This window comes from Microtus oregoni, unplaced genomic scaffold (assembly GCF_018167655.1).
Source record: "Microtus oregoni isolate MIOR12 unplaced genomic scaffold, Mior012 000015F_ref0000493, whole genome shotgun sequence".
NCBI classification, from domain to species: Eukaryota; Metazoa; Chordata; class Mammalia; order Rodentia; family Cricetidae; genus Microtus; species Microtus oregoni.
Window position 1 is genome coordinate 12237488 of NW_024543074.1, and position 121896 is coordinate 12359383.

Consider the following 121896-nt stretch of genomic DNA (forward strand, 5'->3'; position numbering starts at 1 on the left):
GATGTCATCTGCCAGTTGTTACAGAGGCTCTAGGACAGATGTATCAATTCTATTGCTACAAGCTAAGACACTTGAGCACACGGAACCTTAGCAGGCATGTGGATGTGATGCTCACAAAAGGCCACTCTATCGCCTGCCTCCCCAGCTCTGGCCATGGTCATTCCCTACGTCAGATCCTAAGTCCTGTTCCTGCTTCACCGATTCTCGAGCTAGACAAGATTAGTTGTTGTCTCAGGGCCTTGGTATTTACACTAGTGTTAGAAGGAAGCTGGGTCAGATGGCCTCTAAGGGTACAAAGCAGAGGTGGAGCAAGCTAGTGGGGGTGTGTGGTGTGTGTGGTGTGTGGTGTGTGTGTGTGTGTGTGTGTGTGTGTGTGAGAGAGAGAGAGAGAGAGAGAGAGAGAGAGAGAGAGAGAGATCTTTAAGAATGCCACCTACCTCCTTGGTGACAGGTCTTTCCCACTATTAGCACAGGCTAGCTGACCAGTGTGCTCAGGCATCCCCCTGTCTCCACCCAGCACTGGAATCATAAACACGCTACCACACTGACATTTTGACATGGGTTGTGGAGTTTGTTCGTGGTTCTGCCTGCCTGCCAGGCAATCACGTCATTGGTCGAGCCATCTCCACAGCCCTGGAGGCCGGTTGTTTCTAGAGGTCCCCCAATCCTGGAAGACTTTATATCTCTCCAACCCCAGGGCTTCCACCATGAGCATCGCTATACCCAACTTGTTGCCGGGAGTTCTCCTGTTGTGGCGGATGTAGAGCTCCTGAATTCCTACACTCCAGCACGCTGACTAGGGGCTGTGTAAGCTTCCATAACCTCAAGTAACCCTGGACCAACACAGAATACTCCTTTCCAAGTCACACGACCAGATGGTCCCAGGGGAAATTCAGTTCTCTGTGTGTTTTTATCTCCAAATGAAGCCCGTCTTCAGACAACAGAACAAATGTGCCAACATCCTGTTCCAAAAACCAGAAAACACAAACTCCCAAGAACCACCAGCCCTTTAGTCAGTCTGGCTCAAACAGAACGCTATTACTAATTCAGGATGCCATGGCCTTACCTCCTCTCCTGCTGCACTAGTAACACAGCACAGAACGTGGAAGCAACTGAGTCATGGCGTTGGCTGGTCGCTTACAGGTTACAAGTGTGAGGGGCTGCCCTTCCGTCTGACCTTCTCTATGTAGTAAACTATATCTTTGGCTTCTAGCGGGGGATGGGGGTAGGGATGCGGGGGAGTGGCTCAAGATCCTAGACCGGGGCTGTGCCATGACTGCTTTGTATGGCTTCTCTAAAATCTTTCACTGAGTACTGCCTAAATAAACATGATGACCCAAAGTCTGGCATGAAGAGCCTGGGCTGTGTTGAAATCTATGCACTTGGCCCCAGACCAAGGACTATCCTGTAGACTCCCGAAGAAGCAAACCTCTTGGAAGGCATCATCATTTACCCCATCCAGGGCTAGGATACTTTTGTACGAGGGACTTGGCACAGTTCCCGAGTCCCTACTCTGCCCGTCATTTGAGTGATCCACAAGGCCCTGTGATCTGCTCAAAGCCAGGTCTGTTTACTCCCTGCCCTGCACCCTGCTCTGAGTTCCTGAATCAGACAAGCGGTCTCTAGCTTTCTCTTCCATAGTGGATGGAAGGCGTCTTCTCTGAGGCATAAGGTTTATTCCCACCATGGTAAATGTGTCAATTTTATATAATATATGCCATGCACTCTAATCTCCTCCTTGTAAGGGAAGTTTATTAGGACTTAAACTGCTGGTTGCTGGCCAGCCAATGTATCAATTGTGCTTGGGCAAACGCCAACTCTTAGTTTAATCAGCTGTCTTGACTCCAGGAGATGGGGTGGGTCATGCAGTGTTAAAAGGGACAACCTGTTTCTGCTGTTCCTGAAGGCAGATAGTGCACGGAGCACTGAGCAGTTTAGCCTGGAACCCCATTTGAACAAATACCCTGAGCAAATCAGAACGTGCCTAAGGGACTTTTGCAATTCTTTGGTTGATGTCTTTCTCCCTCTGACTGGAGAAGACAACGCACGGGTGCACACAGTAGGTGCTCAGCAGTTACTTTTCAATGAAAGAATCCATTCCTGAATAAAGCTGGCGAGCTATGGGGGAGACAGAAGATGGAAATAGCACGAGAGGAGTGGAATGAATCAAAAGTTTGACTGAGTCAGGGTATGAGTAAGCCAAGTTATGAATAAGCAGGACCTACGGTGCATAAAATACCCACAGAGCAGACACACGAAAGCCAGGCGGTAGTGAGCAGAAAGCAGGGCAGGCACGAAGGAAGTGCCTGACTCACATTCCTTGAGTCCCTGGCATCCCTCCCACTCAACCCTCCCTGACTACTGGCTTGTCTTTCCCCCCCGGGGGGGGGGGGGGGCTGTGAATATGCATTCCTACAATAAAGCTTACTAAGGTTAACTGGAGTGAATTGACACTTCTTAGTAATCTCAGCTTTGGGGGATCAATTATTGCTCAGTCCATGAAATCATCTGCCCTTCCTCTGAGTAGTTGGGCAGTCAACCTGTGTGGAAACTGAGCCATGTTTAGTGCAAAGTGGAGACACCACTTAGAACCCCTATATAAATAAACTGTATTTTAAAATTTGGTCTTTTAGCTGGGTGTAGTGGTGCACACCTTAAATCCCAGCACTTGGAAGGCAGAGACAGGAAGTTCTTTGTGAGTTTGAAGCCAGCCTGGTCTACAAAGTGAGTTCCAGGACAGTCAGAGTCACATATTGAGATCGCGTTTTTAAAAAAAAAAGAAAAACCAGAAAAAAAAATGTTTTTGTTTTGCTTTTTGAGCCAGTATCTTACTATGTACCCTGGCTAGCCTGGAACTTGCTATGTAGACCAGGCTGGCCTCGAACTCACAGAGATACTCACATTTCTCCCTACTAAGTGCTGGCATTAAAGGTACGCTCCACCACTTCTGACCCTGACATACTATATTTTTTATTATCTCTTGTTTCAATAAAATTCTCATCTTGTTGGAGCAAGGGCAAGCAAATTTTCTTGACTATACCCTAATCTTTAAATTGAACATTAGAAAGAAAAATTAAATATTACTTTGAATAATTTGGAGGAATATTATGAAGATAGATCACTTTCGTTATTACCAATATTTATTACTAGATTTTTATGCATTATTAATTATTTAACTGACCACCAAAACTGTCAATTACCCCCACAGTCTTGGGTCCTTTTTGGCATCTAAACCTTTTAATTTACTGTTGCTGCTGTAACAAGTTAATACACATCGAATCACGCACGGGGTACAAAGGTATTATCTTCTAGCTAGTGGGGGAGGGGTTGGCTACAGAACTGGAGGGGTTCAAATCAAGGTATCAGTGGAGCCGCTTGCTTTTCTGGAAGTCCTAGGGAAGATTCCACACCTTTTCAGCTTCTCCAGGCGTCTACTCCCCTGCTTCATTGCCAAAGCCAGGAGCGCTGAACCTTGCTTACATTACATCTCTGTCGCTTTTTCCTCCAACTGATGTCAGATGGAAAAGGTTCTCTGTGGGGATTCTAAAATAATCTTGCAATGTCCAGTCCCTTAACCTTAATTACATCTGTAAAATCCTCTTTGTAACATAATATATTCACAGATTACCTTGGATTAGGGCACACATCTTTGAGGGAAGCAATTATTCTGCTTGCCACACTGTAATTGCCAATCCTTCTGTGGTCTGATAAGAACATCTAGGATCATGGCAGCATTCGAGATGTGTCTCAAAAGCACAAATTGCTAGAAAGAAGAAACCTCACAATAAGACATAAAATATAGTCCTTTCCATTAAAGACCAGCAGAACTGGTTAGTGTTGGCTCAGGCAGGTATTCTAACTCTTGTTTGGCAGAGGGAGGAGGATTCGGAATTTGAAGGTAGACTAGCCTGTGATACATAATAAGACTGTCTTAAAGAGAAGAAAGAAAGGAAGAAAAAAAGAAGGAAAGAAAGAAAGAAAGGAAAAAAGACAAAGGGAAGAGAATTGCTATTAGCTTCAGTGTACCAGTGCCATGAGATTTATCTGAACTTTTACACGGATTCTTTCTAATAGATATTGTCTCCATTTTATAGCCAAGGAAAGTGAAATTATGAGCAGCTAAATAATGTGTTCGAAGTTACATAGCTGATCATTTGGAGTCCCAACTAGATCTGTAAGTTACTCAACCCCTCACACTTTGCACATGACTGCGTAATTTTCTGTGAAAATTGAGCTCCCATATATGAAACTGGCAATGCCACTGGACAGAGGGTTCCCTCGGGGACTTGAGGTTTTCTTTGACTTTTTAAAAATTTACGTATTTTTTCTTAGGATCTTGCTGTTTATCAAGGTGGCCTTGAAACCCGGGGGTCCATCCATCCTGCTGCCTCAGCCTCCCAAGTAACAGGGACTACAATGTAAGTGACCACACGCAGTTGGACTTTTTAACATATGCTTGTTATTAATCCTCCAAAGAAATACGGTCCCAGGACAGAGTGCTCTGATGGAGGAAGGTCATTGGCTAATAAAGGAACTGCCTTGGCCCATTTTATTGGTTAGAAGATAGGTGGGAGGAGTAAACAGAACAGAACGCTGGGAGGAAGAGGAAGTGAGCTCAGACTCCACAGCTCTCCTCTCGGGAGCAGACGCCTCAGAGAGAGGCCATGCCCCGCTCCCAGGCAGACGCATGCTATGAAGCTCCGACCCAGGATGGACATAGGCTAGAATCTTCCCGGTAAGACCGGTGCTACAGTTTATTAGAAATGGGTTGATCGGGATATCAGAATTAGCCAGTAAGGGCTAGATAGAAATGGGCCAAGCAGTGATTAAATGAATACAGTTTGTGTGTTGTTATTTCGGGCATAAGCTAGCCAGGCAGCCGGGGTGCTGGGGACGCAGCCCCACCACCCCTATTTACTACAAATGTTGGGCGCCATTTGTAGTAATAGGGGTGGCGGGGCTGCGTCCCTGGCACCCCAGCCGCCTGGCTAGCTCAGTTGGTAGAGCATGAGACTCTTAATCTCAGGGTCGTGGGTTCGAGCCCCACGTTGGGCTCCATTTGTAGTAATAAGAGGCGGCGGGGCTGCGTTCCCAGCACCCTGGCCGCCTGCTCGGCTAGCTTATGCCCCGAAATAACAACACACAAACTGTATTCATTTAATCACTGCTTGGCCCATTTCTATCTAGCCTCCTCTAGGCTAATTCTCACATATTAATTTATCCCATTTCTAATATTCTATGTAGCACAGCTAGGTGCGCTTACCAGGAAGATTCTAGCCTAAGTCCATCCTGGGTCGGAGCTTCATCACGTGCATCTTCCCTGGAACGGGGAGCATGGCGTCCCTCTCAGGCGTCTGCTCCCGAGAGGAGAGCTGTCGAGTCTGAGCTCACTTCCTCTTCCTCCCAGCATTCTGTTCTGTTTACTCTTCCCACCTATCTTCTAACCAATAAAATGGGCCAAGGCACTTCCTTTATTAGCCAATGACCTTTCTCCATCAGTGCTCCCTCCCTTTTCCTGCTTGTTATAGAGCCAGGAACACTGTTATTCCCCCCCCCCCCCCACTTCTGTTGCTTTGTTTTTTGAGGCAGGGTTTCTCTTTGTAGCCCTGGCTGTCTTGGAACACACAGAGATCCACCTGCCTCTCCTTCTTGAGTGCTGGCATCCCCCCTCCCACTTTTATTTTCCCCAGAAAAAGACCATTTATCGTTCTACCTATCATTTTCTTCACTAAGAAGGCTGGGGTCTGAAGGCTGCCTGGGAGGATTTGCTTATCTAATTCATGACCTTCTCTTCTCTTCTCTTCTCTTCTCTAGAATCATGGCAGCATTCGAGATGTGTCTCAAAAGCACAAATTGCTCTTCTCTTCTCTCCTCTCCTCTCTTCTCCTCTTCTTTCTTCTCTCTCTCTCTCTCTCTCTCCACATGTGTATATGCTCATAATGTATACATGTGTGTATGGATGCTAGATGTCAACCCTGGGTGTCATTCCCCAAAAGTCATCCACCTTATTTTTGAGACAGCTTCTTACTGGGTTCTGAGGCTTGCCAAGGAGACCAGGCTGGTTAGCTACCAGAGAACCCCAACGATCTACCTGTCTCCACCTTCCCAGCAAGAGCCACCACACTGGGTTTTTTTTTGTTGTCTCTTAGAATCTAACTCAGGTCCTTATACTTATGTGGCAAATATTTTATCCACTTCGGGGGGGGGGGGAGTGTGTATCTCACTGTGTAGCCCTGGTTGGCCTTGAACTCACAAAGATCAGCCTGCCTCTGTTTCCCAAGTGCTGAGAGTAAAGGTGTATATTGTCAATCTTCTCTCCCTCCTCACTCCCTATACCCATAGCTTCCTTTTTAAAATCAATGGCACTTAGATAAACCTGGGTTCGAGAAGTGAGTGGGGAAGTCACAGTCCCATTGCTACTCATCCAGGTTCTAGCACCAGCATGATTGTAAACCCGGCTCACTAAGGATGCGCTAGCAGCAGGAGGAGTTCCATAGCGGCTTTTTTGTTTTGTTTTGTTTTTTGTTTTTGTTTTTTGAGACAGGGTTTCTCTGTGGTTTTGGAGCCTGTCCTGGAACTAGCTCTTGTAGACCAGGCTGGTCTCGAACTCACAGAGATCCGCCTGCCTCTGCCTCCCAAGTGCTGGGATTAAAGGCGTGCGCCACCACCGCCCGGCTCCGTAGTGGCTTTTGAAGCCAAGAGAGGATGTGGCTTTGGTTTGGATAGCCCTCCTCATCAGCTGGGGCTGGCTATCTATCTGTCTGCTCTCCCCTGGTTCTGCCCCTCCTTCTCTATTGCCTGCAAGTCTCTCCAGTTCTGACTATTTGATCAACAGTCCTCCTCTCCGCAGGCTGTTTGTATGTACTTTGGCCATCCCCTCTTGCTCTGCCCTCTGATATTTATTTGCCCTTGATTTCTGTTGATGAAAGGGCTCCTACTTTACCACTGCTCAAGTCCTTACATTTCTTGTTGTGACCTTGTTCTCATCTACCCTCAATCTGCTGCCACCCTCAGCACCGCTACCATTTATTTCTAGAATTCTGTATAGGCAGAACCAACATCTACTACTATAATCAAATCCATCTATTGAGATCAACAATAATCTAAGAGAATGACTTTAAGTTCTCATCATATTCTTATTCATGCTCATTTTATCTTTGCAAATGCATGGGGGGTTGCTGTGTGTGTACCATAGCACCTGCTAAGGTCAGAGGACAACTTGGCAAGAATGGGTTCCCCCTTTCCACCATGTGGATCCCGGGGATCAAATTCAGGTCGTCTGGCTTGGCAGCAAGAGCCTTTATTTACTGAACCCTCTCCCTGGTCCTAGGAATGTGGCTTTTTCCTTGGTTCTTTCGATTTCTTAGTATTTGTTCTTTTATAGTGTGGTGTGATATGATTGTGCTGTCTAATTTATATTCTTGAATTGCATTCTTCTGCACCTCAGAATGTGTTCTTTGCAGAGTTTATTTATGCTTCTCTTGGCTGACACTCACAGAGATTCATTTTCAAATGTATGAGCAAATCTGTTTACTTTTTCAGATCAGCTAGCACTATCCAGTAACTAGAAGGGTGGGTATAATGACCAGTTTCACAGCAGCGTTTAACCTTAGCACCCGGCTTTGATTAAATAGCCCATAAAAGTCACATGCCATAACTCACGTATTATTTAATCTTCCTGACAACTCTCCACGTTTTCATCTCCGTCTTATAGACCAGGAAACCAAGGCCTAAAAAGAGTAAGGAAGTTGCCAGCTCTCCTAGCAGTGATAGAGCCAGGGTCTTAACCTCACTGTATCAGTTCAAAACACAGGCTTCCGCCACCCTTCCCTGCTGCTATTGGTTCAGATCTCAGTTTACAACATGAGGAAACAATATCAAATCACCAGGCAAACAGTGTAGAATGTAGATATGAAGAGAACTTTGATTACTCTCTTCTGATAGAATAAAATCGGACCATGATGGCTAAGTAGGGTAGTATCTTAGAGGGACCAGGCCAGGATGTCTCACTGTCCTGGAGGGCTGCATAGACATAGAACCAATCCAGATGGACAAACAAAGAAGCTGAGGGGAGAAAGGGCCATGGCTGGAGGAATCCCAAGTGTGGAGAACACTACTCATCCTCCCCACGAGAGTCACAAGCCAACTCATGTGCTTTTGCCAAATGCAATAAGAGCCGAAACAGAATGTAGTGGGGAGAGAGCATCAGAGAGCGGGTGCGGGGGATCCAGGAGCAAAGCAGCCATCATGAGCTCGGATGCAGTTGCCTTTCTAGTTGCTCTCACTCATCTTATGCAGGATCCCCACACTGGGAGTCTGATGGAGAGGCATAAAGCTGGGGAGGGATTTCGCAGGCTACAGTGTATGTAGTATTTCTCACCTAAGACAATGATGGGTACCCAACCATAGGAGCTGGAAGAACTCTGGGCACCAAAATCTTCGAAGCCGGAAGGTGAGCTTGGAGTTGGGATGTGAGTGGAGGATGTCACTGAAACAATGAATGAAAAAGAGATCATTCAGCAGTAGAAAGAGTATATACTTTTTGTTTGTTTTGTTTTATTTTCCAAGACGGGTTTCTTTGTGTGGTCCTAGCTGTCCTGGAACCCATTCTGTAGATGAGGCTGGCCCCGAATCTGCCTGCCTCTGCCTCCAGAGTTCTCAGACTAAAGGTGCGCACCACCAAGCCTTTCTCCCTTCCTGATGGCTTGGCCCTTTACCAGCTCCCTCCTAACTTACGGAGGCTAAAATGTGCTCTATGCTATAGAATCTGTAAAAATCAGGTGAGTCCTAATTTCCAAACCTCGTTTTCTATCTAATCCTTTTTTCTGTTCTGAAGATGTCTGCTTACATCCTGATGTTACACACCAAGGCCCCACGACCCTGCCCGCTCAGTGTGATTAGGCATTTCACTAAGATAATCATCTTGATTGTTTATTCTAGCTTCAACCCTTGACTTGTTACTGTTTCTTCTGAACCCTCATCCTGCCAACTGGTTACTTATCCTAGGACACCCTGAATCCTTCTTAAAGGTAGGCCCAAGGTGACATCTTTAATTCCACCTGGAACCAAGAGGCGGAGATGTGTGTTATGTGAGCTGTGAACCGTTCACTGGTCAGCGGTGTCCTCCCAATACTGTAATTTCTACTTGCAGAGTGGGGCAGGACATGATTGGAGCATAGGACTCAGAACTGGTTGCCTAGGCTTCTCCGAATGACAAACGGGAACACAAGGAAATTCATTTAGCCGGCACTAAGCTCGAATGTCCTCTGCTACAGTTTGAGGAGAAAGCAGGTAAGTTTCTCTCTCTGTCGTTTGCTTTCTCATGCATGCCATATGTAGGAGAGCACACCAACCACAATGCTACAGCTGGAGGAATCTTCCCCAAAGTCATCATACTTTTCAGTCAGTCCCCAGATCAAGGAAGAGAATGCTGGCCAGGCGGTGGTGGCACAGGTCTTTAATCCCCAGCACTTGGGAGGCAGAGGCAGGCGGATCTCTGATTTCAAGGTCAACCCGGTCTACAAATTCAGTTCCAGGACAGCCACACAGAGTAACCCTATCTTGAGCCGGGGTGATAGCTGCGGGGCAGGGAAGCAGAGAAAGAGAAAACCACATGACATGAACCCAGTCCTTCCATGGCCCAATATGACTATTCTTCTTCATGTAATAAACCCTTTCCTGAGAACTAAAAGTTCATTTTTGCCTGGTTTTGAATTTCATGCAGATAACTGATATTCTCTGTATTTATTTGTTTATTATTGCATTAGTAAGATTCAACCATGTTGTGCATAGCAATAGTTCCCTCCAACCTCGTTGTATATTTCATTGTCAGAATATATTACTCTTTATCCATTTAACTGCTTTTGGACGTTTGGGCTGTTTCTAGTTTTTAACTGGTTTTATGCTAACTCTTGCTGTGAACAGTTTTGTACATGTCTTTTGATGAACATATGTGTGCATTTTGGTTGGGTCTGAATCTTGGAGTAGAACTCTTGGGTAAAAAGTATATGCATATGTTCAGCTTTAGTAGATATTGCCAAATGGTTTTTCAAAGTTGTAACCAAGAATCTTTCTCTTTTTTTGGACAATATCTCACATAGCCCAGGTTGGCCTCAAATTTACTGCGTGACTGAGGCTGCCCCTGAAATCCTGATCCTCCCTAAATTCTTCGTCTTCTTGACTCTGGCCTCCCAAGAGCTAGGATTTACAGGTATGCAGCACCACGCCTGGATTTTTCTTTGTTGTTTGTTTTGTTTTCTTCAGAAGAAGTAGAACAGTGTGTGATATAGAACAGGCTAGCGTTGAACTCTTGAACTTGCCTCCTCCCAAGTGCTGGGATTACAGATGTGAATCACTTCAAAGTCTAGAGATTATATATAATCTCCAGATGTCCTGGAGCTAGAAGGAGAGGGTACAAAGGCAGGCAGGGGGAAATGTGGCTGGTAGTGTCTGCCAGTAAGTGGAGTTTAAAAGTAACCCTGGCCTTAGTGGTTACAAGCATGGGCTACGCTTCCAGGGAGCAGGGATTCTCTTCCCAGCATTCCCATGGTGGCTAATAGTCATCTTTAACTCCAGTTTCAGGGGATCCTATGCCTTCTTCTGGCTTCCATAGGCACTAGACACACACATGGTCCACAGACATACATGTAGGCAAAACATCCATCCATATAAAAATATATAAATGATGTTTATAAAGAGTAATCCAGGGGGCTGGAGAGATGGCTCAGAGGTTAAGAACATTGCCTGCTCTTCCAAAGGTCCTGAGTTCAATTCCCAGCAAATACATGGTGGCTCACAACCATCTATAATGAGATCTGGTGCCCTCTCCTGGCATGCAGGCAGGCATGGGAGGAATGTTGTATACATAATAAATAAATAAATAAATAAATATTTTTATAAAAAAAAAAAAAGAGTAATCCAGCTGTGGGGTTGTGGCGCACGCCTTTAATCCCAGCACTCAGGAGAGGCAGAGACAATCGTATCTCTTTGAGTTTGAGGCTAGCCTGCAGAGCAAATGCCAGGACAGGGTCCAAAGCTACAGAGAAACCCTGTCTCGAAAACAACAACAACAACAACAACAACAACAACAACAACAACAAAAAGTCCGAGAAGAAACTGGGCAGTGATGCCTTTAATCCTAGCATTCGGGAGGCAGAGGCAAGAGGATCTCTGTGAGTTTGAGGCCAGCCTGATCTACAGAATGAGTTCCAGGACAGCCAGGCCCTGTTACACAGAGAAACCCTGTCTTGAAAAACCAAAACGATGGAGGCAGAGGCAGGCGGATCTCTGTGAGTTCGAGGCCAGCCTGGTCTACAAGAGCTAGTTCCAGGACAGGCTCTAAAACTACAGTGAAGCCCTGTCTCAAAAAAAAAAAAAAAAGAAAGAAAGAAAGAAAAAGCCAAAATGACCACAAAACCAACCACCCCCCTGCCGGTTAAAAAAAAAAAGAAAGAAAAAAAAAAGAAAAAGAGAGTAATTCTAGGAATGCACCATCGTTTCTGGCTTTGCCACTCTTTTTCTAGATAATTTCTTCCCTACACACAGGGCTCAGACATTCTATGCCTCCCTGGTGGAATTCTGCAGTTAAAGAACTAAGGACTTTATTACGACATGTCTTAGTAAAGACAAAATAAGAAACCAAGTAAAGGCGATAGGACACCAGAAAATGGGGCAACAGGCCAAAGACCAAAAGGCTAAAAGAAAATAAAGTAGGGAGAAGGGTGGTGTTGACAAAATAAAGAGAGGCACCTATAGCAAGTTGCCACAGGGGACTTTGAATCCGGGGAGAGGAAGAAATGCCTGTACACGGACACATACAACACACAACACACAGAGCAGAATGGAAACAGGTCTGTGGCTCACGGCTGGCCTTTATGCACCAGCTTGGGTTAGGCTGGCAATGGTCAGCCAAGTTTAAAGGAATAAAAAATACAAAACAAAATATCTCATCCTACTGACAACCGGCGCCGAGTAAGCCTTGTCTGGAAACCCCTTTTAAGCATAATTGCAAACTTCTGGGAACTCGAATGGAGAATATGGGGGTGGAACAGACAGAGTTTTCTGTCAAAGATCTCATGTTTGTGCAACACACATTTCTCCAGGCACTCTCAATTTTAGCAGTACACTTGGAAAACAGTGACGGTGTCAGCCCCCTCCCCCCACCCCAGGATGCACGGCCACCTTGGGTCCCTTCTCTATCGCCCAAGGATCATGAGGACAGCGGGGCTTCACATGCACCCCGAGAAGCTTTTCACTGACTCTCTTCACCAACCACTTCTGGTGTGTAGCCACTTCTCTGCTCAAGTGTGGAGAGGGCTTCCTCCCACCTGTTCCATAGTCTAGCCACAAGAAAGGCTGACGCTGGGCTCCGTTTCCTTGGGTGCCCCTAACGGCACAGGGCTTCCATTCAACTTTGTTTTTCACTTAACCTAAAAAACAACCGAAGCGATGTGACTTCATAATGTGCCACACTTCGAAGTCATCTCTCCTTATTTTGGGGCAGGTAACGCCCTCCCCCCCCCCACCCCTATAGTAGTGAGTACTTACTGCGTGGCCTTGAACAAGTTACTCCACACCGCAATGTTTACTTTTTCCAAGGGTATTACGGGAAGAAATGTACCAACCTTTCAGGTGTGGCGAGGGTTAAATAAGATAATTCGTACAAGGTCATTGAGTGGATTTTTTTTCTGCTGTCTCTCTGTCTCTGTCTCTCTCTGTATCTGCCTCTCTCTGTGTCTCTCTTCCTCTCTCTCTGCCATGACAGGCTTGGCGTCTAGACCCAGGCCTGGCCTCAGGTGCGGAGTAGGCACACTGTGAAGGCATAGCCTGATTCGGTGGGTGTCCCTTTGTTCTCTTGGAGTTCAGCCTTCTTTGTTTCCTATGTCAGTGACTCCAGTTTCTAGTTTTACCTCAGACTTTGGCTAGAGGAGGGAGGGAGTGCAGGTGGTGAGGGAGGGGGCGAGACTGTGGTGGGACAGGCAATACGAGCGGCTTAAGGTAGAATTCTGGTATTCTTGTTTTAATATTGCCTAATACGATTTCAAACCAATGAGAATGTTTAATATTTCTAACATGAGAAGAAATTTGGTTGCCTTGCTCTACTTAATGGGAACTACTCTAAAGCATAGTGGCTTAAATTTGTTTTTAATTTCTCATGGTTATCTGGGTTGATCCATGGGTCTACAGTCCTGCAGGTCTCACTTGGATTTCTTACATGGTGGTATTCAGATGGTTTCATTCATGTTTTGGACTCTTATTAGAGATGTCTGGAAAACTAGGCAAAGTTGGCGTAACTGCCAAGGCTAGACCTCTTCCTATTGCCTTACAGTCCCAGGGCCTCTCTCTGTACTTGACTGAACTCAAAGGATGGTTGGGTCTCCTCTTTTTCATTTCCATTACTCTGTGTAGGCGGAGCTACACACGGACACAAACCACATTCCTGTTATTTTTGGTAGCTGCATGGCATTCCACCATATTCATGTAGGTGTTGGTCCATCATTCGAGCTTCACAGAGAAAGAAAACAAGCCAATACTAATGTGTATTAGTATTATACAATACAATAGCAATGTGTACTAACTGTCTTTACAACTGAAAACAAACAGGATTTTCAGTACTAAGAATTAACTCCCTTGCTTTGCACATGGTGTTTTATCTCAGCGGCAGAAAGGAAACTAATCCAGTGTGCGTGTGTGTGTGCATGTGTGTAAGAGGATAGCCTTTGAGAATCAGGTCTCTTCTTCTACCTAGTCAAGGCAGGGTCTCCCTCGTTATTTCTACCGTACTGTGTACTCCAGGCTTGCTGGCCTGTGAGCCTTGGGTGATTCTCATGTTTCTGCCTTCCGGCTTGATAGAGGATTATGGGGATTATAGACGTTCACCACATCAAGCTTTTTAAATGTGGATCCTGGGATTGAACTCAGGTCGCTGGGCTTCTGCAGCATCTGAGTTTCATTTCCTGTTGCTGTGATAAAACACCTTGACAACAGCAACTTAGAGGAAGAAAGGTTCATCTTAGTTCACAGTTCCAGGTTACAGCCTGTCACCTTCAAACTTAACCCCATTCTGCTTAAGAAACAGGAAGCATGCAGCCAGATTCTTGGCCAAAAAAATCACTTTAATGTCTTTAATTCCAGTGCTTGGGAACTAGAGGCAGGCCGATTTCTGGGAGCCCGAAGCCAGCCTGATTTGCTATTGAGTTCCAGGCCAGCCAAGACCACATAATGAGACCCTGTCTCAAAAAGAAAAAAAAAAAAGTGAATGGGCCCTAGCCCTGTTTCCAACAAAGTCCATGTTCCTTGCTCATGAGCCAGACCTCTGCTGTTCACATTTCTTTCAGCATCACTGTCGTCTAAGTTCCCACTAGAATGATCCATTGAGCTATACTTCCAACATTCAGTAGATTTTCAAGCCGAGAGTTTCAAACTCTTTCCTATTCCTCCCACAAAATAGTTCCAAAGGCTCGAAAGCCACACAAGCGTAGTAACGACCCCACTCCTGGTAACAATTTTTGTCTTAGTTTCATTGCCTGTTGTTATAATCAAGTAGCCAGACAAATTTGGCTTAGGGGAGAAAAAGTTTATGTTACAGTTCTAGTTGACAAACTATTTTTGAGAAGTCATGACATCAGGATGGAACAACGGAATACATTGTGTCCACCATATTCAGGAAGCAGAGAGGAATGAATTAATGCATCCTTGTTCGTTCTTAGCTCATTTCAAGATACCCTGCCTAAGAAATGATGCTATGAACAGTGGGAAGGTCTTCTTGCTTTAATTAATATAATCTCCCATATACATGTTCACAGGCCAACCTGATCCATACAGTCCCTCACTCTCTTCCCAGGTGATCTGGATTAGAACAGTTTGACAATTAAAACTAAACATCACATATTGACATGTGCTCTTATCCACCAACAGAGCCATCTTGCTGGCCAACAACATGCCCTAAAGTAGCACCAGCTAATATGATGTTTTAAGTGTAGCAAACTTTGGTTTAACTACTCGAGATAGAACTATTTTCCAAGGAGCTTGGTTGAAAGGAATATAAGCAAAGGAACACACACACACATGCACACACACACACAAATGAAAGTCATGATGTGGTTGTGAGCTGCTGAGTTAATCTAGACCAATCCTGTCATGTGGGAGGATATTAAATTAAGGCTCACTGGAGTGATGGATTATGACAGCGTTGGACTTTTGAGGTTAGATAATAAGGTCTACTGTAGGTTCTGCCAAGGCCTCTTTGTGAAAGCCAGATGCTAGGGGAGCAAGGGCCTCCTCCATATAGACCCACGTGAAGAGAGAAGAAGGCCTTCTGATAGCTGCCAAAATCAACCTGACATCCATGTGAGTGAGCCTCATGGGAAGAGGTTCTGCTAGCCAGAAATCAAGACTTCAGATGGCCAGTGTCATAGCTGAAACTCTAACTGGAGTTGTTCAGCCAAAGAAACTCTGAGAGATAAAATTGTTTGAGCCACAAAGTTTTGAGGTATTTTATTTTAGAGTATAGAAAACTGATATGCATGCTACTTTTCGTTTTCTTTCTTTTTTTCCCCTCCTTTCCTTTATTTCTTTCTCACTATGTAGCTTGGGCCGAACTAGAACTGTGAAGTCTGACTGGCCTCAATCTTGCTACAATCTTGCTGCTTTAGCCTTCTGAGTGCTAGGATTAAAGGCATAAGCCACCATGCTCAGCTTCCCCGGTCTCTCCCCCTTCCTTCTCTCTCCCTCTGCCCCTCCCTCCCTTCCTGCTAGGTATTGAACTCAGGATTTCTTAGATACTAAGTACATACTCTGCCACTGAGAAACACTCCCAGACCTTTCATGCAATCATTTAACTATGGCCTTTCCAAAATGATGTTTGTTCTTTTTCTAATTATAATCTCATCATTACCCTGAATTGTACTTCTGTATTCCTTTTATTATCACCAATTCTGACCAAAAGAAATCTTCTCTCTTTTAACCTATTTAAGAATGCATCTTTAGAGGGGTATGTTAAAACATTTTATTTTTCCTGAGGGTCTTTCTATTTTAAGAAATTTCTTCTACCATATTGAAAACACAAGCCAAATAATAGGGGCTCCTGAAGCTTGGGTCTTGTTTCTTCTAACCTGTTGAACCAAATGTAAATAAAGGTAATAAAAAACAAAAAGTTGAGAACATAATTGTCTTTTCTCTGTTTTACTAGTTGTGCAAAGTAACCCTGGTTACAGTTGAAAAAATAAAGTGTATTGCTACAATTAAGTAATTTAGGTTAGCAATTGTAACTTTTCACCTAGCAGAGGGTAACCTTCAATGATTCCCAGGACCTTAGGACCAGGGTCTTCAAATACATTGCTGTATGACTCTGTTCCTACCACTGTTTTTGTTTTACACATGTGTGTGTCTGTATGAATGTGTATATATATGAATTATTAGTTTCTATCACAAGTTCATTGTTTCAGTCAAACTAAACTGTGATGTTTCATGTTCATCCTTTTTCCGGCTAGCTATGATGCATGAAAAAGCAAAACACAAAAACAGGGTTTGTGATCAAAAGAGTTGGAAAATACAGCGTGCTCTCAAGTCCTCTGGGACAGTCAGAACACACATCAGCACGTTAAAAAGTCCTGAGGAGTTCTTCAGTAAAGACATCTGTTCAGCCCAATAAGACTTCTTTGGATTAGTTAGGATCCAGAACAGAAAGCAACATCTATGGCAGGGACTTCATTATCACACACACTAACAATTCTAAATGCATTAAAAAAAAAAAAACAAAACAAAACCTGGAGGCATTTGAACACTACAGAGTAGAATGATGGAACACCCCAGAGATGTGGCATGAGGGAAATACCACTCTCAGGACTGGACAGAGGAAGGGAGGTGGAAAAGGAGGAAGATTCAGAATGCGAAAACCAAAGCCTCCCGCAGGAATATACCAGGCGTGGACACACTTTTGTTTTTGGTAGGAAGAGTCTCACCCCCAATCGAACCTTGAGATAACTGTAGTCCCAAAGGACATAGGAACAAAATTATTGATATATGCTAAATAACTACATATTAGAGGTTACCATGTGACGTTTGAATATATGAATACATTGTGTGATCTGGCTATGTCTGCTGCATTCTTGTGAGAAATTCTGATCTAGAACCCCCTGGCCAATCCAAGTCTTAGATTCCCAGGCCTTAGAAATTATACAAAATAATTCATAATTGTTATTTGAAACTTTGCCAAGTTCCAAAGTCACTTTTTAGATAGAAATACGGAGCATACTGTTTTTTTTCTGCTAGTGGTCTCTTCTGCTGTAGCAAAATCCTTACATCCAGTCAGGAATTTGGAATTTGGACAATAGTTTTGAGGACAACATTAGATAGTACAAATCTTTTTCTTGGTTTTTAATCTTTGTTTGAGGCAGGCTCTCATATAACCTACGCTGACCTTGATCTCTCTATGCAGCTGAGGCTGATCTTCTCCTGCCTCGACCTCCTGAGTGCTAGTATTACAGACGTGCGCCATGGTGACCAGCTTGGTTCAGTGGCTTAGCTGTCTCCTTGTCTTACAGGTAGACAGGAACTATACTCAAACAGTTGTACTTAAGGAACTGCATCCAAGGAGCCTCGGCTATGCTTGAATTTAACTTAGACGTTGAGATGCTGGACTTCAAGTTAATGCTATAATGAGATGATATTTCTGCTGACTTGGCAGGAGGAGAGTATGCATTTTACATGTGAAACAGACATGAATCACTTGGGACCAGAAGGTGGGCCTGGTAGCTAGTCTCCAAGATAGCAGCGAGTTTCTGAGACAGTTCGCTCCTAGTTATCCCAGCCTCCTGATATTCATACCCTTGGGTGGCTCACTCCTTCAGTATATTACAGTTGGTCTGTGTGACCAACAGCTCGCGGCAGAAGTGACGGTATGTCATTTCTGAGAGAGGTTGTGAAAAGACTCTGACTTCCATATGAATCTTTCCCATCCCTGCCCCCCGACCCCAATCTTGGGTTACCCCCTGTTGGAGAAGTAGCTTTCCTGATGTGCAGAGTCTCAAGAAAATTCCACCTGGAAGAAACAGCTGGCCAGGAACCCTTGCTGCCAGTGGCTGGAGACGCGAGCTTGGAAACGAATTCTTTAACCCTGTTCCAGCTCTAACTAACATCCTGGTAACCTCATGAGAGAACGTGAGCCAGGGCCACCTGGCTAAGTCTCCCACCCTTCACCAGGAGCTATGTGAGACAATAGCGTGCTTGTGCTATGCTGGGATGTATCCATGTCGTTCCTATACAGCAACAAACAACTGAGAGACCCGAGTTCAGGAGCCAAGACAGCTAAGCAGGCACCATAGAAGGAGTTTTCCTGTTCTTTGAGAGAGTCTCATGTGGATCAGGCTGGCCTTAAACTGGCTATGTCGCAGAAGATGACAAACTCCTGACCCTCCCACTTCCACCTTCCAGGTGGCATGATTCCAAGCACGTATCACCTCACAGGGGGGCTTTTCACCTGCAGATAGATGAGCCAGTGCTGGGCAAACCGCCTGGAGCCCAAGGAGAAGAATCAAAAGATGCGGTCTTCTCACGGCCCTTCATCCATCACCCTTGATTCAAAGTCAAACCACAGGGAAATTAATTAGTAAGGGAGCCTGCTCTGGGTTGTTTGCAAGAACCAGTCCAGAACAGAGCAAAGGAGGATGCAGATGGGAGACTAAACCTGCATGTTATCAGCTCACCCAAGAGCCCCCTTTCCAACAAAATCCCCAACAGCGTTCTTCAGAACGTTGTCTTCAAACTCCAGCTGGAGAAACACTACCTAAAGTCTTCTTCCTGAAAAACAGAGCATGCCCAAGTTTTATTAGTTAAGAAGCCCTTTAAACACAAAGTCCTCTTGTAGCTACTTCTTCCTCGGGACCTAGGGCGGGCATCCCCCCCACCCCCTTCTTTAAGCACCATTATGCTTGATCTTCAGCCATTTAAACCATTTGGAAACACAATTACGGAGCTGTTTATTGTAGGAGACATAATAAGCATCTGAAGAGCAGGCCTGCTTCTGATTCACTGCTGCCCAGTGCCTCCTCATGGCACTCAGTGCAGACACCAGTAAACACCAGTGCAGGGGAAGCAAGCGACTGTCAGAAGCAGCGGCTGGAAGCGTCTGTAATAGGCCTCTGCATGTATGTTCCTATTCGCTGTCATCTAGACTGCAGTGAGACCAGGAGATTGGAGAAGAAACTTTTCTTGGCTCTCGGACCTTTTGAACTTCTTTGGACTTTCCTGGAGGGAAGAGAATAATGAAATTGCAAACTAGTTTGTATCTGGGCAGGAATAATTATCCTGAGACCAAAGTCTGCCCAGATTTTTATTTTCATGAGGAGTAGGTTCAAAGAATTACGCTTGTCTTCTCTTTTAGCTTTGGCGACTCAGGGAAAAAAAAAGTCACCTCAAGTAAAAAAAGCGTGTTCAGCAGTTTGCAAAACTGAATTCCTTTGGTAAAAAAACCTTCCCCAGGTTCCTCGCTGATACCTTGACAGTGGAAATAAATGGGAAACAGAGAGGGTGTTTGTAGACAAGCTCCTCTTACTTGGGTCAGGCCTCTCCACTTCCTGCCTGAATTGCCACCATGCCCCCAACAAGTCTCCCGGTATCTTGTTTCTAAAAACAAATCTTAGCTTGTCACACTCATGTTTAGTCTTTCTCTTCTGGAAAAAAAAAAAAAATCCAGACTTTTTATGATTAGGACCTGGGATTTCTTCAGCTAAACTGCTGAGGCCCCCTTTTCCTTCTTCTTCTTCTGCGAGTTTCCCCTCCCCCACCAGTCTTTTCCTGGCTCAACCCAACTCATCCTTCAAGATTTAGTTTCGACTGTCCCTCCAAGAAGTTTCTCTGGAGCCCTGGTGATATATTAGGCCTCTTAGTTTGCTTTACAGGCGGTTTGGCTGCAGGGAAGCTGTTTCTAGATCTCAACATTTCAATCTAAAAAAGTGGGATAATATATACTTCAGAAGATTGGAGCGAAGATACAAGGAAACCTGTCTGGTATACATTACCTGTCACATGTTAGGTGTTAAGGGTGGTGGTACTTTAATCCAGCGCTTCATCCCTCTGTGGGAACAGGAGATCCAGAAGGCTCAGGTGACTGGCTGGAATAAAGACCTGGAAAGAGACTTCAGCTTTCCTCATAAAGGTTTGCAAGCCTAATTTCAAGTAATGGAGAGAGGAGTACCTGATTTCAAAGTTCATGTTAAAATTACACCCCCACCAATTCCACCCCAGACAGGATTTCTTTGTGGTTGTCCTGGAACTCGCTCTGTAGACAGGCAGGCCTCAAACTCACAGAGATCCACCTGCCTCTGCCTCTTGTGTGCAGGCTGGAATCAAAGGTGCAGCCTGGCAAAATGAAACATTTGATAGAAAACTTGAGACTAAGAATAGATGTTACATTATCAAGAAAAGTAGCAATGTAGGTTATTTCATGCATGGACAGACAATGTTTCCTTATTTTCTCAGCTTGCTGATTTACTTCGCTTTGCCCTGCAGCTTTTATACTCAGTGAAGTGAGGGTGCCTGCACATTCGCTGACTAAAATGCTGTGTAACTTCTTAGTTTGCTTTTCTATTGAGTTAAGCACAACATTAAAGCATTAGCATGACCTTAAGAAAAATCAATACTGTCTCTAGGCTGAAGACCACTCACTCTATGGCTTAATTGGTTCCTTCACTCTCAGCTTTTGATTCTAACCTTGTATTAACCAACACAGTAGACATTAGTCATGTTTACCCATTGGAGCCTTGACATGGGACTAGTCTGAAGTGAAGTGTGCTTCAAGAAAAACAAACAAACGTATATTTTGGAAGGTTTGGCAAAAAATAAAAAATAAATAAAAGGAATGCCTATATGAGTAGATTTTAAATGAACTTCATATAAAATGATATAGTCTCTGATATATTGCCCAAAGTTTTTTAAATATTTCTAACAAGCAATAATTGAAATTATAGAATTTATTTGATTCTGTTTCATTTCCCTTGGTTAGTTTTGCTCTAGACTTGACTTTTTTTTTTTTTTTTCCAGAATCAGGGGTAGAGGGTTAATTCTAAGGTCAGGCTTTGCTCTTTTCTGAACTTCCCTATATCATCAAATAAGGAGTCCATAAGCCAGAGTCTCCACCATTCCATACAGAATGGAACTCCTGAAAGCCCAAAAGAGCTAAAGAATGGTTTTAAATGTAAAGATCGCTGACTGCATCAGTATTTCAAAGAGAAGCTAGCCGGTGGTTAGTGACCCAAGGCCATCTCTCGAAGTCACCCTGAAATTCCGCTCTGGATCACTGTCTGCCACTGTTTGCCTTGGAGCCCCCGTTTATAATCATTGCAGCGACTCTCACATCTGGTGCCCGTCTGCACACCCACTCTGCAGGTGAGGAAATCCAAGTCTTGAGGCTAGAAAGAATAGTTTTCGCTCCATTTGGTCCAACTGTCCAACTGATGTACCTAGCAAGATTGTGTCTTCTCCATCTTATTCTTGCACGTACACACACATGCACACACACACACCCCACACACACACACACACACACACACACTATGTGCTATGTAAACTTTATAATATAAAATGTGATCTCTCAATCATACAGAAAAAACTATACGAAAGGATATATATATAAAAAGGTGATTAAATGTAGTGATGTTATAGACCTTTTTAGGTAATACACAGTTTTTTAATCATTATACTTTTCTACAATTTTTTTTTGTTTAATATGGGGGTCTTACTATGTAGGCCAAGAAGCTTGCTCATGATTCTCCTGCCTCAGTCTCTTGAGAATACATGTCATTATATCTGTTTTTTTTAAAGCAATTGATGAACTTACATTGACACATCACTATTTCCTAAAATTTCTATTTTTGTTTCTCTTCAACTCATACAAAATGTCATCTTAACACACTGTAGGTGGTTCCCAAGATGCTCTCTGAAACTGACGCTGGCCTCATTTTCTCCCTTTCACCCCAGGTTTCCATTCCTCTCTCTGTTGGGGTCTTCTGTGTCTCTTCATTCCCTAGCTCATGGTCTCTCTGCTTTCACCTCTGCGCCCCCTCCCCAGGCCGCTCTCTTCCTAGGATCCTCAGAGTGCTTTCCTTCCTGGGACTTCTTTCTTGCCGTAGATTCTCCTTTCTTTTGAAGAAGGCTGACATTCAAATGAAAGTTCAATCAAAAGTGACTTCCTACATAGATTCAGGCAGGATCTCCCTGCCACTGGATTCTTAAGGCGTATTAGGGGTGTGTGTGCGTATCGTAGAGGGGGACGGGGGAAACGCAGAATGGGGAAAACTATTTAGAAGAGAAATAGGAGAGGACATTTCACACTGGGGAGAGCACCAGAACAGAGGATGTGAGTGGAGGAGCTTTCACCTCACTGGGTCTGGGGACCCGTGACTCCTGGCGCGGGCACTCAGTTGTAAGGATGCCGACCTTAGTTGATTTGAGCTCCTGGATTGAATTAGTCCTGGTTGTATAATTGACTTTGATATGTGGCCTTTGGATCTGAATTGGGTTTAATAAGATTTAACTGCTTCAAAGAGCTTTATAAGAATTCATTTTATCCTTCCAATCTGATTTCAAATGCTGCCTACTTGATGACGTCCTCTCGACGTGGATCCTCCTCCTCCAGTGCTCTTGGTGTGTCACAGATGATGCGCGTCTTAATCGGGTCGCCGCCTTTTATCCTGTTCTGTAGGAAATATGCCTTTTATTGCCTCCCTAGAAATCCCGACGAACTGGCAAAAACTCAAAAATTTCTTCTTCTTTTCTTTTTGTTTGAGAAGTCTTGTCACTACCCCAGGCTGGTCTTGAACTCTTGGCCTTCCTGTCTCAGCCTCCCAACCACAGAGATTGCAGATGTGTGCTACCACCGAGCCATGGTTTTAGAATTTTATTAATGGTTAGCATTAATGTGATTAAGGATGCACTGGGGCAAGCACTTACGACCAACATTACTTCATCAAGCATTTTGGGAGAAAACTACTTTTATTATCCCTGATTTATGATAAACTAATTTGATTTAAGGTCAAATTTGATCTAAGAGCAATTGGCAAGTGACAACATTTTCTGCAAGTTTTTGGCTTCAGGATCTCAGCTTTTAATCAGCGTAGCGTGGATGGATGAAGAGATGAATGAAGAATACCTTTCTTTCTTTCCTTTTCTTCCTCCTCCTCCTCTTTTTTTTTGTTTTTGTTTTGTTTTGTTTTGTTTTGTTTTTGAGACAAGGTTTCTCTACATAGCTTTGGAGTCTGTCCTGGAACTCGCTCTGCAGACCAGGCTGGCCTTGAACTCACAGAGATCCTCTTGCCTCTGCCTTCTGAGTGCTGGGATTAAAGGCATGTACCAGCACCACCACCGCCTGGTGAAAAATTCATTCTGTGGCTCAAAAAGTAATCTTGAAGAATCCACTATTTTACAGAGATAATTATGACAAAATTATGGTAGTTCCTCTTGTCTCTTTTCTTCTTGAGACAGGGTCTCACTATGTAGTCTTAAAGCTTGATCTATAAACCGGGCGATGGTGGCGCACGCCTTTAATCCCAGCACTCGGGAGGCAGAGGCAGGTGGATCTCTGTGAGTCTGAGACCTGCCTGGTCTACAGAGCTAGTTCCAGGACAGGCTCCAAAGCCACAGAGAAACCCTGTCTCGAAAAACCAAAAAAAAAAAAAAAAAAAAAAAAAAGCTTGTTCTATAGACCAGGATGGCTTCAAACTCAGAGATCCCCCTGCCTCTGCCTCCCCAAGGCTGGAATTAAAGGCGTGCCCTACCATGCTGTGTGTGTCACTAAGTTTTAAACAGTCTTTTCTCTTACCCTCCCTCTCTCCTTCCCGCCTTCCATCCTATAATCCTTTTAAAGCGCTCAAGGAGAAAAATTTGAACTCTTACACTAAAGTGTACACCAGCCCAGAATTGTTTGGGAAGGGAACTAACATATGTAGTTCATGTTATCATTTGTTTGTAAGTTTTCAAATATCAGCGCCTACTGCGTGCTAGGAACGTTTTAAGGCAATGGACGGCTATAAGCAAAGTCCCAATTCTCATGTTTCTCACTCTTAGAGTTCACTTGCTCCTCGAAGAAACCATATAAAGTAATGATGGTAGTATAGTAATGTATGTCTTTACAGCGCTTGCTATCTGCACCAGCCAATGGGGTGGGAGCTCAGGTTGCATTAACGCATCATGTAGCAAATAAGAAGTTTGTTTCATTTTACAGATGAGGAAACTGAGTCACAAGGAGGTAAAAGACCTGCTCTAGTTTCGAATCCCTTACAGCAGAACTTTATTCCTAGTTTATTAACCACAAGGCTATATTGTTTCCTTTTTACCTCATTATTATAACTCTTAAAAAAAGAGCAGCTGAAGCTGATCTCTATCCAACAAGAGTTTTTTGCTCTTTGCCCCGGCGGCCTTATGGAATAAATGAGAATGCATTGGAAATTTTTGTTGTTGTTGTTGTTATTGTCAACTTTCTCTTCCAAAGAATTCTAACTGATTTCCAAGTAATTCTTGTCGATTTTGAAGTGAACCTTCCTGTTCTGCACATTTTCCAGCCAGGAGAAAGCTAGGGCCAAGCCCCGGTCATCTTAACCGGGGCATCCAGCAGATGGCGCCATCTTAGTAGCCATCAGCCGGCTGCCCGGTCCCCGGGGCTCGGAAAGCTTCTCTGCCCTCCCTCACTGCCTTCTCTCTCCCCCTCCCCACGGAGCCCGGGCCCACGTGACCCCGCGGCGGCCAATGGGCGAGCAGAGAGGGCGAGCTGGTCCCTGTGGCCGCCATTAAAGCGAAGGGAAAACCCGTGAATTCGGATTAAAGGGGGAAAAACACCGCCCGCTGGGCCCACAAAATGGGGGAGACTACGGCGTCCAGGCGGTGAGGCGGCAGGAGAGCAGACGTTAGGCAGGCTTGGCCCAGGGACAACACGAGGACGCAGCCGGAGAATGGACTGAGCCCTCAGACGCCGCCACCACCTCCGCCGCCGAGGAGACTCTGGGCTTAAGGACATCGCCGCTGCCGGGCCGGGGGCCCGGGCTGCTCCGCCGCTCCTCGCCCTTCCCGCCCCTCGGCGGGCGCCCCCGGGCCGGGGAAAACCCTCCCGGGCTTCAGGGCTCGGCCCGCTCGGACTCGGGCTCTGACTATTTATCAGTGTGACTAAAATTTTGTTTTTTGTTTTTTTATTTTTATTTTTTTAATCTTTTTTATTTTTATTTTTCTGGTGGAAGGGAGACATCCCTTCCCGTCCGCTCCGGAGAGGGACGCGCGTCCGCAGGCTCCGCAGTCCCGGCGGCCGGCCGAGCGCGGCGCGGCCCTCCCGCCTTCGGCCTCGGCCCCGGGCGGCTGGGTGCCTCCGGGCGGCGGGGGCCGCGGCGGCGCCGGGGGGCGGCGGGGAGGGCGGGCGGCCCGGCGGCCTCCTCCCCACCGCCCCCCGCCCTCCCCGGTGTCTGTGTTTCTCTCTCTGGTCGGAGGCGGCGGTAATGGCGGATGGTGGGTTGTGGCGCCGGCGGCGGCTGCTGTGAGGGACGATGAGTTCCTCCTTCGTGTCGAACGGGGCCAGCCTGGAAGATTGTCACTGTAACCTCTTCTGCCTGGTGAGTGCGGGGGCCGCGGGCGGTGGGGGAGGGGGCCGCGCCGGGCGCCCTTGGGCCGTGGGGGAGGGGGTCCGGGTCTCATCCAGTTGCCGGTGTCCCCCGGCTAGGCCCCGCCGGAGTCGGCCTCCCCGGGAGACAGCGTCCGCTCACCTACCGGCCAGGACTCCGCTTGGAAGAGTCTTGGCTTTCCTCTTCTTGTGTCTTGTCTTGGACTCTTTTTATCCCCCCCCCCCCCCATCGTAATCTTGTCCTTAACTTGGGTTTCTTATCTGACCGGACAGTAATATTTTCTTATGTGTTTCTTGCTTATCCCCCCCCCCCCCCGTATCGAACAGTGTATCCCTTTTTCACACTTTTCCGTGACTGCCCCTACTTCACTCCCTTTTATGCTTTTCCCTGCTAATTGGGCTTCTCTTTAAACAGGACCCCTCAAAACTTAGGTATTAAAGCCCTCTTGGTTTTATAAGTTAAACACGGGTAGTTTCCTTCTGGGTGACTTCAGATCTTTGTGTAAAAACAGTGTTCATATGTTTTCTTTTTAAACTTTGAAAACATTTTGCCATTTTGACAAATTTTAGCCGTCCTGCATTTATTAGAACATTATGTTTTTGTGAGAGTGGAGGGGCTAATGGAGGAGGTACTGTGGTTTCGCACTAAACGTTCTATATTTGTCTGTTTTGCTTACGTTTTAAGAATGTTTTGAGCTGGCTGCTCCTTTTATTGAACTGAAGAGTCTGGGGACGCTGGATGTAGGAATGTTCTACTGTGTGTAGGTTGGCCCCAGTTGGGTAATGTCCAATAGTTTTTAAGACTTTTCTCAAAAGTACCAACTGTTGCAAATATCTAGTCCTTAATTAGCGATAGCTGAGCTTTGTCAATGATTTTAAGTTGGAGTGACTCTTTCATTTTTTCCCCTGTGCGATGAGAATATTAAGTCTGTCATAGGTAGGTGAATTAAGTGGGTGGAGCATAACTGGTTGGCAGGCGTAAACTGCCAGTCATGTATCAGCAGTTTCATTTTTGGCACCTTATGCTTTCTGTCATCTAAGTTAGAATAAAGAATTGCAGAATTTCCTTTGTTGAATTTCTTTCCCGATGGTAAATGGGGATCTTTAACGAACTTCTGCCTCGCAGAATATACTGGTTTTCTCGACAGTGTCCACTAATCAGCGTCTCTTCCCATGTAGTAATATGTGCAGCAGGTTTAACGTTTCTGTCTTCCCCAACTCCATCTATTTTTGGCACTTTGGTTCTTTGAAGATAGATTAGCACAAATCTGACAGCTCCTTGGAAGTAGTTCTTTTCCTAAAGATGTGTGCTTGTGAAGAACAGGCTTTTTTTTTTTTCTTTAGAAAATTGTTCAGATGTCTTCTTGTTAGAACCGCGACTTCTTACAGACTTGTAGTGAGGGTCTTTAATTTTCAGTTCACCAAAGAACAAATGTGACTGACCAGTTAGAAAAGAACATAGGACAGACAGGAAAGATAGTCTTTAATGTGCGGTACTGAAGTACACGTTTAACATCATTGCTTCACTTATTAAGTTCGGGGATATTGTATGTATTATAGATGTGCTTGCTGTTCAGTGGTATTTTAAAACTGTTTTGTGTTCTTTTCCTTAAGTTCTTGCTGGTTGAAGTATTAGAATTATTTGCATAATGTTTTTTTGTTTGTTTTGGTCATACTCTCAGTATCTTAAGAATGGTTTGAAAGTAGTGATGTTTTAGTTAATCAGGGACTTTATAGTGAATTTTTTTTTTACTTCAATGAATGTACAATGATATAGAAATCATGTTTTCTTTCCTTCAGGCCGACTTGACAGGGATTAAGTGGAAAAGATACGTATGGCAAGGCCCACCTTCTGCCCCTGTTCTGTTTCCGGTGACAGAAGAAGACCCCATTCTGAGTAGTTTTAGTCGATGCCTTAAGGCAGATGTACTTGCTGTTTGGCGGCGAGATCAAAGACCTGGAAGAAGAGAATTGTGGATATTTTGGTGGGGTAAAGATCCCAGTTTTGCTGACCTTATTCATCATGACTTATCAGGTAAAAGCAGTTTATTATTTTTAAATGTGACTTAACAACATTGTACACTTTTCCCAAAATGTCTTTGGGATTATAGATTATGGTGTTAGTATGTGCACAGCCTTGTCAATGTGAAACTGTAAGAACAGTTTCAATGTTTTATTTCACCATGATTGTTTTATTTTACATAAATCATTCATGTGTATTATGGGAGACTTAATCTTTTTTCCGCCATCCAGCTTCCTTCCCTCATTTCTCACTGGCAGTTTGTACCTAGGGAAAGCATTTTCATTAACCTGAGAAAAATGAGATCTGGAAGCCTTTTCATAGTTATGTAATACTTTTGAAGCCAAGTGTAACTTACCTTTGAGTCTGTCTTACCCTGTTCTCTTTTCTGAGACACTGTGGATGGTTCTCGAAACGTAACTTTATCTGGCATATTTTTCAAAAGTATATTGTTATTTGTACATTATTTATGATTATTTATTAACCCAGGGAACCATATGCGGTTTTTTTGTTTGTATGTATTTTTTAAGGGGCAAAGTGGCTCTTATTACATACTGCTTCATCAAAGATTATATTAAACAAGACAAGTGCCACCTTATTTAACTTTTTTTTTTTAAATGTGTAGCCCAGGCTGGCCTCGAACTCGTGATCCTCCTGCCTCTGCCTCCTTCAGCAAATCCTACCGGCGTGCGCCACCACAACCGGCCTTATTTAACTTTTATAGGACAATGGTCATTAATCTGAAAGGTAGTTTATTTTGAGCACATCAGTATTACTTCTATTTTCTTGACTTTTAGGGCCAAATGTACTTTAGAGAGAAACTATAGACCTTCATTAAATTACCGAAGTTACGTTTACTTTAAACTCAGTGTAAGCAAATTTTTTAGTGATAGACTTGAGGGAACCAATTTCTAGCTTGGTATGATTTTTGACAGTTAAATTGAATTTTTTTTTAAAGTTCTTTAAAATTTTATGTGTGAGGAGGGCATGTGGGTGTGATATATGTGTACCACTGTGTGTGCAGAGGTCAGAGGACAACTCTTTGGGAATCCTTTTTCTCCTTCCACCTTGTTGAGACAGGTTGTTTCCGCTATTATGAAGCTTTTATCAAGCTAGCTGCCCCTTTAGTTCTGAGCAGTTCTGGAGTCTCTGCTTCCCGTCTTTCTGTAGGAGTGCTGGGGTTACACGTGCACTGCCACATCTGGTTTTTCATGTGGGTGCTGGAAATCGAACTCAGACTGGCTGTGCTTTTACCCCCAGAGCCATCTCTGCTGCTCCTTAGGCCATTTGAAAAACTTTCTTGTATGAAAGTTAGTACTCTGTGGTTTCTTTTTTTTTTTTTTGGTTTTTCGAGACAGGGTTTCTCTGTGCTTTTGGAGCCTGTCCTGGAACTAGCTCTTGTAGACCAGGCTGGTCTCGAACTCACAGAGCCGCCTGCCTCTGCCTCCCGAGTGCTGGGATTAAAGGTGTGCGCCACCACCGCCCGGCTACTCTGTGGTTTCTTGCTTTGAACTGTAAGATCTGTTTTATTTTGCACAAAATAAAATCCAGGTGTCATGTAGCCCTGGCTGGTCTTGAACTTTAACTATGTAGTCAAGACTGGCCTTGAACTCTTACTCTTCTGTTTCCTGCTGGGATTACAGGTGTGTGCCATCAGACCAGGCTTCAGATAGCTCAATTTTGAGCTAATACTTTCTAAGGTCAACATATATGTTCTTACATATGTGTTATATTTTTAAATTACTTTTTGTTTTTAATAGGTGCTTTCTTCAGTGTTGAGGGGGGCAGTTGTTTTATGGCAGAGCATTCTAGCTTTCCCAGGATGCTTAATGAAGAACTGAGTCCTTAGTTCTATTACCATGTATTTGTTATTTTGTTTGTTTTGAGATAGTGTTATACACAGTCTCTTAGGGCCTTGAACTCCTTATCCTCCTGCCTGTCTTTTCAATGCTAGGATCATGCTACATCTATCTTAATATAGTTGCAGATAGTAAAAAGATATGAGTATATATCTGTTAAGTGCATACGTAATGTGTCTATATATGTATCAGAATATCCTTAGTGCTTTCAACAGGATGATGCTCTTTGCTTCTGCTAAAAGCCAGGCATACCAACTTCCCTTTTTCTTTCATTGACCTAGATGAGAGTTGTTTTAAACTTTGAAATGATGCATGTAGTCAACTCATTAAAATTTTTGTCGGTTGTTTGTTTTTCTTTTAATGTTGAATATTGAGTTCAGGGCTGTGTGTATATGTTAGACAAGTGCTCTACTGTTGACCTTTACCCCTGGATCATTATTAAAATGTTGATAGACTGCTTAGAAACTTGTTAAATTGAAATTTTAAAGCAAGCACAATCAGTGTTAAAATTATAATGTTGCTCAGAGTGTTTGACTTTGAATCCTAGCACCACAAAAAATTACATAAATATTGTAAGTCTACTCATGGGTTTTGGTCTTCTTGATAAAGTTGGCACAGCATCTGAACATGCTTTTTTATTTGAGACTGAGTTTGGTTGTGTTACCTTGTATTTAGAGCAGTCCTCCCCAGTGCTGGTGTGACAGGTGTGTAATGCCCTGCACAGCCTTGAACAAACCTTTCTGTGAAATACATTTTTTTGGAATCAAAGATAACTAAATGCATAGTATTTAGTTTTAGCACAGTGAGACTAATGTTTTGAAAATTAAAAGCCTATTAATGTAGATTGTCAGCTGTTTGAGTGTATGTTGTTAAAACACTCGAGCTATTTTTCTTTCGGATTTTAGGTTATCAGACGTGTTTTTTCAAGCAAAACTTGGTTAGAGTTTAAATTTTTCCTCTCAACTTTTATTTTAGCATAATTTTAAAATGACAGTACCTGCACTCTAATACAGATACTGATCTGTGAATATGATGAAAGTATTTTTGAATATCAAATTTTCATTGCTGTCAGTTTTTGCTGAATGCTATTGAATAACTAAACATTTTTATCAAAGTGGAAGAAATCCAAAAAGTTTAGTGTTCTGAACTCTTGATTTACAAAGTCAGTGATATTTGTTTAATGTTTTAGCTTCTTTTTAACCTGTCATTTACTTAAGAATGTTACTTAAGTCAGACATATCTTAAAGAATAAGGTCTTTTCAGATGGAGTATATTTGTCTTGCCCTTTTTTTGCTCCAGGGACGCCGTCTGCCTCCCTTTTGGGGTAATTAGTGCGCCTCTGTGCTCTAGCTAACCCCCTTTTCATTTCTTCCCATCTGTGGCACTCGGTTCCCTTCTTTTAAGCTCCCTTGAGAAGAGAGCAGCTGGACAGTAGGATTGGCATCAGCTGCAGGAGGCAGTCCTGCGCTCCAAGTGGAGGTGTAGCAGTAAGGAGAGAGGACCAGGAAGGGCGCAGGTGGTAACTAAGCTGCTAGTTAATTTGGCTTAGCCTGCTTCTTAGGCAGTGTCCTTCTGTTTGGTTCAACACCTACTACTTCTTGTTACCAGAGTATCTGTGATTATGGTAATATTGTCCTCCTTACTGGGGGTAGGACTAGTGGAAGGCATTTATTTTGTAAAGGTTAAAACTCTCTGAATTGTTTTTTCATTAACATGTTTAATAACAAAACCACAGAGAGTGGTCCCTTTATCTACTTTGTCTCATTTACAACTGTTTTTAGAATTTTATTTTGGGTAATTTTAGATTTACAAAAGTTGGCAGGATAATGTAGAGCGTGCCTATGCATTCTCAGTTAACTTTTTTTATTCTTAATATCAGAATGTTGGATTTTTCCACAACTCACAAATCAGTATTGTTAATGATATTAAAATGTTTATTTACTTCACTTGGTTTTCTTTTATATTTACCTCTTTTTTTTTCTGTTGTTTTTAGAATCCAGTCTAGGTTGCCGCATGATATTTACTTGCCCTCTCACTTTTTGCTCTTCTAGACCGTGATGGTTTCTTAGGGAACCTTCTTTGCTCCCTTTTCATGATTTGACAGTTCTGAAGAGTCTAGACTCTAGTCAGGCTTCGTAGTACATATGTTAAATTTCACCTTTTCTTCTGTCCCATAGCATTCAGCACATGTTTGGGTTACCATCTTAAGTTTAATTGATGAAAAGAAATAAAACATACCAGTCTATTCCACATTTTTAACTTTTGCTTATTTTACAGCAGTAGTACTTGATACTGTTTTGCAAAGTAATTTGGGAAAGACTAGTTTTTGGATAAGGATTTGTGCTCATTAGTATTAGCTTAAGTATAATATTCCAGAAAGACATTTGTTCAAAAACATCCCTTGACTTTCAAAGCCAAGAATATGAGTTTTTTTTTTTTTTAATTCTAGTACTAGGACAATGGACAGTTGAATCCATACTGGTTTATTTTGGTAGAAAAAGAATTGGGTAAGAACTTTTTGGTTACAGTTTTATTTGTTGTTTTGAAGTTTTGTGATAATAAGTGACAAGGATTTAAAGTTGATGGTGGGAAATCTTAGCTCCCTGGCTCCTCCTGTCAGGTCTCCAGTGGGTACAATTGGTTGACTCTTACAGGTAGGTCGTTCACTGGTTTAAAAAGCAAGGTTGTTTCAGTTTCATTGCTGTGTCTTTTTAATGTGTCCTCAGATTTGGAATTTTATTGCTACCATTGGTTTTTATTCTTAAAAACCAAACAATTCCTTCTCAAAATTGTTGTCTTAAAAAAAACATGAGGTAGATTATGATAAAACTTTGAGAAAAAAAACTTTGAGAGATGAAACTTTGATTCCTTAAAGTTAAAATTATACTGAATCAAGGCTTAAAAATATTTGTTCTTTCTTGTGGTTTTCAAGGTCTCTATACTGGAGTTTAGCAACATATCCAAATAGTTTCCTTCTACTAGACTCTCATCAAAATGCATGCTGCTTAAGTGGGTCATTGTTCCAGATTTCATTTTTGGATGCTTTTATCAGAGGATATTAATTGTAGTGGACTTTAACCTTAAGGGCAGCTTTTAGCAGAGCTGACAAACATGAAAACAGCTAAGCCTTGCTGAGGAGAGTTAATTCATTTCTGTCTTTGTTTTAAATTCTGTAAACTATCCTGTTTCTTTGTATTGGCTGGTCTTATGAGTGATGACTTCATTTGCTGTATGTGTGTGATAGTATCCTCTTTTAGGGCGACAAAGTGTTATCTTTTTGATCATATCAGATATAACAATCACCATGTTAAATTGTTTTAAATAAATTTCCAAGTTTTGCTCTAAGTGACTGATGCTACAGCTTAAGGCAGTAATATTTGTTGACTTAATGAGTTATGAATGGAAAATAATTATTAAGAGAAACACTGATCTAGACATGTTGATTTTTTTTTCAAGAAATCTGTACTATTTTCTAACATGCTGATTTTTGAGTCATTCCTTATTTATTGGCATATGTTGCATTTTAGCTGTTTTGCAAAATTAAAGGGAAAAGATGCCTTTTTAAAAAATCAGCTGATCACCATGGAGATATTTAAGGATGTCGTTTTTTGAAGAAAATATTGAGTACTGATTGTATCAGCTTTTTATGCTGATTTCCCCCCCCCCATTTATAATTATTTTGATGACCTATGACATCCTTTGGCACCACTATAATCTGTTCTCAGGGAAGCATAGGTTAATCAGATTTTAGCGTTTGAACTTTTGTGTTACATTCTACAAATAATTTGTAAAATTTTTCAAGTAACACTGGTTAAGAGCTCTAATAATACCAATAGTAATGGAAAAGTACTAGAAACAGAATAGAAACTTTGTTTTCTCTGGGGATTAAAGATACAAGGGAAAGAAAACATTTATTTAAATGCATTAAGCAGGCGTTTTTCCATTAGGCTCTGGTTAAGTTTAAAGTGTCTGCTAAAGCTTGACATGTATTTCCTACTCCTTTCTTTTCCTGGTTACAATGTTGGAGTTGAGATTCAAGGAGCTTATAATTAGTGTAAGATAAGAGACACATATTACTTTCTTAGGTGATTGGTTCTGCCCTTCACTTCTCATATCTGAGTACAGTGTGTAGAACATACTTTTCATTTTCACAAAATCAGAATATTAGAAACTTGGCTCAATATACCTTTTGTTTCTAAGTGACATTCCTTCTAAAACAACCCAAATTTTTTAGACTTTTCATTGGGTTTTACTAGGCATTATTATTTCTTTAGCAATGAAATAGTTACTTGGTTGCTTACTGTGTAGATTTTCCTTGCTCTAGGAAGGTCTGTTTGTATTAGTAGTGAGAATTCTGAGCATTTGGGACAAGAGACTCCAGAAAGCATTGAGTTCATGTTGAGTTTCTTTAGAGAAAAGTTTCAGCCGTGAGAGAAATCATTGGAAATTAATACTGCTTTTCTCTTTTTAATAGTTATGTATGTGTGTGTGTGTGTGTGTGTGTGTGTGTGCGCGCGTGTGTGTGCGTGTGTGCCGTGGCACACATGTGGAGGTCATAAAAAAACTGGAATTGTTTTTCTTTCCAACTTTATATGAGTTCTGAGGATTGAACTCAGCAAGCACTTTTACCCACTGCACTATCTTGCCGGCCCTGATTACTTCTAAACCACATTTTGGTATTTGTAGCTTAGGTTTAGCTGAAATTAATTTTTAAAAATAAAACCACAGTTTTATGTAAAAATTTATAAAGAACTATAATTTTTGCTATTCTAAAGATTTTTGTTTTAAGCTTGCAGACAGTTCATAAATCTCTTAAACAGTCTTTTTTTTAAAAATATTTAAATTATAGCCAGGTGGTGGTGGTGCATGCCTTTAATCTCAGCACTTTGGAGGCAGAGGCAGGCGGGTCTCAGTGAGTTTGAGGCCAGCCTGGACTACAGAGCGAGTCCCAGGACAGGCTCCAAAGCTACAGAAAAACCGTCCTCAAAAACAAACAAAAAAATTACATTCATTATTTTATGTACAAGTGTCATGGCACACATGTGGAGGTCAGAGGACGGCTTGTGGGAGTCCATTCTTGTCTTATGAGTCTTGGGTTCAAACCCAGTTAGGCTTGGTGGCAATACCTTTACTTGCAGAGCCATTTTATTGGCTTTTAGTGATTAGGAACTTTGTACTTAATGCTCTTGTTTTAAACTGTAGGAAGAAGGTAAATTATTCTTAAGCTTTAAATGAATAATTTATTTGAACTTGTAGCTTAGTTGTGTGCAGAAGTAACTGTATATCTATGTCTTCCTATTAAAACTTAGGAGTAGTTAGGGAATATGTTTTGATAATGGCTACTTATATAATGCAAATGTTACAACCTTTGTGTTGTTTAGAACTTAGGGATTTTAGGTGTCAGCTAATGAACATTGAACAGGTGGAGAACTGGGAGCAGTTCCTGACACCTTTCTTTTGGAATTAGGAACATGTGTGTTTCTATTACTATTGTCATGATTTGAAGTAAAACTTATAATGAAGCTATTTGACTTTGAAATCAGGAGTCTACTTATTAAGCTAAAAGATGGTTCCTTTTTTTGTCTCATCAGCTCATACATATGCTTGCTATCTAGACCTTTAGTAAGTGAAATCATTGTGTGCCAGTTCCTTTTCTCTAAGAGAATATCTTTTTAATAAGACGAAACCCAGAAGTATTTTAGCTTTAAGTGGAAGTAGATAAGTATCTCTAACATAACTGAATGTGAAGTTTTTCTACTTAAATTACTTTATTTTAACCCTTAAAGTATTGCCATTTTTCTTTGCTTTTCTGTAGAGGAACTGTATTAGTTGCTTTGAAAGACCTGACAATGAGTTAGGAAAGAACACTTGAAAGAAAACATAAAATCAGCATTAACCTTTGTAGTGCAGTTTCCAGTGCAGTTAAAGTCCACTGTCATATATAGTTTTAGTTAATGTTTATTCTGTCCACTTGTTGTAAAACATTCTGTATATAAACTGTGTCACTCTTAGTATCTCTCTGTTCTTATTCAACAGTTCATAGTAAACTTCATTTTTTTATGGATTCAGTATGTATGTTTGTGAAGTGAGAAATATTTGTGTGTGTGTGTGTGTGTGTGTGTGTGTGTGTGTGTGTGTGTGTGTCTGTGTGTATGTTGAAAATTGAATGGAGGCCAGATATGGTGGCACAGGCCTGTAACCAGTACTTGAGAGTCTGAGGCAGGAAGATCATGAGATCAAGGCCTGCCTCACAGAGCCAGCTCCTGTCTCAAGGGAGGAAAAAGATGATGATACATAAGTAGAAAATGTTTATAACTGGGTGTGGCAGCTCATACATATATAATCCAAGCACTAAGTAATGGAAGACTGAGACAGGATTGCTGAGAGTTCAAGGCCGGCTTGGTCTATGTAGTTAGCCCTAGGCTAGCTGGGTCAAAAAGAAAAGGAAAGAGGTTATATAAAGATAAAGTTTATTAGAAGATCCTTGATTAAATTTGGACTAATAATTTAAAATGTAAGCTGCCAAAGTGGTATTTATCATTATTTGTTACTCTTACTGAATATTTTGTGATAGATGAAAGAGTGAATTTTGTTCTTTGAACTGAGACTTACCAATGACTGATTTCTGTCTCCCACCTTACAAGTTAACTTGGAGTGACTAATAGATTTAGCGGGGAATTTGAAGCTGTGTAGTCAGTTAAGAGCATTACTTCATATGACTGATACACCATTTAAAAATCTGATCTTTATATTTTTCCTTCTATATTGAATAATCATGTGAGTCATTGAAATGAGATCTAGTCTGATAATTAGCACATTGCTCATTAAGACGTAGTGGCAGCAACTCTCTTTGTATTTGTCACTTAGTTTTGTAGTTGAGTCATAGATTAGAATGCTGATGGTCATGAAATAGTCCGAGTTTAATTATTAACTGGCTAGATTCCCCCCCCCCCCCTTCAGGTTAAATGATTAGAGGAATTAGGACAAAGTAACACGTAGCCAGTTTAGAAACAGGCATTATAATGTTATGTTTAACATTTTCCAGGTTTTACAAGCAAATCAAATACCCTTTTTAAAATATAGAAAACAAGTTATTATGTTTATGATATTACCATATTTTATATTGTGGTGAATAATTTTTAGGCAGTTTTGTAGAGTGCCTAGGCATTTTATATTTTGTAGAATATCTTTGAAAGCTGACATTTTGATGTTTGAAGATGTTTAACACCAAGTATAGTGGCACGGGTTTGTTAGCCCAGCAATCAGAAAGTAGAGGCAGGATTGCAGTGAGGCACCAGACCAGCCTGGGCTACATAGTGCATTCCAGACCATCCAGCGCTAACTAGTGAGACTCTCTCAAAAACAGTCAATCAAACAAACAAACAAGAAAACTACCACCACTACACCCACATATACAGATTGAGAGATGGAAAGATTGCAGCTCTGCATTCTGAGGTAAAGGAGAGGGCTGTGGACATAGACATTGATCTATCAAATGTTTTAGTTCTTTCTGAGTAGACGTGGTCTCACTTGTGTACTTTTACTTCACTGTTTTCTGTAGAAGAGGAAGATGGAGTGTGGGAGAATGGCCTTTCCTATGAATGCCGTACTCTGCTTTTCAAGGCAGTTCACAATCTGTTGGAGAGGTGTTTAATGAACAGAAACTTTGTACGAATTGGCAAGTGGTTTGTAAAACCGTATGAGAAAGATGAAAAACCTATAAATAAAAGGTAAGCCATCTTACTTGCCTCTTTTGATAATTGATGTTTGTTAATTTTATGAGATGTTTAATAAAATGAGTTAATATCTTACAGGAATGTTCTGAATTAACGTTGGCAAATACTCATAAGTATCCATTTTCTTTAACTGCTTAAGAATTTTTCTTGTGGGCTGGGCGGTGGTGGCGCACACCTTTAATCCCAGCACTTGGGAAGTGGAAGTAGATGGATCTCTGAGTTTGAGGCCAGCCTGGTCTACAAGAGCTATTTCCAGGACAGGCTTCAAAGCTACAGAGAAACAGTCTTGGAAAAACACAAACAAAAAACAAACAAAGAATTTTTCTTGCAATGGGAATAAACTATAAGTGATATTCTTTTTTTCTTTTATCTTTCTTTCCTTCCTTTTTTTTGAGGGGGGGTTGTCTTTTTGAAACAATGTATCACTCTGTGGCCCTGTCTGGGTTGGAGCTTGAGTCATAGACTAGGCTGATCTTGAACTCATGATCTCGGATTTGTTTTGTGAAGGGTTGACCCTTATCACCTCCCCATTTAATTTTTAAAGATTTATTTATTTTTATTTCATGTGTATGAATGATTGTCTGCCATGTTTATATAGCATGTGAGCACCTGATGCCTGAGAAGCCCAGAAGAAGGGTTTGGATCCCTTGGAATTAGGGTTAAAGATGGTTGTGAACTGCCATGTGGGAGGTGTGAATGGAACCTAGGTCCTCTGCAAGAGCAGCTAGTGTTCTTCTGAGCCATCTCTAGTCTCCAAATTCCTTATTCTTTTAAATTTATTATTATTATTATTTTTTTTAATTATTTTTTTTTTTTTTTTGGTTTTTCGAGACAGGGTTTCTCTGTGGTTTTGGAGCCTGTCCTGGAACTAGCTCTGTAGACCAGGCTGGTCTCGAACTCACAGAGATCTGCCTGCCTCTGCCTCCCGAGTGCTGGGATTAAAGGCGTGCGCCACCACCGCCCAGCTTATTATTATTTTTTATTTTATTTATTTATTTGGTTTTCTTGAGACAAGGTCTCTATGTATAGCTTCTTCTGTAGACCAGACTGGCTTCGAATTCACAGAGATCTTCTCTTGCTGTCATTTAAATTCATGGATTCTTTTTCTTTAATTGTTGTTTGTGTGTGTGTGTGTGTGTGTGTGTGTATTAAAAAACGTTAATGTAGTCTGCTCAGTCTGTATGTTTCATGTATGCATGTCTTCAGGGCTGACCATTTGGTACTGGATAACTAGTTGATGTGCTCTTCCCTGGGGAAGTCTGTTTCTCCCACTCTTTGCCTGGAGTTCTTTTTCTAGGCTTCAGGAGCTGTCATTTCATATGGATTTTTTTTTCCTGTATGTCTGAAGTTGTTTTTTAGTAGATGGGTTCATAAGCCTGGAAAAATAAAAGCTTTTTTTTTTTACTGTGAAAATTACCAGACTCTTTTTATTTTTAGACCATTTTTTTTTGTTAGTTTTGTTTTTTTAAAAAACCAGGACTCTCATAGCCCAGGCTAGCCTTGAACTTACTGTGCAGCTGAGTATATACAACATTCTTTTTTTTAAAAATATTTATTTATTTATTATGTATACAATATTCTGTCTGTGTGTATGTCTGCAGGCCAGAAGAGGTCACCAGACCTCACTACAGATGGTTGTGAGCCACCATGTGGTTGCCGGGAATTGAACTCAGGACCTTTGGAAGAGCAGGCAGTGCTCTTAACCACTGAGCCATCTCTCCAGCCCTATATACAACATTCTTATTTCTATTTCCAAGGCTGGGATCACAGCATGTGCCACTTACCCAGTTTTATGAAGTGGTGGGGGTCAAAATTCAGGTTCTTGCACAAGCTCTCTACCAACTGAGTTGTATCCCCAACCCTGACAAATCTTCATTGTTAACAAAATAATTGTAAAAGTTAGGGATGCATTCTTTGAATTATAGGAAGATACAATTACCAAACCATTGTAGGGACTCAGATTTTTCTGCTCTGCCACCTTTTGCCCCCTCCCCAACCCTGCGGTCTCTCTTGGTATTGGCCTTCCCATTGTACAGAAGATTGCAGGCAGGAAATGGAAGGGAAATGGGAAATAAGGAGCATTGACTGTCAGAAGCTAATTCCTTTCTGGAAACCGGGAGTACATTATTTATACTGAGAGAAGCAAGTAGCTGTTTTTTAGAAGCGTTACTACTCTGAACTTACAAGAAGAAAAGTGGGTTGAAAGCTTGCTGTGCAAGTATAACTCCCTAAGTTAGAATCACTAACACTGACATTACGGGGCAGGTGTGTGCGTTCTGGAGGCTGTGGACTCCCTGTTCCTTTTGCTTTTGCTGCAAGTACTTTAACTGTTAAGCCATCTCCCTTAAACTTCTGTTGTTATTTCTGTTCTGGTGATGGTCGTTCATCAATAATTTTTTTGAAAAGGGTGCATGGGAAGCAGTACTTTTGAAATCTCGAATGTCTATATTGTATTTTATCTTATCTTACAGTTCACTTGTAATAATAGCTTACTGTAGAATCTATAGAAGATTAGTAATCTCTTTCTTGTAGATTGCTGGAAGCTGAAGAGAGTTCATTTAGATAATTTATATTTGTACTTAATTTATTTAAATAGTTCCTTTTAGCTTTGCCAGTCTGTTCTGAGAGGTGGGGTGGGGGGCTCAGTACTTGAGAACACTTACTGCTCTTGTAGAGGACCCAGGTTCAGTTCCCAATTCACCTACACAGTGACTGAAACCCATCTGAAACTCCAGTTGGAGGGGATTTGATGCCCTCTTCTGGCCTTCCCAGGCAGCGGGTGCTCAGTACAGCAAGTGGTGTGCATACATTTATGCAGGCAAAACACCATACAAAAATAAGTACACCTTGTTGGTTTGTTTTTGAAGCAGGGTCTCTTTGTAATTCAGCTGCTCTGGAACTCACTAATGTAGACCAAGCTAGCCTACAGCTTACAAGAGATCTATCTGCTTCTGTCTCCTGAGTGCTAGGTTTAAAGTGCATCACCCATACCTGGCTTAAATCAATCTTTTAAAAAATTATTAGAAGATTATAAAATCAGTTTCTGAGTCCAACTTTTTGAATTTTCATTACTTTTGTTTTTAGTTATACATTACACTCTTGTGTTCAGATACATACCAATGCTTTCGACTTCTGAGCCTTTTTGGTTTAGTTTGCATTTTACCTTTATCTACTAAGTAAACTACAATTTTCACCATGTTAGCTCCTCAGATTCTGTTTCTATCTGCCGTTCTCCATGTCTCTACTATCTAGATGGAAGAGGTTTCATGAGTGTAGAGAGGGAAATGAATGTGCTCATTTAGCCATGCAAATACTGGAAATGTCTTTATCTTTCTTAGGAAAATCTCTCTTACATGATTGCTAATAATTGGCAATACTATTTATAGTTGGAGGTTTCCATGAATCACACAGATTCTACTTGTTGTTTATACAAGAACACTAGTGGTTTTCCGTGGGATTACCTAATTGAGAAGGGAGGCTAAATTAAAACTTTCATTACTGGAAATACCGTGTGTTGTTTTGAATTACTTGTGGTCGTAGTTGTATAAAATTGATTTTAACCAGAAAAAATGAGTTAAATGCTGGTTTTTAAATCATAGGAAACTTACGTTTCAGATATCAGAACATCTGATACTTTTGGATTAGGGATGTTCACCTGTATGAACATTTTATAAAAGAATAATGAAGTTGTCAGGGAGGAATGTTTATGCTGTGAACTGACTTGACCTTAACAAAAGAGAAAATAGTTCCTATCTTCTTATATTTTAAAAACAAAACAAACAAGAAAACAAAGTCTGCTATACAGTCCACTCTGGGCTGGTATCAGATTCATAATGCTGCCTCAGTCCCATGTGTAGTGATTGCAGGCATATGCCATTACACTTGACTGCCTTTTTCAGTACAGAGATTCTCCTGGGACTGGAGATAGTGTTCAGTGGCTAAGAGTCCTTATTGCACCTGGGCTGAAATCCTACCACCCATGTAAAAAACTGGCCGTGGCCTGCAACAGGTCTATGACCACAGCATGGTGGGGAGGAGGAGATAGGAGAATCCCTAGCACTTCCTGGCTACCTAGCCTAGCTCTAGATTCAGTAGAGACTCTTGTGTCAAGGGAGTAAGATGGAGAGAAATAGAGTACGACACCTGACATCCTCTTCTAATGTCTTTGCTTGCTTATATACTGTATATGTATAACACACACCCCACGCTACTGTCTGTGTCTCTGCCCATGTCTGTCTTGTATCTCTGTGTCTCTCTCTTCCCTTTGTGGAACAAACCCAGGCTGCATTCATACCAGGCAAGTGCTCTCCTCACTGAGTTGTATCTCTAGCATTTTGTTGTCTTTTTTATTTTTATGCCTTTCAAAGTTACCAGGTTGGCTTCAAACTTGGAATCTTCTGTGTCAGCTTCTGGAGGAGTTGGGATTGTGGCATACACACCACATGGTAAATCTAGTGAGATTCTCATTTTGTGATAATCTGAACATAGAAGTAGTTAATTGTCTAGTAATTTCCAGGAACTGAGTGACAAAAAATGGAGTCACCTTCTAGTGATGCAGTGGGAATAGGTATAAAGGACCCTTACATTTGTAAGAGTAATTAAACATTAAAACAAAATAGTCTTCAGATGATTGAATGAAAGAATGTCTAGCATTTTATCTTAAATAGAGGCATCATTCTGTAGTACATGGGTCTGAATTTGCTAGTAAGATTATAAATAAGCAAATAGATGTTATAAGAACCAGTGACTTCCCACCCTTGTGATGCTTGAGCATCTGAGTAAGACTGTCTCAAGTACGAATATTACTGAGTTTGTGCTTAGTTAAGTTTTTTGTCATGTTGAATCTATTATAACCATATTGCTAAGTGGACAATTAAGTTTGTACATTTGGCAAAATTTTTGGGGGGAGGGAGCCAGGTCTCATTGTGTTGTCCAGAATGGCCTCTGACTCCTGGCTCAACTGATCTACTTTCTTACCTTCCTATTAGTTGCTATTATAGGTAGCTCCCACTGTACTGCCTTAACATTACAAAAAAGTTCATTTATTCATTTGCCCATTTATTTATTTGTATATATGTGAGTGTTGGCCTTCTTGTGCTACATAGCACACCTAAAGGTCAGTGAACATCTTCTGGAAGTTTTACCTTTTATCATGTGGCTCCTGGGAACAGAATTCGAACTGTCAGATTTGATGGTAAGTAAATTTACCCACTGAATCAATCTCCCAAACCCTAATTTAGCAAGATTTAAATGCGCTTCAAGTAAGGTATACAGGATAGAATGATATTGGTATGCAACTCTTGTTTGAGACAACTAATTTTACATCTTATGGAGTATATTGCCATAAGAGATTTTGCTAAGTAGTAGATGAGATTATATACAATAGCATGGAATTTGTAGCTCAGACTAATTTAGAATTTGTGGTGATCCTCATGCTTCAGGGTTCAGAATGTTGGGTTTACAGGTAGGATCCACTCTATCTGATAGTATTTGATTTTAGCTAGTATTTAATTTTAACATATACTATAATCTTATCCCATATCTTCAGCTGTAGATACATCAATTTTTATGAAAAAAATTGCTAATTTGGGCTTTTGACATCTTTATTTTATGTACGATAGTTATCTGTCGCCCCAATTTTAAAAGGCAGCATAGAGTGATTATTATAAGAACATAATGCATGTGGCATGCACATGAGTATACATACACACACACACACACACACACACACGTATAAATACAGGATAGAATAAATAGTTACTAACTACAGATAAAACAAAAAAGAACATAGGATCAAATCTGTGGTTCAATATGTTCTTTACCTGATCCACAAAGATTAAGATTATTCTTGGTTTTGTTTTTCGGGGAAGGAGAGGACTACCTCATGCATTTGTGGCAGATTATTATAATTAGAATATTAAAGCTGGGGCTGGAGAGATGGCTCAGTGGTTAAGAGCATTGCCTGCTATTCCAGAGGTCCTGAGTTCAATTCCCAGCAACCACATGGTGGCTCACAGCCATCAGTAATGGGGTCTGGTACCCTCTTCTGGCCTGTAGGCATACACGTAGAAAGAATATTGTATACATAATAAATAAATAAATATTTTAAAAAAAGAAAGAATATTAAAGCTGAGCATGGTGGCACATTCTTGTAATTCCAGTACTCTGGAGACTGAAAGTGGAAGTTCAAAATCAACCTAGACTACATAGTGAGAATCTCATCATAACTTCCCCTTATCTCCTAAAAAAGAAAGAAGAGTATTAGGGTGCTGTTTTTTTCTTTACATATGTTTTAGGCCTATACTGTTTAATATGCTAGCCACTAACTACATTTTGCTATTTAGATCCAATATATTGAAATTAAATTAAAAAAAATATTTCAGTTTAGGAAGCTACATTTCAAATACCTGTTCTGTATAGTGGCAGTTCAGAAGTGGGGGCATTCATCACTGTAGAAAGTTCTTTTGGATAGTGTTGTCTTTATTATTAAAATAGTGCTTCTAGTGCTTTATTTAAGCAATTGGTCAAGGTTTTTTTATTATTAAATCAGTAGGCAGCAGGATGTGCTTTAAATTGCAGTAATAAAACTTTACTCCTTCACATGGCTTTTACTTTATCTCCTGATCTTCAAAATTAATTAAAAATAAGCACCATGACATGCAAATCTCTGCTGGAATGGAATTAGTAGCAGTTAATAGGTTTAGGATGTTCTTTGTTCTTCGGATATCTTACTACCTCTGAAAAGTTGAAGTAAGAGGTTTTGTGTTATCCTTACTGTTTGTTGAGATCTCGAGTGTCATGCTTATATAGCCCCACCTGTATTTGAACTAAAGATCCTTCACAGTTCCTCATTGCTGGGTCTCTAGGCATGCATTGCTGTATTTCTTTTACTGTTATTTCTTTGTGTCTTCTTGGGTAGCATAAAGAAATAAGATGTAAATCACATTGATTTTTCTGTTAGACTGTTAACTGAGCTTAGTAATGTGTTTGATAGGCTTAGATGGATGTGTGTGCACAATAGATAAAATTTATACAAAGCCTAAATCAAGTGAAACTAATTTTAATAATATTTTTTACTTAGTTCAGTGCACCTGAAATACATTTTAGAGTGTAAATCTATAAGAGATACCATTGAGATAGTTTAATGTTTTTGTGTGAGGTCTTTGAAATCTTGTGTGTTTTTTTTAGACTCAGAACATACCTTAATTTGAATTGGCCATAGTCCAAATGACTCTAATTACATGGTGGTTGTCTAATAACTAGATTTTAGGGCTTTAACTTAACTAGTTAGTGTTTGTTGGTTGTTAGCGGATACTTGGTGGTCTCCTGGATCTAATTGTCTTCTCAGTTGCGAGGGAGTGAATGGTAGAGTCCCAGAGTTCCCCCCCCCCTCCCATATCAGGGTATACACTGCCAGTTTGCCTTAGCTACTTCAGACTGTCCAACTTCCACTTCTGTAGTTGTTCTCAACTGATTTGTTCTTAGGAAATCTGATTTTACACGATGATAACACTTGTACCCTGATGAATTTTGCTCTGGCACTTGAATCATTAGGATTTCTTTGTTTAAGTTTCTTGAGACAGATTTTCTGTTGTTTGTTTTTGTTTTGTTTTTCAAGACAAGGTTTCTCTGTAGCTTTGGAGCCTGTCCTAGAACTAGCTCTTGTAGACCAGGCTGTCCTTGAACTCACAGAGATCTGCCTGCCTCTGCCACTCAAGGGCTGGAGGATTCTCTTTTTTATGTTTTTAATTTTTTTTTTTGTTTTGTTTTTCGAGACAGGGTTTCTCTGTAGCTTTGGTGCCCGTCCCCGAACTAGCTCTTGTAGACCAGGCTGGCCTCGAACTCCCAGAGATCCGCCTGCCTCTGCCTCCCGAGTGCTGGGATTAAAGGCGTGTGCCACCACCGCCCGGCTGTTTTTAATTTTTTTATTGATATTTATTGAGCTCTACATTTTTCTCTGCTCCCCTCCCTGCCTCTCCCCTCCCCCCTTCAGCCCTCCCCCAAGGTCCCCATGCTCCCAATTTACTCAGGAGATCTTATCTTTTTCTACTTTCTACTTCCCATGTAGATTAGATCTATGTAAGTCTCTCTTAGTCCTCATTGTTGTCTAAGTACTCTGGGATTGTGGTTTGTAGGCTGGCTTTCTTTGCTTTATGTTTAAAAACCACTTGTGAGTGAGTACATGTGATAATTGTCTTTCTGGGTCTGGGTTACCTCACTCAAAATAATGTTTTCTAGTTCCATCCATTTTCCTGCAAAATTCAAGCTGTCGTTATTTTTTTTTTTTTTACTGTCGTTATTTTTTTCTGCTGTGTAGCACTCCATTGTGTAAATGTACCACAGTTTTCTTATCCATTCTTCGGTCGAGGGGCATTTAGGTTGTTTCCAGGTTCTGGCTATGACAAACAAAGCTGCTATGAACATAGTGGAGTATATGTCCTTGTGGCACTGTTGAGCATCCTTTGGATATATACCCCAAAGTGGTATTGCTGGGTCTTGAGGAAGGTTGTTTCCTAATTTTCTGAGAAATCGCCACACTGACATCCAAAGGGGTTGTACCAGCTTGCATTCCCACTAGCAATGCAGAAATGTTCCCTTTCCCCACAACCTCTCCCGCATAAGTTGTCATCAGTGTTTTTGATCTTGGCCATTCTTACAGGTGTAAGATGGAATCTCAGAGTTGTTTTGATTTGCATTTCTCTGATGACTAAGGATGTTGAACATTTCCTAAGTGTCTTTCAGTCATTTTAGATTCCTCTTTTGAGAGTTCTCTGTTTAGGTCTGTACTCCATTTTTTTTTTATTGGATTATGTGATCTTTTGGTGTCCAATTACTTGAGTTTTTGTATACTTTGGAGATCAGACCTCTGTCTGATGTGGGGTTAGTGAAGATCTTTTCCCATTCTGTAGGCTGTCGTTTTGTCTTGTTGACCATGTCCTTTGCTTTACAGAAGCTTTTCAGTTTTAGGAGGTCCCATTTGTTAATTGTTTCTCTCAGTGTCTGTGCTGCTGGGGTTATATTTATTTATTTATTTATTTATTTATTTATTTTGGTTTTTCGAGACAGGGTTTCTCTGTGGTTTTGGAGCCTGTCCTGGAACTAGCTCTTGTAGACCAGGCTGGTCTCGAACTCACAGAGATCCGCCTGCCTCTGCCTCCCGAGTGCTGGGGTTAAAGGCGTGCGCCACCACCGCCCGTCTCTGCGGTTATATTTAGCGAGTGTTTCCCTGTGCCAATGCGTCCAAGTGTCCTTCCCACTTTCTCTTTTATAAGGTTCAGTGTGGCTGGCTTTATTTTGAAGTCTTTGATCCATTTGGACTTGAGTTTTGTTCACGGTGATAGATGGGGGTCTATTTTCATTCTTGTACGTTGATATCCAGTTATGCCAGCACCACTTGTTAAATATGCTTTCTTTTTTCCATTTGATATTTTTTGCTTCTTTATCAAAGATTAGGTGTTTGAAGATGTGTGGATTGATATTCGGGTCTTCTATTCGGTTCCATTGGTCCTCTTGTCTGTTCTTATGCCAATACCAGGCTGTTTTCAGTACTGTAGCTCTGTAGTAGAGTTTGAAGTCAGGGATTGTGATGCCTCCAGAAGTTCTTTTATTGTACAGGATTGTTTTGGCTATCCTGGGTTTTTTGCTTTTCCAAATGTAGTTGAGCATCGTTCTTTCGGGGTCTTTGAAGAATTTTGCTGGGCATTGCATTGAATCTGTCTGAAGGATTCTTTACTATGTGTTCAGTATTGTGTTCACTAAGTGTGTAGAAATACATAGAAGATGAAGAGATACATTCTTTGGTATTTTAGTATAGCGCCTTTGTTCATGGAGATTTGTTAAGGATGTCTGATATTGCTGATTAATGTGGTTTGCAAAGTTGTCTAAGCTTGGAAATGATCTGGAGAATGTCCAAAAATTACTAATAGTAGGGGTGGGACTGTAGTTGGTAGAGTGTTTGCCTAACAGCACAAAGTTCAATCTGTAGCACTCCTGCATTTCGGAGGTGGAGGCAGGAGGACCAGAAGTTTATGGTTGAGTACATTGTGGGTTTGAGGCAAGCCAGTGCTGCATGAGATGCTGTATCAATAAATAAATGAATAAATGAGTGAGTGAATGAATGAATAATATACAAACATGGACTGGTATGGTGTCTTAACTTGAGCCTGTGATATGAGCTAACCTTAATGTATAAATTTAAAAACTGTTAGCTGGGCATAGAAGCACACGCCTTTCCTAGCTCTGGGAGGCAGAGGTGAGTTTGAGGCTAGCCTGGTCTACATGAGTTCCAGGACAGCGAGACCTACAGAGTGAGACTCTGCCTCAAAAAAACAAAGCAAAACAAAACCAACCAACCAAACAACAATAAAAACTATAATTAAATAAACAAAAAGTTACAAAAATAAAACGAAATTGTTGAATTTATAGAATACAAGTATCTCTGAATTAAGATAACTAAGTTTAAAATATTATAACACATAACAAAGTTAGTAATTTTTGCTGTTTTTCAGTATTTCCCCAGCATTAAGGAAATTGACATTGTGCTGCATCTGTGATTACTGTCAGTCTAGAACTTATTCATCGGGGCTGGAGAGATGGCTCAGCGGTTAAGAGCACTGCCTGCTCTTCCAAAGGTCCTGAGTTCGATTCCCAGCAACCACATGGTGGCTCACAACCATCTGTAATGATATCTGGTACCCTGTTCTGGCCGCAGGCATACATGCAGACAGAATACTGAGAATACTGTACACATAATAATAATAAATAAATAAAAATCTTAAAAAAAATAGAACTTATTCATCGTCCTAGGCTGAAAATTTACCCATAAAATAGTAACTCCTTTTCTCCCGCACCTTGGTCCCTGACAAGCAACTTTTTCGTTTTCTGTGAGTGTTCCAGGCACCTCATATAAATTATATAACATTTGTTTTATGTCTCACTTATTTCATTTGGCATATTTTCAGATTTTATCCATGTTGTAGTATGGGAGAGATTTTTTTTTTTTTATAAGACAAATAATGATCCATGGTGTAGGTAGAGTGTATTTGTGTGTCCTCTTAGTGACTGGCATCTGAGTCATTTCCACCTTTTGACTATTCGTTATAAACACTGGTGTGCAAATATTTCCTTGGGTCCTTGCTTTTTATTCTTGTGGTTACATACTCAGAAGTGAAATTGTTGGATCATATGACAATTTTAAGTTTAATTATCTGGAAAATTGCCATGCTATTTTCCGTTGTGGTTGTAGTGTTTTATATTTTCATCAACAATATAAGAGTTTCGGTCTCATTGCATTCTTAACAATGCTTGTTATTTACTGGTTGTTAATAATCATGTTTGTTGGTGTGAAGTGGTATCTTAGTTTATTTCTGATTTGTATTTCATTAATCACTACTTTTAGTGAACATGATTTTTTATTGGCTGCTTATATATTCTTTCTGGGAAAATACCAGACTCTGCCTATTTTTAATAGAATGACTGTCTTATTTATTTATTTTTTAAGTCAGCACTTCCTTTAACTAATTTTATCGTGTGCGCATGCATGTTTGTGGGGAGTAAGATCGTTTGATCAGTCTTGGAGATACTACTGCTACTCTATTGAGTTACATCCCCAGCCCTAATTTTTTGAATTTAAAATAGACCATATCTTGGTGTAGTGGCTCATGCCAGTACTAAGAAGATAGAGACAGGCGGATCTCAATGAATTCAAAGCTAGCTTGGTCTACATAGTGAGTTCCCAGACAGCCAGGGCTACTTAGAGAGACCCTGTCTCAAAAATAAAAAAATAAATAAATAAAAAACCAAGTCATATAACCCTCTTTGATCCTCAGATTCTCTACCAGCAAAATAAAAGATTGTTTTTCTGTAACTTCTTAAGACAAGTGAAAAAAACAGGTATGTTACTTCCTAGTAATACACAAACACACACACACATACACACACCCACGCACGCACACACGTACTGCAGGCACACGTGCATGTACACACATGCACAAACACACTTACATGAGTATTTATATTAATTAAACCCATTCTAGCAAATTGGATATGGTGGCAAACACCTGTTAGCCAGTAATCTTGGTACTTTGAAAGTGGAAGCAGAAGATCTCAACTTTGAGGCCAGCCTACAAGACTAGTTCAGCGCTAGTCTGAGAGACAAAATGAGACTGCTCAAAAACTTGTAATAAGAGCTAAGTTTCATTCTTTGCTTTTCTAAGATAACGTCTTGCTGTATACCTAGGGTGCCTTTTTATTCCTCGGTTTTCTTTTCCCAAGTATTGGGGTTGTAGAGATAGGCCGTTTACTACATCTAGTTCTAGAGGAGCTAACTTTGATCTTGAGTAATCATTGCTGTCTGCCTCCCCCCTCTTAATGGTGACCTAAGTTTGATAACCAGAATCTGCATGGTAGAAAGAAAAAAAACTTAACACCCACAAGTTGACCTCTGACCTCTACAAGTGTACCATGGCATGCTCAAAGTCCACACAACAGAAAAATATGGAAAACAGACAGAACCCTTTTATTTAATTTCAATTTAATTTCAATTTCTGTAACAAAATTATTGTGGTTTGATCTTTGAATTCTGCCATATTGGTAAATAGAAAACGAACAGTAGTCTTTATTTTCCTTCAGAGTAACTAACAATTGGCTTTCATTGTAGTTATAGACATGTTCATTTTCCTTCATGCTAACCGTAGGCACTTCATAGGATGATACTAAAAAAGATACCATTTCTCTCTGAAAGAGGCCTTCTGAGTAGTGTGTAAGTGGTATTCTAAAATTCTTTGTCCTTTAGTATTCTGTGACTAGAATATTGGTTTCAATATAAGAATCTTAAAAGTATGAATCCTATTTTAGAGCATTTTCCCCCAACATTATACACAAACTTAGTTTATAAATCTTTCTGTATTACAGTATGATCAGTGTACATTGAGGTCATTTGCTGGCAGTGTGGGAGGGATGGTTTTCCTTGCTATAGATTGCTGGAGTTAAGAGCTGCTGGCAAACAGGGTATTGCAGATAGACAATATTAGTTTTTCACAGAGATTCATTGGAGGCTAATTTATTACTTTATACTAGAAAGCCAAGTTTTTTTTTTCTAACTTAAATGGGGCCAGAGAGATGTAAACAGGTAAAGGCACTTGGAACCAAGTCTGATAACTTGAGTTTGATCTTAGAGGCTGATGTGTAAGAAGAGAACTGATGGCTCCCAGTTGTCCTTTGACCCTGACAAGCGTGTATGCATGTGTACATACCACACATAAACTAAATAAAATGTAACTATAAAAGGGTTAAATAGCAAAATTCTCATTGAATATAAGTTGTTGGGGAATTTGCGAGTGGTTTTCATGCTTTTTTTCTTGTTGTTTTGTCCTGAGGACGGACACGTTACTTTCTATTTTAGTACTGGATTGCACACTTAATGCCCCTTTAGTTTATTTTGAAATATGGTGTCACTAAGTTTGCTGAGGCTGACTGTGAAAAGTATTTTGTTTCCTAATTTAATATTCCTTTTTAGAAGTGAACACAGTAGAAAGCAGTATTTTAGAGAATGTTACTGTTTAGAGGAACAATAAGTAAAGATATGTAATTCAGGTCTCCAAACCTGTCTTTTTTTTTTTTTTTTTTAAAGTTAAAGAACCTATCTATGTCTATTTTAAGTTATTTGCTTATCCTTGCAAATATTTTTTGGAAGTGTTTACTATATACATTGAAGATTTGCTATTCAGTGGATTGTGAAGATGACTCAAGCTTGCTGCACCTCATAAAAAGCCAGCTCAGGGGCTGGAGAGATGGCTCAGTGGTTAAGAGCACTGGCTGCTCTTCAGAGGTCCTGAGTTCAATTCCCAGCAACGTGGTGGCTTATGACCATCTGTAATGAGATCTGGCGCCCTCTTTTGGCATGCGGGCATACATGAAGGCAGAATGTTGTATACATAATAAATAAAGTCTTAAAAAAAAAAGCCAGCTCTGACAATGTGTGCCTGCAATCCCGGTGCTGTAGAGATTTAGACAGGAAGATTGCTGGGGCTTGCTGGCCAGCCACTCTCACCAAATTCTGAACTATAGGGTCGGTGAGAGACCCTGTCTCAAAAGTAAGGTAGAGAGCAGTTGAAGCAACACCTAACTTTGACTTGCCTGCGCACTTAGTACACATGTACTAACTTGTACACACATGTATCCACACACACAATGTTACTGTAGTTACCAAGTAACAGTTTTTATAAAGGAAAGTGGATGATGAGTTGGGGCCAATAATGAAATCTTCCACTGATATTAAAGTTAAAATTCTTTTTAAGGTATGTATAAATTGGCTGGGAACTAAAGGAATTTTGAGAGATTAGGATATGGAGACAAGTATGTGGCAGATAAAAGCAGTTTTGGTGGGTTAAATTTCATGGTTTACACAGTCTGGCAAAAATCAGATTCTAAAGGGCCTAAAGTGCTATGTTAATGCTTTTGAAAATTAGCCCCGAACATTTTGGGGAACTGGTGAATGATTTTAAGCTTTCCAGTTATATGATCATAATTAATTTTTAGAAAGATCCCATTTAGCAGTGTGAGGCAAGGAGGCAATGTAGGAGATTCTTCTCAGACCTTAAAAGACTTAGACTTGAATATGGTGGGTGCACTCCTGCAAGGAGGCCAAGGAAGGCAAAATGTTTCAGAATTTGAGCTGTTCTTGGTTACATTGCAAATTCTAGGTGACTCTGGGATACATAGTAAAACATAATGAATAAAAAGTATTTTATTACTTGATAATAAAAACACCCCTAAAAGACATGTGGATATATAAATCACAAATATTATTGAGAGTTAGAAATCAGGAATTGGTAGAAGCAGGGAATGATGGAACAAAGAAAAATTTAAGATAGTTTTGTATTTGTGGTTTAGAGCATTATACAGAGAATAAATTTAAAAATAGACTTGATGGTTAGTTATCAAAAAGTTCAGATATCGATTTTATCCTACAGTATGTAGTGTGTATCAATGTGCCGTATCACTTTGTGTCAGAGACTTACTGCAGATACAATATAGAGCAAAGACAAATTCTTTCACTAGAGGTTGCATTCTGGGCCAACTGTGAGAAATAAGTAAAACTATAAAATGTATTTACATGATGGTGATTCTTCCTTTAGCAAAAACACCCTCTCACCCCCAAGAAAAAGGATTTGGAAGCAGTATAGATTAATTAGTGAAATGCCTACTTTGAGACTTTACTCAAATAATTTCTTCTAAGAAGGTGGCTTCAGAGGGTTTGAGAAAAAAAACAAAACAAAACAAAAACTGAAGGTACAAAGGCAGGTCTGTTTAAGAATCACTGGGGAAGCCAGTGTGTGAGAGAAGAGACATCTAAGACCGTCAGACCCAGAAGTGATGAAGGTAGGTTGATGGCTGTCACTATGGGATGCTCAGAACAATCTTGGCAATGAGATCCAAGTTCTGTCTCTTTTCAGGAATTAGAATTTCATTTTCAATACAGAGTTCTTCATGTTAAGGCATTCTTGTAACATTCTATCTTTACAGCATTTAACTAAGTTCATGGCCTGGTACAGTGCCATGGTGCTTAGCATAAAAGTTCCTTCTTGAATGAAGGAATAACACTTGCTCTCTTTTAGTAGTTTCATGAAGAGTTGTTTTGTGTGTGTGTGTCTGTGTATGCGTGTGTCTGGGAGTGTGTGTGCATGTGTTCCCCAACTTTTTCTTTTAAAAAATTTTGGGATTGGGTAGTTTATTTTGCATTAAACTTCCTTGACTTATTTCTGTGGTCATTTAATAATTGGATATGTGGTGTACCTAACTTACCTTAACTGGTTTCCTGAAGCTATTTGCATTATAAACAGTGTTGTGAAGAACACTTTTTATCTTTGTTCATATCCATAATTTTCCCCCCTACAGATGATAAAGATTTCTGAGCTAAAGTATGCGTTTTTGTAGTATAGCTTCTTAATAAAGCAGAGCATGTTGAGTTGGGAATGTAGCTCATTTAGTAGAGTGCTTGGCTATTATGCATGAGACCATATGTTCCCAGGATCCAGGTTCCCATAAATATGGCATGGTGGCACATGCTTGTACTTTGAGCATCCAGGAGGTCAAGTTAGGATGATCAGAAGTTCAGAGTCATCCTTGACTACATAGTGAATTTGAGGCTAGCCTGAAATATGTGAATTTCTGTCTCAAAATAATTAAAACATCAAATGCAAAGCAAGTTATTTTAATTTTTTGCTATTAATCATCACTAAAATATAACTTTTCCTTCTTTATTAGTGAACACTTGTCCTGCTCTTTCACCTTTTTCTTGCATGGAGACAGCAATGTTTGTACCAGTGTGGAAATTAACCAACATCAACCTGTATACCTTCTCAGTGAAGAGCATGTCACCCTTGCTCAACAGTCTAATAGCCCATTTCAAGGTAGATTATTCTCATTTCAGTATTGGAAATTAAAACTTTAATGCTAGCAATTACAATAGTAAGACAACAAAATACGTATCATTAGTGAAATTAATTAAAAATTTTATGAATGGGAATATTAACATTTCTGTGTTTTCTGTTAATAGCATCTTATATTATCTGTGTGTTAATCATCTCAAGGTTGTGTTGCATAAGCCATGTTTAGCATAGCTACCCAGGGGAACTTTTGATTTCATTTATACCATGAATTGTTGAACTCAAGTGAAGTTGTTTTATAACGTTGCTAATTGCTTTTTAAGTCCTGAAAGTATCTACTATTTTAAATGTAGTCTGTGGGTTTTTCCAAATTTTTGTGGCAGTACTTCATAAATATTTAGACTTATTTATCCACATTTTATTCAGGTTGCCCCCATTTTTTAAATGAGAGTCAGAATAAAGTGTATGATATACACATATTTCCAGTTCATTTTGAAATGTATTGTTTTCTGATTTGGGGGTAAGCATATTTTAACAATTTTCAAAATCTTAGCGTTGTTTTTATATTGAAAATAATAAAGTGTAACAAATTGACTTTCTTGATGTAATCACAGTGGATTTCCTTTTTGGTATCCTTTTCGACTTACATCATTGCAACATTGTTTATTATGGTTTTTTATTGGCTGTAACAGTCTTTACTTACTTGAAATCTGCTTTGGTTTCTAGTTATCTTAAGTCCGTTTGGACTAAATGGCACTCTCACGGGACAGGCATTCAAGATGTCTGATTCAGCTACAAAAAAATTAATTGGTGAATGGAAACAGTTCTATCCTATTTCATGTGGTTTGAAAGAGATGTCTGAAGAGAAGCAGGAAGATATGGATTGGGAAGATGATTCTTTGGCTGCAGTAGAAGTTCTTGTTGGTATGGATTCTGATATTAGTCTGAAGGAGAATAATAAATCTTGCATGTTTTAGTTAGATTTTGTTTAATAACAGACAACCCCATTGGTGTTCAACACCAAACATTTTATTTCTTGAACATTATGTAAGGGCTACAGCTTGGCTGTGATGGCTTTATGTGTCTTCTCATTGTATGATCTAGGTTAAAGAATACCCAGTATCTGGGACACCATGTTCTTATGAAAATAAAGGAATAATAGGGACCAAGCCTAACCATATAAATGTATTTAAAGCTTCTGCTGGGATGTGTTTGCTCACATATAATTGGACAAGGCTAGTTACATGGTAGCGCCAGAGTTATAGTGATAGAGGAACATACTCTGTTGTCTACATGCTCAAGAAGAGGGCAAGAGTAAAGGCGTTAATATTTGGAGGCTGGAAAGATTGACAGCCTGTATTATGTATAGTGCTTGAATATTAGTAAAACTTTCTCCTTCAGTAACAGAAAATATCCGTAAGTACTTTCTGGTTTTGCTATGTTCTACTTAAATCAGTTCTTTCCAGATTAGCTTTAGTCTCTATGTCTAAACATTCAAGGATACAGGTTAGCAAGGGGATCTGTTTCTGATCATATTAATCACATAGCAGAAATAAGATGTTAAAGAATACCGAACCAATCTCTCCTAGCATATTTAACTCTCTTAAGATGCGGCATATAGTTAAGCCTGATGGTAGGCGTGAGCAGATAATAGGGACTAGTTTTTACTGTAGTTAATGGAATCTAATAGTAATATCACATGTAAGGGTTAACACATGGGAGGTCTGGATCTATCTATCTATCTTATCTATCTAATCAATCTATCTTTCTATCTTTCTGTCTATCTATCTATCTATCTATCTTGAATTTGAGACTCTTTCTTGTAACCCAGGCTGGTCCTGGACTCAAGACTCTCCTGCTCAACCTCCCTAGTCCTAGGAATACAGATACATGCTTGGCTTTTTAAAAAAAAATCAAAGCTATTCTCATTACTCCATTTCAGTAAATACATTGTTTGTTATTGGAATAGTTATGGCAGAAACAGAATACAAATGTTTATTAGATTTTTAAAATAGACAAGAAAGCAAAATGATCTATGATCTAAGTTTCCTGATTGCCTTCATTAAATTTATAAATTAAAATTTATAATGTAATGCACACTGGTCAGCTGTATAAAAATATTTAAAAAACAAACAAATGTATTTATAGATAGAAAAATCTATGGTTTATTGGCTTAAAGTACTTGTTGTACAAGTGTAAGGATATGAGTTTTGATTCCAAAACCTCCATGAAGTACATACAGTATTGTGTTTTCCTGTAATCCCAGCCCTCCTATGGTAAGATGGAAAGTTGTGATAGGAGTAGACCTGGAAGCTCACAGGCTAGTTAGACAGCAGCCCTGAGACCTTGTCTCAAACTAGGTAAAAAGTGAAGACTGATGTCTGAGTTTATTCTCTGCCCTCCATACACTCAAACACATTGGTAAGATATCTTTATTTATATAAATGTGATGCTATCTTATTAGACTTATCTTTTACTACAGTGCTTTTCAGTGAAAATAATTCCGTTACTGAGAAATTGGCAGCTGATTTTGTTTTGTTTTGTCCTTTCTGTTCTTAGCGGGTGTCCGAATGATCTACCCAGCTTGTTTTGTTCTAGTCCCTCAATCAGACATTCCTGCTCCTAGCTCTGTGGGATCCTCTCATTGTTCAGCTTCTTGCTTGGGTATCCATCAAGTGCCTGCTTCCACAAGAGATCCTGCTATGTCTTCAGTTACTCTTACCCCACCCACATCTCCTGAGGAAGTTCAAGCAGGTATTATACTAACTGCCTTATCAGCTCTGGTTACAAATCTATTCATTTGAGTACATCTGACTTACACAGTTTTTATCTTGAAATTGTTTAAAATTTACTGGAAAATTGCAACCATAATGCAAAGAACATATTCATCTAAATTCACACTTAAAACTTTTGCTTTTATCCTCTGTGTATGTATACATTGATTATAAATTAGTCTTTTTTTCTGACCCTCTTAAGAAAGCTGTAGACTTAATTTTTTGAATCTGTCCTGGAACTCGCTCTGCAGGCCAAGCTGGCCTCAAACTTACAGAGATCCGCCTGTCTCTGCCTCCTGAGTGCTGGGATTAAAGACATGCGGCACCTCCGACTGGCAAATTAATTTCTTATTCCTACATATTCATTGCACTTTCAAAATTAAGATAACTCATACACATACATAACACGTGTGAGTGTGTATGTGTGATTGCTTGTGTTGCCGGGAATTAAACCCAGAACCTTCATAATAAGGTGGTATTCTACTGCTGGGCTGAACCTGGATCCTCTGTTTTTAATCCTTCAAGTCCACATTAGCATGCTACCATCCAGTTTATATCCCGTACTCAAAATTTTTACTCTTCTGCGTTTAAATAAAATTTTCTGACCCCAGAATGTCACTAGACTTATTACCAAATAGAGAAAAGAGCAAACCATACAACAAATTAATAAAAATTCCCACGTTACTTTTCAATGTTTTCACCTTTCTATAGCCTCCTCTTCTTTGTTTGTTTCCAGTTGATCCTCAGTCTGCCCAGAAGTGGGTCAAACTTTCTTCAGTATCTGATGGCTTCAACACTGACAGTACTAGCCATCATGGAGGGAAAATACCCAGAAAATTAGCAAATCACGTGGTAGATAGAGTCTGGCAAGAATGCAACATGAACAGATTACAGAACAAGTATGTATCTTTATTTTATTTAATTTATTTGTTTATTGTTTTTGGTCAAGATCTCATTGTGTATTCTTCACTAGTCTGGAACTTGGTTTGTAGACCAGGCAGGTCTCAACTCACAGAGCTCCAGCTGCCTTTGCCTCCCAAGTGCTGAGATTAGAGGCCTGTGCCACCATGTCCAGTTGTATCTTTTATTTTGAGATTTAAAACTTGCCTGTTGGTTAAGTACAAGTATGAAATCAAAATTGTGAAAAATTAATTTTAAAAAATTGAAGATTAGAGCTGGGCAGTAGTGGCGCACACCTTTGATCCCAGCATTTGGGAGGCAGAGGCAGGCAGATCTCTGTGAATTTGAGGCCTGTCTGTCCACAAGAGTGAGTTCCTGAACAGACTCCAAAAAAACTACACAGAGAACCCTTGTTTCCAAAAAAACAAGAAAACAAAAGGCAAAAATATAAATATTAAATTATACTCTAATAGAAATTTTATATATTTAAGGAATTTATAATTTACTTTAGGAGGAAGTATTCTGCTACATCCAGTGGCCTATGTGAAGAAGAGTCAGCTGATAAAATAGCATGCTGGGACTTTGTTGAAGCCACACAAAGAACAACCTGCAGTTGTTTGAGGTAAGTTTATTTCCAGTTGGTGATGCTTACATTTATGTATATATTATAGTTAAGATGCTAATGCTTTGTTTGAGCTATCTTTGGAAATACGGTATGTTAGGATTTTTTTTCCCCAAAAAAGAAATGAGAGAAAAGATAGATGATAATTTTTTTTTAATTTATTTTATGTACAGTGGTGTGAAGGTATCAGATTCCCTGGAACTGAAGTTATAGACAGTTGTGAGTTGCCATGTGGGTTCTGGGAATTGAACCCAGGCCTCCTGGAAGAGCAACCAGTGTGCTTTACTGCTGAACCATCTTTCCAAACCTTGATAGCAGCTATAGGCACACTTTTGGCGCTTGTTTCGAGGCTCTCTAACTGGCTGGCTTTGAATTTGAGATTGTCTTGCCTCAGCATTCTAAATGCTCGAATTACAGTCATACATCACCATACTTGGTTCACACATCTCTGGAGGAACACATTTCTTAAATGCCTGAGAAATTTTCCAAGGTGTGTTTATAGCAGAGATGATTTTCATAATTTTTAAAATTGCAGTGTTGAGTTTTGTATAGCAAGTTTTTTTTTTTTTTTTTTGGTTTTTCGAGACAGGGTTTCTCTGTGGCTTTGGAGCCTGTCCTGGAACTAGCTCTTGTAGACCAGGCTGGTCTCGAACTCACAGAGATCCGCCTGCCTCTGCCTCCCGAGTGCTGGGATTAAAGGCGTGCGCCACCACCGCCCGGCTGTATAGCAAGTTTTTATCCTTGGTAACTGTTGGCGAGTTACTGAAATAAGATTATGAAGTAGCAGCAGGCAATGCTCTTAACCACTAAGCCATCTCTCCAGCCCCCGAAGGTCCTGAGTTCAATTCCCAGCAACCACATGGTGGCTCACAACCATCTGTAATGAGATCTGGTGCCCTCTTCTGGCCTGCAGACATACACACAGGCAGAATATTGTATATATAACAAATAAATAAATAAATAAATACTTAGCCGGGCGATGGTGGCCACGCCTTTAATCCCAGCACTCGCGAGGCAGAGGCAGGCGGATCTCTCTGTGAGTTCGAGACCAGCCTGGTCTACAGAGCTAGTTCCAGGACAGGCTCCAAAGCCACAGAGAAACCCTGTCTTGAAAAACCAAAAAAAAAAAAAAAAAAGATTATGAAGTAATGATTTTACAGGAGGCATGATCAAAATACCAGCTTTCTATTGAGTTGCATTGTTGAAAGATTGTAGCAGAATGGATTAGGTTGGGGTTCATTGAGCAGTTGTATTCATTTTATATATTAAGGACTTTTGTTGAGATTTGTTTATTAAGCTTTATGACATTTTTGTCAAGTTTATTACTTTCTGCAGATTAAAGGTAGATGCTTTTACAGATGCTTGACATCTGTAATGTTGATTTGTGATTGAATATGTACCTACCTCTGTTTTCCCATAAAAATGATCTGAAGGAATGGAGTCCCTGCAGGTTGTGGCCAGAGTTGTTATTTTTCATTTTGCTTTTGCTTTTTGCATATTAACTGTGTTTACTTGAATATATTGACAGACTCTCTAGTGTTGTAGTATTTTTTTTTTTTTTTTTTTTGTTTTTCGAGACAGGGTTTCTCCGTAGTTTTTGGTTCCTGTCCTGGAACTAGCTCTTGTAGACCAGGCTGGCCTCGAACTCACAGAGATCCGCCTGCCTCTGCCTCCCGAGTGCTGGGATTAAAGGCGTGCGCCACCATCGCCCGGCAGTATGTTTTTTATGTAGATTTAATGTTTCTATTTAGACTCTTTGGTCTGAACCATCTACTTTTTGAAAAGCAACATTGTTGAAATTTGCCTCTCTAGATAGTTTAGACTAAGTAGAAGGACATTTTAATTAATATTTAACAGATTAAACTATTAAATACACATGCTCCTGAACATAATTTAAGAACAGGGGATTGACAACCTAAATTCAGTGTGTTAAATGTAGTCCACTCCCTGTTTTGTTGTATGGCCTATGAGTTGGAAATGATATTTACGTTAAAAACATTTTAAATATTTTGTTAATATATGTCTGGGTATTTTGTCTGTATGTATGAGAACAGTGTGTATGCAGTGCCCTGAAGGTCTGAAGGGGATGTAGGATCTCCAGGTATGAGCTGCTATGTTTGTGCTGGATATTAATCTCAGATCTTCTGGAAGAGCAGCACATGCTCTTACCACTGAGTTATTGCTCTAGCTCCCTGATTTTTTATATTTTAAAGAGTTGGAAAAATTAAAGAAGAATATTTTGTGATCCATGAAAGTTATGTGAAAAATCAAATTTTAGTGTATATATACAAATAAAAATTGATTGGAACACACCCACATCTCATTTTTATATTGTCTGTGGTGCTTTCACTCGGCAGTGGCAGAATCGAATGATCATGTATCACTTTATGTGGGCATATATTTTGGGAAATTCCGGATCCTTAGGCTATTTTATTTTGAAGATCATAAAGCAGAACCCAAGGCAGCTGTACTGTCATTAAGCAGTGTATATTCTGGGACCACTGATGGATATGTGGTCCATCATTGTCTGAAATGTCCTGTGTCTGTGACTATGCAGTGCTTACTGTCTAGTCCCTTAGAGAAGGTTTTTTTTTTTGACCCTATGTTAAGATTTTTATTAAGCAAATCTGTTTGTTTGTTTCTAACATGTACTTTTGTTTTTAGTCCTCTTGACATAATGAATTTCAATTACATTATGTAAAGTGATTTTAGGAGAATACACTAAGAAATACATATTGTTAGCATTTAAATTCTTGGCTTTAATCCAAAAGTTTGCTTTTAGAAAGTTACTTTCTTTCATATTTTAAAGCAATTCTTCCAACATTTACAGAGATATTGATATATTGAATTAATAAATGTGGCTTTTCCATTTATTTTTCTGTAATTCTGGGTATGTGTAGTTTTTTCCCAAAGCATACATAGTATTTGATCTTTTGACTGCTTTATTTCCTTTTCTTTTTTGACATCAGATGTTCATGTATTAGCTATTTGTAGGTCTACCTCATTGCTTTAAAAACTTAATTATTATTAAATATTCTACTGAATGGTGGTACCATATTTTTTTCTAGATTAGATAGACATAGTTACTTCTGGAACTTTTTGCTTTGTGTTTCTTGTGGTGATAGATTGTTACATATTTTTTTCAATATTTAGTCTGTGACAAGAGCTTTCATAGACTCAGAATACATGAGTGAGCAAACCTCTTGCTAAAGCCTATACCCTGGAAGTGATGCAGTAATTTCCTTACAAAAAAAATATTCACGTCTCTTTTTCAATTTAAGAGTGAATGCTAGGCAGAAAGAAGACTAGGTGGGTAATGTGAGCAAAAGAACTTTTTAAACTCTTGAGACGTGAAAATGAGTATCAAGTTTATTCAGTTTCATATTCATAAATTTAAGGCATTCATATTTTTACATTTTTCTTGTGCATGCATTGATCTGAAAACTATCTTCAGAATTATTTGTTTTGTTGGGGGATAAAATTGTTTTGATTGAGTGTTTGTATTGGTCGGGTGGATCAGTAGTGTACTTGTTCCCAGGCTGTAGTCTAGTGCAGTGTTTATTCACCGAATTGCTACTTAAGAAAGCAATGTCATATTTCAGATTTCAACTTTTTTAAAATTTATTTTTATTTTATGTGCACGTATGTCCAGGTGAGGGTGTTAGAAACCCTGGAACTGGAGTTACATACAGCTGTGAGCTGCCATGTAGGTGCTAGGAATTGAACCCCGTCCTCTAGAAGAGTAGCCAGTATTTTTAATTGCTGAGCCCTCTCTCTAGCATCTTGGTCAAATTCTTAAGAGCCATATACAGGACATTTTTATCATTGTAGTAGAAACTTACTTTAGAGCTTTAATTATATTCAGCATTTTTAGCATGAGTGCTTCATAGAAAATTGCTTTGTAATATGTCACACCAGAAGAGATACAGGGTCTGGTTATCTGTCTTCTAAGAATGTTTAAGTGTAGCCAGTTGGAGTGGCCCATGCTTTTAATCCCAGTACTCAGAAGGTAGAGGCTAGCTTGCTAGCTTATAGACAGTTTCAGGACAGCCAGTATTGCATAGAGAGAGAGCCCCCAACTTCCCCCAAAACAGTTTAAGTTTGACTACAGATTGATACTTTGACCTTTGCACTGAAGTTCCTAACTATAAATTGCAAATATAGTTTTCTTCTTTTGAGATCTTTGATTTCTTTTCTTCCCTTGTACTAGATACATTTTTAGTTAAGTATTAGTAGTAATGATTGGAGTTAGTATTGTTCTTTTGTTTTCTCACTTACTCTCTTAATTTAATGAATACTGTAGATTTCTTTTTTAATTTTATATCTAAAATTTTAGCTAGGATAAACTCCATTTGGTTGTATTGATTGTTTTAAACTTTGATGAGTTGAATTGTTGCTAATTTGTTACTTTGCTCCTGTTAATGAAGAATATTGGTGTATGATTTTCATATACTGTTTTTGGCATTTGTTTGGGTAATGGGGATTTCGTTTCTTTCTATCCTTTGGTTATAGGTCATGTTTTTTCCCGTGATATCCCAGACTCTGTAGGAATGAAAGTTGCAGAATGTTCCTTTATCAGAAATTTCTTTGAACCAGCCATGGTGGCGCACGCCTTTAATCTCAGCACTTGGGAGGCAGAGGCAGGTGGATCTCTGTGAGTTCAAGGCCAGCCTGGACTAGAGAGTTCCAGGACAGCCAAAGATACGCAGAGAAACCCTGTCTCAAAAAAAAATCAAGGGGAAAAGAAAAGAAATTTCTTTGAAAAAAATACTTGTCAGTTTTTTAGAATTATGATTTGTTACATTTGTGTATTGGGTTGGGCATGCACATGTAGCAGTGAACATGTGGAGATGAAGCAGCATGTGTGGATCTCCAGGGTTGACTTAGGTGGGCAGGCTTTCACAGACCTGTGCTACTGCTGTTTTGTTCTTTCTGGGTATCTCTGATTTAACTAATAAATAGGGTCCCCAGAATTAAAACTTCATGAATATTGAATTTAAGATTCCATACTCAATTGCCTTGCGAGATAATTTCTTAGTGTAAAAAGAAATAGAATAAAAAATAGTGTATGTCAGTATTGTGAAATTGGAAGCCTCATTTTGAAAGAGATATTAGATCCAACAAAATTACTAGATTTTAAGGGATATTTTAAGTCCAGGACTTAAAATTTTTTAAAAGATGGGTTTTTTTGTGCCTGAGTGTTTTGCCTGTGCACTGTATGTGTGCCTGGTCCTGGTAGAGATCAGTAAAAGATATTAGATTGTTTGGAACTGGATTTAAACTGGTTGGGAACCACCAATGGCTATTGTGATTTGAGCCCGAGTCCTCTGTTTTCGGTTCAGAACTGCTACATGTGTAAAGAAAAGGTTATTTTAAGCATTTTTTTTTTTTTTTTTTTTTTTTACTAATCTAGTGATCCCTTCCTTCTGTATCCAAATCTTGAGAGAACATAAGTAGATCCATCTGTCAAGTCAGTTCTAGCCCTTTCTAGTCTAATCAGTTACTGCTGTATTATAGTTAATGGCTAAGTTTTGGGCAAGCCATTCTTAACAGTTACCGACTCTAAAATACCAGGTATATTTACAAATGAAGAAATTGCAAACTTTATACTTTTTATTTTAACTAGATTTTTGTGTTTATTGAGATGCTAAGATAATAAAATGATATAGACTAATAATTAGTTATTTGATCAGAGAGCTATTAAGTGAATATAAGTGAGTTGACTTAAAAAATTTTTTAGAAGTTGTATTTTATGTACACGAGTGCTTTGATTACATATATGGATGTGTCTCGTATATATGTGCCTGTTGTCAGTGGATTCCTTGGAACTGGAGATAAATATGGTTGTGAGCCACCATGTAGGTGTTGTGAATTGAACCCGAGGCTTCTGCAAGAGTCAGTGCTCTTAACCACCATGTCATTTCTCCAGTCCGGCAAATTAGCTTTTATGTTCTATATGTTTTTATGCGTTAGATTATTGAACAAGTTTCTTAAATTCAAATCATTCTATTAGAATTGTGTATGAAAAACATGATCTCAAGTATTTCACAATCTTTGCATACGTTGTATAATAGTTGTACTTTTAAGTGAATAACTAAACCTATCTTTTAACTTTTCAGGCATAAAAGTCTCAAAACAAGAAATACTGGGCAACAAGGACAGGCACCATCTTTAGGGCAGCAACAACAAGTACTTCCTAAGCACAAGACCAATGAGAAGCAAGAAAAGAGTGAAAAGCCACAAAAACGTCCCTTGACTCCTTTTCACCATCGTGTATCTATTAGTGATGCTATTGGCATGGACACAGACTCAGCCAGCCAAAGACTTGTGGTCTCTGCTGCAGACAGTCAAGTGAGATTCTCAAACATCCGTACTAATGACATAGCAAAGACCCCGCAGATGCATGGGACTGAACTGGCAAATTCTCCTCAGCCTCCCCCACTTAGTCCTCATCCGTGTGATGTGGTTGATGAAGGAGTGACTAAAACACCTTCAACTCCCCAGAGTCAACATTTTTATCAAATGCCAACACCGGATCCCTTGGTTCCTACCAAACCAATGGAAGATAGAATAGACAGTTTGTCCCAGTCTTTTCCACCTCCATTTCAGGAAGCTGTAGAACCTACTGTGTATGTTGGTACAGCAGTAAACTTGGAAGAAGATGAAGCTAATGTAGCCTGGAAGTATTACAAAGTCCCAAAGAAAAAAGATGTAGAGTTTTTACCACCTCAGCTTCCAAATGATAAATTCAAGGATGATCCAGTTGGACCTTTTGGACAGGAAAGTGTAACATCAGTTACAGAGTATGTATATTTTTCAATAGTCACTACTATAAGTTAAGAGTAAAAGGTGTTGTAACTTCTTAATGCTATGACTACGATTTTACAGGGTTAAGATTTATTAAAATAGATATTCCGAGCACTAAATTTGAATAATTTCTTTAATATGTTTATCTCTGAAGGAAGCTCTCTATTATGAAACCGTTTAGCCACAAATATCTGGAGAAAGTAATGTGTAAAAGCTTCAGTATCTCACCCAGCTAAAGGATTTTGCCTGTGACTAGATTCATCTGTTCTCCTGTTACTCCTTCCACTCTCCTAAGCTTGGCACTTCCTGTGTCTATGCATGCCTTATGGTTTAGTTAATTCATATCATTGCTTTGTGATCGTGTGTTATTTGTGGATATGCTGTAGTTTGTCTCCTCTCTTTTAGATAGACATCATCATGTCTGTTTTTTAGAGCAGTAGAGTAGGTAGCAGCAAATTGGGGAGGTGGGTGCATACTTCCTTGTTTACAGATTTCTTTAGTAAACATATCTGAAGAGGAATTGTCAGACCTTCAGATGATTCCATTTTCAGTGAAAAGGTTAGAGCCAGATTGTTTTCAAACAGCTGGCCTACGGTTCATACCATTAGGAGCCAATAGACCATGAAAACCATGTTGATTTTCATTTTTATCCCCTTGGCAATATAAGACTATTTTGACTGCATGAAGAATGGCAAGGCTTTATCTAAACACATGTTTGTAGATTTCTGGTCAGATTAAACATTTAAAATGTTCATTGAATAGTTAATGTTCCTCTGTGAATAACCTTTCTAAATTTTAAGGGTCTCCTTTCCTTTTTTATTTATTCTTTCCATATTTTTGGTACTAACCCTGTACTATTAAATGCACTCTAGATATCTTTCTACATCTAGTTTGTCTTTTTGTTCACTCTATATATGGCATATTTTGGGCAGAATATAGCTGGCTTTCTTTTGGGACTTTCTTTACTTTTTATATTGCTTGGAATATGTTCCTAGCCTATCCAACAATTTTAATGTGTAATTTCAGTGGTATGACTCAACCACCAAAACACCTTCATATTCCTTTGTTAAATTTATTTTTATGTGTATTGTTGTTTTGTCCGCATGTATGTCTGTGCACCATGTGTGTACCTGATGATCTTAGAACATAGACTAGGATGTTGCATTCCTTGGGACTGAAGTTATTGACAATTGTGAACTGCCATGTGATTTGGGTGCTGGGACTTGAACCCCGGTTCTTTGGAAGAGCAGCTAGTGTTCTTCATTGGCTATCTCCCTAACCCTCTATTATATATTCATTCTCTCTCTCTCTCTCTCATATTTTTTTCATGACAGTTTCTCTATAGCTTTGGAGCCTATCCTAGAACTATCTCTTGTAGTCCAGGCTGGCCTCTAACTCACAGAGATCTGCCTGCCTCTCCCTCCTAAGTGTTGGGATTAAAGGTGTGCGCTACCATCTCCCGGTTTATATGATGTGTTAGATTTTATTAATTACTGAAGATAGCACACATCCTTTTTTGTTTGCCTGCAGTGCTGGACATCAAATCCAGTGCTGTGTGAATGCTAGGCAAGCTGTCTGTCACTGAGCAATAGCCCCAGTCTTTGGCTTTTTGGTTTGTTTTTTTTTTTTAAGTTTGTTTTGCTTTACGTGCATGGGACATTTTAACTTCCAGCACATGCATTCCTAGTACCCTTTAGTAGCCATTGGATCCTAAGGTTGTGAACCTCCATATGGGTACTGGCAATTGAACACAGTTCCTCTGTAACAGTTGCAGGGCTGGGGAGCGGGGAGTGTAGCAACACCTAGAGCCATCTTCATGCTTGAGAGAGAATACTCTGTTTCTTTCTTGTGTTTCGGGTGCTCTACACAGTTGGAGAAACTTCTTTAGCAAATCAGCTGTAGACACGATGCCTGAAAGTATAGTCTTTTTAAAAAGTTAAATACAAAGGAATGGGTTTCATTATGCCATCTTCATCAACTATGTCATTATATTTTGTTGTTTGTTCCTCTCTCCACTGTCCTTTTCTGTGCCCACTCTTCTCTGTGACTGGCTCTCTTTCTTTGGATAATATCCTGTTTTGTGTTCAAGATAGGGTTTTTCTGTGTTACCCTGGCTCTCCTCACTGGTCCTGAATTCAGAGAGATCTGTGTGCCTCTGTGATCCTCTGCCTCCCAAGTGCTGAGATTAAAGATGGGTACCACCATGTCCAGCTATGTACCATACTTTATCCATTGATGGACATGTAAGCTGGTATCATTTACTGGCTGTTGTGTAGGAATGATCCAGTATACTTAAGTATCTTTGGATCATGTGGTCACTTTAGTTTTTGTCTTTTTGAGGAACTTCTATACTGATTTTTATCATAGGAGCCTCTATACTGCTGTACAGTATATATACTCTATATGTATATCTATATGCATATAGATATATGGTTGTACCGGAATTGAATAAGCCTTCATTTCCTCATTTCCTTGCCTGCATTTGTTGCATTTGTTACTTTTTTTTAAGGTAGCCATTTTGATTAGAGTCTCAGGTTTGCATTTCCTTGATTGCTAAGAAAGTTTACCCTGTCATCTGTTTGTTTTCTGATTTAGCCACATCTTCCTTAAGAAAAAAAAAGTCAAACTCATGCTTTGTGGTCATTCATACTATATCAGAGAGAGCAGAGGGCCATTTACTCCTCATCATATGGTGTTTCTTGAAAGTTGAAGGGAATTTTTCTGATTATTCTATCCAAATTATGGCTTGATTTTACTCTTCCAAATCACTGCCTCTCCTATATTGTTTTTTTAAATTTGTTACTTGTATATTTCCATATCTGAAATTATGTATTTATTAATGGAGTCTTTTCTCTGCTAGAATGTAAGCTCTACAAGGGCAAGGACTTTTTGCTGCTGTGCCTCTGTTAACACAAGCACAAGGTGTACAGGTAGATGCACACCTGGAGTAATCCTGTGCACATTGTAGAATGCACATGTTTGGATGAATCAAATGACAGTGTGTCTAGAGCACCTTGTTCTTTCCAGGTTGGATTTTCTTACTTATTGTAGAAATGTGGCGATATGGGTATTTTTTATATTAGAAAATTTAGGAATGTGTTTTTATGGATACATTATATTCATAAGATCTAAGAATTCTAGCCATAGCTTTAAATATATGTCTTGACTGCTTAAACTTATAACATTTAACCTCAAAATCTATTACACAATTACTTGACATTTTTCTCATTGAATACAAATGAGAAGAAGAATAATGTAGAAAACCAGCATGCAGAGTAGAATGGTGCTAGGTCGTGATTGTATAGGACATGACTTGTTTCTACTTCTACCAATTCCTGGTCTCCCTTTCCCTCAACCATAGATAAGGGGGAAAAATTGAAGAAAGGTTTACTCTTGATTTTATTTAAACAAATTTAAATTTTTATTTTGTGGAATTGCATGTCATCCTTTTTGTTGTTACACCAGATAGTAAAGTTTGTATTTTATCAGAATTCCCCTTTAGTTCTGAGCCTTGTTTTTGTAGCATATTGGTAGATATCACTTAAGGTTAACTAAGGCTCTGTTTCTATGTTAAATCAGAATCTTTTATGAGATATATAATAGTTCTGCGTTTGATAGGTTGGAAGTAAGAGCAAGAGATTAATGTTTGTCGCCCTGTAGTTCTTTCCTTTTACCTGGGATTACTGGAATGGCAGTCATTCTAGTTCCATCCTCAGGTGACATTTGCCAGTGTTCACTTTTAGTTGTTATAGCTAAAGGAGTGTTTCTGACATCTGGTAGCTGAGACCAGAGATGCTGCTAAGGAGCTTTTAAGTGTACATGGTAGTATTCCACAACAAAAAAATAACATAGCAAACCTGTCATGTTGTTTAAATGTGCCTTAAAAAAATCTTTTATTATAAAAATCTTGCATATAAATAGAAACATCATATATCAATATTAACCAAGCTTAAAGTCTATACAACTTAATGTATATCCAGTTATAATTGACATAAGCTATATTGATAATGTAGCTTTGAACAAACATTTGACCGCTCTGTCACTAACTTACATGGACCAAATGATTCATCATTAGTTCCTTTAGAATTGTGGATATCTGACTTGGTAGCTGGTATTGCTCTGAAATATAGTCCTAAGGACTTCAGTACCTGGTATTTATACTTTCCAGAAGAGCACTATCTCATTGTAGAAAGTGCTAAGTCTAGTTAGAGACAGATGGTGCTCCTTTTTGAAATAAGTTTATGATTCACTATTATGTTGTTTTTTTGTTTGTTTTTTCTTTTTTTTTGTTTTCGAGACAGGGTTTCTCTGTAGCTTTGGTTCCTGTCCTGGAACTAGCTCTTGTAGACCAGGCTGGCCTCGAACTCCCAGAGATCCGCCTGCTTCTGCCTCCCAAGTGCTGGGATTAAAGGCGTGCACCACCACCGCCCGGCCACTATTATGTTTTTTGATGGCAACTCAAATCTTTTTTTTTTTTTTAATGCGAATGATATTGAGACAGATTCTCTACTATGTAGCTCTGGTTGGCTGGCCTGGAACTCACTATGTAGACCAGGTTTGTCCTGAACTCACAGGCATCTGCCTGCCTCTGCCTCTGAGAGTGCTGGGACTAACAGCTTAGGTTACATGCCTTGCCCTTTAACAATGTCTTTTTGTAGGAACATCAGAAATCCCCCCCCCATTTATGTATTTATTTGGTTTCTTGAGACAGGGTTTCTCTTTATAGTTTTTTTTTTTTTCATGACAGGGTTTCTCCGTAGATTTTTGGTTCCTGTCCTGGAACTAGCTCTTGTAGACCAGGCTGACTTCGAACTCACAGAGATCCCCCTGCCTCTGCCTCCCGAGTGATGGGATTAAAGGCGTGCGCCACCACCACCCGTCTCTCTTTATAGTTTTAGCTGTCCTGGAATTTGTTCTGTAGACCAGACTTAACCTTGGACTCAGAGAGATTTTTCTGCCTCTGCCTCCCAAGTACTAGGATTAAAGGTGTGTGCCAACGTGCCTATTTAGAGATTTTTTTAATAAGGTATATATAGGGAGTTGGCTTAGTGAATAAGAACACTTATGTCACAAGCAGGTCTTAATTTTAGGTTCCCAGCACTGATATTAGAAAGCCAGAGTCTGTGGCTATGTGCCCACGTATAACCCCATAGCTTTTAGAGGCAGAGATAGGAAGATTGCTGGGGCTTGCTGGCTACCAGCCTAGCTCCAGGTTGAGTGGGAGATTCTTTTTCAAGGGAACAAGGTAGAGAGAGTGATAAAGCAGATACCTGGCATCCTCACATGAACTTGCCAGCCAACAAGCTGCCCTCCCCTTTCCTTTTTTGGTTGTTGTATTTGGAAAGTAGATCAGTTTAAATGATTTCATTCTTTCTTTTCTTTCTTCTTTTTTTGTTTTTGAGACAGGGTTTGTCTGTGTATCCCTGGCTGTACTGGAACTTGCTCTGTAGATCAGGCTGGCCTTGAACTTAGTGATCCCTCTGTCTCCCAAGTGCTGGGAATAAGGGCATGCAGTTTGGACATGTTTTAAACATCTCAGACTACAAATTATTTGTCTTCGTTAGGAAGTTAGAAACAGCAAGAATGGGAAGAAATATGGATGTTATAAAGTGATTTTTCAAAATAGAAGTGCCTTGAAATAACAATTGATAAACTTAAGTAAGATCTTGGTAAATTGTTAAGGTATGGCTAAAAAAATAACAGCATGTCCTTATAAAGGAAAGGGAATCTGTATATGGTCATAGAGAATCTCTAAATATAAACTTTAGATCTGAGGTATATGCATAAATACAGGATCTTATGCATTGTTGTTTGGTCACTAATTAGATGATATGAACAGTACCTGTTTCCCTGAAGGAGAGGGATTGGCATACTGTTCATCTGCCCTTCTGACCCTGATGACTTAGTTATGCATATAAGACAGGGACACTACAGAAATATGATTTCAGTTTGAAATGCCAGCAATTTGTACATGTGTCTTAAGCTGTTAGTAAGTCAGTGAGGTATAGGTGGCACAGGGCAGGAATGCATCTGAAGAATTTCTTTATGTGTGTTGCCTTTTATAGGTCTTTGCCTTCATGGATAATTATCAGTTAGAGGAGAAGCTTAGAGCTTCTGTTTTCGATTTGGTATAAAGAAATGTTTTACACTGTTGGTGCTTCTAGTATGGTACTGTGCCGCATGAGTGGATAAATGACGTCTGTGGATGAGCTCAGCTGGTACTTAGCATGCATGAAGCTGGGCTCAATCCCCAGTACTACTGTACTGAAAAAGTCAGTTGTAGTGGTGCATAATTTTTTCTTTTTTGCAACATGGTTTTTCTGTAGCTCTGGAGTCTGTCCTGGAACTCACTCCATAGACCAGTCTAGCCTTGAGCTCACAGAGATCCACCTGTCTCTCTCCTGAATGTTGGGATTAAAGGCGAGTGCCACCACATCCTGGTTTGCATGTATAATCTTAACACTTAGGAAGGAGGTGGTTGTTGGTCATTCTTGAGTACATAGGCAATTAGAGCCTAATCTTGGTTCCATGAGATGCCACCCCCCCCCCAAAAAAAAAGAAAGAAAAATGAATAAGTGAGAGAAGCATTTCTCTTTATATACTATGGTGTTGTTTTGTTTTAATTGGGTATCAGTTCTGTCTGGTACTGGAGTTACAGATGATTGTGAGATGTCTTGTGGGGATTAAATCTGTGTCCTCTGGGAGGAGAGCCAGTGCTCTTAACAGCTGAGCCGTTGCTCAAGCCCCGATATTCTACAGTTTTAATAGTTTTGGCTGCCTAACTAGTACAGAGGAATATAGTTCATTATTGCTCAGTAAAACTATTCTTAGACTTTTATGTGTAATAGTTAATGAAAAATTTTTCATGAGCTGTATAAAATATGATTCCTTCTCTAGTATGTGAGAATTTGCTAGGAGGAAGGGACAGTTGGGGATGCAGTATAGCATATCCCATATGCAAAGTACATACTTTTGTGGCAAATATCTCTATCGTCTTCCTCGTTATTTTTATTTTGTTAGTTATGGTAGAATCTGTTTTAAGATAGAGACCAACAATCTTTTAAATGGTGTGGGTTTAAATAGTTTAGTTTTTTTGAGACTAGGAGAGTTTGTTGTTTTTGAACCTGGTTGCCTTTTGTCTCCTAAGTGCTAGTAGTTCACATGTGCTCTACCACATCTGCCTACGGATTGAAAAGTAAAATTAAGGTGTACACCTTAATCCTAGCACTCGAGTTGGAGAGTGCCAACCCTGTCTACATGGAAGTTCCAGGACAGCCAGAGCTACATAGAAAGGCCTGTCTTAAAACAGACTAACAAAAAGATTTATTTTTTTGTGTTTGTTGTTTCAAGACAGGGTTCCTCTGCATTGCTCTGGCTGTCCTGGAATTAACTCACTCTGTAGACCTGACTTGTCTCAAACTCTGAGATCTGCCTGCCTCTGCCTCCCAGTGATGGGATTAAAGGTGTGTGCCACCCCCCCCCCCCGCCGCCCCCAAAAAGTTTTAAAAATAGGAAAATTCCTGCCAAGAAACATGGTTGTTTTAATATTCTTTCAAGGGTTTAGCATGTTTTAATGGAATTTGTGGATGCTTTAAACAACCCGCTTTTTATTTAGATGCTGTTTCTGAACACCGAGGAAAGAAAACCACTTGAACCTAGCTCTTTACATTTTGTTTCATAGTTAGGATACATTAGAATGTCTTAGTTTATATTCATCAGTAGAACTCCTATGTTATATTAGAACCACCAAATATTTACTGTATGTATATAGTTACAAAATTCATTATTTGATCTCTGAAAGGTAGTTTTGAATGTCTTTGTTTCATAGAAAGAAGCCTCTGATGAAATAAACTTGTTTTGATTTGACTGTACTCAAATCTTTTAAGAATTCTGTTTGCTTGTTTTTTTAATGCAATAAAGTCATACTTTTGACAGCTCGAGGATTGCTTCTGAATATGGAGATGGTACTCGGGATAGTACCAGTTAAAGAAAGTGGGAGGATTTAGAGATAATTCAGTTTTTCTGTTTTTAACATTTCCTTCTATAGCTTTTCTCCTATAATTGTCAATGCATATTGTCAAACCTTGTCTGGATGAATTCTTTTGAATAAAGCATAAAAGTATATGTTAGGTTTTATGTGAGTATATATCAAAAGAGTGTGCTGTTTTCTTAGTAAAAGGAAGGAGTTGCAATTAATGAAAACTATAAAGGCAATTTATTTTGTAGTTTGGGCTTTTCAGTGCTGCCTGTTATTACTATAGATACCTGATCTTCCAGCTTGTGTTTAGCAACATGTGAAAGTTAGGAAAGGAGAGGTGTTATTTATTTTCATAAAAGCTTCTGTATACTATGTATTTGGATAGAGACATGATAATTTGTTTGAATCTGGTCCTTTAGAAGTTACACTTTTATTAAGATTTTAATATAGACTAATGTACAGTGTCATTTTATATATTAACTTTATTGTGACTTGATATTAATGACTACATATAACATCTTTGCATATGCCAGTGTCCCCAAGATCACTTCAATAAAAGAACAAAAGTTACCTTTTGACAGCATACTTGGTTTACTCTTTTTTTAATTTTTAGTAGAACTCTGTGCAGTAGGTTCATCCTTTTAATAATGTTTAACTGCACACTAGTTTAATTATTATGTGTTAAACAATTTGGGCAGTTTTTATGCTTCTGCCAAAAGATGGCTTAATATGAAAGAGATGATTTATTCACCTTCAGAGATTTGTAGTGTCACTTAGTCTAGATGTTGGGGAGTTTAATACTTTACCATTTAAATAGGTGTTGGGAGATAAATAGTTTAGTGTTAAGTTTTTCATCTCTATTTTTGCCATGGCAAACTATTTGTTGCCACATAATTCTAATCACTTAGAGACTGCTCCTATATCCTTTCATAGAAGGTTATTTTTAGTAAAAAAAAAAAAAACAATACACAGAAAAGTACTGTATTACAAATATTCATATTAGTGTATTGTTTTCAGCCCAAGTTATTCAAGATTTGATGTGATAAGGTGGAGTTATTTTTTAGAAAAAAACTCATAGGTTTATAGAAAGAACTATTCTAATGAGTAAGTAATATATCCATTGACATTTATGACTAGTTTGTTTCTAGGAAGCTTGGAATGTTAGCTCTGGGGATTAGTCTAGTATGTGTTTAGTATATGCTTTAGTATATACTTGAGCATCTGCTAAAACATTTAGCAAATATTGGATTTTATTTTGATGGCCTCTGTTTCACTCTGTAAGGAACCAAGTAGAGCTAGTGTTGGGCATTAATATATTGAGGTTTGATGTTATTTTATAGTTTGGGTAATAACTTACTGCTCGTTCAGAACAGATAACCAGTGGCATCCGTACTTGTTTTCCTTTTGTGTGTGTTGAGGTGCATATTGAGATGGAATCTCATTTTGTAGCTTAGCTGCACCTGAGTGCTAGGATTTCCTGCGTAATCATGCCTGGGTCAATGCTTTCTAAGTATAAAGAATGGCTTATTTTACAGTACAGGATATTCTATTTTAGGATTATTAATGCCAACTAGTTTTTGTCTGTTTTATACATTTCGTTTATTATCAAATGTTTAACTACCTGTCTTGTTTCTTGACACTCAGTATTAGATATGATTTAGTGTGCAAAAAAAGATCACAGATGTGGTGGGGCTTTTATTCCAATGAGAATGATAGTTATGAAGGTGTGATGAATTATATAATATGGTGGAAGAGAAGTGCCACCGGAGAGACTGGGTACAGAGCAGGTCCAGAAGCATTAGTAGCATAATGCAGTTTTAAATACAGTGGTCAATATAAGGTTCAGAGAAGGTGACATTTCCACAGAATTGAAGGAAGTCAAGGGAACAAACTGACAAATGTTGCAGACAAGGGAGCAGTCAGGACTGTGTCTGTCCTATGTAAGGAGCCTTAAGGATGACCCTGGACAGGGAGGTAGGATGAGAGGGGACGTGGAGTAGAAGCAGATGAAGCTTAGAATTTGGTGTTGGACTCAGAATGAAGTAGTTTTGCAGAAATGGATGGCATTTTTCTGACAGCTTGAGGACTTGAGGTTTGTAAACCTGAGAGAACAGGAAATTGGAAGTCTTAAAGTGCCTTATTTTCATGTTAGTGATTTTGTATTCACACACACTGGTCTGGAATATATACTTTAAAGAGTTTGCATCTTTAAAGATGTCGTGCATCTTGTAGCTGAACTCTCTTAACCATAAAATCCAAGGCTTAGATTTCTTTGATTTGTTAGTTTCTGCTTCTTTGTCTTTTGAGTTTCTCTGCTCTCTTTTATTTTGTATGCTTTTATTGTTTTCCTAGAATGGTAGTGGAAACATGCATTCTTTGTAGTTACAGTGTTGAACGAGGAGACTAATCATATACAGATTGATCTTCCAGTGCAGCTGGAGGAAAACTGAGTGTTTGGCCTAGTGCTTTTATTTTCTTTGTTGACCTCATTATTAATGGACAAGACCTTTAAAACTTCAAATTTAAGATGTATTTATTCATGGCAATAAAAAAGGATAATTACTTCTCTTGTACAAATTATATGAAAGTATCTTGGCCCTTTTTATATTTACGAATCCTTCACTGTATCAGGCTTTGAACAAGTCACTTGGAGTTTAGTTCCATTGCTCTGTTGTTAAAATTGAAATAATTACATGACCTTATTTTCATTTATAAAATTAGAAAATGTAGGGTAAATGCAAGTAATTCTAAAAGCTTTATAATAGTTGTTTTAGAATTTTCAAATGCTGTTTTGGATAACATTGATTTTTCTAATTTTTCTAATTTTGTGCAGGTTAATGGTGCAGTGTAAGAAACCTTTAAAAGTTTCTGATGAAATAGTACAGCAATATCAAATTAAAAATCAGTATCTTTCAGCAATAGCATCTGATGTAGAACAAGAACCTAAAATTGATCCATATGCATTTGTTGAAGGAGATGAAGAATTCATTTTTACTGATAAAAAAGATAGACAAAATAGTGAGAGAGAAACTGGGAAGAAACACAAGGTGAGTAGGAGAGATCCTATCCTACCATGTGCATACTGTCGTGCACTTATGGACACATGGTGCTACATTCCTTTCCTTGTTTTTGGTGGTGCTGGTTACTGAACCTAGGGCTTCATGCATGCTAGGCAAGCACTCTTATCACTGAGCTGTATCCCTGTCCCCACTCATTTTTCTTTTAGAATAGAAAGATGAATCATCTTTATGTAGATATATGTGTGCACTACCATAAGTAAATCAGGGATATGATACACTTTTGGTTAGTTTCTGATGATGAAAAGATTTGTTTGTTGTTACATTTTCAAATTGGATATAGAGTATATTAACTTTGATCAGAATTAGAATATTTAGGGACACTATTTTGATACTAGGTTAAATAAATGGAGGGTATTTTTGAGTATGTGATTTAGGAAAATTACCTTCTTCTTAAAAGCAAAAACTTTATAAAGTATAGGTGAGGAAAATTCCCAACTGTGGCTGGAGAGATGGCTCAGTAGGTCAAGATGCCTATTACCTCGCCTGAGAATCTGAATTCAGTCCCTGGGTCCTACATGATGGAAATCTTCATGTTGTTCTTTGAGCTCTACACTTACGGTGTGGCGTACACACACGTGGCACACACATACAATTAAATGTAACTAAAATATGCGTATGATTAAAGTTTTAGATTACATACTAAATGATCTGTTAGGTAAAAATAACTATCAGATAGGATTTTGTAGTTAATATTAAATATAAACATTGAGAATTAAATTTTTTAAATGGCCCAATAATGTTTACTATAAAACAGTTAATCTCACAGAGTTTTACTTAGCTGTACTATGTGCCAGATAAGTTTTGTCCTTTTATAAATATGAAACCAGTAATATCTGGGAAGGGTATACCCACAATTCAAAGTTAGCAGACTTGGGAAATTTATAGTATGTCTAAGTTGCTGCTGCCACTCTCAGGCATGATTCTTGGGACAGATTCCGTAGCATCCCTGTGAATTAAATATATCTGTAAGATGAACACACTGATTGTTTACTGTAGTATTATTTATAGTTGAGTTTGTTGGCATACACTTTTAGTCTTAATAGTCAAGAGACTGAGGCAGAAGGATCTCTCCAAGTCTGAGACCATCCTGGCCTACATGGCAAGTTTCTGGCCAGCCAGGACCACATAGTGAGATCCTGTCTCAAAACAAATGAAAAACCCAAACCAAACTAAACAGTAGAAAAGAGTGACAAGCCATGTGTAGTAATGTATTGCTTTCTAGTCTAGTACATGGGAAACTGAGGCAGGAAGATGGCAAATATAAGGCCAACCTGATATACATCAGTGATTGTTTCAAAAGTAACTCCCTGACTCCAAAGCAACAAAAGAATTAGTGTTAATGTATATAATGTGTTTAAGAGAATGCTTGACACATAGCTACTTTAAGAATCATTAGATTTTTTTGTTGGTAAAATATATAGTATAGCCTAATATTATATTAATAATATATATTATTTTCAGGTGGAAGATGGGACATCTACTGTTACAGTGTTATCACATGAAGAAGATGCTATGTCATTATTTAGTCCCTCTAAGCAAGGTAAAACTTTTTTTCTAATCATGACTTTTGCATTCACTCCAGTGCTGATTTGAAATATAGGTAATGAAAATACTCATCTGGGCCAGGTGAGATGCTCAGTGGGTAAAGACACCTACTACCTAGGCTGCTGAGACTCTGTTGGATTATTTGGGATGGTTAGATTTATAGTTTTTTGTTTTGCTTTTCTTTGTTACACAGGGGTTCTCTGTGTAACAGCCCTGGCTGTCCTGGAAATCACTCTGTAGACCAGACTGGCCTAGAATTCAGGCTCAAGATATGCTTGCTTTTGACTCTTAAAGGCTAGGATTAAAGACATGTATTATCACCTCCAGGCAGTTCCATATATTTTTATGCTGTAGATAATAGAGATACAGTAGTCAAGAGTTCTTTGAAAGTATGTGACCTGCATGTCATATATGTAGATGTAATTTAGTGTGTTTGTGTGTAGATATATGTATGAATGATCTACAGTTCGTTGCTTTCTGACATTTTAGAGTGCTAAGTCAAGGTGTTTAATATGTATCACTTCTGCAATTACTTTTTTCTTTTGGTAATGAAATTGGTTTTCTTAGTAATTACAAAGTTTTAAATATACTATTAACCTTAATCTGAATAATATACGTTAAACTTTTGAGTAGGCACAATTTATCTTTTGGTATTTTTTTCTTTTTGTTTTTGTTTTTGTTTTTGTTTTTGTTTTTTTCGAGACAGGGTTTCTCTGTGGTTTTGGAGCCTGTCCTGGAACTAGCTCTTGTAGACCAGGATGGTCTCAAACTCACAGAGATCCGCCTGCCTCTGCCTCCTGAGTGCTGGGATTAAAGGCGTGCGCCACCATCTCCCGGCTTTTGAAGGCAATTTTTTAAAAATATTTATTTATTTATTATGTATGTATACAATATTCTGTCTGTGTCTATGCCTGCAGGCCAGAAGAGGGCACCAAACCCCATTACAGATGGTTGTAAGCCACCATGTGGTTGCTGGGAATTGAACTCAGGACCTCTGGAAGAGCAGGCAATGCTCTTAACCTCTGAGCCATCTCTCCAGCCCTTGAAGGCAATTTTTAAAAAAGAATTTTGAGAATAACAAATATGAGAATAAGGAATCAAGTCCATGTAAAGAAGGAGCAGGTTGTCTTTGATAAGGCAACTTAGTGGCTGACAGCTCTACGTGTTGGTAGTAACATGTTTCTTTGGTAAAGAGTCCTTATCAAATTCTAACCTGTAACCTGTTGCACAGAGATAGTCTTGGAATTCATATTGAGGCTCAGAAGATCTTGAGTAGCCTGTGTGATAGTGAGCAAAAAGACCAAGGTGCTAAATTAGGTTTTGTAATATATGGCTGTAGTCCCAACACTTAGGAGGTTGACACAGGAGGTTCATGAGTTTGTAAGTAGTGTACAGGTTCTTATTTCCCCTCTCCTCAATAAAAAAGTCATTTATTAGTTGGGCAGTGGTGGCCCATGCCTTTAATTTCAGCATTCCAGAGACAGAGACACATGGATCTCTTGTGTTTGAGGCCAACCTGGTCTGCATATTGAGTCCTGGGACAGCTAGAGTCACACAGAGAAACCCTGTCTCAAAAAAATTGTTTGTTATATTGCCTGATTTCAAAATATATTATACAGATAATAATAGTATTTTATTGGCATTAAGGAAAAAAAGACATATTAGACCATAGAGTAGAGAGTCTAGATAAATCCCTGTATTTCTGGTCAAGATGTCCGTGCTCTTAAAAAACAAAACGTGATTATTGTATGTGTGTGGTACAATATGTTTCCCTACATGTATACCATATGCACCGATCAGATCAGGATACTTTGTGTTTCCATTTCTTTATTTAGTGTGTTAGGAACCTCAAAGCTTCTCTTACCTAGGTTCTCATAAAATGTATGATTATAGGTTAGCCTAGTTGATGGTGAAGCACTAGAACCTATTTTTCTGTCCAGTTCTATTTTGTTATCTATTTCTCTCCTCTATCCTTTCTAGCCTCTAATTATTATACACATAAGAAATAATAATAAACGGAAAAATATGATATCAAGCCTCTAGACAAATAATAATCCTACATTATTAGGTGTAAATAGTATGTTTTACATCAGATACCTATAATTTATCATACATAATTAATTTGATATTCAATAATTGTATCATCTTTATTCACATGCTTATATACAACCTTACTTCAAATCAATATCTATTTCAAAATGAAAAGATAAGTGTTGGGTAGATGGCTTGGCTTGTAAATTGCTTGGTATGCAAGCATAAAAACCAGAGCTGGGATCCTCAGTAGCCACATAAATGTTGGGCAGATGTGACAGGGCCTGGCTATATTCCTAGCATGAGAGGAGATAGTGAATTCCCAGAGAAAGCTAGATAGCTAAATTCACTGAAGCAGTGTTCTCTTGGTTCAGGGGAGAGACCTTACTTAAAAATATAAGTTAGGAGGCAACTAAGGCAGATACTGAGTGTCAACCTCTGGCCTCTACATGTATGCATGTGTGTGTGCACAGGTACCTGTGGATACGTGTACATCACACACATATATCACACGCATAATACTATAAAAATAGCAAATATATTTTTATGATTTATGTACAGAGCTTAACAATAACGTAGATTATGCAACTTTTGGAGCTTCCTGGGGGAAAGTACTGTTGTTTATTTAAAACTTTATTTTTTTTTTCTTTTTTTCTTTTCTTTTTTTTTTTTTTTTTTATTTTTCGAGACAGGGTTTCTCCGTAGCTTTTGGTTCCTGTCCTGGAAGTAGCTCTTGTAGACCAGGCTGGCCTCAAACTCACAGAGATCCACCTGCCTCTGCCTCCCGAGTGCTGGGATTAAAGGCGTGCGCCACCACCGCCCGGCTAAAACTTTATTTCTAAGAAAAATTGCTCAGATTTTAAAATAAGAGACTGAACAGTTTGTTACATAGTTGTCTTGATAACATATTAAGTTTTCTATGTAGCTTAGATAAGTAGAGTATGCTTGGCTAGTAGCTGAGTTTTCAGTTTATATTTTTTCTGATTGTCATATGTAGATGCTCCACGTCCTACTAATCATGCCCGTCCTCCATCAACCAGTTTGATTTATGACTCAGATCTGGCTGTCTCTTATACTGACCTTGATAACCTCTTCAATTCTGATGAAGATGAATTAACAGTGAGTAGACTATTAATGATTAGGATTAAATTAGCTTTCATTGACTTTATATGGGCTCAAGTGTGGAAGTGATTTGTCACTTAAGTACTATGCTTTTAACTCTGAACAGTAGGAAATATTTATAACATAACACAGTTGGTTTATTTTACTCTTATGGTAGAGTCATTTGAACATTGTTTCCTCTGGGCATTGATGTGGGTTTTTTACTTTTGTATGTTTGAAAGATAGATGATGGGGTTTCATTGAGCTCTGCCATGTGAGATGTTTTTTGGGTTTTTTGTTTTCCCTTTCAGTCCTCAGAATGATTTTTTCTGTTCTTTGATCCTGTAGTTTGAGAAGTGACTCTGGAATTGAATCAGAGAATATTTAAATAATTAACATTAGAATTTTATACCTTACTGATTTAGTAAGGAATACCAGTGCTTCTGAAATTACCTCTCTTAGTACAAGACATACACTTAAAAACAGTTAAGGTGAAAACAAACGGTACTACTTAATGTTTCACACCTGTTTTCAGAGAAAGTTGAAGATAAAACAAAAACTTTAAAATTGGACTTCCTGGAATGCCAGTTGTTTAGCAGTTAATGAAGTGAGTGTTATTTTACCATAAAAGGGATTCCTTTATTCTCCTTAAAAGTAGCTTAGGAACTGACTAGCACTTTGCTGTCCATCCTGCCAGGTCATATACAATGTACTACAGATATGGGTAATGGCAGATATGTCTGTATATAAACCTTTACTCTGTATCCTCCAGTGTAGTGTGGACTAGGGCACTGTTCGCTGGGAAAAGAGCTTTGAATATTTTGGTCTATATAGACAGAGGTTCTCTCTGCCAATATTCAGACATCAGCTGTGACTTCTCTGAGGTTAAAAAAAAAAGTTGTCTCTATATGGGCTTTACTCACAAAGTGTTCAACGTAAAACATGGAACAAATGTTAATTCTAAAAACATTGGTAAGGTCTGGATGTGTAGCACATGCCTGTAATCCTTGGGATGTGGAGGCAAGAAAATCAGGATTTTGAATTTAGCTTTGTTTACATAAGAATGAGAAGGCAGTTTAGGTTACATAAGCCCCACCTATCTTTAAAAACAAAACAAAAATCCAAAAAACATTGGTGATAATGAAAGACCTAAACCTTGGTTTGTTAGGGATTTTATTGCTTTGTTAGGAAGTCTCCCTGAGGGTCCTCAGTTTTACCTGTAAAAATATTTTTTACAGGAATAACTTCATTAAAATAAGGTGAAAATATAACGAAGAATTAAGAGGAGTTATTGATTATATAGGAATTATATATATTATATAGTTTATTTTACATTTCTTATCTTTCAGTCTTAAGTTATTGGTTAGTTTTGCTTTTTATGTGTTTTTTGAATCTACCCTTTTCTGTTAATCGAGACTTAACTAATCTCCAGTGATGGATCTATCTGTAAACTGTGTAGTATGGTATTTGGTGATCTATCTGTAAACTATGTAGTATGGTATTTGGTGATGGATCTATCTGTAAACTGTGTAGTATGGTATTTGGTGATGGATCTATCTGTAAACTATGTAGTATGGTATTTGGTGATGGATCTATCTGTAAACTGTGTAGTATGGTATTTGGTGATGGATCTATCTGTAAACTGTGTAGTATGGTATTTGGTGATGGATCTATCTGTAAACTGTGTAGTATGGTATTTGGTGATGGATCTATCTGTAAACTGTGTAGTATGGTATTTGGTGATGGATCTATCTGTAAACTGTGTAGTATGGTATTTGGTGATGGATCTATCTGTAAACTGTAGTATGGTATTTGGTGATGGATCTATCTGTAAACTGTGTAGTCTGGTATTTGGCTTTGCCATAGATTCAGAAGACCACTTTTGATGACTAGTGTTTATCTTTTAAGTTACATATGAATGATAGTACTGTGTGATTACATTGGCTTTCAGATTAATACATTTTTTTTTTTGATAGCCTGGATCTAAAAAATCAGCAAGTGGATTGGATGATAAAGCCAGCTCCAAAGAATCCAAGACAGGAAGTCTGGATCCATTATCTTGCATAAGTAAGCTTCACAGATCTGAGCTGTAGTTCAGTTTGAAAACTTACTCCCCTAGAAAATTTTCTTTGCTTTAAACATAGATTCAACTCTTTTTAATCTGTGTTAAAATGTGTGTTTTATTAAATGTAGGCACTGCAGATCTTCACAAGATGTATCCTACACCACCATCATTGGAACAACACATTATGGGATTTTCTCCAATGAATATGAATAATAAAGAGTATGGTAGTATGGATACAGCCCCTGGAGGAACTGTTCTAGAAGGAAATAGTTCCAGTATAGGAACACAGTTCAGAATTGAGGTTGAGGAGGGATTCTGTAGCCCCAAACCTTCTGAAATTAAAGTAAGTATTTTTCTAAAAAAGTAATGCACTTCCTTGTTTTCTTATAGGATTAATTGCTGTGTTCAAGAAACTTTTCACGGTCGTTACTAGTTTTATGACCAATGTGAGGATTGAATTATGGGAATACTATGTAAAATACATTAAAGAATAAAATATTTATGCTTTTGTCCATTTAAAGAACAGAGTAAAGAAGATAGTCCTTTGAAAATAAGGCACTGAAAGTCCACTTTCTTTATATTGTAGGATTTTTCTTATGTCTATAAGCCCGAAAATTGTCAAGTTCTAGTAGGATGTTCCATGTTTGCACCTTTAAAAACTCTACCAAGCCATTGTCTGCCTCCTATTAAATTACCAGAAGAGTGTATTTACCGGCAAAGTTGGACTGTTGGGAAATTGGACTTGCTTCCTTCAGGCTCTTCAATGCCATTCATCAAAGAGGGGTATGATGATGATGTTATTATAATACTGAATGCTTGTATAGGTGTGTGTGTCTGTCAGTCTGTCTGTTAAGAGGGGTGGCAGTGGAGGTGTGCATGCCTATGAGCCACATGGAAAGGTCAGAGGGAAGTAAACATTGTGTTTCTTCATCTAGTTCTCCTTTACTCATTTGAGACGAGGTTTCTCACTAGAGACTTGAGCTGTTCTGTCTAGGCTGACTGCCCAGCAACCTTCTGGAATCTGCCTTTTTTTGTCTTCCAGATACTAGGATTTCAGTTTGCTCAGCCATGCCCAGCTTTTTTTTACATGGGTGCTGGGAATTTGAACACAAGTCTTCAGCTTGCACAGTACACACTGTTACCCATTGAGCTATCTTACTAATCCAGGTTTTATTCATTTTTTTGTTGAAGTACCTGGTATGCTGGAAAAAGAACACGGGTTTCTGAAAGCCAATAAACAAACAAGCAAATAAATAGAGATGGATAAACAATTTGAAACCAGTTTTTTGACTTAGAGGTACCTTTTAGTCTGCAGGACTGAGTTGTTCCATTTGTATACTACCATTTTGCATTTATTTCACTTTTTAACAGATAAAGTTTTACATTTCATTATTTAGTTGTATCTTAAAATTACTGTTGCCACTTTTACACAACTCAGAGGTCAGAATATATTTTTTTGCAGTCAGTAGCAACCAGAGTCAATGAAATACGAATATTTGTAGCATCAGAAATTAATAAGTATGGTGATCTAGATGTGGATAACTGTATACAAACTTCATTTGTAATTTTTTTAAGACTTAAAATTTTATACATGTGTTCTTACATGACTTTATATACACAATGTGTGTGCTAGAATTATAGGCAGCTGTGAGATGCCTGATGTGGGTGCTAGGGACAGAAATTCTGAACCGGAAATCTAATTAGCTTACAAGAATCTTCATAGTGGACACAATAAACCTGAAATAAGTCTTCATTATACCTGTTATCTTGTACTGATTGCCATATGGAAATTTTCAGTGTTGCTGAAAAGTGTTTGGAGAATTTTTATTTGTATTTCACATTGCTAATGTATTCCTTTATGTATGTGTTCCTCTTTTTACCCTGGTGACAGCAGTGATGGAAGTAATATGGATCAAGATTATGGCCCTGCATACACACCTCAAACCCATACTTCTTTTGGGATGCCTCCGAGCAGTGCACCTCCTAGTAATGGTGGTGCCGGAATTCTTCCTTCTCCATCCACCCCTAGATTTCCAACTCCAAGGACTCCAAGGACTCCAAGGACTCCTCGTGGAGCTGGTGGACCTGCTAGTGCTCAAGGGTCAGTCAAGTATGAGAATTCAGACTTGTATTCACCAGCTTCCACCCCATCTACATGCAGACCCCTCAATTCTGTTGAACCTGCAACTGTCCCTTCAATCCCTGAAGCACACAGTCTTTATGTAAACCTCATCCTTTCAGAATCAGTTATGAATTTGTTTAAAGACTGTAATTTTGACAGTTGCTGTATTTGTGTTTGCAACATGAATATCAAGGGTGCCGATGTTGGAGTTTACATTCCAGATCCAACGCAGGAAGCACAGTATCGGTGTACCTGCGGCTTCAGTGCTGTCATGAACCGAAAATTTGGAAATAATTCAGGATTATTTCTTGAAGATGAACTTGATATCATAGGACGCAACACAGACTGTGGCAAAGAAGCAGAAAAACGTTTTGAAGCTCTCAGGGCTACCTCTGCTGAAAATGTTAATGGAGGCCTAAAGGAATCTGAAAAGGTGCCTGATGAGTTGATATTACTGCTACAAGATCAATGCACTAATTTATTTTCACCCTTTGGAGCAGCAGACCAAGATCCTTTTCCCAAAATGGGTATAATTAGCAATTGGGTACGTGTTGAAGAGCGGGACTTTTGCAATGACTGCTATCTTGCATTAGAACATGGACGTCAGTTCATGGATAATATGTCAGGAGGAAAGGTTGATGAAGCACTTGTCAAAAGCTCATGCTTGCATCCGTGGGCAAAACAAAATGGTAAGTTTGTGAATGAAATCAGTTTTTTTGTTTTGTTATTTAGGTATTTGACTTTGCTTCTTTTTTATTGGGGATAAAATATCAAAAGCAGTTAGACCTAATAGGATGCCAACATTTGGATTTAATTAACCCTCTTCAAAGACAGTAAAGTCTTTACTGAGTGCTGAGTCTTCTGGTGGTGCACACTTTTAATCCCAGCAGAGGCAGGTGGATCTCTTGAGTTGGAGGCTAGCGTCATATATATATGGGGTTTCAGGATAGACAAGACTACATAAGAGGCCTGGTCTCAGAAAAATTAACATAAAAGACAGTAACAAGAAGAGAGACTTCTTAGCTGTTTAGTTGACTTTCAGCAATAAAAACAAGTTATTGTATACCTGTTATTGCATACTCACTTAGAAATTTAAAAGACATGCTGCTTGTTTGTCAACAGAAAACTAATGATTTTCTTTCAGCTGTCTAATTTTGTCATTTGAGGTGCATTCACTCCATTATTGAGCTATGCCTCGACTCTGTTTATTTATTATATTTACCAAGCACTTTGTTTGTGCTTAGTACTGTTTCATGGTAACTGTTGAACAGTCACAGCAGTCTCTGGTTTTGATTTTTCTTTGTTGGTTTGGTTTTGCTCGTGTGTTTGTGGTGCATTATTGGATGTATTTGGGTTCATGTGCATGAAGGCCAGAGGATAGCCTTCAGTGTCATGCCTCAAAAGCCATCTACCTTGTGGGCCCCATCCACATTTGGATTGGGCTTCTCATTCACGAGACATAAACTGATTATGTTAGAATCCCCGTTCTTTTTAAGCCTATGATTTTGTCGAGGAGACCAAGCACTAAACAACAACAACATGCTTGCATTACATACCAGTTATAAGTACATAGAAGGTAAAACAGGGCAGAATATGTTTGTGTGGGAGAAACCTTTTGTTCTACTTCAGAAATATGGTTAAGAGATGTTAGTGAGGGGGAAGAACCTTTATGGAAAGTACTACTTGAAGAGGGAAAAGTAGACAGTATAGTTAACTGGAGGAACAATGTTAGACAATGCAGTTCAAAGTCCTTGAGGACATAGTTCTCTTGATAGAGAAACAGGCAGTGTTAATGTTGAGTGATGGTCAGTCTGATACATGATGGAGCCTAAGAGGTATCTGAAACATGAAAATAATATAAATTTATTTACTTAATTTGTGTGTGAGTGTGCATGTATTTGGATGCATATATGTGGCATGGAGTACATTTGGAGGTCAGAGGACAGCTTGAAGGAGTTGGTTCTCTTATAACAAGTCGATCTGGGGATTAAACTCAGGTTGTTAGGCTTGGCAGCAGGCCCTTTTTGGACCATACCTTTAGAATTTATTTAAAATGCTGTGGGAACTTTTTAATATAAAAGTAATACCACACTGCCTTTTTTGGATAAAAAAATATCACTGACTATTGCATAAAAGTTATCCTGGGATTGGAAGTGATGGAAGGTAAGAGTAGAAGCAGAAAAACTAGATAGAAGCCAGTTATAGCAATCAGTGAAGATGACAGCGTGGGAAGAACCAAAAGCAGTAGAATTAGTGGCATCCAGTTTAGACTGAGATACGGACCTACAGAATTGTGCTGATCCATGTAAGAAGAGATGAAGCATTAAGCATGGTTTGTGTGAATGTTGGTGCTGAGTACAGAGGAGAAAATAGGAGGTCAAGTACATATTTGAAGATAGGAGTTTTAAATTCCAAAGACTGATGAGTCTGGAGATGAAACATGTTTTATATGTGGGTTGTCAGTATTAAATACAATGGGATGCCAGGTGTGGAGCTCATCTGTAATACCAGCACTAGGAAAGTGGAGGACTGAATCAGAAATTCAGGAACATCTTTGTCTACATGGTAAGTTCAAGGCTGCCCTGAGATATTGGGGCCCCTTTAAAAGACTGAAGCTTGAAGGGAAGCTTTGGGGAAGAGAGGGTCGGAAAGGAATCTGAGAAGGAACCAGGAAATAGGGTACTCATGTATGAGAATATTTGAAAGAGGGTGATTGTATGTACAAACAATGTCTTCGTAAAGGTACAGTGTAACAAGACCACTGGATGTGGCCTCCTGAAGGTAGTTAAAGAACTTGATAATCAGTTCTGCCATCCTGATTAGATTGGGAATGAGAAACAAAGTTAAAATTTAGGGAGATGTTTGGTATGAATATAAATTTTATGTTCGGGTTAATAATTACAGTATTAATATATATACATACATAAAATACATGGAGAGTTCATCTATCTAGATGAAAATTTTAAATTGGCAATGATTGACAATAATTTTATGTATTTGTACAGTGTATTCATTTGTATTTCATGAGTTGAGTACACCGTGGTATTTTGCTGTATGGATAAACTATAGAAATAATAAACCAAGCTAATTAGCTTATCATTTAAAATCTTTTAGCAGTTTTAAAATACAGAATACAACATTACTAGCTGTGATCATCCTGTCACTTAAATGGACCTCTAGAACTTACTCTTCCTACCTAACTGGAGCCTCAGTTCCTCTTTACAGTCCAACCTTCCTCCATGGGAAGAAATGCCACAGAACAAAAGGTATCATGGTAGGATCAAAGTCACTGAATAAGTGAGAAGTGAGGGTAATAGAATCACTCCATTTCAAGTAGAGGTATATGTAGACCTTTATATAGGAATATGTTCATTGCAATAAGAAGAGAAGTTATTTCTTTGGACAATAGAGGGTAAGTTTGTAGAGATTGCTTTTGTAATTATGGATGAGAGCAATGGGAGACAGTGACAGAGTCATATGATACTGCTGCCTAATTTCCCATACTAGCAGCTTCAGGCATCATCACTTCGTTAGAGGTGTGCATTTTCACACTGCACGTGATCTTCTAAGTCAAATTCTAGAGACAGGAATCTGTTGTCCCATTCATTACTAATGATGTCTTTGAAAAAGTAATTTTTTTATCTGTATAAACACACACACACAAACACACACATACACACACACACACACACACACACAGAGAGAGAGAGAGAGAGAGAGAGAGAGAGAGAGAGAGAGAGAGAATGAGAATATGTTTGTATGTTTGGGGGAGTGGTTTGAACCCAGGAACTTCTGTATATTAAGTAGGTGCTTTATGACTGAACTATATCCTCGACTCACTTCATTTGTACTAATGAAATAAAACTAATAATTGACTTGGAAAGCATTGTAAAGATTTATTGCGCTCATTCATGTAAACATACTAGATTTTATGTAGTTTTTACATAATTTACTAATTCAGCTGCTTTCAGACATACATAGAACAGTGGGCTTGGTATTTGCAACATTGATGAAGATAGTCTACATTTTAATTGTTTTTCAGCTACTAAGATAACTAAAATTATAATCAGATAAATAATACAAATTTTTATTGATAGAAGGATAAATAATTACAGTGGTACAGATACAGTATTAACAAGCCCTGAAATTGAAGACGGTTATATGTAGCAGATAAGTGAATTATAGCATAGTAGTTTGGGGGTTATATCAGAATAATTCAGAAGTCACAGGTATTTTTTTTTTTATTGCATATTGTTTGTGTGTGCGTGTGGAAATCAGAGGACCTTTGCAGGAGTTGCTTATCTTTCTTCGGCTCAGGTCTGCAGGCTTAGGTGAAAGTATCTTTCCTCACTGAAACAACTCACTGCCTAAGTTAAACAACTCACTTCCCTTTCAGTTCAGTTCTGAAGCAAGCAGAAGGAAGTGCGGTGTTGGTGTGCACATAAATCTCTGGGTGCTGATTAACTCTTGAGATTTACATGTGTATGAAAATGAGCAGGGAATAGGAGGAGGCATTTAATAGGAAGTATAATAGCTGTTGAGCAGGCTGGGCATCATGGCACATGTGTTTAAACCCAGTACTCAAGAGGCAAAAGCAGGCGGATGACGGAGTTTCGGACAGCCATTACTACATAGTGAGATTCTGTCTAAATAAAACAAAACAAAAATAGTTCTTGGACAGTATGATCATAACTCATAATTATTTTCATCGTGGTATTAAAAGTAATTTGTGAAATAAAGCAAAAAGACCGCACACATGAGCTCATTCTTATACATGAAAATATCATGATTCATCTAATTCATTATACTGTAGGGAAGTGCCAAATAGAAGAGAACTGAGTCAGTGAGTACCTAGCACATAGGACCTACAGTGTTACTAACTCCAGTGCCAGCAGTAGCTTCAGTGTGCTCTTTATCAGTAATTTATTGGGAACAACCTGTTTGCCAAATAAAAACTGGATTTTACCTGGTGCGTATTTATACTCTAATTAAAGTATAACATCCTGAGATGTTATACAACAGAATTAGGACCTATAGGTTAGGGCCAATGGATTGTGCCCTTTGCCTTTCTCCCACATACTTACTTGGGATCTTTCTTGTTTCTTTTAAGTATTGTTAGGTGTTATCTTATTAATACAAATTGGAAATCCTTCCTCATGGTCTGCATTTTTCATAGTGTGTATTTATTTATTTCTCATGCAATAGAATTTATTAATTGATCTCTTATCCCATAAGTACATGCTGTGCAATTTCTATGTAAGGATAGTCATATTTCCAACACTGAGAATAGTGCTTGCCTCTACCCCAACATAGTAAAAATGGCAATTCTACCAAAAGCAATCTATAGATTCAATGCAGTCCCCATCAAAATCCCATCAAAATTCCATCAAAATTCTTCACAGATCTGGAGAAGACAATAATCAACTTTATATGGAAAAACAAAAAACCCAGGATAGCCAAAACAATCTTATACAATAAAGGATCGTCTGGAGGCATTACCATCCCTGACTTCAAACTCTATTACAGAGCTACGGTACTGAAAACAGCTTGGTATTGGCATAAAAACAGAGAAGTCGACCGGTGGTATACACTTTTAATCCCAGCACTTGGGGCAGAGGCAAGTGGATCTCTGAGTTCAAGGCCAACTAGGTCTGCAGTGTAAGTTTCAGTACAGCCAAGGCTCCAACAACAATAACAACAAAAAGTTGCTCTTAGTTTTCTCATGCTCACTATCACAGCACTTCCTAATCACTTAATACTTTTATAACCATACCATATAATTCACCTATATAAGACATAGAATCATTTAGTATTTACAGTTGTAACTATCAGTACAAACAATTTTGAAACATTTTAGTAATTATTTCCTATTTCTGTCTGTCCCTTTCTTGGAACTGTAAGCAACCATTAGTCTAGTTAGGGTTCTATCTGTATATGTTTGCTTTTAGGGTTATTTTATGTAAATAGAACAGTGCAGTGTATGGTCATCTCATTGGCATTTTGCCTGCATATATGTCTATGTGAGGGTGTTGAGTACCGTACAGACATTTGGGAACAGGGAATAATAGAACCTGGGTCCTCTGGAAAAGCAGCCAGTGCTCTTAACCACTGAGCCACCTCTCCAGCCCCTGACTTTTTCCCACCTTATACTCAGATTGTTTCCAGAGTTCTTAAAAGCATATATTAGTACTTTAATGACACAGTATTCTATTGTGATATAAAGAAAGAGCCTACAAATTGGACACTTTATAGTATGTATGCTCTTTTGGCTGTTACAGATAATGCTTCTGTGGACATTTGTATACAATTTTATATGATATATGCTTGTGTTTGCATTATACTTAAATTGATTTCCTGGGTCATCTAACTAATAATTTTTCAAAGCATCTGCATTATTTTAAATTTTTGCATTAGATGGTTCTACTTTCTCCAAAACCGCACCAATACTTGCAGTCTACTTCTTTTTTATTGAAGACATCCTAGTGGTTATGAAGTGGTGTCTTGTGGTTTGGCTTGAAATTTCCCTAGTGATGAATGATGCTCAGTGTCTTTTCTTAGACTTAACATACATTTGTGTATATTTAGAGAAATGCTTCTTAAGATCTTTTGCTTTATTGAGGGTTGAGAAGGGATGAGTGTGCAGGTGACAGACATATCTTGATCCTGCAGCCCTGGCTGCCCTCAGATTTATGATCCTTCAGCTTCACCAGCTTTTAAAATTTGATTTTGCTTTTTTAAATTTTTTATCTATTTTTGCATTTTTATTACTGATTTGTATGAGCTCTTCTTGGACTGTGGATGAAAATCCTTTATTGGTATATGGCTTGAAAATATTTTCACTTTTTTAAAATATGTGTGTGTGTGTAGTAGTAGTAGTAGTAGTAGTTTCTGGGGATTAAACTCAGGTCATTAGGTGTGGAGACAAACACCCTTACCTTTTAACTCATCTTCAATTTCTTTTTTTTTTTAATATTTATTTATTTATTATGTATACAATATTCTCTGTGTTTATGCCTGCAGGCCAGAAGAGGGCACCAGACCCCCATTACAGATGGTTGTGAGCCACCATGTGGTTGCTGGGGATTGAACTCAGGACCTTTGGAAGAGCAGGCAATGCTCTTAACCTCTGAGCCATCTCTCCAGCCCATCATCTTCAATTTCTTGATAATACCCTTTGAAGAATGTTTTTGATAAAATAGAATTAATTTCCACCCTTGTTCCTGTAGTCCGACTTGGTGTTATATCTAAAAAGGTTTTTCTGGCCCAAGGTCATGACATTTCAGTGTTTTCCTTCCTAAGAACTTTATAGTTTTAATTCCTAAATTTGTATCATCCTATTGAAGTAGATGTTTAGTGATTTTTAATAAGAATTAGAATATCAGGGCTAATTATAGCTAATGTTCACTAGTTAAGAATAAAAAATATTGACAGTATCTGTGAGGATCCTTATTAATTAGAATAAAAAATATAAATTACTGTGTCTTGATGATCTCAGAACTGAATGCTGAGTTTGTATTTTAACAGATGTGATATGTCTGCACCTTGAATGTTGGTGCATGTGCTAGAGTGCACCTGTGGGACTCATTCTCTTTTCATGTGGGTTCTGAGGATCAAATTCAGCTTCTTTTACTTGATAAGCCTCCTTACCAATGTTTTTGGGTTTGTTTATTTCCCTCCCTCCCTCCCTTCCTTCCGCTCGCTTCTTTTGTAACTCTGTCTTGGAAATTGCTCTGTAGATCAGGCTGACCTTGAACTCATAGATCCACCTGCCTCTGTCACCTTGTGATTTTTAGAAGCTCCCATGTAATTACAATTAACAGCTCTAGCTGATAACTTTTTCTAATCACATGTGAATATTTATACTAATTTCATAGCATAAAATATACTCTATAGTTTTATATTTGTCTTTTTTTACTAATATTTAATAGTATGTCATATTCTAGCTTTTGCTTTAGTTATCTAAGATTTATTTACATTTTTAATTATGTAACTGTGTGTATGTGCACAGGGGTGCAGATTCCTGCAGAGACCAGATCTTGTGAAGCTGGTGGTTGTAAGCTGCCTGATATAGGGGCTTGAACTTGGGTCCTCTGTAAGAGCAGTCATCTGTACGAGGAGGGCCCACTTGTTTGTCCTGGCCCAGCTAGCTTATACCTCAAATAATCACACAGAAACTGTATTAAATAAATCACTGCTTGGCCCATTAGCTCTAGCTTCTTATTGGCTAACTCTTACATCTTAATTTAACCCATCTCCATTAATCTGTGTGTCGCCACGTGGCAGTGACTTACTGGCAAAGTTTTGGCATGTTTTACTCCTGTGGTGGGTTCATGGTGTTTCCCTGACTCGGCCCTTCTTTCTCCCAGCATTCAGTCCAGTTCTCGTCTACCTAAGTTCTGCCCTGTCAACAGGCCAAGGCAGTTTTCTTTATTCATTAATGGTAATCACAGCACACAGAGGGGACTCCCACATCAGTAATTACTCTTAACCACTGAGCACTTTCCTAATGCCCCCTCCATTATTATTATTTTATTATATTTAGCCAGTATTCCTTGTCAGGTAGTTTTATCACTTAATAGTGCCCAATTAATATTCTACTATGTATATAACAGTATATATAATTTTTTGTTTTGTGTTTTGAAACAGGGTCTGACTATGTAGCCCAGGATGATCTGGTACTTGCATCAGTCCTCTTTCTTTAGCTTCTTCAGTGCTGGAATTACTGCCATGTGCCCACCATGCTTGTCTCAAAATTGTTATTAAGCATATATTTAGAACTAAATTACTTCATAAGTTACAGAAAATTAAAGCCAATAATAAGATAGGCAGAGGTAATAATTAAAGCTGAGTGATTTAATGTAATAGTATGATCAGGCAAAATTATTATCCAGATTAATATCAGTAACATTTAGTAGTACTTTTCTGTAGCCTTTTAACATTTATGGGCCACATGGTTTATTCCTATTTTGATATTTGCTTAAAAATGCATTTCAAAAAATTTGATACTATTATATCCAAGATTACAAAATATTTGTCGATAACAGTCTTTAGCAGTCTAAACAGGTTTTCTCTGTTACATGGCTTTGCTTTTGCTGTGCTGTGGGTTGAAACCAGTGCTAGTGCTGCTGGGCAGTCTTGGTCCACCACTGTTCTATTCCCAGCCGAATATTGTTGTTATAGTCTGTAATTTCTCAGATTAAGTCATCATTGTAACTAGTTTTACCTCATCATTATACCTTAGTAGTAGGATTCAGAGAAATGATCTATAACTCATTTCAGTGCAATACAGAATCTTATAAGTACTAGGAACAGCCAAAAGAAATACAAATTGATTGATTGGATAAAAACGATTTTATGAAGAGGAGTTACTTTTCAGTGGTTTTGGCTCTCTGAAAGAATCTCTGTTTTATGTGTCTATCTGGGTTTGGCTCAGAATTTTGAGTCACCAATAGCAATTACTGATGGAGGAAGGTCATTGGCTAATAAAGGAACTGCCTTGGCCCATTTTATTGGTTAGAAGATAGGTAGGAGGAGTAAACAGAACAGAACGCTGGGAGGAAGAGGAAGTGAGCTCAGTCTCGACAGCTCTCCTCTCGGGGGGGGGGGGGGGGGGGGGCAGACGCCTGAGAGAGACGCCATGCCCCGCTCCCGGGATGAAGCTCTGACCCAGGATGGACATAGGCTAGAATCTTCCCGGTAAGCACACCTAGGGGCGCAACACAGATGATTAGAAATGGGCTAAATTAATATGTGAGAATTAGCCTAGAAGAGGCTAGATAGAAATGGGCCAAGCAGTGATTAAATGAATACAGTTTGTGTGTTGATATTTTGGGGCATAAGCTAGCCGAGCAGGCGGCTGGGGTGCTGGGAACGCAGCCCCGCCGCTCTTATTACTACAAATTACTACTTACTTTTTTTTTTTTTGTGATTGTAGACGTGAGTATGCAGTGTTCACAGGATATACTTCGAATGCTCCTCTCTCTCCAGCCAGTTCTTCAAGATGCTATTCAGAAAAAAAGAACAGTGAGGCCTTGGGGGGTTCAGGGTCCTCTGACTTGGCAACAGTTTCACAAAATGGCTGGCCGAGGCTCTTATGGTAAGTTATATATTGTAATAGATAATTCATTGATTTTATATCTGTTCTCAGATATTCCAAACTCTAGGATAAGCACTTAGTTTTCAGGTATTTTCTATTAAACGTCTCAGGCCACTGTGGTCCATCTCTAATTCTAGACTGCCTGTCTACATTTGTAGCATTTCGTTTCCTTTGGTTCTTTACTCTCACATCAGTATGAGTAGCTGCACTATTTGTACATGCTTGATATCCAGTGTGATTTTATGTGAAGAAAGGGTCATTGCTACGATGATTTTTGTAAATCCCCAGATGACTTGAGTTCTAAAGTGGATGAAATAGGACAGGTTGGAGCTATTGAGATTTTTTTTTTTTTTTAAAGACACAAGGTTTCTCTCATAAAAAGTTTGAACAAAAATAGAAACTTGCAGTCAACGGTAACAGTAGTGACTGAATACTCCACGTAGGTATACAGTTGTTTATGGCCTGGGTGATATAGGAGACTATTGAAATGTTTAAATATTGGTTGTTTCTGAAATAGCATTAGGGAGTATGTTTGGAATCATAGCTGGTTGTTTATGTGGAGTGTTGGGTTTGAACCCAGAGCCACACACAATAGGCAAATACCAAACCACATTATCAGCATTGTTTACAGTAATTGACTGCTTGTATTTTTCTTTTTTATTAATGGCTGGTTGATTTAAAAATCATATAAATTGATACTCCTTGAAAATTTCAGGTTAGTTATACTTTGTAGTAGAAACTTTGCATTCTTTCCAAAACAGGTTTTGTTTTTTTTTTTAAACTCTTTACAGGCCTGCCACCCAGCTTCCAAATAAATATACACAGTCTTATTCTTACTTATTAATGTCTGGCCTTAGCTTGGCTTGTTTCTTGCCAGCTTTCCTTAATTTAAATTATCTACCTTTTGCCTCTATGCTTTTTCCTTTTCTTATTTCTGTACATCTTTTACTCTTACTCTGTGGCTGGCTGGGTGGCTGTGTACCTGGGTGGCTGGCCTCTGACGTACTCCTCTCCTCCTTTTTTCCTCTTGCTCTTTTCCCTCTTCTATTTATTTTCTCTGCCAGCCCCACCTAAGTTCTTTTTCCTGCCTTGCTATTGGCTGTTCAGCTCTTTATTATACCAATCAGGTGTTTTAGGCAGGCACAATAATGCAGTTTCAAGGAGTTAAACAAATGCAGCATTAAAGAATGCAAGACATCTTTGCATCATTAAAGAAATGTTCCACAGCATAAACAAATGTAACACATCTTAAAATCACATTCTACAACACAGTATAGAGATTTATTTCTGCACCTGATTTTTGAGATTATTTGTTAACACAGCCATAATTAACTTCCTTTTTTTTAAATGATGGTCTACAGCATTTTTATATATGTAATTTTTGTATGTAGTTTGTATATGTATTTTACCAATATACTATTTGTAGACATACAGATTGTTTCCATTATCATTCCAATTATTTTCAGTAATTCATGTATGCTTGATTTAAAGCATATGGGTAGTTTAAAATGTATATTTTTTAACTTATACTCAAAAGTATCAATTTAGAGTTCGTCAAATAAAATATCTATCTCAAACTTGCCAGTAGATTGTCTGGTAGTTGAACACTATAATTTGAGAGGGTGAAGTTATGTTTCCTGGGTCCAGATTCCTGAAATGACTTCTTTTATCATACTGGACAAGTTGTTTACCTTCTCCACTCCTGTTTCTGTGTTTAAAATGAGTTTAATAAATTTGTCGATGTATGGTGTTCATGAGAATTAGTTAATATAGAAATGTAAAGAGCTTTGACCACTACCTAGAATGTAGTGCTGCAGTTATTTCCTAGTGTTCATTTTAAGTTACTTTCTTTAAGAGAGCCATCATTTTCCAATATCTAAGAGGTATTTTAATTTTTTGTCTTTGTTCATGTCCTTTATTTATTTTAAAATAAGGTAATTTGCCATTTTCTTTGTGTAAAAATATTCTGTGATAAGAACATTTCACTTGACATCTACTGTTTTAATCAAGTTTAAGTAATAAAAATCAGTATTGTTGATTTCTATGCAATGTTATATAGTATATCTTATGGTTTTCTCATAAGTCCCCTTTTTATGGCAACAAATTAACTATTCATATTAATTATAAATTTGTTTACTTTTAATTAATGCCAGGTGTGATGACTTGTTCCTATATTTCCCAGCATTTAACAGGCTGAGGGAAGGAGGCTTGCTTCAGATTCGACCTGACGGGACTATAGAAAAAGACTGCCTTAAACAAAATATCAGAAAATATTTTAAAATGACCTCTTTAGGGTATTTTAATTCTGAAAAATATTTCATTACTAGCTTTATATGTTTCTGTCTTCAATATTTTCCTGATACTTTATTTATTAGCTTTGGAAATAAGAAAGGTGATATGAATTGGCCTTTTCCTAACTTCCTTCTTTATCACTTAGGAACTGATGAATCCCCGGAACCACTGCCAATTCCCACGTTTTTGTTGGGTTATGATTATGATTTTCTGGTGCTTTCTCCATTCGCTCTCCCTTACTGGGAGAAACTTATGCTGGAACCTTATGGATCTCAAAGAGATATAGCCTATGTTGTACTCTGTCCAGAGAATGATGCTTTGTTAAATGGAGCCAAAAGCTTTTTTCGAGATCTTACTGCAATATACGAGGTAGGTATTTTATAATTTATATTTTCATGTTCAAAATGTACTGGGTAATATACCGGTTAATGAGGAATGCTGATTTTGCCAGTTGCCTTACTCGCGAACTATACTCTGCCACATTTTTACTAGACTTTGTTAGGTATGTGTGCCATGGGTCACAGTGGAAAACATAGTGTTGGAGGAACTATCAAGAGGACATATTTGTTCCATTTAAAGTAACCCTTGGTATCTGGGGTGTAGTGATGCATACCTATAACTCATGTACTTGGGTAGTTGAGACAAGGAGCGAGTCTCCAGGCTAGTCTAGGCTACACAGTGAGACCATATCTTGGGAAGAAGTGTATTGTTTGGAATGATGGTATATGCTTGTAATTTCAGCATTTGGGAATGAAGAGAGGAAGATCAGAAATTCATGGTCATCCTTAGCTACATAGCAAGTATGAAGCCATCCTGGGCTACCTGAGACCTTTTGTCAAAAACAAAACAAAACATAAAACAACAAAGCAACTTGAAATTCTAAAGGAAAAAGATCAATGTCCCCATACTTACCCATTATATTTTGACTCAGTGATTATTTATAAGTAATGAAAGCTTGTTTTAAAGAAGCTTAAGTGCTTTAAATTATTACCTGTACCCTTTAGTATAGTAAATTCCCTAATTCTGTCTTTTGTGTATGCATTTATAGTCCTGTCGATTGGGCCAACACAGACCTATTTCTCGGCTGTTGACGGATGGGATCATGAAAGTGGGAGCTACTGCATCAAAGAAGCTTTCAGAAAAGCCTGTAACAGAATGGTTTTCTCAGGTGGCTGATGGTAACAATGAAGCATTTTCTAAACTCAAGCTTTATGCGCAAGTCTGCAAATACGATTTAGGTATTACATTTGTGTTCATTCTACAAGAGCAGTGTGAGCATTGTGACTTGGTTCATCACCTATTTTTGTATATAATATCCTAGTGTCATGTAGCCATCTCCATTTTTTTCAAACACGCGCTGTCTCTGCCTGCTTTTGTCCTGTAAAATCAGAACTGAGTAGATGTGGCAAAGACTGTGGTTTCAAAGTTAAACATGTACTGTCTGACTGTCCACATAGAAATTCTGCTAGCTTCGTATGTGGGCGTCCTATCAAGTAGACATTATGGATTCCAAAATACTTTCTGCTACTTCTGTGGGGTCTGATGTTTTATGCACTTCAAGATCTGTGATTTGTTCAGATTCACGTAATTTCTAAGTAACTATGCAACTCCAGGAAAAGTCTTATTGTAGCTAAGAGAATGAGTGGTATTTAAAAGTCTATTTTTTAATGTAGTACTTTTAAATTAAATATCAGTGAACTTCCTTTACATTTATTCCAAAGAAATGCAATACCAAATTCCTGAACCTAATTAGACATTTTTGTAAATTGAGCCTCATGTGGTACTATTTCTCCACTTTATATTTTAGTTAGCTGTCAAGCAATCCGGATGGTGTTTCTTCAACTTGTTGATTTAACAAAACTTGGAGTGGTTTGATGAAAAATTGCTACGTACTGTTGTCACGTTTGTTGATGTATTCTAATTTTTTATTAGCATTAACTACTTGAGTATGGTGGGGTATGTTTGTGTCCCTGAATCAATGAAAGTCAGAGGACTGCTTGCAAGATTGCTTCTCTCTCTCCACCATGTTGTTCCTGGTGATTAACTTAATCACTGAGCCATCCTGTCAGCCTTTGTTTACATTTAATTTTGCCAAGGAAATAGAATTTCTCACAATTTCATTCTTATTATCTTAAATTTGAATAAAAATGCAGGTTTACTTTTATAGTTCCATTTTAAACTTGTTTCTTTAGTTTCTCAGAGAAATTAGAAAGCTAGAACATGCTGCACTGTTAGTAAAACAGTTAAGGAAAGATAATTGCCATCAAAGTATCAGATAAATTGTTATTTCTTTAGCAGAATAAAAATAAGTCAGTGAAATCAAGAATTAAATACCCGTTTTTGTTCTTTAGGTCCATATCTTGCTTCTCAGCCGTTGGACAGCTCTCTGCTCTCCCAGCCAAATTTAGTTGCCCCTACAAATCAGTCTTTGCTAACCGCACCTCAGATGACAAATACTGGAAACGCTAATACTACATCTGCCACCTTAGCATCTGCGGCAAGTAGCACTATGACAATGACTTCAGGTGTTGCCATATCTACTTCAGTTGCCACAGCTAATTCAACTTTGACCACAACTTCATCTTCATCATCTTCCAATATGAGTAGTGGAGTGTCATCAAATAAACTGCCTTCGTTTCCACCCTTTGGCAGTATGAACACTAGTGGTTCAGGATCCATGTCTGCACAAGCAAGTACAGTTCAGAGTGGCCAGCTAGGAGGACAGCAGTCATCATCTCTGCAGGCAGCAGGAATGTCAGGGGAGTCGGCTTCGCTTCCCACTCAGCCACATCTTGATGTGTCAGAAAGGTACCTTTAAAAATATTGATACTGGGGTTGAGAGATAGCTGAGCAGTAAGTAGCATGTGTTTAGCCCGCTTTGAAGCCTGTGTACAATGAATGAATGAATAAAGAAAAACAAATTTAAGTTTGTGGAAATTCAGAATCTATTATCCCCTCTTTTCATCTAAGTTAGATAGTCATAAATGTATATAAAGTGCTTCTTGATCTTATCTTGGAATTTAGTTCAGTCATGTTAAGGATTATAGGTACAAAATTACCATAATTGTTTAAAAAGTATTATAGAATCACAGGGTTAGTATTATGATCTTTGAAAACATTCACTTCCACTTATCCCTATGATTATGTCTGGCCTGTGACATAAGCAAATGTAATTGCTTATATACGCTGCATAAATGTTTTGAACAATCACTTTGGAGTGTCATATCCACCCCCCCGCCCTCCCTCTGTGTGTGTGTGTGTGACCCCACCCTGGGCCTTACATATGCTAGGCATGCAGTCTACCACTGTGTTGTACCTCAGCCCTGGCATGGAGGCTTTAGATTCTTAAGAATTTTGAATTTCAGCTCTGTCATTTACCCACTTTGTGATTAGGGGAAGGTCTAACCTCTTTGAGCATGTATCCTTGTCTGTAGTATGGAAGTAATATGGTATAATGCACGGTAAGTACTTTAACAGTAATAGATCTCACTGTTTTTATAACGAAAATTCTGTGAAAATTCCCATGTTTTCTGGGTTCAGCTAGCCTGAACCAGTTATTTTTCAGCTACCTACAATGCGGTTGTTCCAAAAGTCACACTCTTTAAATATGGACAAAAATAAACTTACCTGAATTGATTTGCCCATCTTGAGTAGCTACATAGATCGGGAAGTTAAAGAAAATAAAAATTAGCCGGGCGGTGGTGGCGCACGCCTTTAATCCCAGCACTTGGGAGGCAGAGGCAGGCGGATCTCTGTGAGTTCGAGACCAGCCTGGTCTACAAGAGCTAGTTCCAGGACAGGCTCCAAAGCCGCAGAGAAACCCTGTCTCGAAAAACCAAAAAAAAAAAAGAAAAAAAAAAAAGAAAATAAAAATTACCTATCAATGAAAGGTGCTTATTCACCACTAAATTTAGGAAATTAATATGTCCAGTCTGGAAACCAGAACATTGAACAGATAACCCTGGCTTCCTTCTGGGTTAACTATGTTTCTGGCAGGACCTGTTTCTGAGATGACTGTCAGACTGACCTTTGTCATCTCAGTTTAATCTCTGCTGTTAAACTGTTTAATTCTTTTTCTTTGTTTGTTTTAAAAGCACAAAGCCTCTTACTTGAAGGGATTTGATAAGGTGTGAAGTGTGAAAGGGTATACACAGAGCTGTTCTTTTTGGATGGGAAGGAGTATTCTGATTTCCAGAGAAGTTTTCTGATAACCTTGCCAGTAAATGAGAGGGATCTAAGGAGTTGCTTTGATGCTCTCCCAGGCAAATTAAATACAGCCTTCTGTTCTATTTCTACTTCAATTTTCAGCACAATGGATCGTGATAAAGTGGGAATTCCCACAGATGGTGATTCACATGCAATTACCTACCCACCTGCAATTGTTGTTTATATAATTGATCCTTTTACATATGAAAATAAAGATGAGAGCACTAACTCGTCTAATGTATGGACGTTGGGGCTACTTCGATGCTTCCTGGAAATGGTCCAGACTCTTCCTCCTCATATCAAGAGTACTGTTTCTGTACAGGTAAGACTGCGAGGCTTTAGAACTTTCAGAGGTACTTTTCTGTATGCAAAATAATTTTGTTAAAATAACAGGTTGTAACCTGGGCATGGTGGTGCAAACCTTTAATCCCCATATTTTGGAGGCAGAGGTGGGTGGGTCTCTGAGTTTGAGATCATCCTGGTTTACAGTGTGTTCTAGGACAGCCAGTGCTACGTAGAGAAACCCTGTCTTGAAAAACAAACAAGCAAATAAAAGCCAGGTTGTATTGATTTTACCTAAATATTATAATAAAAATTTTAAGAGAGTTTATAAAAGATAAATTTTCTAGTCATGGATGCTGATGAGATGGCTTAGCAGTTAAGAGTGCTTGTTATTCTAACAGAGAACCCAAGTTCAGTTGCCTCATCTCACATCCAGTGGCTCAGAACTATAATTCCAGGAACAGGAGATCTGCTCTAGGTGCTGTCATCCACATGGTATATACACATATACTGACAGACTGACTGACTGATTCCAGCAGCAGGAGATCTGCTCTAGGTGCTATCATCCACATGGTATACACACACAGACAGACAGACAGACAGACTGACTGATTCCAGCAGCAGGAGATCTGTTCTGTAGATGCTGTCATCCACATGGTATACACACAGACAGACAGACACATAAATCTTTAATAAACTTGATTGTCCTGTTATCATGTGAAATAAAAAATTATGTTGACTGCATGTTTGTGCTTTTAATCCCAGGAAACTGAGGTAGGAGGATCATAAATATGAAGACAGCATCTGTACATAGTTCAGGCTACATAATAATACATTGTTTGTTTGTTAGCACCCCCATAGAAAGATTGTATTGAGAATACCATTTTTTTCTATGTTACTTTTGTAAGCAGAGTTACAAAGTAGAGCCTAAAAAGGAAAATAGTGCCTGCATTCTATGTAAGTTAGTTTTAATTGAGATAAGTTGCAAGTAAAAATAGAAGAAAAGGAAATTTTGATCAGTAGGTCTCATGGGAGTCTTAATAAATATAATTTCTGTGCATAGAAAATATAAAAGATTTCTAGGTGATTCAGGGTCCATGTAAATTGCCTGTCTATTTAATTCTAAATAATAGTGTTGCAAGAGGTGGTTCATTGTTAGGGTACTGACCGCTCTTCAGAAGACCAGTTTTCAATTTCTTGTTTTCTATTTTTTTAAAGGTTTATTTATTTTTATTTTTTATTATTTGTCAGTTTGCTTTTGTGTATGTATTATATCATATGCCTGGTGCCACAGAGGCCAGAAGAGGGCTTTGGATCCTCTGAAACTGAAGTTATAGATGTTTGTGAGCCATCATGTAGGTACTGGAAATTGGACCCACCAGGTCCTTGTCAAGAGCAACCAGTGTTTTTAGCCCCTGAGCCATCTCTCCAATCCCAGTATTTTATTTCAAGCACTCATATAGCAGCTAACAGCTATCCATAACTCCAGTCTTGGTGGATCCAATGTTCTTGTCTGGTTTCTGCTAATAATAATGTATAAGGTATATATACATATATGCACTCATGCACATACCATAAAAAGTAGAAACCCTGTATGATAGAAACCGTAGTTTTTTATAGTCAATTATATGCTGCTGAAGTTTTGTCTGAACGGATTTCTTTTACTATGTTGCAAGTTACTCTTTTAATGTTTGTAATACTCACTTTATCCGTAGATTGTTCCTTGTCAATACCTATTACAACCCGTGAAACATGAAGACAGACAAATCTACACCCAGCATTTAAAATCTCTGGCTTTTTCGGCCTTTACTCAGTGCCGGAGACCACTTCCAACATCAACCAATGTAAAAACACTGACTGGGTTTGGTCCAGGCTTAGCTCTGGAAACTGCTCTTAAAAGTCCTGATGTAAGTATTATGTTTTCCATGAACGAAGTTGTTAAGATGACTTAGATTTTAAGATCTTATATAAAACTAAATAATAATGCTTTGTTTTATTCTCATTTCTAGTTGTAAGATGGCTTTTTTTTTTTTTTTTTTAAACAGAGACCAGAATGTATTCGACTTTATACACCACCTTTTATTCTGGCCCCTGTGAAGGACAAACAGACAGAGCTAGGAGAGACATTTGGAGAAGCTGGACAGAAATACAATGTTCTTTTTGTGGGCTACTGTTTATCACATGATCAAAGGTGGATTCTTGCGTCTTGCACAGATCTATATGGAGAACTTCTAGAAACTTGTATTATTAACATCGATGTTCCAAATAGGTACTTATAGTTCCTGAAATATGATTATCCCAATTTGAAATGTTAGTATATGTGCACAGGTACAACACACGGTGTCTCATACTCAGTAGGTAACCATTTGAAGCTTATATACATGTTGATAGTAATTGTTGAGATTCTGGGTATATTTTTATAGTTAGTACTTTTATTGTATAATTAAATTAATTAAAAACAATTCTGGTCAGGCATGTTGTCTCAAGTCTTTAATCACAGCATTGGGAGATAGAGTCAGGTGAATCTCTGAGTTTGAGGCCAGGCAGGGCTGCTTAGTGAGATTATATCTCATAAACAAATGCTGTCTCCCCTTAATTAATTTGTTACACTGATTTTTTTAATCTAATTTTTATGTCCTAAAAATCCCTAACTTTTATGTTATAAAGCTTATGGCAGTGATTTTAGATAAAGAATTTGAAATATTATAGGGACTGAGAGATGATATAACAGTTAAGAGTGTTTGCTACTCTCCCCAGAGGGCTAGAGTTAGTTCTTGGCTCACAATACCAGTTAACTCTGGCTTCCGCAGGCTCCTGTGCTCATGTGCACATACCTCCTAATACATATAATTTAAAACTATTTTTAAAATTTTTATTTTATGTGCACTGGTGTTTTCCCTGCATGTGTGTCTGTACAAAGGTGTTAGAAGCCCTGGAACTGGAGTTTCAGACATTTGCTAGCTGCCATGTAGGTTTTGGGAATTGAACCCAGGTCCTCTAGAAGAGCCGCCAGTTCTCTTAACCTCTGAGCCATCTCTCCAGCTCCCTTAAAATATTTTTAAATATTATTGAAAGCCTCCTACTCATAAAAGTGGATCTGGGCAGTGGTGGCACACACCTTTAATTCCAGCACTTCTAAGGCAGAGGCCTTGATCTCTTGAGTTCAAGGCCATCGTGGTCTAAGGAGGTAATTCCAGGACAGCCAGGTTTACATAGAGAAAATATGTCTCAAAAACCCAATAAACAAATAAATAATGCTTGTAACATAAGCTGTACACTGTTGTTTGGTTTTTGCTTTGTTTTTTTTTTTTTTTTTTTTTTTAATTTTTATTGAAAAATTCCACCTCCTCCCACTTCCCTCTCCAGTCCAAGGAGCAGTCAGGGTTCCCTACCCTATGGAAAGTCCAAGGTCCTCCCTGCTCCCCCCAGGTCCAGGAAGGTGTTTTGTTTTGTTTTTTGGTGATAAATTTTCATTAGTCATGATAATTTGGAAAGAATGTTTTATCTGAAGGAAGAGAAGGGATACCACCATAATCAGGCTTTGGTTGTCATTTTACTTCTTTCATCAAAAGGTAGAAATAAACTACCTTTTGACCGAAGTACTAGCTGCTTTAGTAGAGGACTGGGTTCCATTCCTGGCACCTACATGGTGGTTCACAATCATCTATAATTCTGGTTCCAAGGAATCAATTCTTTTATTCTGGTCTCTGAAGATTAGGCCTACATGTGGTGCATATACATATGTGTAAGCAAAACAATCATATGCATAAAATAAAATAAATCTTTGAAAAAAGTAGAAATGGAACAATGATTAAGATTTGTAGGGGCATGCCGGGCAGTGGTGGCGCATGCCTTTAATCCCAGCACTCGGGAGGCAGAGGCAGGCGGATCTCTGTGAGTTCGAGATCAGCCTGGTCTACAAGAGCTAGTTCCAGGACAGGCTCCAAAATCACAGAGAAACCCTGTCTCGAAAAACCAAAAAAAAAAAAAAAAAAAAAAAAAGATTTGTAGGGGCAGGCAAGATGGCTCAGTGGGTAAAAGATGCTTGCCTCAAACCTGACAATATGGATTTGACCCCTGGGACTTAAATGATGGAGAGAGCCAACTCCCAAAAGTTGTTCTCTGGTCTTTATGCCTGGGCCGTGGAATATGCTTCCTCCTGCACAAATTAAAATAATTCTAATAAGATATAATGAGACCTGTCTTGAAATGTAACTCCTTCCTGGTTTCTTGCTGGTCTATGGTATTGGGAAATTTAGGCAGCTGAGCTACAGCTTATTTATTTATAATATCTGCCAAATAGTTTTATCTGCCTCATCAGATTGTTAGGATGAAGTGAGTATTGCTTGCACAATGGCTCTGCCATATATTTGTAACATATATAAATAAATATATAAATAAATAAATGTTAGCTGATACTGCTCATTTGCAAAATGCTTATGTTACACACTTGCCTACCTAATAAAGGACATGTATTAGAAACATACAAAAATGTTATTCGGGCTGAGAAATGTAGTTTGTGTTGGGTATTCTTTACTTTTTTTTTTCTTGGATTTTCGAGACAGGGTTTCTCTGTAGCTTTTGGTGCCTGTCCTGGAAGTAGCTCTTGTAGACCAGGCTGGCCTCCAACTCACAGAGATCCGCCTGGCTTGGGTATTCTTTACTTTTTAAGGTATGGAAATTTGTTTAGTACAAATTGTTGGCCAAAATTGAACAACTCATCATATTTTCTAGTTCTTGTTCATGACGTTCGTTGTTCATGTGTGTGAAGGTGTCAGATTCCCTGGAACTGGAGTTATATAGACAGTTGTGAGCTGCCATGTGGTTGCTGGGAATTGAACCCGAGTCCTCTGGAAGAACAGCTAATGCTCTTAACTGCTGAGCCATCTCTCCAGCCCTTCAAATATATTTTGAGAATTTATTTATGTGTGTTTGTGGAGGTCAGAGGACAACCTTAACTGCCATTCCTCAGGTGCTCTCCATCCAACCTTCCCCTTCTTTGAGACTGGCTAGACAGCCTGAACTTTGCCAAGTAGACTAGATGACTGGCTAGTGTGCTCCTAGGATTCACCTGTCTGCTTCCTCAGCTCTGAGATTAACAGTGCACATTTATTTCCTTAGGTTTAGGGAATTGAATTCAAGTCCTGATGCTTGTCAGGAAAGCATGTTATATCAAATTAGCTATCTCTTCAGGTCCCTAATGTGTATTGTAAAACAGTAAGAATAACAAAATAATCCATAAATTTGAAGCTGCATATGATACCAATACCAGTGTTTCCTCCAACTCGGGGAGCTAAGCCAGAAGGATGGATTATTTGAATTTAGGAAACTATTTTGGGCAACCTAAAGAGATCCCATATCAAAAACTTAGAAACTTGAATGGCAAATATGTGTGTATCAGGACTTGGTTTTTATAAAGGTTTGAAGCATTTAAATTAAGTAAAGGACCAGGAAGTGGGGATATAACTCTGTAATGGAAGTATAGGCATATCATATACAATATGATACCTGGTACCAGTTTATATACCCTAGTACCAGTCAATAAAACAGGATAAAATTAAATTGATGAACCAGTTTGTCACATATTCGAACCCTCATAGAATTTCATTATGTTAATTTTAGAAATATTTACAAACATTTCATTCAATAGGGCTCGTCGGAAAAAGGGTTCTGCCAGAAGGTTTGGTCTACAAAAACTTTGGGAGTGGTGCTTAGGACTTATTCAGATGAGTTCCTTACCATGGAGAGTGGTAATTGGTCGCCTTGGTAGGATTGGACATGGAGAATTGAAAGGTAAATTTTGTTTTTATCTAGTTTATTTTTTTTAACTTTGTTTTATGGTGATGTATATTTGGTTCAGAACATATTATGTAATACATTGAATAAAATGCTAAAGTTCTCAACAGTTAAGAGCTCTTCCAGTAGACCCAAGTTGGATTCTCAGCACTCAACCTGGAGCCTCACAATATCTGCACTTCAGGGGTCTGATGCCCTTTCTTAGCACTGCCGGCACTGCACACATGTAGTGTACAGGCAAAACTCACACATAAAATAAAAGCATCTTCTTTTAAAATGCTGAAAGTTATCAGTAAAACATTGCATGTAAGAAGGAGCGTATATAAAGTCATGTAGATATGTAATGGCTTGTGTGTGATACTTACTGGAGATAAAGGGATAAGAAATGTCAGGAACCACTATAAGAGTTTTGGCTTTGATAATTTCTTTATTAGAAATATGCTAATTTAAGTGTTGATATGCATTTCTTTCATTGTAATCTTGGGTAAATAATATAACAGAGCACTTTGTTCTAACACTGTTTCCTTTTGCCCCTGTTGATACCTGCAGATTGGAGTTGTTTGCTGAGTCGTCGAAACTTGCAGTCTCTTAGCAAAAGGCTCAAAGACATGTGTAGGATGTGTGGCATATCTGCTGCAGACTCTCCCAGCATCCTTAGTGCTTGTTTGGTTGCAATGGAACCCCAAGGATCTTTTGTTATCATGCCAGGTTAGTTCACTTCAGTATATGCCAGATTTCATTATTCATTGTACTCTTTAAGTTTTTAAGTGTTACATAAAAGTCTTCACTTACGAAAAAAGGAAAAATGCATCTCTTTTCAGATTCTGTGTCAACTGGTTCTGTTTTTGGAAGAAGCACCACTCTAAATATGCAGACGCCTCAGCTAAATACTCCACAAGATACATCATGTACTCACATACTTGTGTTTCCCACTTCTGCTTCTGTGCAAGTAGCTTCGGCTACTTATACCACTGAAAATTTGGATTTAGCTTTCAATCCCAACAATGGTAAGTTAATGGAGCCTTAGAAATTCTATTTTATTTGTTTTGAAATATCTTGCTATGTATCCCTGTCTGGCCTGCTGCTTGCTCTTGCCCAGGTTTGGTCTTGAGCTCTCAGCATCTCTTGATTCAGTCTGAAAGTGCTGGACTTATAGGCATGTACAACTCTGGCTGTTTTATTGTTGTTTTTCCCATGCTCAAGCCACCCTCCTGTTTCAGTCTCCCAAGTAGCTGGGACTACAGGCACACATCATTATGCCTGGACTCCGAGTATTTTTTTTCTTTTAAATATTGACAATTTAAGTAGGCTGAATAGCATGCCCTGACATTTACCTTCATAAGAAAAAAGAGTTTTAAAGATTTGTTAAGACCATTGAGATGGAAAGTTTTATTGTATACTATGCAGATGGGACTTAAAAAGCAATAAAACATATCTTATAACAAGGTAGCAAAGAGAAAGCTTTATGTATACACAAGAGGAAAAAGCTATTTGATGGAAGAAAAGGATGCAAATTCGGAGAGAAGGATAAGTTCAAGTCTCCGGAAAAGACAAGGAAACAGATCACTAAGAATTTTGACTCCCAAACATAAATGAAAAAATTTGTTTTGTTTTATTCTAATAAGTGCATGGTGTAGGTGGCTCCAGGAAATGACCTCGCCATTTTATATTATTGTATCAGAATTGGTCATTGATATGAATTCTGTAAATTTTATTTTGTTTTTTTTAATTTTTTTATTTATTTTTATTTTATTTTTTTTATTTTTTCGGGTAATAAAACCAACATAACATCAAGAAATATAAATGTGTTTTAAATGGTACTATTCATTACCAAATAAATATTTAAGTTATTACATAATAAAATAATAAAGTGATAAACTATGCCAGGCAGAGGTGGCACATGCCTTTAATCCCACCACTCAGGAGGCAGAGGCAGGTGAATCTCTGTGAGTTTGGGGCTAGTCTGGCCTTCTGGGCAGCCAGAACTACAAGGAGAAACCCTATCTCAAGGAAAGAAAAACAGAGCAAATAAACTGTATGTGTATTGCCAGGTGGTGGTAGTGCACACCTTTAATCCCAGCATTTGGAAAGCAGAGGCTGGTGGAGCTCGGTGAATCTGAGGCCAGACTAGTCTTCTGAGTGAGTAATAGAACAGCCAGGGATACACGAGAAAGCCTGACAAAAAAGAAAAATAAAAGCAAAACAAAACAAAACAGTATGTGTATTTTTTAAGATCTACCATTTTCAAAAGTAATTTAGAGTAACAATAAACACTATTAGTCTCTTCTATTAAATACAACCTAAAAGGTTCACTAAGTTCCATCTCTATTCTAGCAGTTTATACAAAGCATTGTTCCCGCAAACTGACATATAAAGGACTATGAATAAGGCTCAGTGTAGAAACAGTTTGCCTAACATGCAGAAAGCCCTAAATCAATCTCCAGTATTGTTTTGAGGGAGGGAGGGAAGGAGGAGAAAAAACATTGTGGGTATGGGTGTATGAAGAGAAGAGAGATTTTTTTTTATATATGTATTATATATGACTGGTAAAGTTTATGTACAAGTAGCTCGAAACAACAGCATAAATATACAAAAATTTTAAGATCAATCAAAATAAAATTTACATCCCAGCACTCGGGAGGCAGAGGCAGGCAGATCTCTGTGAGTTCGAGGCCAGCCTGGTCTACAAGAGCTAGTGCCAGGACAGGCTCCATGCTTTGCCAGTCCCACTTTGGTTAAAATTTATTACAATATAATGAATGATCATGGTATACAGAAAATAAAATATTAATTTCTTTTCTCTGTACAGATGGAGCAGATGCAATGGGTATCTTTGATTTATTAGACACAGGAGATGATCTTGATCCTGATATCATTAATATCCTTCCTGCATCTCCAACTACATCTCCTGTACATTCTCCAGGTTCTCATTACCCCCATGGAGGTGATGCTGGCAAGGTAATTATGTTAAAAAAGTTTTAGTGTATGTAAATGCCATCCATCCATCCATCCATCCATCCATCATTATATGAACTAGAATACCATTTTTTCCCTTTAAAATTAGCAAAGAGATGAAATCAACTGAGCTTATGCACTTTGGTTTAGCTATTAATATTTGGGGGGGGGGGCATGATTTCCCTACTTCTGTCTCAAAGGCGTATGCTGCCCATAGTCTCTTTTGTTCGTTTTTGGGGTTTGAGCCTCCACTGTGTAGGCATCATACCAATATGTTTGTTTCTCTTTTTTTCCCCCTAACATTAAAAGTAATGGTAATCCTATGATCAGAATACATTATAGGAAATTCTCAAAGAAATAATAAAAAGAGGGTACAATTTCTGGTGCTTAAAAAGCACTGATATAATGAATAGTTTCATTATGAATTAATTTCCTTTTGTCTGTTTTCTTAAAATAATGTTGAGAAATTTGTTGACCAATTAAAACGGAATGAACAATAGTCTGTATTGCCATAATGCCTTCCAAAACATTATTGAAATTAATGACATTTTATAGATAATGCTAGAGGAGCAAAGCAAGTTGAATTTGTCTTTTGCATTGGGGTTGAGGAATTAGTTGAACTATTAGGAAATAGCAGTTACAGTGAGTGATTTGTGTTTTGTGCTCACTTTGACCTTAGACATGCTCACTTTGTTTTGCTGTTTCATAATATACTGTTTTTATGGTATTACTAATTTAACTATTGGGCCTAAATTTGACCTCACACATGAGCTGCTATGGACTCACATCCTCATTCCTCAAATTTTGAGATGATCTAGATAAGTTGTTCAGGTTAGCCTTAAACTTACGTTGTAGTTCAAGTCTTGAACTTTGATCCTCCTGCTTCAGCCTCTCAGCAGTAGAGATTATTGGCCTATCACCATTTAAGTTTTAGTGTTTTGTGTGGTTTATTGCAATAATTATAATAATTGTTCTAAGTCATTTTGTACTTATGTTCGTTATCTGGATATACTGAATGAACTAATATTCTTGTCTTTCTAAGGGTCAGGGTACTGATCGGCTACTTTCAACAGAATCTCATGATGAAGTAACTAATATTCTTCAGCAACCATTGGCCCTTGGATATTTTGTATCAACTGCCAAAGCGGGTCCACTACCTGACTGGTTCTGGTCAGCATGTCCTCAAGCACAATATCAATGTCCCCTTTTTCTTAAGGTATTACTATTTCTGTGGCAATTCCTAACTAATCCTTATTGATAGTTTTAGTCCTGAGAACTATTGAAGTGACATTTTAAAGCTTTATAGCTCATCTGAATTCCAAGTTCTTAAATACATCGTGGTTTTTTGGTTTTTTTTTTCTTTCTGGTTTTCCGAGACAGGGTTTCTCTGTGGTTTTGGAGCCTGTCCTGGAACTAGCTCTTGTAAACCAGGCTGGTCTCGAACTCACAGAGATCGGCCTGCCTCTGCCTCCCGAGTGCTGGGATTAAAGGCGTGCGCCACCACCGCCCGGCTCTTAAATACATTGTGGTATATATTTCTTTAGATGATCTCATAAAAAATAATTACCTAATATGAAACAAGTAATTATAAAATTTATATTAAGTTTAAACATTATTCTTTTTTTTTTTTTAAATATTTATTTATTTATTTATTATGCATACAATATCCTGTCTCTGTGTATGTCTGCTGGCCAGAAGAGGGCACCAGACCTCATTACAGATGGTTGTGAGCCACCATGTGGTTGCCGGGAATTGAACTCAGGACCTCTGGAAGAGCAGGCAATGCTCTTAACCACTGAGCCATCTCTCCAGCCCCCTAAACATTATTCTTAAGTCAGACTTCTGGAACTCTTGGTTTGAAGTTATATTTTCAGTTGCAGTGTAAAAATTTAGAGCTGATAAACATTACAGTGTCTTCTTCTAGTCTTATTCTCCAGCTGAACATACTTTAATTCAGGAAACTCACTTATCTAAAGTCATACATTTGTAGTAGACATCTAGAGTAAAGCCTGGATCTTTTAATGATAATTATGTTATTTGAATAGGATGATACTGCATTTCTATTACATTTCATTATTTTGAGAATTAAAATATTTTGGGGCTGGAGAGATGGCTCAGAGGTTAAGAGCATTGCCTGCTCTTCCAAAGGTCCTGATTTCAATTCCCAGCAACCACATGGTGGCTCACAACCATCTGTAATGGGGTCTGGTGCCCTCTTCTGGCCTGCAGGCATACACACAGACAGAATATTGTATACATAATAAACAAATATTTTTTAAAAAAATTTAGCAATCTTTTTTATACTTTACTTATTCTAAAAAGTTTTCCTTGTATAAATTACTATTGAGTAGAATGGGTGTGATAACACATGCCTTAAATCTCAGCATCTAGTAGCCAAAGGCAGGAGGATGTCCTTAAGCACAAGGCTGGTATACACAGGGAGTTCCATACCAGCCAGGGCTACATAGTGAGTTCCCTGTCCCAGAAACAAGCATACAACTAGTGAGCATTGTGACTTACAATCTTATGACTTGGGAGGCAGAGGCAAGAAGACTCCCTAGGTATTGGAGGTCAGCCTGGTTTATAAGCTAGTGGTACAAAACATAAATGAAAAACTGGTGAGGAGTTTTTAAGAATTGATACTCTCAGACCTATTAATACTTATTTTTCCAGTGTCCATCTTATGTGTTATAAGATGGGGAAGGTAAATGAGATATGAAAGCTCTTTGTGGTTGATTGTTAACCATTGCTATTACTGCTCAAAAATAGTAAATGAAGATCTGCCTCACACAATGTAAAAATCACTGTGGGCTCTTCACATTTCAGGTCAGATTGTATGCTTCCATTTTTGAGATAATATTTTAGTAGTTGCTGAGCATAGAAATTTCTTGGATCATTTATGCCAATCAAATCTTGTTACCTTAGGCCCATATCCCATTGTGTCAAAGCATTTGAGATTAAACAATGGATTTATGTAGCGCATTCATAAAGATTACAATAACTGAATCTGTAGCTCCCCTTCCCCTGCCCAGACAGTAAATGTCAGGCAAGTATTCTGACCTATCCTTGCCCTTTAATTGACTATTAATAAAATGTTAGTTTATTCTGTGACTTTTATTCCTCTTCCAGATGTTTATTGCTCTATCCTGTCTCCTTACATGAACATCTTCCAGGGGCTTTTCTGCTGTATAGTAGTGTTTGGAGCCTCCTTGGTCCTTTGGGAAGTGCTGCACTTGCTGTCTCCTCCCACGTGTAGTCACAGAACCTGTGTGCACACTAACAGTTTTCAAAATAGCAGTAAATGACCCTGCTTATTTCCAAATTTAGTATAATACCTATTTGTAGTTCATGACCTAACAGATTCAGGGCACACTTTTGTTTAGTAAACACTTATTATGAAAAGTCCAAGGGACTATCCAGATTCTTTTCTACTCAATATTTATTTGCAGAGAGGATAGTGTAAAGTGAGCATTCACCCTCAGATACAGTGTAACAAGATTAGGACTTCTGGTTCTGAATCGCAGGTAAGGCATAACTTAAACATAATTTTATTATGTTTTTCATATATCCCATTTTAATTATGTACTGTAATCAATAAAACCACTTGGTATATTTCTCTGTGTGTGAGAAGTCAGTGGGTTCTGTAGATGCTTAAAAATAGTTTTATTATAAGAATTATCAACATCCATTTACTCTATAGTGTAGAGTATAGTGTAGATCTGCCGAGTGAGACTTGCTAATAATTTATAGATCAAGAATTTATAGACAATTCAAACATACATATTTTGATTATATTCCTGAATATACTGTATATGAGCTTGTATACATGTATGCTGTTGTGATGGAGAACACAGATCAATATAAAGAAGTATCTTTATAGCATGAAGAAAGCTTGTGAAGGATTGTGGTGAACACCACCACTTTGTCATAGTGTTAATACTGCATACGATGTACACACTAGATGACTGATTTCACTGTATGAATGTGAAGAATAGTAGCACATTCCTTTTGCCCACTACTCACTGCTATACCTAAATGTGTGTGCAATTGTTAGAAACCTCTGCTAAGAAATGCATTGGGCAAGCAAGTATGTATACATTGTTTTGATTGTAAAGTGTTCATCCAGTGGAAACTTTGTTAAAATCACAACTTCCTAAGTAAAATATTGTGCAGGGTTACTCCCTTGGCTTCTTTTTAGTGCTTAGTATCCAAGTATAGCTGCATAGTCTAAAGTCTGTGAAATTAGAAGATAACTGGAAAGCTCTTCCCTCCCTCCCTCCCTCCCTCCCTCCCTCCCTCCCTCCCTCCCTCCCTCCTTCCCTCTATCTGTCTTTAAGGATTGCTATATGGTACTAAAAGAAGTTAAAGCAAAAATTGTAGAGAGACCCAATGTAAGTTTTGCACCTTAATGTTTCCATCAAAACCCTGAATTTTCATAGAAGCTCTTACTGCTAACATTGTCACAAAATCAATTTTCATCAAGGACAATAGAGTGGGAGAGCACATTGAAACCAAATAACTGATTCCCCACATGCCTGACTGATTGATTACCTTACCTTTTTAGGCCTCTTTGCACCTCCACGTGCCTTCAGTGCAATCTGACGAACTGCTTCACAGTAAACACTCCCACCCACTTGACTCAAATCAGACTTCAGATGTCCTCAGGTACAGCTCTTGGAGCATTGCCTGCTCTCTGTTTTAGTTTGGGTAAAATAAGAATGTTTATTATTAAATATCTTTATTCTATTGGGTAAAAGTTGACAGCTTTTTAGTTTCAAATCCCTGGATGAATTTTCTTTTAGATGGTTTTGTGTTTGGGACTTAACTTTTTTTCTATCCACTCATGATCTACCTCTGAGCAAAAACCTCATTGAATATTACTTCTTAAAAACTATTTTATTCTTTTATTTTGGGTAGTTTGCCTGCTTGCATGTCTGTGCACCTTATACATGCAGTGCCAATAGAGGCCAGGAGAGGGCACCAGATTCCCCGGAACTGGAGTTACAGACCTGCTAGCAGCCATGTTGGGTACTAGGAATTGAACTATGGTCCTCTGGAAAAGCAATTAATGCTCTTAAGCACTGATCCCTACTGCATTGCTCTTATGTTTGGGCTGGTAAGCCCCAAACCTTATTAAATTACTGGGAATGTGTGCTGTGCTTTGTTTGTTTGTTTGTTTGCATTGGTATTTTGCCATGGGTGTTGGTCCCCTGGAACTGGAGTTAGAGAAGGTTGTGAACTGCCATGTGGGTGTTGGGAATTGAACCCGGGTCCTCTGGAAGAATAGCCAGTCCTCTTAACTGCTGAGCTATCTCTCCAGCTCCCAGAATAAGTCATTTTCTAACATGAATACATTTCTCCTTTTAATTTTTGAAAAAGGGTTTTATGTATCCCAGCTAGTTTCAAACTTACTATGTGATGAAGTTAGTTATGTCATTCCTTACTGTTTTACTTTTATTGTTTTGTTTTATTTATTTTTTATTTTATTTTATTTTTTGAGACAAGGGTTTTTCTATGTAGCTTTGAAGCCTGTCCTAGAACTCTCTCAGTAGACCAGGCTGGCCTCAAACTCACAGAGATCCACCTGCCTCTCCCTCTGCCTCTGTCTCTGCCTCCTGAGTGCTGGGATTAACGGCATGTGTTTTTTGAGACAGGGTTTCACTGTGTTGTTTTGGGCTCTCTGGAACCAGGCTGTTCTTGAATTTACAGAACTGTACCTGCTTCTCCCACTGCACTGCACTCAGCTTATTGCTTTTCCCCCTCCTTTTTGAGACGTTTCTGATTGGCCTGGAGCTCATAGAAAATAGGCTGGCCTTGGACAGAGATTCATCAGCCTAGTGTCTTGGGTGCCAGGATTAAAGGCACGTGCTGCTAAATCAAACTTTACTATTCCTTTTTTAAAAGATGTCTTTATCTGTATTTGGTGATTCATACCTATAATCAGAATTTGGGAGGATAAGAAAAGAGAATTACTACAAGTTTGAGACTAGCCCACCTTAAAAAACAAACAAACAAAAATCCGCACAAGAAATGGAACAAAACAACAAATACAGTGACTTTAGCTAGGTGTGATGCCACTCAGGAAGCCAGAACAAAAGGCTTGCCGTGAGTTTGAGGCTAGCCTGGGTCACAGTGTGAAATTCTTAGCAAAGAAACAGAGGTTTTGTGGTTGTGGTACTGATGTAGTCATAGTACTTATGTGGCAGAGGCAGGAGGACCATGAGTTTTAAAGCTAGCCTTGGCCTCATGGTGAGTTAGAAGCCAGAGTGGCATGCATGGCAATATCTTGTCATATGTGCGCACCCACCAGCACTTTGAATCATAAGAGTGTTGCTGACGTCTTTGTTGAAATAGATGGATTTACAGTTTATTTGCTTTTCAGGTTTGTTTTGGAACAGTACAATGCACTCTCATGGCTAACCTGTGACCCTGCAATCCAGGACAGACGCTCGTGTCTCCCAATTCATTTTGTGGTGCTGAATCAGTTATATAACTTTATCATGAATATGCTGTGATCTTCGTTTGATGGAATTGCGCAAGGAAAGAACAGGAAGAAAGGATATTTTGCTGCAGGATTAAGTTACAGTTCTCAGTGGAAGTCATTTGTGATGGGGTCTAATTCTTATTACTTCAACAAATATTGTTTTGACTTTGGGGGCGGGGCTATAACCCTATTTTTCATTGACTATACTGAGCTCTTTAGGGTGATGACTGATTATTGAAAACGTATTATAACATTTTCGTAGCAAAAATTAACCTTTTTTTTTCCAGTCACAGTATTTGTGAAAAGTAATGAGCCATAGTACCCATTCATGTTAAAGAATATTAAAAGCATGGAGAGGAAACATGAGGAACAATGAATTTCAACATATGGCTTTAGAACATCAAGATGTTCTTGTATTGGATATAGTATCTAGTATTCAAAAAATGCCTGCATCTCTTATTTATTGTAAGTTTTTAAATGTATAAATTGTCTTATATTTCTTAACCTCTTTTATAAAAATTTTCCTAGAAGGTTTATACTGCCTTCTTGCTTTAAAGCAATTGGTCTAAAATATATGTAATCGTCTTAATTAAAAAGTTGCAGTAGGGTTGCTTTTAGAGTATTATTTTTTTGTAAGGGGGTGGGTCGGACAGTAAATTTGTATTGTCTCAATGTACAGTTTAACAGGGATAGAGGGATAATGTCCATACCATTGTGTGTGGAAGATTTACAGCTAAGCTGTAGTTGCAGAGTACATGTACAGTAATGAAGTTCACTGTGTTTATAATTGAAAAGGTACCGGTCTTACAGCATTTTATATATCACACATTTGCAGAATAACATGATGGCAATACACATACGTGATATTGTTAGGTGGATTAACTTAGTATAAAATGAGAAATCTTCAGTTATATTTTGTACTATGGTTTAGGGCTATGACTAATATTTCAGGCCATTTCCAGTGAAAGAAACTTAGTTTTACAAAAAAGAAAAAAAATTTGCTACTGAATGCTTAAACTAATTTTGGTGTTTAATGTTACATGCTTAAATTTTTTTCAGTTTTCACAGTGGCACATTTAGGCATGGGGATATAACTAATTATGAAATTTATCTGCAGGATCTGTTATAAGGTTGAAATTTAGCCCAGCTCTAGGCATTTTACAAATTATTTTAAGGGCAGTCACTCTTGATTGTTTTACTTTTTTTTTTTAAATTAAAGATTGGGAATGTGTGTGAGAGTATGCATATGTATGGGTGTGAAAGTGTGAGTGTGTGTGCAATCAAACTGTGGTGTAAATAGATCCTCAGTGAATTCTGGTATTCAGACTCTGTTCCACTAGTGAAAGAACCATTTTCTAAACTGTTTCCCTTTGACTTTTTTATTTATTGAATTTTCTTTTGAAATGGGAGATGGGAGTCCCAAACACCAGAGTCTGTACTTTTCTATGACACAGCTCAAATTATGGTAGGGCATATGCCAAGGAGGTTCTCACCTCCCTAAAGAAGGGACTTGAATTTTAGGGACTTTAATTCACCCCTTCCTTCAATACAACGTTCCCCCTTCTTGTTTGCACATGCCAAGATAACTGCTTTTACGCAGGCTTTACCCCTCAAATAATCCTTCTACAGTGCTGCTCACAAGAGCCCAGTTAGTCTCCTGCCTGCATCACTGACTTGAATTCACAGTCGCCAAGTCTACCTATCTTTCTTGGAAGCAGTCTTTCAAAATTCCTACTTGTATATTCATTAATTGTCAACAAGGACAAAATCTGTTGTATTTACAAAACTCAATAATTCAGTATGTTTTTTTAAACTGAAACCTGTTTTGTAAATAGTATGCATTTAATATTATTTAGTATAAAAACATTTTCTTACAGTGTATTTTCTTTAAATTGGGTAAATGAAAACATTAGCAACTCTTGTTTTTCTATAAAGAAACACAATTAGTAACAAGTTTTCAAATTATTCCTTCAACCTTAATAGAGCGATCCAAATGTTGAGCATATTTTGATATTAAATTTAAAGATCATGTCTGTTTTTAAATTATGCTAACACCACCACGAATTGTGTTGACATATTTTGTTCTGTATTTTCTTGGTGGGAGGAACTTGATTTGAGATAAAAGATGCTTATTTGGAATTTCTATTTACAAACCATCCTTGTTATTTTATTAGCTCAATAATGATTCAAGAAAATAGAAGACTATAATCCCAATTTACAATTACTAACCTCTAATAACCACACCTCAGTTTGAAAATAGATGTAACAAGAGTATTCCCTAGCAGTCTCTTTCATGTAGCCATAAGCAGGAATCCCACACACAATTCTTCTTACCTGGCAATCAGGATCTAATCCCAGATATACAGAATTTATTCATAAGGTTTTTTTCCTCCCCTTCACACATCAGTTCTTGCTCAAATAGGAAGTTGCTAAATAGCCATTAGAAGAAGAAATGAAGCCTTTTGTGCAAGATGATAGATTTAACTTACTAATGTACTGTCACAGACAAGCATGGGTAATCGTTTTGAGTAGGTAAGCATAATTGTTACACTTTTTCCCAGTGAGTTCCCAAACCTTGATTTTCTCATTTCAATGCCAATGCCTGTTTTGTGTGCAGTTATTCAGTATGAAGCAGGTGAAGTTCCGTATGTTAGCATTTTAAAAGATTAGTTATATAATGTCTGCTTCCAGCCAGTCTGAAACATCTAGCCATACCTTTCTTATGCAAGCCATTCAGTTATCAGGACTGTGAATTAACACTGTATGAATACATTTCTGTACACCTTATTGTTTGGCCAGAAGGCCACCAAGTGTACTTATATGTAATCCTTAAATTTTAAAATAGCTTGTAATTTTTAAATATTTCTAAACTTTTCTTAAACCACTAAAATTAAGCTCTTACTACTTAGCCAACTATCCTCAGCTGTATTCGTCCTCAATTGTCAGTATGGCACAGATTACTGTATTCAGATATTCTCTTTCGTCTTCATATTTACTTCTGAGGTAATTTTTTTTAACTTAATGTGTTACTACAAAGATTTGCAGATCTTTAATCAAGCACTATGTTATTACTGTAATATCAAAATATTATGTCGCATTATTTCAAATGTTCAGATTGAATAGGTTAAAAGAAAGTCTTTAAATGCTTTTGCATCATAGAATCTCTGCTCCTACCCACTGTGGCATTGCATATTAGTCTGTTGAGACATTCAGTGTTGCTTGACTGACATTTGGTCTGGGTTTCCTCTTAATATTTTAGTTTAATTAAAATTAAGAAAAAATGTGTTTAACAAACATTTTAATTTTATCCCATTTTCACCAAATCAGCGGGAAAAATCTTACCTTTTGGTATTTCTTAGTGTATTAATGGGCCCAGAACTGTGGTTTAAATTTTATATATGTATTCACTCATATTCTCTCTCTCTCTCTCTCTCTCTCTCTCTCTCTGTCTCTCTGTCTCTCTCTCTCTCTCTCTCTGTCTCTCTCTCTCTCTCTTTCTTTGTGGAGTATAAATTTGGAAAACTGGATTTGGGACCTAAAATACTCCTCAGGTTGAGATATTCTTGAAGTTTTAAAATAGCTTTAGTTTTTAAAGTAAACTGGATTTGTGGACCTTAAAGTTACTGAGTTTAAACTACAAATTGTATAACATCATTACTGGACATGTCAGCATCAACCCTCTCAGAATAGCTTGGTCACTTTATGAAGGGGCGTTTTTAAGTTGTTGTTTAGCAGTGACATTTAATATGGTCCAATTGCTTTTCTTTTTAACGTGACAAAAAAATTTTAAAAAAGAATAAGGAACAAACACTATTGCTGCCGAATGCCATAACACTGAGTTGTACAAATTGTGATTGAGGAAATGAAAAAGTTTATACTTTTTAAAAAAAAAACAAAAAAACAAAACTTCAAATGGAATAAATTATTCATGAAGCCTTCATTGTGGTGTCTCATTGTGTTGAAAATATTTTCATCTTAAAATTTTTCCATCATTAGGAGAAGATTATTTTTTAATCACTTATCAAGAGTAGGAACTCACTTAGACATTGAGTAGGCTGTTTTTGGAGGGTCGGTTTGAGGCAGGGTAATGCTGTTTAAACCAAGTTGGTTTTGAACTCACAGAGATTTCCTTGCCTGTGCTTTCCAAATGAGGGGATTAAAGGAGTAATTTGTTGTTGTTGTTGTTTCTGTTTTTTGAGAAAGGTTTTCTCTTTAGCTTTGGAGCCTGTCCTGGAACTAGCTCTTGTAGACCAGGCTGGCCTCGAACTCACAGAGATCTATCTGCCTGTCTCTGCCTCCCAAGTGCTGGGATTAAAGGCGTGTGCCACCAGTGCCCGGTTCAGGAGTAATTTTTTCTAAGAGTATGTTAATTCTTCTAATGTCCAGTGTTTATGATAAATGTGTGTGTGTACACACAACAATTAATTTGGTGTTAACTATTTAACAAAAGAATTATCTTGAAATTGTAATACGTTATCCTGTGTGTGTGTCTAAGAGTAATCACATTCGTGTGTGTGTGCATGCCTAAGAGTGATCATAGTAACATGCCTGAAACATGAGGAAAAGCATTAAGATATGAAAAATGTATCGAAAATATCTGTGCCGGAGTCCTGTAAGCAGTTGTATAAAATGCTTTGTTCAGAGTTAAGCTAAAGATATACCTTAATTATTGTGGTCACTTGAACGGTTTCTGCCAACAATTTCAAAAACTTCTATAAATGAAGGCATATGGCATTGAAACTTTGTACCTCAAATATTCTGTCTTATAGTTTTCCTCTGAAGCATTGTTTTGTTTTCTGAGACAAGGTTTTTCTGTGTAACATTCTCTACAGAGTGTCCTGGAACTTACTCTGTAGACCAGGCTGGCCTCAGACTCACCTTGAGCTCCACCTGCCTCTGCCTCACCAGTGCTGGGATTAAAGGCGTGTGCCACCACCGCCTGGCTTTTTGAAAATTAAGCATTCTTATAAGTGAAGGGTATTCATTGTTTCGACTGTTATACACACATCTTTTCTGTTGTGGTTCAAAACCAGTGTTTGGGGACTGTAAATAATATCTCATTGGTAAAGCACTTGGCTAATGTATGCAAGACCCTGGGCTTAATCCACAGCAATGCAAACAGTGCCTCAGCATAACTATTGGGCGGTTTGCTTGTTTACT

The 121896-nt window shown here is 38.5% G+C and overlaps 1 protein-coding gene across 1 annotated transcript; it reads left to right on the plus strand.

Moving 5' to 3' along the window:
• Positions 1-24780: 24780 nt before the first annotated feature.
• Positions 24781-120674, plus strand: Med13 (mediator complex subunit 13). The gene is made up of 30 exons (XM_041664073.1): positions 24781-25589; positions 27398-27632; positions 37038-37206; positions 53479-53624; positions 54327-54524; positions 56160-56354; positions 57111-57273; positions 57786-57896; positions 64016-64699; positions 75515-75728; positions 77223-77301; positions 80335-80456; positions 82415-82505; positions 82632-82846; positions 83090-83286; positions 84398-85314; positions 94560-94721; positions 97159-97382; positions 98062-98251; positions 99365-99821; positions 101322-101541; positions 103217-103408; positions 103547-103770; positions 107152-107294; positions 107847-108005; positions 108119-108304; positions 110107-110255; positions 111295-111468; positions 114817-114917; positions 116635-120674. The coding sequence occupies exons 1-30, from the start codon at positions 25524-25526 to the stop codon at positions 116765-116767; spliced, it is 6516 nt and encodes a 2171-aa protein (XP_041520007.1). The 5' UTR covers positions 24781-25523; the 3' UTR covers positions 116768-120674.
• The last annotated feature ends 1222 nt before the right edge of the window (positions 120675-121896 follow it).

What these genes read in the sequence shown, in the direction of transcription:
- Med13 (XM_041664073.1), top strand. Translation starts at nt 25,524, where the DNA reads ATGAGTTCCTCCTTCGTGTCGAACGGGGCCAGCCTGGAAGATTGTCAC. An exon ending in TATTCATCATGACTTATCAG is followed by an intron (nt 27,633 to 37,037) that starts GTAAAAGCAGTT and finishes TGTTTTCTGTAG; the next exon opens with AAGAGGAAGATGGAGTGTGG. An exon ending in AGTGTAACATCAGTTACAGA is followed by an intron (nt 64,700 to 75,514) that starts GTATGTATATTT and finishes AATTTTGTGCAG; the next exon opens with GTTAATGGTGCAGTGTAAGA.